This window comes from Callorhinus ursinus, unplaced genomic scaffold (genome assembly GCF_003265705.2).
Source record: "Callorhinus ursinus isolate GAN/ISIS: 27379988/994484 unplaced genomic scaffold, GSC_fseal_2.0 scaffold10, whole genome shotgun sequence".
Classification (NCBI taxonomy): domain Eukaryota; kingdom Metazoa; phylum Chordata; class Mammalia; order Carnivora; family Otariidae; genus Callorhinus; species Callorhinus ursinus.
The window spans coordinates 9,747,802-9,883,772 of NW_027397072.1; the positions used below are offsets into that span (position 1 = coordinate 9,747,802).

General features: G+C 42.3%; 2 long non-coding RNA genes across 2 annotated transcripts; one reads left to right on the top strand and one right to left on the bottom strand.

Annotated features, from left to right (window-relative positions):
• Window positions 1-62,577: 62,577 nt before the first annotated feature.
• LOC141373475 (uncharacterized) lies at window positions 62,578-82,093 on the top strand. Its single transcript, XR_012379532.1, has 3 exons — window positions 62,578-62,644; window positions 68,911-69,045; window positions 81,965-82,093. It is a non-coding gene; the product is annotated as an uncharacterized lncRNA (long non-coding RNA).
• A 12,524-nt stretch (window positions 82,094-94,617) lies between these two features.
• LOC112820579 (uncharacterized) lies at window positions 94,618-110,771 on the bottom strand. The gene is made up of 4 exons (XR_003207199.1): window positions 110,701-110,771; window positions 110,305-110,403; window positions 101,122-101,250; window positions 94,618-94,694 (listed from the first exon to the last, which is right to left on the bottom strand). It is a non-coding gene; the product is annotated as an uncharacterized lncRNA (long non-coding RNA).
• Window positions 110,772-135,971: the final 25,200 nt, after the last annotated feature.

Sequence of the window (135,971 nt, forward strand, 5' to 3'; positions counted from 1 at the left end):
GATTCATAGCACAAAAGGCAATAATGTGGGAAACTAGTGGATTGTTGAGATGATTAAATCAACTAGTTGGAGTAAATAGAAGGATGTGTATTCATTAATAGATTTAAAAACTGAAAAAGTAGTAATTATTGTTCTTATTTCATTAGAAAGTAGGATTTTTTTTAAAGTATCATTCCTCTGCATGTAGACCCTTTGGGTGCAGGTCAACGCAAGAACCTGCCCCTTGAACGCCCAGGGCAGGGAGGATGGCTTCAGTCCCTCAAGACAGCAGTGGGGGGAGACAAGTGGAGGGAAGGATGCACAGAGAAGGTGAGAGCTGAGCTAAGCTGTGGAAGAATGGGGACCTCAGCCTGTCACGGGATTGGAGGCAGAGACTTGGATCTTTTTTTGAATAGGACTTCTTTCAAAAGAATGAAATGTAAGAAGTGAAATTCAGATTCTTGTGGAATTGGTTTCCTTTATTAACGGCGCCTAATGGCCTGTAATTAAGCACAACTTGTTAGCTAAACCAACAATTACCGTTTGTTTGAAGTGCAGAGAGAAAAATGAATGCCCTTATTCAGCAGTTTGCCTCATTTTAGCAAGCCCTGGCTGAGTTTCAATGTCTCTCTCTCTGTCTTCCTTCCTTTCTCGCGACATCCCCCACTTTACCCAGACACATAGGCACACGGTCACAGAAGGTGAATTCCTTAATTTATGCAGAAATTAGCCTTCTCTTCTTTTAAGCACGTGGGGAAAACGTCCCTTCCTTTAAACTCATTTCACAGTTTTCATCACCACGCCACCTTTGCCCCAGCTCTTGGTACCAGTATTGAAATGAGTTTCAGGCTGGAAGACGGATGAAGATGGATGGATAGGATGGTAAAACAAGTCGCTATGTCTTAGTTAGATGCTAAAACATCTGAGAAACAGGACAATGTTGACAGTTTTGATTTAGCCCTGTTATGAGATGGATATCATGTTGGAAACACCTGTTGCTGCTGTAAGATAGGAAGAAATGAAACAGAGAGAGAGAGATTACAACTATGACATGGAATGTTTTTGGAGACAAACGCATTTGAGTTGGAGGCCTGAATCTGTCACTTATTTATTATCGGTGTAAGTTTTCAACCTCTTTTTCATTTTCCTTACCTTTAAAATAAAGCTCTAAACTCATACTCATTTATACATATGCAAGAAAGACTTTATGAGTGTTGAATAAAATAATATAAAAATTCATAGTATGATGCCTGTCATATAATCAGTGCCCCCATATATAATAATAGCTATTATTTATTGCTATGGACGGAATTGTACGCCCCCAAAGTCATATGTTGAAGTCTTGGCCATCAGTGTGACTATGTTTGGAGACAGGGCCTTCGGGGAGGTAATTAAGGTTAAATGTCATAAGGGTAGAGACCTAATCTTACTGGATTGGTGTGTAGGAAGAGGAAGAGATAGCAGAGCTCTCTCTAAAAGGACACTGAGAAAAGGCCATGTCAGGACGCAGTGACAAGGTAGCCATCTGTAAGTCAGAAAGAGAGCTCTCACCAAAAATCAAATTTGCAGGTGCCTTGATCATGACCTCCAGCTGTCAGAACTGGAAGATACCTCTTGTTTAAGTCATCCAGTTTGTGGTGTTCCGTTATTGCAGCACAAGCAGACTAACACATATTAATTGCATGTTATACAACCTCTCTTGCCCCACCCAACCACCTCAGAGTCACTCCCACAAGGCCAGGAATAGAACTTCTTCTTGCAGGGCAATGGGGAAGGGGCTGATCTTAAGGGATGTGGAATGGGGCACTCACTACCCAGAACATGGACCATGAAGTCCCTCTCAGTCCTGATGATCCCAGAGACCCAGGCTCTAGCTCTGTCTAGCCCTTTGTAGTTCTTTTTTTTTATTTTTTTTTAAAGATTTTATTTATTTATTTGAGAGAGAGAATGAGGTAGAGAGAGAGCATGAGAGGGGAAAGGGTCAGAGGGAGAAGCAGACTTCCTGCTGCGCAGGGAGCCCGATGTGGGACTTGATCCCGGGACTCCAGGATCATGACCTGAGCCGAAGGCACTCGCTTAACCAACTGAGCTACCCAGGCGCCCCAAAAGTATTTGGTTTTCTTTTTTTAAAGATTTTATTTATTTATTCATGAGAGACAGAGAGAGAAGCAGAGGGAGAAACAGGCTCCCCGCAGAGCAGGGAGCCCGATGCGGGACTCGATCCCAGGACTCTGGGCTCATGACCCCAGCCGAAGGCAGACGCCCAATGACTGAGCCACCCAGGCGCCCGTGTAACCCTTTGTAGTTCTTGGGTAATGTACACAAAAGAGGTTAACTTCTCTTCTCTAATTTTATGTAAAGGCCATTTTCTTCCAGACTAGGTGAGTTCCAAATTACCTGAAGAATTTCAAAGACTGTGCATGGTTTCCCCAGGTACAGTATATATATTTTTATAGAGGATTTCAGTGAGTCAGTAATAGAAAAGACTGGGGAAATGACCAACAGGATTCTTTTAAGGTTAAGCCCATTAATACTATGGGAACCAGTGGTGGCAGTGCATGAAGAAGTGAGCAAGGTCAGTAATCAAACACAGTGAAGTCATGCTACTGCAGATGATTGTTCCCCAGAGATAGAAAACCAAGCTAAAAATATGACTTCTTCCTAGCTATGTGTGATCCCGTGCATACACCTTACCAACAGTCTCTGGCTGCAGGTAGAATGCTCTCACGGCAAACTCAAAGGTGGTGGGCAGGACATGCCATGCCACTTAATATTGAGCAACCATAGCTTAAGTTTGAGGATAAACCAGAATAAAAATGAGCTATTTGGAGATTCTTTTGACTCACAGCCCATTCTTTGCCCCTCTCTCATGTGGATCATAAGGGGTGATGAAAACAACATGGGTTGTCAGCTTAACTTCTCTGGGTCCAATTCTAAAATCTGCCAATGTTGAGTTGTATCATCTGACCTATTACTTCTCAGGCTTCAGCTTCTTCTTCTGTCAAATCAGACTAATAATGCCTATTTCTCATTGTATCTGGATTACATTTAAAGTGTTACCTAGGAAGACTGTAGAAAAGTTCCTGGCACACAACAGCTGCTCAAGAATGCTCTGGTTTCTCCCTCTTATCATATTATTGCATTCCTTCAAACATTAAAAAAGAAAGCAGGATCCATGGGTCTTGGTGTCAGAAGAGCTGGGTTTGGCACTTGGGTCTGGTGTTGACTGGCTGATAAAATTGGTATGGGAAGGACACCAAGCCCTGGTGGGTTTTAGTTTCCTCATCTGTACAAGAGAAATAATGTCCCACATACTTTTGGGGGTTTGCCTTATATTATTGTTGTTCAAGTTAAATGAGAGAGAGAGAGAAGGGAAGTGTTTGCAGTGCGCTCTAAAGTGTTGGACTAATGTCTGGTAAGTAAAGGACTTATAGATGAGAGAATTCTCCTCAGAATAACTTCATGTTGATAGCATAAAACACAAATTTTCTTCCTTGAGGAGTGAGAAAAGTGTGCATATAGTAAAAAGCAGTTACTTTTACTGGAAACATCTAGCTCTTAGGTTATTCTAACATGTCCTTCCTGATAAGAACTACCCCAGGACACAAAGATGTGGTATTACTATGCTGACCAGGGAGATGTAAATGATAGTTTTATCATCAATTTCTAGTCGTCTACATATGTTATTTGGTTTAAAATTTACAACTAAGGGGTGCCCGGGTGGCTCAGTCAGTTCAGCATCTGGCTCTTGATTTCGGCTCAGGTCATGATCTCAGGGTCGTGAGATCGAACCCCGTGTCAGGATCCACAGTCGGCACAGAGTCTGCTTGAGTTTCTCTCCATCTGCCCATCCTCCCGCTGGCACACACTTGTGCACATGCATTCTCTCTCCCTCTAAAATAAATAAATAAATCCTAAAAATAAAATAAAATTTACAACTAAGTTGTAAAGTAGGAATTATTGTCATACTAAAATTAAAATTTTTTAAAGCTATGCAACTGTGTTAAGAAAAGATGAATTTCAGTCATGGGGTTTGAATTCAGATGCACGCCTGTCTCAGTCACTGTCTCCATCCCAACTCTGTGCATTTAGAGTGTCTCAAGGTCCACTAACTGGTCCTGAAGGTGGAAGGCTCAGGATGGAGACACCATTGCTCATCAGTAGATGGGTGATATTAGGTGGGCCATAGTTTTACATGTCACTTTCCTAATCTGACAGATGAATATATTGATGAGTGAATGAATACTGTAGGATGTTTCTATATAATAATACTTAACTTCCAGCAGTTGTGTAGAAGAAAATAATCTATCAGTTCAAATTTTGAGTTTTTCTCAGTCAAGAACATAGATCTATTTCTTGGCCATAACATTATAGGTAAGAGAGTGAGAATGGAATGTTAGAGGAAAATTAAGGAGATGAGGGCATACCCTGGAACTTATGACTTCCAAGTCTGAAAACTACCATAGAGACCCATCAGTAGGGTTCTGCGGGGTTTACACAGAGGGCGCATCTTAGTGTCCCCTCCCCCCACTGGTAGTAACTTTACTGGCTCTACTGTGTTGTAATGCTTCTTTTTCTCAAAGAAATGACTTTTTTTTTTTTTTGGTAATTGACTAAATGAGTGAAAGAGTTTGAAATTATTTATTTAACTCGTTAAAAAAAATTTTTAAATTATTTAACAATTTCAATATAATACTTCATTATCAATAGAAAACCTAAAAACAAAGGTAAACTCTAAGCATCATCTCATGGATAGACACACAGACTTATACCTTGGATGGTCACCAAAGATGGTCACCAACAATTCCTCCTCTCCCCAGACATACATCTTGTTCCTCCTCTCAAAAGTGGAAGTGGTTTCCCCTTATCTTGAATCTGGACTGCCTGATGACGTGTTTTAACAGATATAAATGTTGTGGAAATGTCCCTGTGGACTTCCAGGCCTTGTCCTGAAGAGGCATGGAAGGTTGCCTTTTTTGCTTTCTTGCCATCTGACTGCCATACAAAGCATGTCCAAGTTATCCTACTGGAGAGAAAGGCCACAAAGAGAGAGAGACCTTTAAGGATGAGGCACTACATGGGGAGTGGGGCAACATGGAGGAGAACTCAGATGCCTTATCTGATAGCTCCAAGGCCCAGACATATGTGAGAGGCCTTCTTGGACCTCCTAGGCAAGCTCAGCCATCAGCTGAACGCAAAACCACTGAGAGACATAGTAGATACCATGGGAAGCAGAAGAGCTACTTAACCAACCTATAGCATCATGGGGAAAGAAAATCATTGTTGCTCAAACCATGGATTTCTGGGGGGTGGTTTGTTATGATATAAAAAGGGACTAAAATCAAATCTCCAGTAAGGGTGGCCCTGTTGTGCTGTGAGGTAGGATGGGATAGAGTGTATGTGCAGCGTGTGTGTATGGTGAGAGGCAAGGATCCGTGTACTTTCCCTGGTACCACCCTGCAGGGTCTCTGGGTACCATTGATAAATACATGAACGGTTTGTTCAGCTAAACAGCTATTATTTATTTATGATGTGTCTTGAGAATGTACTGATTAGCCTTGCCTCTGATGTTTGCAAAAGTTGCAGATGAAAGTTTATTGTAGTTCACTCCACAGGGGTCCCGATTAAAGTTATACATCAGTCAGCTCCCTCAAAGTCCATCAAATTTCTGGACCCTGTTGAACTCTACGCTTATCCCCTTGATCAAAACTGTTACATAAACACTTGAAGAAATGCCCTCCTTGTCTCTTGATAAAACTGGTCTGAGGCAATTGATGCTGATGAAGGAAATGAAGAGCATGCAATGTGAGAAGATTCAATTATACATGAAACTTTGGGTTTAGAAGTAAATGAAGTTCCAAAACCAGACTGGATGTATTGCCTTCATGTGCAGAGGAGGGACCACTGAGAAAACACAAAGATTATGAACTAACTCTCCCTACCTCAGCCCTCTCAGACGCCTTGTGTGTAATAGTCTCCTGTTGCTGTGTAACAAATTACCACAAACTTAGGGGCTTAAAACATTATGAATTTAGTATCTCATAGTTTCCGTGGGGTTAGTCTGGGCAGAAGTTGGCTGGGTCCTCTGCTCATGGTCTCACAAGGCAGAAATCAAGGTATTTTCTGACCCTCATTCCTCTCTAAAACTTGGAATCTTTTTCATGTAGTTGACGGAATTCAGTTCCTTGCGGTTATAAGACTGCGGTTCTTGCTTTCTTGGTAGCTGTCAGTTGGGGTCATTCTCAGCACCTAGAGACCACCCAGAACTCCACGCCACATGGTCCTCTTACAGGTTCTCTTATAATGTGGTGGCTCACTTCCTCCAGGTCAGCAGAAGAACCTCTCACTGCAGTCTGCTACAGTGGAGTCTTAATAATTAAAACAAAATAAAATAAAATAAAATAATTAATATAATAATATAATACAAGACAATCACAGGAGTGACTATCCCACCGCCTTTGTCATAGTTCACTGACTAGACATAAGTCACAGGTTTCACCTGCATTCAAGAGCAGGAGAATATGCAAAGGCAGACTCACTGGGGATTATTTTAGAATTCTTCCCACCACATTGTGTTGGTAGATGTTGTTCCCAAAATGTCTTCAGATAAAGATTTCAATTGTAACACCAGCAGTGTGTGGAATAGCCCTCAGAGAATTGTGGATCCCTCTGTGAAAAGGTACACACAATGCCACTATAGAACTAAGGGAGGCTGACTAAATTCAGAGGTAGAGGGATGCGGGTTAAGGACAAGGGTTCTGCTATCATAATACACACTCAAAGTGCCAGGGCTTTAGAGCAAAAGCGGCTAGATGGGGAAATCCAAATGCATTGAGTGTGGCTGAGAGGAATGTGTCCTCCTCAGTATTTTCCTTAAATCCTGAGGCACTCCATCAGAAAGTTCCCAATGATTATTTTCTTCTCGGTCTTCCTAAATTAGTTTGAATAGCGATGCACGGAAGAATCTAACTTGTGGAAGTGTAACTGTGCACAGGGGTGGGGACTCTAATGAATAATATTCTAGTGAAGAACTTGCTTTTGTGGAGGTGGATTTTAACTGGGCAGCCACACTGTCCTGGGCAGTTTCATGGAAGAATTGCATTTAATCTTCCCAGAGAGATAATGCTATTGCCACTTTCAGCTGTAGAGAAGAAAGCCCAGAGAAATGAGGAATTTCCTTTATCTAGACTGTGGTTGCCTTAAAAGCAGGGAATGCACCTTGGTCGGGTCTGTATATCCAGCGCCTTCAGATCATAAGCAGTCAATCATGTCAGGCCATGGAGAGCACACAGCTGCTAAGTGGTGTTATCAGGATTCAATCCCTAGTTCCTCTGACTTCAAAGCCCATGCCATTCTATCACCACAGCATCCTTTCCATTAAAGTTAGGGATTCGTCCGTTTTTTTTTTTTTTTTTAATCTCTATCAAATGATCCTGGGTGGTCATTTGTGTTTGTGTTACTCACCATTTGAGCTATCAGTAGGAAAGGATTTAGTATTTCAGAAGGAGAGCCTTGCATTAGAAAATGATTACAAATCCCCCAAACTGACCTTTCTGGGGCGTGCAGTAGGGAGGGTGGGGTGGGAGATCGAGAACAGGACAAACGTGTGATGAGCCTAGGGCACTGGCCTTAAGCACAAACTCTAAGGAGACACCAAAAATCTCAGCAATTCTGATAAATAATATTTTAATGCATTATTAAAAAAACAAAATTAATGCCAAACATCCATGATAAATAAAATAGCAAAATGTCAAATAAAGACAAGGGTCTGGCCCTACATTTGCCTATCCCACCTCACTTACTTCACCCTCATTGCTGCCCTGAGGGAGGAGAGGTAGAGAAGGAAGCAGCGAGAATAAGGTCAAGCAGAGGAGAGTGGAGAAGAGACCTTTATTCTCCCATCTCCCTAGCCTTCCAGGGACAGGAATCAGGGAGAAGCAAGGAACCCCTGGTCCAGAGAGATCATATTCCAGAGACAGGACTATAATCTCTAGAAGAAGTGCTAAAGCCCAAAACTTACCCAGTAAACTCCCAAATCTGTTGTTTCCATGGACAGATTAAGTATCAGGAGATTGTACTCTATAGTCTAGACTCCAACACTAGTTCACTGTGTGATATGAGTTTAGACTTTCTCCTCTCTGGGCCTCAATTTATCTACTTGTAAAATGGAGTGTGGGAACAGATGCTTTCTGATGTCTCATTTAGTTCAGACATTCTAGAAGGTTATGGACTAGCATCTCCCAGGGAGGATGCTATGTCTCTTTCTCCACGTGGAAGTGCAGTATTCCAGAAAAAGATTTCCAATGGGTCAATCTCGGACATTTGCTGTCAACTGACCTTCCTGGGCTCTTTCTTCTTCTCCTTCTCTTTTTTTGATGGTCAGTGGATCACAAGAAGAAACTAACAGCTGTTCCCACTGGTTCCCAAACATCAGGCCCTGTGGAGGGTCGATTGAAGTAATTATCTTCTTCTGACTCTAGAACATGGGAGCTGATAGTATAATATTGTTCAACTATGTCGTAACTGGGTTTATGTGTAAGACAATGGCTGCTGCGTAAGAATCCATAATTATATAATATTTGAGAGGCAGTATAGCATGGGGCTGCCCCCCACACACAGTTGCCTGGTTTAGAGTTCTGTCTCCCACCCTTACCAGATGCATTGGCCAGGGTACAGCCAGAAGGCAGAGCACACAAGTCACTTTGACTGACAGAGAGAGTTTAATACAAACAATTCTTAACAAGGTATTAAGTTGTCAGCTAGGTCATTGAAAAGGTAAGAAGTGGACTCTAAGGTGTTGCAAAGGTAGCAAATTCAGGATGCATCTCCAGCCCCTAGGGTTAAGGGGATGAAGAGTTTTAGGTGACTAAGTCGTTGAACCTTAACACAGGGCCCCTTGGAGCTAAACCACAGACATCTGAGAAGAGGGCTGGCTGGTGTCCTTGGGGAATCCACAATGGAGCTTGTCCTGCAAGGGGTAGAAAATCTATGAGGTGGAAGCAGTTGCTGCAACAGGAAGGAATTGCTTTCAAGGGGAGCAAGTTTTTATGGGGAAATAACTGCACGCCCCAGAAAGGTCAGGGAGTGATGCAAGAAACAAACAGGAAGGAGCAAGTCCCTTCAGCCTCGTGGAGACTCATGGGTATCCAGGTGGCAAAATAGAGAAGTGCTTTCCAGAGCCCAGGTCCCAGCACCACAAAGCAGAGCAGGGTGGTTAGGAGCTGAGAGTCAATACTTGAGTATTGAGCGCACTGCTCTTTGATCTTAGGCAAAGCACCTAACCTTTCTCTGTACCAGTTTACTCACCTGTAAAATAGCAATAATAAAGTAATCCTCTGCATTCGGTTGCTGTAAAGATTAAATTATTTAATACATGAGAAGTGCTTAGAACTGTTCCTGGAACAAAGCATGTGCTCGATGACATTTATTGGGCATTATCATACAAAGGAAAGAGAACAAATATGCCTGCCCTTCCCAAGGCACTGGGGTGGCATTTCCCATATATTTTGTGGCCTAATTTCCAGAGTGACTTTGAGAAGCAAGTGTTGGTTTCCCTGATGTTTATGCATGAGAGGAATGAGGTCTAAAGATTTGAGGAGTTTACTGAAGGCACTCATGTGAAAGGATTTGGTCGAGCAAGATTTCTAAGCTACTTGTACTCTACTCCAGTGACCATACTGTTTACATAGCAACATGCTGCTTCCCCTGGAACAAGAGACACAAGGCAATTCTAATTCTCATTTCACCACTCACTTATGAAAATCTAAGCTAGGCTTCACTCCCACTAAAGCCCAGAGAAACCACCTGTGAAATTAGAATAAAACACTTGCTTGGAACACCTGATCAACTTTATAAAAAAAAAAATAGCAAAATTGATCTCTGTAGACAAGTCCAGCAAGATAAAAGTTACAGAGAACATGAAGTCCTATACGGTGAATTCTGCTATATCATGGCATATGTGTTCCTATATATGACAGTACTGGGCAGAGGTATGCAATTAAAAACCACAGGACTGGGGCAAAAATCATGGTAAACACTCAAAAACTTCAGTGACACACATTCACAAAGACAGGTACCTAATAAAAATGGCAGCAGAGGGGCACCTGGGTGGCTCATTCGGATAAGCATCTGACTCTTGGTTTTGGCTCAGGTCATGATCTCAGGGTTGTGGGACCGAGCCCCGCATCTTTGCACTCAATGCAGAGTCTGCTTGAGAGTCTGTCTCTCCCTCTTCCTCTGCACGCTCTCTCTCTCTCAAATAAATAAATAAATCTTTAAAAAATGGCTGCAGAGTTGCGCTCATGTTAGATAGTGAAGACATGCATACATACCACAATAAATATGGCACTTTTTCGTGGAAAAGACCTGGAGTTTGCTGGCTGGAAGGGGGCAGTTTGTGAACTTCTATGAAGTAGAGAATGGAGGATGATCTGAAATCAGAGAAAGTTCTAGCACCAGACATGGCTGGATGTGGTCGTAAGACATACTGTGATCTGCAGTAGCTGATAGATGCATGAGACGTGTGTGCTGTGCATATTCCTACGGAGCTCAGGTCAGTTGTGTGCAGTTTCCTGAACATGAAATAATGCATATACAATGTGTACATACATTATGCTCAGATTATCCCCTTATGGATCAATCATGCTGCAACAAATTCACGTCTTTCAAAATAAGTGTTTTGAAACTGCTTTTTTTAAAATTTTATTTTATTATGTTAGTCACCATACAATATATCATTGGCTTTTGATGTAGTGATCCATGATTCGTTGCTTTTAGATCAAAAACCTTAGCTGGCAAAATACAAGATGGAAGAGACATGAATTAACAGTCACGTGGGTAAGGACAGCTCCTGGGCTGGTGATCAGCACTATATGAAACCAAGATGCTCTGTTAGTGAATACCCAGGTTGCATTAAGAAGTGATATAATGTGACAACAGTGGCGATAATAATAAAGTAACTCTTCAGTGTTTAATCTGTGCTAGCTGTGAGGCAGAGTGCCTTACTTATATCATCTCCTGGTACCCCCTTGATTCCCCACAGCAGCACTAGGAGTTGAATCTTGCAAAAGAAGAAATTGTGCTGCACGGGTTGTAAATAAGGCCCCTAGGGGAGGACAGTCTGGGGTTTGGATTTAGACCCTTTTCCCTGAAGGTGTTTCAGCAGATCGGATGGTCACATTCTATAGAAGAGACACAGGTGTCCGGGAAAAGTCTGCTTATGTTTGCTCCTGTGGTTACAAATAATAAAAATCTTCACATGTAAAAATAGATTGGAAATTTTGGAACATTCTTCAGAAACGATGTGAAGCCTTACCTTAAAATGGGTTATTTTAACCCTTTATATTTCTTCTTACAATGCTTTCTTATATATGATTGCCTTACTACTTTGTGAAAATAAAGCAGACATTCTATCCCCATTTCACAGATGGAGCTCCGGATGAGCAAGATAAGGCTAATTTATTCGATACTCAGTTAGAAGGAAGTTCTTCCGTGCCAGGCAGAATCAGCACCTTCCCTGGGGGGTGGTTCTGGTTTGCTGAGATGAGTGACCACAGAGAATGCTTACTGCATCACAAGGCACATGGATACCCCATAATCCCCATTGATGCCGAGACCAGGATTTAAAGAATTGGATCTGGGTCCAAAAATATCGTCCATTTGATGCTGCTGCTCCCTGTGTCATCTAGAAAGATAACCTGTGTCTTTCCTGCTCTGGTGAGTTTACATTTACCTTTTTTTTTTTTTTTTTTTTAGAGAGAGAGAAGGGGGTTGGGCCAGAGGGCGAGGGAGAAAGACAATCTCAAGCAGACTCTGTGCTAAATGCAGAGCCCGACGTGGGGCTCGATCTTACGACCCTGGCATGACCCATCATGACCTAAGCTGAAATCAAGAGTCGGACACTTAACAGACTGAGCCGCCCAGGAGCCCCATAAGTTCATCTTACATGCCAAGTCTTCCCTAACTAACTAACCAGGCCAGACTCTCCTGAGCAGAGTGACATCACTTGGACACAGCATAGTCTGTATCTAGGTGCTTCAGACTAGTACCAAAGTATCTGTCAAAACAACGTCATTTTGTTCTACAGAAGTTCTCCATGCCCTCTCCCCCTTGCCACCACCCCAGACGTGCCCCTCCCTCTTAGAAAGGACAGCGTGTCCTCCTTATATCCCATGGTGTGTGATTGTCCTTGGACCACCCGCCCTGCTCTTTCACTAACTGAGAGCTCACAGGAAGCAGAAACCCGAGCGCGCTCATCAGGACCACAGGACCCAGTGCAGGGCCTCCACACAAAGGCACCCACACGGCACCTCTATGAGGGCAAGGACTGTATCCTCATGTTGCCCGCAGTGTTTAGGCCAGCCCCCAGCATCCAAGAGGCATGCAGTAAATGTTTGCTGACCGATTGCATGATTGCTCATGAAAGGTAGTTTTCGATAAATCGGTAAATTAAATAAACACATATCTGTGTAAATTCTATGGGCAACAACAACACCAATGACAAATCCAAGCACTTTTGATGACATGGAAAAATGTTCAGAGTGTAATGATGAGTGGAAAAAAGAATCAGGCTATAAATATATAAGTTCCACATGATCCCCATTGTGTGAAAGAAATGGCCTCTGGTTTGCAAAGTCTGTCTCTGGGTTCTGAGAAGTGGAGGGACTTTGGTCTTCATCATTATACCATTAGGTCATTTTTTTCCCCAAATTATCTAGAAGAAGTCTGTCTTACTTTGAAAACTGGGAAGAAATCACTTTAAGAACAAATAATTTCATTTGATGCTTTAGTTGGTGTGTTCATTCATTTGGGTGCTTTCAGGATAGGATGACTTCTGATAAGGAAAAATTGAACAGAATTGTTTTCTTGGCCTTAAGAAATCCAACTGTTTTCTCAGTTCAGTGATTCTGGGAATTTTTACAATTAACTGGTGGTCTCCACAGCGGGGGGCGGGGGGGGACGGGGGGGGGGAGGGTGCCTGAGGGAGACTATCTTTATTTCTGGGCTTCTATTACAGAGGCAAGAAGAAATCCAAGAACACTAGAGCCTTCCAGCCTTGTTTTATTTTGCTTTGTTTATTCTAATTGTGTGGGTTTGTTACAGTGCCTGGGGGTGGTACAAAATTAAAACATACTAGCATTGACTGAATCAACAATGATTTCCAGCATTGTTTTTTTCAGGATCTCTGAGTGTTCTAGGGAAAAACTGTTTAAAACATTAATCACACACCTTCATTTTTATTTCATCACAATATATACCACTTCAAAAAGGAGAATCACCTTTGTAAGTATAAGCCTTTTCTACAATGATACAATCACCCGGTATTCAAAAATCCTGGGGTCCACATCCTGTTCCTCATGAGCCAAATCTGGACCACAGCCTGTTTTTACATTGCCCGTGAGTTAAGAATGTTTTTCACATTTTTAAATGATTGAAAACAAATCAAAAAGAGAATAATATTTCATGATATGTGGGAATTATATGAAATTCACATTTCAATGTTCGTAAATAAAATTGTGTTGGAACACACATGCCCATTCTTCTGCACGCTGTCCCTCTTGGCTCTTGCTTTCTTTCTTTTCTTTTTCTTTAAGAATTTTTTTTATATTTATTTATTTAATTCAATTAGCCAGCAAATAGTACATCATTGGTTTTTGATGTAGTGTTCAATGATTCATTAGCGCATCTAACACCCAGTGCTCATCACATCACATGCCTCCTTAAGGCCCATCACCCAGTTACTCCATCCCCCCCTTCCCCTCCCCTTCTGCAAGCCTCAGTTTGGCTTTTTCTTAACAACAGTGGTGTTGAGTAGTTGGAATAGTAACTAAATGGCCTTCAGGGCCCTCTACAGAAAGTTTGCTGATTCTCAAAGACCTATGTGAGTACTGGAAAGCTACTTGGAATGACATCAACATCTATAAATGTGAAACGAGAAATAGCTGTAGAATTTTGAGCTGGGAAAAATTGGGAAAACATAAGGAATTCTTTGGAGACATGGTTAAGACCCTCACCGTCTTTCGTTTGACGACTCTAGGAGCCTCTGAACCTGCCCCTGCCTCTCACCTTGACACGCACACTACATATCCTCTATCTAACCCACTTCTCCCTGCCTCCCTCCACAGCTGTGCCGCATTCATCTTTCCAAAGAGAAGATGGGGTCACACCACTTCCTGCTTTGAGGAGCCCTAGACTCCCTGGAGGAATACGGAAGGTACAGAGATGGTACATGAGGGTTTGTGGAGTGGGCAGATTTATGGATCCTCCTCTCTGTGTCCTCCTTTCCACCAGAAAAGCTCTATTTTTGCCTTATTTGTATATTGTACTTTATCTGAAGAAAGGATTCTGTCAATTAAAAAATAATAGCTTGGAAACCACTAATGGGTAGAGTTCTTGCCATGGTCCTGTGTGACCTGGTGTGGTAGACAGTGAGTGCTCACCAAATACATGAGGTGATCCTCCCATGCCCAGTCTCCCTTGCAGGGAATGGGATCATGTGACACACACTTGCCAATGACCTTCGAGTGGAACTGATGGATGTCATTCTTGGGCTGAGATAGCCAAGCACCAGGGCACTCCTCCATCTCTCCTTTCCTCTACCTTGGTGACCTTACAGGCCACTTTTTTAGGGTATTGTAGCTAAAATATGGGGAGTCATGCACCAGCCTGGGTCCCTGAGCAACGACACAGAAGATCAGCCTTCACCCTGACCTATTTTAGACATATAAAATTAAATTAAAAGCAAGATTCTGCAGCAGAAATCTCTGGAATTTTGGAGTCTATTTATTACTAAAGAATAATATTCCTATCCTGACCATGAAGCTGGCCCTTGTTCATCTGTCATTAGTCAGCTGGTTGATGCGTGACTTGGGTGATTACCTGATCCATTCATTCCACAAGAACAACAACAGACAAATGTGAATAGACTAGAATATATTATGCTAGGTGTTAAGGATATAAATATGTAGGGCGCCTGGGTGGCTCAGTTGGTTGAATGACTGCCTTCGGCTCAGGTCATGATCCTGAAGTCCCGGGATCGAGTCCCGCATCGGGCTCCCCGCTCAACGGAGAGTCTGCTTCTCCCTCTGACCCTCTTCCTTCTCGTGCTCTCTGTCTCTCATTCTCTCTCTCTCAAATAAATAAATAAAATCTTAAAAAAAAAAAAGGATATAAATATGTAACAGCCAAAGCTCCCAACCTCGAGGGGTTTGCAGTTGAGTCATTTTCTTTCCATAGAGAGCACAAGAACCCTCCACTTCCCCCATGGACCCCACAGCTCAGTCATTCTAAACTACATGTATTTTCCTGAACTCACCAAAACATTAAATATCTTGGTGCCCTTTCCAACAATGCTTTTCTTGACTATGGATGGAAAAGTCTCAGAATCTGAGCAACCAATACCATAACCTGGTGAAAACATTTGAGGTTTGTGGCCAGAATCAGCAAGTTGTTAGGGGAAAAAAAGTGAGCATGGAGCCTGGTAGAGGCGACTTTGCCTAAATCAATCTGGCCAACGTGTCACATGTTCTAAGGAAGAGTGAACATTTTCGTTGTTCACTGTAATGCCTTCATTTCATGATGCCAAAGTCTCAGACATTAAGAAACATATGGCGCACCTCTGCCTGCAATGATGGGAATATTTCTATGTCTACTCTGTCGGATCCAGCAGCCACTGGCCACATGTGGCTATTAAGAAATGACCATGAGGCTGAAGTGACTGAGGAGGTGGATTTTCACCTTTAATCACTTTTAATTGAAATTCAAACAGCCACATGTGGCTCATTGGCACCTTAGTGACTATGGAGCTCTAGAGGAGATTCAGACCTGCTTGTCTAATGTTTTCTTTTTTTTTTTTGGTCACCATAGCCTAAATATAATATATTTAAAAATACAACTGTGGAATACATTTGGAAATAACGAAAGAGAGGTCGTTGCCAGCTAAATGCTAAGGCTTAATTTTCTCCACAAGTGTTTCCTTCAGGCCCCTTTTGGCTCTTCCCTCAGTGAGCTGCAGCTCTGGGCTATAACCCAGGCTGTTTGACTGCCACCCACAGTTGCCGGTGTTAAGAGGTCCCCTGAGTTGCTGACGTCTCTGCTATGAGTCTGTCTTCCAAATCAGCAAAGCAATAAATTTCGTGGTATCATTGGAAGTATTCAAATGAAGATATTTTTAAGATATTTATGCATTCTTTCAACAACAACAAAATATATTAGAAGCCCAATATACAGCAGACACTATTATTCTAGGAACTTGGGATACATCAATGAACAAACCAGAAGAAGATTCCTGACTTTCTGGAGCTTACATTTTAGTAGGGAGATGCAGACAATAAGTATGCATAAGTATAATAATGAGGTCTCAGAAATATCAGACACATACAAAGTGTATTAGTTTGCTGGGGTTGCTGTAATAAAGTGACAGCATACGTTTATTCTCTCATAGGTCTGGAGGCTAGAAGTCCAAGGTCAAGGTGTCGGTGGTGTTGGTGCCTTTCGAGCGGCTGGTGGTTTGCTTGGTGGTCCTCAGCTTATGGAGGCATCCCCAGGATCTCTGCCTTCATCTTCACACAGTGCTCTCCCCGTGTACGTGTCTTTGTCAGAATTTCCCCTTTTTATAAGGACGCAGTCATATTGGATTAGGGCCCACTCTACCCCTATGACCTCATCCTAACTTAATTAATTACATCTGCAACAACTCTATTTCCAAATAAGTTCGCATCCAGAGGCACTGAGGCTGAGCCTTCACCATGTGAACTTTGAGGTGGCACAATCACAATGTAATGCACAGTTTGACACAAATGGTAATCCTGAGAAACTCAAAGTCTGCCCCACAGTCGACCTGGTCCATATTCTTTGTACAGATACAAGCAATTCGCAGGTTTTTCCCCCCAAACACTTCCCTCTACTCCACTGGGCCCTCATGACAAGGGTGATTATCGGACAGCCTCAAATATCGTGCTGACATGAAAGACACTGATTATAATGATTTTCAATGTAAAATATATAAAAAAAATTCTTATTTGGATCTCTTTTCTTCTAGAAATGGATGTCTATTTTGAAAATATTGCACTGGCAGCTTCGGCAGAAGCAATGTATCGCCCGCAAAGGAGGACCTGAGCCAACATATGCGTGCGGATATCAATACAAGTCTGGAGCTACACATAAGCAGAGGGAGTGATGACAGGGAGCTGGGCAGCCTGCCACCGAGGAGCTCTTTTATAAAAGGCAGCGTTTCACTTCCCTTACAAAAGACTAAAGGGTTGTGCTTGATATTCATAGAAGCTGGGGCAAAAGAAATCTCTGGTCTATTCTGAGAGCAACTTGCCATTGATATGGATCCAACTGGAGAAATAACAATTCTCTAGTTTTCAGAATTGATCAATGTACTGTGTTCTTACCTAAAATAGGGAATACTGTGTTTTTACTTCTATCTTTTAGACCAATAAACAGAAGGCCTGAGCCACTCATTCAAGGTCACACAGCTTTCAAATGGCGGAGCTGGGATTAGAAATTGTTACTTCGGAAGAATTGCAAAGTTCATACTCTTTCCATTGCGTGTGCTGGTTCCAGCCTGGAAAATGGGGTTTGAAATCTAAAAATCGAAGGGGGCCAGGGTGGGGGGAGATACTTCAAGATTGATACATTTCTGATTAAGGAAGGCAAACCAAGATAGCACAAAACTCCTTGAAGTCATGAAGATTAAAAATCTCCCACTGTGTAAGAGTTTGATTATAGGATTGAGAATACCAATGGGTGCTTGACCATTTACTAAATGTTTTCACACTTAAGATCTCTTTTAATCCTCAGAAGCTTATAGGATGGTTTCTTGTGTTACAACAAGGAAACTGAGGCCCAGTTTGGTAAATGACAAATTTAACATGTTACTGCCAAGATGAGGTCGGGTAGAATTCAAGCCTGTATTTAAAACCAAGTCAAATATTAATTCATCTGATCTACTTTTATCCCTTACCATTTGTTTGCTTTCATCTTGGATCTTTAATGGCTCCAGAAGGCCAATGGAGAAAGTAGATGATGACCTATCATTGTCCTTTGCTATACTGATGGACCTTCTGGTGCCCCTCCTCCCCACCATGCTGTTCCTGTGCTGGCTGCAGGTTTTTGGTTTGGCCTCGGGGGTAGAGCTGTGGGGAGCAGGACCAGAGAGTGGGGAGTGTGGGGGGATCTTCCTCTCTGGCTTAGCTGCCTTGCTCCATTTTTCTCCAAGCCCTTAGCTTTGGTTAAGGGACAATCTCTCTGCCAGTCTTACCCTTGAGCAGCCCACATCAGTTGGCCTGGCTGCCTTAAGTGTCTCTTAATACTCAGCCTTCCTGCTTGATGGGAATAGGGCCATGGCTGGTGGCAGGGGGACCAGACTCATTCACTCCTCTCACTCCCTCTCCATTGTCAAGCTTTGCATGGACCATGCCTTCCTTCAGGGCTCAAGTCCACACTTCAAAAAGCTGATAGATATGATTCAAACAAAAGGAGTGGAAGGACCTTTGTGTGTCCTCGTCCTTCAGTGGGTGCCCTCTAGGGCTGGCCTTGATTTATGCCTCTATATGACTCCTGCACACAGGTGCTTCTGTTTTTTCCCTTGGGCTTGTGGACACTTGGAGACAGGGTCCATGCCCCTCATTCATTTTTGAAGGTACAGCATCTAACACTAGTAGATATTTGGGGATTTGTGGGGTTTTATTTTAGAGCATGAGTGAATGGATCTCTAACTGAAGAGTAGATTCCGTGATGACCCGCTGAAGGAGTGCTATAAGAAATCTTCAGAGGTGAAAAGCAGAGTGAAAAGCCGCAAGATGGTGTAGTGCACAGAGCAATATACTAGAAGTCAGGAGATCCAGGATTTCTGCTGAGGTCTGTAGGACTCATGGGGCAAATCCATCTTAGAATTTACTGGCAGGGAGAAAAAACCTCTCTTCCAAAAAACTGTTTTTGTTTTTTTTCCCCTTTCAAGATAATAAAACATTCAATCCATCCTATTTCTTTTGTAGTTTGGCCCTGTTAATAGAGTATAGTGTTACAATTAATGCAATAAGTTAGTCTATTTCAGGGCATGAGAGTGAGCAGAGAATTCAGCTTCTGAGTCCCCATAAAGGGTCCTTGATCTTATATGCATTATAAGGAATCTTTTTATAATATTATTTATTTTTAATTTTACGCTAAAATTTTTTTGGAAGGTAACTTCTAACAACCTCAGCCTACGAATGCTAATTCAAGTTCTAAATGAGAAAATCATTTTAATGCCCCATTTAAATGTCAATGACATCGGAATGTGTTCTGGATGATTTTTGGAATAATTCATAGACTATTTGGTGGCCATTTCATTGATTTGAGCTCTTTCTGGTCTTAAACTCGGAATCTTAGGGCTGGGAGGGCCATCCTCACGGACCCTAATGTCTCATGCATCTGTTTGAATCTTTCTGAAGCCAAGAAGTGCGCCGCCTCCTGGGGCCTCCAGTCTACAAGTGTGCATAGGTTATACCTTAGATTGAGCCATTCTTTATATAGGTCTCCAGGCTATTGGTTAGCATTTGATGTTCAAGCTTAGCATCATGCAGAATATTCTCCTATCTACTACATGGGTGCCCTTGTGAGTCTTATCTGGTCTACTATAGTTTACTTATTTGTTTAACATGTGCACGATTATCAACCTTATATAAGATTTTGAATTCTTCCTACAGCCTGGTGTCTCTCCCTAAATGTATTTCAGTGTGTTAATTTCAGTTCTATGGCTTTCCAAGTTAGCTAATTATAGATTCAATGTTTTCGAGCTAAGTTAGTAGTGGGAAAAACTTACTGAGAATCTGTCAATTATAGGAGAGGAAACTGAGACCCAGGGAAGAAAGGTAACACATGAGAGATCACCAGCAAGTCAGAGGTAGTGCTGAGAAAGAGTGTGAACACTCAGCCTTGTCTTTTCAATGATCTTGCAGTCACATCCCATTTTCCACCAGGGACTTAGGGGAGTTTCCTCTATCGAGCTCCAAAACCCAGTGTCTGCATCTGTTCAAATAGGTCATGTATTCTTTCCGTTTTCGTTCACCAGCCAATACTTACGGAGCACCGCTCTAGTGGGGATAGAGTCAGATATTATCTCACTTAGCTTGACAACAACACTCCTGATTCAGCTCCTTCAGTGATCAAGATCACTCCTGATCTTGTCTCCACTTTACTAACGAGGAAACTGGAGTTTGGGGCGGAAAAAAAATGACACTTCTCAAATCATGCAGTCAGGAAATGGCACGCGTGTAATTCAGATCCGGGTCTGCCTTCTGCTCTAGGCAATGCCCGTTCAAGGCCAGAGATCATGGCCTCACTTCCCACACGAAGCACAGTAGCCGCTCTTATGCCTTCGGTTTTTATTTTTCTAAATGCAGAGGCAATACCATAGAGCTAAGCCAGGAATTGACATCCGTGGTGGAAGGAGTCAGAACCCTGGTTACCCTGAGACAACTGTGATGGGGAAGGGGACAGGAGGGGCTTCTGGCTACTAGTAATCTTCGTTTCAGGTCTTGTGACAATTTGTCGAACTGACATTTAGGATTTGCATGTTTTTCCTATATTTATTTACAGTTTAATTAAAAATGTAGAGTAAACATTTTAAAGATGTATTTGTCTGGATTCAAAACCCTTGGCCCCTCTCTTACTCTTTCCACCTAAATGTACAGTGGATCCGTTCAAAGGTGTCCCTGTCCTGCGTCATCTTGGGCTGACTTACCACTCCTCACCGGTTCCATCACTCCCCCTCCCACCCTGGCGGGCAGGGGGCAAATCAGCGATGTCCCCCCTCCAGGCCCTACCTACTGTCCCTGATCTTTCCATTCCCGCCCCTCAGACCTCTCTGGCACCTCCTCTCCCCCCTCCCCCCGGCCCCTTAGCCTCAGAGATGTTTACACCCACAGGCTCATTCTGCCGCGTGGAACCCTCAGTCTCCTTGACACCACTGTCCCCCACAATCATCTGCAAGGCACAGCAAGGGACAGGCCCGGCCCCAGAGGATCAGCTCAAGCCCAGCTTCCTCCCCCACCCCTTGCAGCCTGTGGCTTCCCAGAGCTGGAGGTACCAATGCCCTTTAGGTTCTGCCCAGATGCACCCTCGTGACCGAGGCAGTCTGGGCCCAGGTGGGGAGTATCAGGGCCACAGGGGCATTCAATTCCAACGTTCCATGTGAACGTGGACAAGCCACTGGGCTTCTCTGTTCACTTTCTTTGCATAAAGTGTCCATTTCTGTACTTGCTCATGAAACCTTCAGGAATGCCGTGAGCATCAAAATTTTACCAATAGCAATGACAACAGCAGCAACAAAGCATCAGGCACAGGTGCACTGTGCTTAGTGACTAAACGATGCAGGTGCACGTCACAGCCCATATTGCCGGGACGTGGTGGAGGGGGGTGGGGTGGGGAGGGGCACAAAGCTGAATAGCCCCTGCCCTCGAGGAGCTGCCAGTTTCAGGGGGAAAAAGTTAGAACAAAAAAATCTAGACAGTTAAACAATCAGCTCTGCAAAATGCTTATGTTTTGATAATACTTTATAGCTAAAACTCATTTCATTTCATAGTGTCTATTAAATTTATTTTTATAGCAACCCCGTTGGGTACATGTTATTAATGCTCCTTTTTCAACAGAGCAGACTGAGTTCCAGCAAAAGGAAATCTTTTACTCCAGTTAGTAAGAGGCAGCGTCGGTATTTGAACCCAGGATTTTGTTGCTCTTTGTTTTTGCTTTGTTTTGTTTTGTTCATAAAGCCTTTCTTTGCTATTAGCATCAGAGGATGCCCCTGTCTTTCCATCCTGGGCACTGTTAATGAGGGGAGTGCAGCCTTTCTAAGAATACTTCACCCTTGTGTGTGACATTGCCCTCCAAGCTGTGACACCTCTCTGCAAGCTTTGATGCTGGCGGGTTATTTGATTATCTGATTATTGCTTAATTATTTCTCTAGTAAAGACTGTTTGCTTCACTAATACCAAAGTGATGCCTCCCTTCTCTATTTTTGTGCCTTTTTGTATGCTCAAATGGCTTTTGATTTTACCGCTGAATCATAACATGATCTCCTTGACGATATTTTTGAGTATTAATAACCCACCAGATGGCCTGGAGCGGAGATCGGCCGCGCAGCTCCGTCCCGCACGTGACCGCCCCAGCTCGGTCCCGAAGGTGAACGCCCCCGAAGGTGAACGCCCCAGCAACCACCGCATCACCATCACCACCACCACCCTAGGCTGACAGCAATTTTGACAAGCTTTCTGGTTTCAAATATGGGAAAGTAGGGAAAATGTCTGACTTAGAATGTCTGAAATATAGCATATTTTTTCCCTAAGAAATCTGCTTTTTCTGGATAGCCTATGAGATCCTTTCAAAAACTGGGTCTCACATACATGTATTTGGCATCTAGAAAGCTGAACGGAAATACCAGGAACCTAATATTTATTAGGTGTCGACAACATGCCAAGTAAGAGGTCTCCCTTGTACACGTGTCATTTAGTGGGATTACCACAATAGCCCAAGGGTGAGCAGCAGTTTGCCTGTTCTATAGAGAATTTTTTTTTTTTATTTAAGTTCAATTAGCCAACATATAGTACATCATTAGTTTCAATGTAGAGTTCAGTAATTCATCAGTTGCATATACCACCCAGTGCTCAGCACATCATGTGCCCTCCTTAATGCCCATCACCCAATTATCGCATCCCCTCCTACCTCCCCTCCAGGAACCCTCAGTTTGTTTCCTAGAGTTAAGAGTCTTTAATGGTTTGTCTCCCTCTCTGATGACTTCCCATACAGAGTATTTTTAAAAACCATAGTGGGTACATCTAGCACACCTCAAGATACACAAGGGACTCACAATCAATGTGTGCTTATGAAGTGAATAAATATGTAGACATCCAGTGACTTGGTCATAGTGAGGCAGCAAGTTGACATTGAACCAAAAACTGGTCTTGGCTTGTCTGACTGGAAGCTCATGTATCTGGCGCCACGTTAGCCTGTCTCTCCGTATGTCACCACATGGTCTGGCAATGAATGAGAGCCAAAAATGTTTACTAAGTGAATTTGACAGTTGAAGGCAAAAAGTGGGGAGGGAAGGATGAAAGGAAGGAAGGAATGAAAGAAGGATAGAAAGAACAAAGTAGAGAGAGAAAGGAAAAGAAAAAATGGGAAAAGGGGAAGAACGCAAGGAAGAAGCTGTCAGTGATGGCTAAACATTAAGTAACTGGGGATTGGAAAGATACTGTTTTTATAAAGGCAAAGCTGGCTTTTTTCCAGATTTCACTAGTTTTACCGTGATCCCAGAAAGTTCTCTAAACATCAGGTTTTAAAGCATGAAGCAGCTCTCCAATGCTACTTGTTCTCAGGTTCTTGACCAACGGAGGGTTAGTGAGTAATATATTTGCTCATGGCAAGCTGAGGAAATCAATATGCAAGAAAGCATCTCACTGGTCAGCTCCGTGAGAAAGTAAATCACCCAGGATTTCATATGTAGCATGCATACATTGAAACTGATAACTTATTAAGAATTTTGTGGTGAGACTCCCGGGTATAATTTATCTCAATCCACTAAATACATAGACTCGAGCGTTAACCCCACAGAACAGATAGGAAGGCTCTATTCACAGGAAGACTAGCTTTGAGCATTTTAATCAAGATCCAGTATAATGGGGTATGGGTATGCGGGAGACTGTTTTTATAGGCGAGTATTTTCTTTCTCTTTAATCTCCTTACGATTCTTCTTATCCTTTCTGTTCTTTTTTTTGTGTTATCCTTATGGATTTATTAAACAATTAACATTTAAGCATTAAACCAACATTCCTCTATTTACATACTACTTACACAACTACTGTAAAATCTTCTGGGTTTAATAAACCAAATTTATGCAAACATTAAATATTGGTTCACATTTAGACTAATTTATGCATTTATTTTTTTATTTTTTTAAATTTTTATTGTTATGTTAATCACCATACATTACATCATTAGTTTTTGATGTCGTGTTCCATGATTCATTGTTTGCGCATAACACCCAGTGCTCCACGCAGAATGTGCCCTCTTTAATACCCATCACCAGGCTAACCCATCCCCCCACCCCCCTCCCCTCTAGAACCCTCAGTTTGTTTTTTGGAGTCCATCGTCTCTCATGGTTCGTCTCCCCCTCCGACTTACTCCCCTTCATTCTTCCCCTCCTGCTATCTTCTTCTTTTTCTTTTTTCTTAACATATATTGCATTATTTGTTTCAGAGGTACAGATCTGTGATTCAACAGTCTTGCACAATTCACAGCGCTCACCATAGCACATACCCTCCCCAATGTCTATCACCCAGCCACCCCATCCCTCCCGCCCCCCACCACTCCAGCAACACTCCGTTTGTGTCCTGAGATTAAGAATTTCTTATATCAGTGAGGTCATATGATACATGTCTTTCTCTGATTGACTTATTTATCCTTTCTGTTCTGATTGAAGTTCCCATTCAGGTCAGAAAAAAATTTTTTTTTTTTAAAGATTTATTTATTTATTTATTTATTTGAGAGAGAGAATGAGATAGAGAGAGAGTATGAGAGGGGAGAGGGTCAGAGGGAGAAGCAGACTCCCTGCTGAGCAGGGAGCCCGATGTGGGACTCGATCCCGGGACTCCAGGATCATGACCTGAGCCGAAGGCAGTCGCTCAACCAACTGAGCCACCCAGGCGCCCCAGAAAATTCTTGATCTGCAAAGCAGGAGGATATTAGAACAGGAAGCAGGAGAACTGGGTTCGACTCTGAAACTCGCTCAGACAAAGACTCTCAGTGACCAGACCGTAGCCAGGCTTGCCGTAGTCCTCTGCTCCTCTCAATGTCTAGACTTCACCCTTGACCTGTAAAGACTTGAACAAACACACACGGTTTCTTTTCTTTTTTTTTTTTAAGATTTTTAAAACTTATTTGTTTGAAACCGAGAGAGAGAGCATGAGCAGAGGGAGGGGCAGAGGGAGAGGAAGAGAGAGAGGCTCGAGCAGACTCCATGCTGAGTGGGAGCCCAATGCAAGACTGGATCCTACAACCCGAAGGTCATGACCCGAGGGAAAATCAAGAGTCAGACACTCAACCGACTGAGCCACCCAGGGGACCCCCACACAGGTAGTTTCTAACCTCCAGGCTGAAGCCTGGCATGATGGTAGCTCCTCTCAAAGTGCCTCCCTGGGAAACTCAAGGCTGCTAAGCAAACTGTCTTTGTGTTCCAATCACCACCTGGAGACTGGGTCCCGGACTCCCAGCCTCTGTGGGAGGGGAGGAGCCTACCATCCAGAAGCACCAGTAAGGATCCCAGATGAGTGTCACATGACCAACCTGTCCCTTCCTGCTTTTTTGTAATTTTTACCTTTCCTGACTCTACTGAGCCCCTCTCACTCCCTCCCTAGTCCCTCACTCTGCCTTCAAAATGCCCAGACACCTCTAAGCAAGTGGAGATTGAGTTCAAGTCACACTGGACATTCACTGTCTTGCCTATTGCAATTGTATATTACTGATTGGCACCTGTCCTTATGAATTTACCCAGCGTCTGGCTTTTCTCAGGTTCTTGACCAACGGAGGACTAGTGAGTAATACATTTGCTCATGGCAAGCTGAGGAAATCAATATCTGCTTACCACATGACCTTGCACAAAAGGCTTCACTCTTCTCAGTCCCCTTAGAATCGAGGATGCAAGCATGGAAGATGCACCGCTAGACGGATAATATCATTCTACAGTCTTGGTGTCTTGAGTCTGTAATACGTCACCAAGGAGAGCCCACTATACACTTAGAAATATCCTTTTGTTTCTAAATCACAGGTTTGAATTGAACTGTACAGTACTACAGATTCCTGGTAGAAACTTTGGAAAGTATGGAAAAATGTGGAAGAGAAGGAAAGATAATCCCATCATGCAGAAATAACTGTTATTAATATTTTGATTTATTATCTTCCAGTATTTTTATATAAACATATTAGGAGCATACTACATATAGGTTTTAGCTTCTTATTTTTTTCACTTATTACCTTAAACAATCTCCCATGTCATTAAATATCTTTGAAAAACCTGATTTTGAGTAAGTGACTGTGTAGAAATCCATCAAATGGATGAACCATAATAAATGTGAACATTTTTCCATAGTTGGTCTTTTCAGTGGTTTTGAAGATTGTTGCTAGTACAAAAATGCTGCTTTGCATAACTACATACATGGATTTATGCATATATTTTTGCTTTTACAAATCAAATTTCAAGGATTTGAATGACGAGTTTCAAGGATGAGGACCAAGTGTAACTTGTGCGGCAGACGCATGGCAACAATGGACCATGCCAGGGGGTCGTAGGGATATTCATTGTGCTTCATACTCGCCAACATCAAATCACGTGTAACCACAACAAGAAAAACTCCACAACACATTCTCTCCACGTACTAGGAGCGAATTTTATTTTACTGATATGTTATTATTCATTTCTTTGGTTAGTAGCAGGGTTGGCATTTTTATTTTCATTTGTCACATGCAAATCTTCTCTTGGAAACTGCCTTTTGTAGAATTTGCACACTTTTTGCAGGGTGGGGGGGAGCACTGCGGTGCAGATGTTCATTTTTTCTTATAGATCTGAAGTCTTTAAATGATAAGGATATAAAACGTTGCTGTTTGCTGTAGGGCTTTTTTGGCCGTATTTTCTTTTTTTTATTGTTTAAAGTGTTTTGTTTATAATATCTAAGGAAATATATTTTTAGGACAGAAGTCAAGTTCCCTGAAGCCATGGAAATATATCACTTCCCACCAGAAATACATTCTTCTGGTATTAGCACAGAGCTTTTAAAACAATACACAGAGGATCCACACCAGAATTGTCCCTCTTAATTTTTTTTTCAGCAAAGCCCCATTCTCAGTTCATTATAGCAAAACCTAAAATTTCCATTATTTTAATCACTGCATAATTTGCTAAAGCAAAGTTTCCAAAGAAACCTGCAAAAATCACTTAAAATGGGGCGCCTGGGTGGCTCAGTGGTTAAGCGTCTGCCTTTGGCTCAGGTCATGGTCCCAGGGTCCTGGGATCGAGCCCCGCATCGGATTCCCTGCTCCGAGGGAAGCCTGCTTCTCCCTCTCCCACTCCCCCTGCTTGTGTTCCCTCTCTCGCTGTGTCTCTCTCTCTGTCAAATAAATAAATAAAATCTTAAAAAAAAAAATCACTTAAAATGTTTTTTTTTCCAGTCCTTCCACCTACGGTAGTCACTGTGAAGTCTGAGCTGTTTTTCATGAGGGAACATCCCTGTTCCAGAAGGTCCTAAAGGGATATAACCACAGGAATGGAGTCTCCCCAAATCGGCCAAAATGAGGGAGGAAAGTCTTTGCCTGCTTCCATGAAGCAAACGCATCTAGGACTGGGATCCCAGAACCTGAATCTTCTGGCACCATTGGTTTTCCTTATTAGCCTCGACTCATTTGAAGCCTTTAAGGACATAGGTCTATTTACATATCCTCCTTTCGTTGGCATCTTGAATAACTGCCCACCTTTCTTCCCGGCTGCCTGCTGTCACCTGCCTCTGTCACCAGCCTCTGTGTTTTTCGGCCTGTGTCCTGTTAAGCCTATGCCCTCATGTCTTTACCATTCAGTGAGTTCTGGCCTAACCATCTCTCACATGCCACACACCTGGCCCTGATCCTCCCTGCTGCTGATCTCATATCTCGCCTTCCTGTAAAGAAGAAAACAAAAGTCATGCCTAACATTCCACTGAACTATAGTGACATCTAACATTCTGGAGCCATCCCCTCCAGCATTTTGTCCACACATATGTATTAATATTATATATGCTACTGTTTCTCACTTTTTCATTTAAAGTTCTATTGTCATCATGTCCCCAAATTATAATTCTTAGTGGCTCTGTGATAATCAGTTGAACTACTCCTGGATAGATAGACATGTAGGGTGCCTTTAGGTTTTCCTGACTTTTGGCACAGTGGAATGGAACACTTATAGCTTGATTGCACTACAATTACTTTCTTAAAGCAGATTCCTGGAGGAAGGGACATTGTTTGAGCCTCTGAGCATATATATTATAAAAAATGGAGAAGAAAGCTCAACATGTTTTTTGGGGGAGCACGTGGTGGCTCAGTCGGTTAAGCATCTGCCTCTGGTCATATCAGGTTCAGGTCATGGTCCCAGGGTCCTGGGATCAAGCCCCATATCAAGCTCCATGCTTGGTGGGGAGCCTGCTTCTCCCTCTCCATCTCCCCCTGCTTGTGCTCTCTCTCTATCAAATAAATAAGTAAAATCTTTAAAAATACATATTTAAAAAATTTAAAAATAAACACGGTTTTGTGTTGTTGTCGGTACTTAGAAATTTCTACATTGAGGAGGGGAGAGTGAGTGCATATGATATTCTGGCTCGTGTTCCTTAGGATGTGTATCAGTATTCTCAATTTTTAAGACTAATAATCATTACCTAATTTCACTGAACAGGAATTTAAAAGCAAACACAAAGCAAAAGCACTAACACAGTTTCTAACCAATGTCAAGAGGCTCCAGATTGAGAATTACTCTCACCACAGTTTCTATCCCGTCATGTCCAGGCCTTTCTGCTCTTAGAAGAGGCAGGATCTGCCCCACTCTGAAAACCGAAGAAGAGAAAATTCTCTCTTTAGCAGAGGAGAGAGCAGCACCTGCAGCATGCAGGCCGACAGGAGAGCTGACAGAGGTCTGAGTGATAAGGGAGCGAGAGTCCCTGTGTGTGGGGAGAGGAGATGGCCCGAGGCTCTATCTGTTTGCCAACGGGCACCATGCGGCAAGTCTTGGGGAAGGATAATCCAGGAGAGGAGCTAAAAACTTGTCTTCACCATTGCCTGGTAAGAACTCTAATCTCCGATCTTCTTAGGTTTCCAAATAGAAGCACTGCCTGTGACCTTTACCTAAAAGGTACAAGCAATTGGCACCTTTTCTTCTGTAAAATATGCAACTATTGACAAACTGGTCCCAGCCTGCTCTTTTCAGTTTTACCTCCTGCCTCTCTTTCTCCCTGCTTTTGTCTCCCACCAAAGCACTCCAGTCTTCTCTGTTCCCTGGGTTTACCAAATGCTCAAGTTCAGGTCTCTCTGCTTTTGCTTCATGCTGTGCCTTCTGCCTAGAAAGCCTCTCTTCCATTTGTCTGTCTGGAATCCCACCTGAGCTTCTGAACTCCCAAACCACTTTCCTTCTCACTATCTCCACAGAACTCATTGCCCTCTTCAAGATCTGCTGATAGCACCTGTGGTCACTTCCGCCAAAGCCACTGCCTCAGGGTTCGCGGCGGCGTCTTTCCCACTGGTCTGTGGACTCCTTGAGGGCAGGTTCCCTGTGTGCCCTGAAATAATCCTTACAATTCCAGGGCCTAGATTAATGCCCCGAGGACATGGAAAGCACAGAAAAAATATTTATGTTGGGAAGGAAGGTGAATAAATGAAAGGAAGATGTTAGGAAGTGAATGTTTGTGTCCCCACCCCCAAAGTCATATGCCAAAGCCCTAACTCTCGTGGTGAAGGTATTTGGAGGTGGGGCCTCTGGATGGTCATTAGGTTTAGATGAGGTCATGGGGGTTAGACCCCAGTGACGGGTTTAGTGACCTTATGAGAAGAGAAGAGTGACCAGAGCATGTTTGCGTCCCCTCTCCCGCCACGTGAGGACAGAGTAAAGGCAGATGTCTGCAAGCAGGAGGAGGGCTCTCACCAGGAACCAAATCTGCCAGCACCTTGATCTTGGACTTCCTCTGCTCCAGAACTGTGAGAAATAAATGTCTGTTGTTTAAGCCACCCACTCTATGGTATCTTGTTATAGCAGCCTGAGTAGACTAACACAGAAGGGAAGAAGTAAGGCGGGGAGCGGGGGGGTGGAAATAAATCTAATAAAATGTTTACTGTGTTAAATTTAAGCTGTTACATTAAAAGTATAAGCGTGTTTGAATTTGGTGTCTAAGACCTGGAGTTATACAAATGTGTGAAAAATCTCTTAACTGAAGATCAATTTAACTCTCTGGAACATGGCCAAGAATCTGAAGGAAGTAGAAAAGACCTATGAATAGCACACATACATCTATGCAATCGGTACACAAGAGCCCACACATTAGGAGAGGTTCCCCGCCTCTCACGACCTCACTCAGTGGTGGCTCTTTCTGCATTATTTATTTATTTGTTTGTTTACTGCCCTGAGAAGTTAAGCTCCGGTGTGTTTCCCAGAGCATATACGTTTCTTTTTGTAAGCCTTAAATGTTATTTGAATCGTTTACATAAAGGGTGGGGGTTACCATTTCATTTAGGAAAGGCACTCGAATGCCCCTGGGTGGCTCAGTTGGTTGGGTGACTGCCTTCGGCTCAGGTCATGATCCTGGAGTCTCAGGATTGAATCCCGTATCGGGCTCCCCGCTCAGCGGGGAGTCTGCTTCTCCCTCTGACCCTCCCCCCTCTCATGTGCTCTCTCTCTCTCTCAAATAAATAAAATCTTAAAAAAAAAAAAAAAAGGAAAGGCACTCGAATTCACACAAGTGTTAGTGGATGAAAGTATTAAAACTCAGATTTAGCACTGCTCAGTAACACACCGTGGCGGGCAGTGGGGGTGGTGTCCATCTCTTTCTCAAAAGCCATCTGCAAATAATTTGCTCTAGAAAACTGGGATATTTATGACTCCTCCCCTGTCAAAAGAGCATGAAGTGGCCATTCATCTTCATGAGTATTCAGTGGAAAATGTCAAATGTGTAGGTGACAGAGGGACCTTCATTCAACAAAGCCACCTTGGGTTGAAACTAGATATCTGGTCAGATGTGCATGCAGACTCCTGCTGACATCTCAGCTCAGGCATTCTATGGGGGGCTTCGCTCACCCAAGGGGTCATCTCTTTACCTTTCGAGAGCACCTTTCTCTCACTCATCCATGTTGCCCAGATGACCATAAAGAAAAATCTCCATCAATAAGATAGAGTTATTAGGAAATGAGTGCAGAATTCTAAGAGTTGGAAGTTTGGCCTGCATACAGTTCTCTTTAATTTTAATTTATTCATTTATATTTTGAATGAAGAAGGAACAAAAGACTATGGAGTGAAAGACTCTTTCCCATCCTTCCTCCCCTCCCAATTTTTAGAGGCTTCTACTGTTATCTATTGCTTGTGTGTCTTTCCAGAGCTGCTTGATTCTAATACAAGGATATGCACATACATATGTGTGTATAAATGTATGTGTGTATGTGTTTGCTTGTTGGTGTGTATAATATATATGTTATATTTGCATGATATCATATATTTGCCTGCATAGTGTATTTGTTACACACACACAGCCAGGATTTTTTTTTTTATTTATTAAATTTATTGAGAGAGAGAGAGAGAGAGAGAGAGAGAGCATGCTAGCACAAGCTGGGGTCGGGGGGGAGGCTGGGCAGAGTGAGAGAATCTCAAGCAGACGCCCTGGTGTGGGTGAAGCCTGACATGGGGCTCGATCTCATGACTCTGAGATCATGACTTGGGCCAAAATCAAGAGCCAGATGTTTAACTGACTGAGCCACCCACGTGCCCCTCACAAAGGCAGCATTTCTGTCTGCTTTTTTATACAAATGGTAGATATCACACACATTTTTTGCAATTCACCTTTTCACTTAAGAACATACCTCTGAGAAATGTCCATACCAATATATAATGAAATTTTTCATCCTTTGCTGTGGATGCAGAGCATTTCAGTGTGTACAATACTTATTTTACGAGTCCATATTGAGGTACATTTAGGCTATTTCTAATCTCATTATTATAAGCAATGCTTCAGTGAATAATTCTAAGTATACTTCATTCTGTACATATGCTGGTTTAGCTTAGCTGTAAAATAAATTTCTAGAGTAGAAATTGCTGAATCAAAGGCTAGGTGCATTTTTAATTTTCTTTCCTGAGATTTTTTTATTTTACTTACTTTGTGAATAGCAATGAACATATGTATACAGAATTCAAACAAAACAAAAGAAGAAATGGTGACAATGGATCTTTCTCATACACTTTTCTCCAAGAACGAGTTCTTCCTTTAAGAAAAAGATAATTTGCCACCTGTGTATGTTTGTTTCCGGTGACATTCAATGCACATATAAATGAGTGTGTGTACATATACAGGTATACATGCATATAGGTGTGTGTTATATATGTGTGTGTATATTCCTCTGTGTGTGTGTTTTCATGTGCGAACTCAGGGAGCTCTTGGCAGGATCCTGGTCACAGCCTGGCATCAGACATCAATTTCCCCATTCACCTATGGGACCCCTGCTTCCTTATTGTCTCATTCTTTAGTCTCAGTTATATTTGATGATAGCAAGGCTGGTGATAATATAAAACATGAGCAGTCTTGTTTGTGTTTGGTGGAAAGATGATTTTATAACGAGTATCAAAATTTAAAATGCACTTAGCTTTGCATTTACCAATGCCACTATTTAGGAATGTCACCTAACATCAGTATTTGCAGATGTGCACCAAGATCTGTGTAGAAGAACATGCATCACAACATTGTTTTCAAAAGTAAACAGCAAACAAGCAGAACCTGAAATGAAAAAAGGTGTTGATCAATATGGGGCTGCTCGAGGCGCCTGGTGGCTCAGTTGGTTGAGCATCCGACTCTTGATTTCGGCTCAGGTCATGATCTCGGGGTCATGGGATCAAGCCTGGCAACCTGCTTCATGCTCAGTGGGGAGTCTGCTTGAGATCGTCTCCCTCTGCCCCTCTCTCCGCCCCCTTCTCTCCCAAATAAATAAATAAAATAAATCTTTAAAAAAATATGGGACTGCTTAAATGAGTTATGGCACATCCTGGAATACTATGGAATCTTTTTTTTTTTTTTTAATGAACTCTTAACATGATAATACCAGATCTCCAAAAACGGCAGAACAGTGTGTATTACAGGAACATATGTAACGTTCAACGGTGGTAACCTTTGAGGAGAGGAAAAGGGGGGTATGGAAAGGCTCTTACTCTTTCATTTGGAACTTTCTGTACTAGAAATATAGATTCTTATATATGCACATATATATATGATTTTTAAAATATGTCAACATGTGTCAAAGTTAATACACCTTAGAGGAGACCTAAGGAGCCATTTTTTTTTGCCTTAACTTCCCCATATTAAAATATACATCTAAAATGAAAGCAAAGGAATCACAAATGTGGGGAAGAAAAGAGTTACCAGATCTGAAAGATGTAGTCCGGTATGTGACCAAACAGTGGCTTCCTGCGTCTTTTCTTGGGGGCATGAGGACCCCACTGGGAGCTACATCAAAATACAGATTTCAGGACTTGGTTCTGGAGATTCTGATTGAGTCCGGCTAATGGCAAAATTTTGACGCCCGGCTTCATGTGAGAAGTGCTAGCCTCGTCAAAGGCGGTGGCTCCATTCACTCACCAGGTAACTTTCAGAGCTGGCGTTATGATGCCAAGTTACCGAGTGTTATCACATGGACTTGCCTCGTTTGTACTCGCTCAGTGTATTTGAGGGATTGGGCACAATAGTAGAAAGCATGCGGGTTTTGAAGGCACAATAAAATGGGTTTGAACCACGACCCTGAAAGGTGCTCACTGAAGAATGCTGAGTAATGCCCACAAATTCCCTAACCTCTCTGAGCCGTTATACTTACCTATAAGTATAGGGGCTAGTATGAGAATTGGAGCCACTACATGTAAAACACTTGACAAGGGATGTAGGAGAGCTCGCTAAGTGGTGGCTCTTGTTATTTATAGAGCCAGACACAATGCCACTTGTTCATCTTTCTATTATTATAAATACCAGCATGTGACAGGGGCAGGCGGTAACACTAGCTGTGTACATTTCATTTACATAGGAAAAACGGTAATTTAGGGGCAGAACGGGGACTCTTGGGCAGGTCTGCTCTTTTAGGATGGCTTTTAGAAAGCTACCTGTCCGGGGGCGCCCGGGTGGCTCAGTTGTTAAGCGTCTGCCTTCCGCTCAGGTCATGGTCCCAGGGTCCTGGGATGGAGCCCGGCATCGGGCTCCCTGCTCGACGGGAAGCCTGCTTCTCCCTCTCCCACTCCCCCTGCTTGTGTTCCCTCTCTCACTGTCTCTCTCTCTCTCTGTCAAATAAATAAAAACTAAAAAAATCTTTAAAAAAATTAAAAAAAAAAGAAAGCTACCTGTCTGGTCGTTTAGAGAAACTTTAATTACATTCATCTTAAACACAGTGTGATTTCATCTTGAATTCCAGGAGCAAACACAGCCTCCAGCAGGGGGGATTAGTAATCAGTCACCGCATCTCGAAATTAGAGAGGCAAAAGTCATATTGAATATGATTTAGCTCACCTCTGGCCTAGATATTGGGTTCCAGGAAGCACCCAGGCACACTTTAGAGATCCCACTTTTAAATACTCCAAGGATTCTGTCATGACACAGAATGTGCAGTGGGAGAGCAGGAAGACACCTCAGGGAGTACCTACTTATTACTCCATTCATGAATTTATGCGCCCTGAGAGCATAACTCCAGCTGCCAATGATTTAGTATCCACTGCGAGCCGGGTACCACGGCACCGCGCTAGTCACTCCATGCGGACAATCTGTGATCCATCCTTCAGTCACGCATCACAGAGGGATCCTTGCCCCTGTTTACATTTGAAGAACTGCAATTCAGGGAATCAAGTAACCTGCTGAGGTGACCTCAGGCACGAGGGGGGAGCTGTGTTGGGAGCCAGGCATGTCAGGGTGCAGAACCCATAAACTCTGTCTAGACCCCAATAAGTGCCCTACATGCTGGAGCGTTGTGCTCTGTGTTGGCATCCACCAAATGGCACTGTGATGTGGCGAGCATCCCTGCAGCTTGGGAAGGATGAGCGACAGCTCGGGAGAGGCTCTCCTCCTGGCTTGCCTCTTGAGGGCTGTGTGACTTGAATCAGTCCCTCAGTGGAGCCACCCTGTTTTCAGGGCTTCAGAGAAAATGGGAGCGGCACCGCCTGCTCTCAGGGGCTTTGGATTCTGAGCCAACACAGCCAAGCAGAGAGTTGCTGGAGGGCACTCACAGAGCAGGGTGTCCTCATCCCCTTTCCCAGGTTCACCCCGGTGGCTGCTCGAGTCTGGACATACTGAAATGACACGGTAACCCCATTACCTGCCTCTTCCTCTCCCTGCAAGCAAGCGCACAGTGCCTTGCAGCTCTTGTTAGAGACGGAGAAGGCTTTCAAGTACCGCATAGGCCATCCACTAAATGATAAAGCCAACTGCAAAGCTGGATCCAGGCTCAAGTTCTAGGTAGGAGCGAGATGTCTACAGTGAGCTTTTCTAAGCAGGGGACCGTCAACTCTCAGGAAGGGGGTTTACGTTGTATTTGGAAATCAGGGTTCTGGCTTGCACATCTCTGCTTTCTGTGTGATTTCACCCCTTCCCTTCAGCAGCCCCCACCGTCTCCCACCACCACTACCCTCCCTTCTCTTTGGGTCCTGGGCCCTCAGGGAGAAGAGAGCCGTCTGTCTCACGTAGGTCTCTGCTGGCCAAACAGCAGGCTCCTGTCTCCAGGTTTAATGAGGAAAGCCCAAGTCAGGAAGGCTGGGGCCGAAGTTTTATGGAGGCTCTGGGCCAAATGGCTTAGCCAGGAATTCAACCAGCACTGCCCCCTATCCCCTGGGAGCTGCAAAATGCAAACAGCCCTGGTAAAACAGAGAGCAATTTCCCAAGCAGGAGACGGGAGCTTTTAACGAGCTCAAGTGAGCCTGCCCTGGTCCTCTGTGGTCCTCCGGGCTGGCTAATTAGGTTGCCGGCTGCAAAGAGCCCTTTGATGGCCCAGAGACAGCAAGAGGGTGGAGGCTCAGAGGGGCAGCTGCCGGGATGAAGTTGATGGTAACGAGTAAGCCATCTGATGGGCTCTCGGGCTTTTGGGAAGGTTTCTCTTCCTCTCTCTTCTCCCTGCCTCCGGGTCATGCCTCAAATCCTGCTAATGGCACAGTTCTGGATTTTTCGGAGAAGGAAGGAATGGTCAAGTGAAGCATGCACATCTCCCTGGAGGAAGATGGGATACACTCTTAATTATAGTTTTCATTTATTCATTCACGCATTTTTTTTCCATTGACCTAGTTAGAGTCTGTGCAAGAGTTTGGGATACAGAGGTGACTTTGTTTAAAGTTTAAGAAAGAGAAGAAATTCAAACACATAAAGAATTACCAAACACTTGGGAAAGTGACCTCAAGGAAGCTGCCGGTAAAGTCAAGTCGGTGATGAGGGCACTGGGGGAGCTAAATTGGAAGAGGGGACATTTGACTGGGTTTTAGAAAATAGATAACCTTTTTTTTTTTTTTTTTTGCATTAAAACCCAAACAAAAGTAGCAAGGTATGTGAGAATTAGTTACCTAGAAAAGATAGGACATTTCAGAAAATTGGAAGAATATGGGCAAAGGATAGGTGTCGGAAAAAAGACCACATACGAGCCATCCTGAATGATGGAGACGTGAACGCTGACCTGACGGTTACCTGAAGCCAACACAAGAGCCTGTATCCCTGTCCTCAGGGCTGTCGAGGGGGCACCAGAGGAAGGGCTTCTCTTTGCCCAGCCTCTGGCAGCCACCGAAGCCTGGAGCTACTTGGTATGCTTTTTAAAGAGGGGATCTATGATAGACTGAATGATTATGCCCTCAAATCCATCTTTAAACTCAGCCTCAGCGTGGCTGTATTTGGAGACGGGGCCTCTATGGAAGTGCTTCAGGTTGAATGAGGTCATCAAGGTGGGGCCCTGATCTGATGCGATTCGTGATAAGAAGCCACACCAGAGAACTCGCTCTCACTCTCTTCCCTTGTGTGCGCACCCAGGAGAGTCCGCTCGAGGACATGGCAGGAAGACCACCGTGTGCAAGCCAGAAAGAGGTTCCTCACCAGAAGCGGGAGCAGATGGAGCCTTAATCTTGGACTTCCAGACTCAAGAACTGCGAGAAAATACATTCCTGTGTGTTTGGGTTTTTGTGTGTTTGTGTGTGTGTGTGTGTGTGTGTGTGTGTGTGTTTACATTTCTGTTGTTTAAGTTCCCCAGGCTGTGGTATTTTGTTAAGACAACCCAAGCGGATGAATGCACAGTCCCAGGAGCTGCAGACGTTGTCCTCGGTTGTGTGCTGATTTTTGCTCTCGGGGCAACCTTCAGGGGAAAAATCATCTCCTGTGTCAGACCTGTCAGACTCGGACTACTGTATTCTCTTTCCCAGAATTCCCTGCCTTTCCTTTAAGATGACGGTGCATCCCCACCCTCCGCCATGAGTAACCTGCTGAAAGAGAATTCCTTTCCTTTGTAAAGTCGGGCTTGGTCTGGCCAGTGGCTGATGACAGAAAGACCCTTGCAGGGACATTGCACGCCTCCAGCATTCCTCTTCTCCATCCGCCGTGAGGATAGCGTTTTGCACAGAGGGGCTGCTTCTTCAGCCCAGAATCTAAAATAAAGGAGATTCATGGAACCAGGTCCCACCTGCTGCGGCCAACACCATGAACGCAGCTAATATAAAATAAGAGAGAAGCCCAAACCCTTGCTATTGTTGAGGCCATTTGCTGTTAGAGCTTATGAGAGAGGACACTGACCAACGTGCACATCTCATACAATCAGCACTGATCTGATTGTCACTCTAACGGCACACACTATACAGCTTCACGTTACTTTTTTGGTCCCAATGTCTGCTCTGTCGGTCTCCTCCTACACCTCCTTCTTGTCCCCATTATCACCAGATGGTTCTTGCTTAACTTTCAAAACTCCGCTCAGGCATCTGTTCCTAGGTTATCTCTTCCCAGGGCCCTATAGGCTGGGCCCCCACTGATGTCCCTAATCTCCTGTGTGTGGTTCCCTCACTGCATTCAGCAAGGGGAACTGAAAGAATCTGCCTCTGCACCGGTCTCCCCAACTAGAATTTAGAGAACAGGGATCTTACCTAATTTATTACCCTCCACAACATTTGGCTAAAGGCTGGCACATAAGAGTGGCTTAAAAAATGAGCCATTTTCATGCTATAGACATTTCAGTCCCTAGAATCTCTTCTCTGGTAGATCCAGTCTGTTTAGACAACTTGTTGAGCTCAATGACTTAGTTCTACAGGGATAGAGAAAGGCTGGCTGCACCCGATATTTTCACAGTAAGATTAGGGAGCCTATACATAGGTATAAAGGAGGAAAATGCAATCTCAATGCTACAGCTATATTTTAAAGTCATAAACAAGTTTTGATCAACAAGAAGATGAACATGTCCTCAAGTGCCCAGACACTGCCGCATCTATGGCTCAGCGGGGCTGACCTGACCGTGCTTTCCAGGTGCTCACGCCATGGCAAAGAGGAATAAGGGAGGGGGAGCAGAACCGACTTGGCAAGCACGTATTCCTGCACTGCACAAACCTTTCCATGTCATCAGGAGCTCCAGCGTGCACACACACGGATGCACGCAGGTGCACACATGTATACTGCACATCCACACATACAGATATATGCACCCACACATATACACATGTGCACACATGGATACATCACACATGCACACGTGCATGCATACCTGTCAACAAATCAAAAGATTGGCATTGACCAAGGGAAGATGAAATCATCTAAAATCGCCATATTATTTTTTTGGTATTTTTTAAATTTATTGTCTTCATATTTTTATTATGTTCAATTAACCGACATATAGTACATCATTAGTTTCAGATGTAGTGTTCAATAATTTATCAGTTGCATATAACACCCAGTGCTCATCACAGCACGTGCCCTCCTTAATGCCCATCACCAGTTACCCCATCCCTCCACCCATCTCCCCTCCAACAACCCTCAGTTTGTTTACTAGAGTTAAGAGTCTTTCATGGTTTCTCTCCCTCTCTGATTTCTTCCCATTCAGTTTTTCCTCCCTTCCCCTATGATCCTTTGCTCTGTTTCTTATATTCCAAATATGAGTGAAATCATCTGATAATTGTTTTTCTTTGATTGACTTATTTTGCTCAGCGTAATACCCTCCAATTCTATCCACATCAATGAAATAAACAAACAAACAAACAAGCAAATAAATAAATAAAATTACCATATTAAAACCCGCCAAGGTGGAGAAAGCATTGTGCCCAGCGCACAGTATATTCTTAGTACATATTGTTTTATGTTTTGGATTTGGATCTAATTTTAATTCAGTATTATAACACCAGCAAAATGAAGTTGTGTTAAAATAAATGATAATTAGATAAATTTATATTTAAAAAATACTTGTGTGTTTTCTCTGTACTTGTGGCTGAGCTAGGTAGTGAGAAAATGGAAGTAAGAAGACATAGTTACTGTCTTCAAGTACCTCTGAGTCTGGTGAGAGAGACAATCCCTACAATAAATAATTCAAACATTTGTTAGAATTGCTGTCATTGATGTTTCTGAAGGAAACAATGGAGGTAACAAAGAGGGAGTCATCGATTTTAAGTTGATGGACCAGGGCAGTTTGGGAAGAGATAATAAGTGATATAAGCTTAAAAGATGAGTTAGTGCTCAGTGAAGAGAATCTACACACACACACACACACACACACACACACACACTGATTTGTGACATAATATGCATGGACTATATTTTTAATGAATAAAAGTATCTCTAAATAAATGAATTTCTCTGGGGATGTGGAGAAACAGTGCCAGAGAGAATATCTGATATGTAACACTGGATCTAATGTAATTGATTCATTAAACAGACAATGTTCATTGACATTTTCTGATTTCACACTCCTTATCCAATTAAACTTTCTCGTAGACACTGGTACCCGTGGATGAGAAGAGCTTCACTGTAACCCCACAGAACAATAATTTTCCATTTGTCTGCTAGCTTAATGATTCCGCTTAGGATACATTGTAGTTTAATGGAAAGAAAAATGGACTTGGTATTGGACATACTTGGGTCTCTATCCTCAAACTCTATGAAAATGTGTTTCATCTGGCAAAAACCTGAGACTTGGTTTCCCTTCTGTGAGATGAGAAGAAAACTAATATAAATATAATACTAAAAATGGTAACAAAATAAGGTGCCGATCATGCAATAGGCAGTCAATGAGATAGTGTGAGTAATTCTGACCTCCCACATTAATTAAGCTTGCTAGGAGTCAAATAACCTCTACTGTTTCTAGAAATCAAATCCACAAATTTATCTGAAAGTTATAAAGATTTGCTGTTCTTTAAGAACATTCAAAACAGTTTGTCTAGGCTCTGACAGTAAATAAATAATAAAATTTGGAGTACTATATCCCATCTGGGGTCTTAAAGCTTGGGACTTTCAAGCTGGGACATTTTGGGTGAATCTTGATTCTAGAATGTAATAGCTGTGCATTCTTGGGAAAGTCCTTTTACTTCTCTAGGGCTACTGGGCCATATACAATAACAAATATGTAATAATAGATGATCGATAAATTTATGAAAATAAATTAGAGCTTAGATACATAAAACAGTTACATCAGTATAATCACTGTATTTATATCAATTTTTACATCTTTCAGTAAAATGAGCCCAAAATGAAAAACTTCCACCTTCGTACAACCAGTACCGAACTTTGACCAAGAGGGGTCTTTGTCCAGGGCTCCACAATTTAGACAGAGTCTTTTCTCTGAGGTCTAACCACAATCTTCCCCAAGGGGCGAGAAATCATTCCCCTACCTTCTACCCATTCTCTAAGGACCTAGAATCCTGCGGTTCTCTGCCCATGTTGCCCAGAGCTCCCTTCACAAAGTAGCACAGTCCTCCTTCCTGGGTCCATATGGCCACAGGGTGATGGTGCCACTGGTGGTCATATCCTGGACGTAAGGGATGGTCAAGACTGCCCGAGCAGAGTGCCCACAGTCCAGGTAGATTAGAGGATTCACAGGTGGGGAGGAAGGGAGAGTGCGCTGGGGGACTGACAGTTCTCCATAGCCTTCCAGGATGAGATTTTGCCAAGGCAAGGAGTTGGATGTTCAAACAAATGTTGTTTTATTGAACAAACATTTAGCCTGGTTTATAGCTTTTGAATATATGGGTATAGGGTATATGGGTCCTCATTTATAGATCTTTTCAAAGCCTAACCAATATTAGAGGATGTGCTTTTTCCAGTGAAATTTAAATGTCAACCATGTGCCTTTCGAGCAGGAGGCCCTTAGCATTTATACTTTATTCCCCCCCCAACCCCCCCGATGGGGGATAGAGGAACAGAGAGTTAAAGGGAAAGCCAATGGAGGTTCAAGAAAATTCTTGGAATACCTAAACAGACAGGTGGAAACATTCCCCAGATATTTTTAATCTGCTTAAATTTCCACAGGAATTGCTAAATGTCAAAATGGGCCATGCCTCGATGTCATCTTGTCTTCATCTTTGTAACTCCTTTACTGCATATAGAAAAAGAATGGATCTAAGAACATTTGCAAATGAAATAAATCCTCTTTTGCACTATGTATCCTCAAAGAAGTATATTTTTAAAAGAGCCAAAGAATTGTGCAAAATATCCCCTAATCTGAAAGCAGATTTGACTTCCAGGACCCAAATACAACATTGCTACTCTCCTGCTTAAAATCATTTCGAGGCTTTCCATGTCAAAAAAATCAAGTCAAAATTATTCAGTCTTCATATGAGACTTCGTAACTTGGTTTCATTCAGATCCATTTGTTTGCACACAGAGCTTTCATCGGGCCAGATTCTCCTCTCCTCCAAGTCCTGCCATGTTCCCTCTTGCTTCCTTATGTTTGCACTTAGCAATTAGTCAGTGTTTCCAGAACTGCGGTCCTGATCTAGGGTTTCTGACTCGCAGTGCATCAGCATACAGAGGACTTGTGAACTTGGAAAAGAATATTTTCTTGTCTATTGTCACTCACATCAACGGATATTCACCATTTTCTTCCATTATGAACTCAGCAACACACCATAGCAATAGTATTATTAATAACTTGTGGTTTTGTCACTGGCAGAGAGCATCAATTATTTTTTATATCACATTTCATCTATGATAGATAACTTGAAACAACTGTTTATCCTAACCACTACTTTGAAAATATGATAATTATTAGGCTGCTGCTAGGGGATTGTGTTTAATAAGATCTATTAATACACTGACAAAGAGGGAATATATTACAATTTTTTGAGTATTTTAAAATTGTATTTTAATACATTTTAAAACCATATAATTGGTTTCCTTTGTAAGTCTAGGTATTTGCTTTTATGCATTTAAATATCATATAATATTTTAATGCTTAAAGGTCATTACTCTGCGAAGGAATTTATAGGTTTCACTAGACTGTTGAAGGGGTTCATGTCATAAAAGATTTAAGGAAAGCCTGAGTTAGAAGATTTTCCTTTGTTCATGCTTACCAAACTCCTACTCATCCTTTCAAGCCCATTCAAATGTTAGCCTTTCTCTGAGACTTCTCCAACTTTCCTTGGCATACAAAGTCACTCTATTGTGATCCACACCATCATGGAGTTACCTCTATTACAGACTTTTACACTGAATTGAATCGTCCATTTCCCTGTCTAGCTGGGGAGATAGGGCTTTTTCCTCTTAACACTTTTGGTGGCCAATAGAGTTCCCCATACGGTGGATGTGTTCAACTTAATATTTGGTGACTTCTTGGAATGAATGAATGGGCAATGTTTGACCATTGGGCAGCTGGGGAAGGTCCAGGTCAGTTAACTCCCCGGGATCAGAGACGAGGACCAGGTGATTTCAACTACAACAGCACATGCCATTTAAAATAAATCTGAAAGTGAGATGCAAATGCCATAGCACGCCTTCTCTAAGTGGGCCCCCTTTATCTCCTCTCTCTTCCAGAAACTGGCCTTTGCTTCCAGGAAGAGCCACAGCAGCTCTGGGCTGGAGCACTTGTCTTTGTTATCCCCCCACTCTGGAGTGCTGTTCTTTCATCTCTGCACGACCCGGCTCCTTCCCCACTTCGAGATCTCAGGACAAATACCGCTACAGTCAGCGAGACCACCCCAGGTCACGTTAGCACACCCACTCTCCTCCACTATTTTCCTTGTGCAGAGCTGCCCCTGAGCTGTGGTTTGGGCATTGCCGTGGCTCCAAGCCGAGAGGGTGGGGGTGCTGAAATCTGACCCACGGATTCCTCCAGCATGCTAGAAGAACTGAAAGGTGCTATTGAATAGACAAGCTTTTCATCACAGAGGGAATGGTACTTCTTTTTTCTACTTTGTCCACCCAGAGAGGGCAGTTCTTTCTAATTCATACAATGATATCTTGAGAGCATGTTCATATTATCAGATATTTCTAATTTGATTTGCTTATTTATTTGTCTGCTCATTTTTTACTTATTGATCATCTACTTCCACCCACTAGCATGTAGATTTCATGAGGATGATGACCTGACTGGGTCTGTGTGGTTCATTTCTGAGATCCCAGATTGTAGAATATTACATAGCACATGTTAGTTGTTCAGCAGATATTTATTGGATTACTTAATAGGAAACCATCTCTATTCATAATTTAAAACAACATTAAGTGATATATTACACACTGTGAATTGCTAAAAAATGTCCATCACTTCTTATGCCCCAATGTATATCCTTAAATGGACCTAATTTCTGTTCCCTCAAATGTCTGGCATGTCTTGAACAACAATCCTTTATTGTTTATGTTTGCTCTGACTGTAATGTTCTTTCTGCCCCCTAGCTATGCTTGAAAAAAATCCTATCTTCCTAAATAAACTTCGAATTTTCCAAATAAGCTTCCTAGCTTTTGCCCTTAGAAATATCACACCCTCTCCTGAACTCACCAGGAAGGTAGTTCAGCGCTTGGAAAATTCTTGGTGAAGAACATAGCCTGTAGTAGGTTCTTGACCAGGGCCAATTATGCTCTCTGACATCGGAGAATCTTTGAGCTGGCACTCTGTTTTGTTGTTGTTGTTGTTGTTTTAAATCAAAGTTATTTGTTTTACCTTTCTTGTTTCCATCAGAGTATTTATTTTATTAGAGTACTTTGATCACACATCCTCCTTCCCAGCCCAACTGTACAGTCAGTTTATAGAGGAAAAGTATTGTGGGTTTTACATCTTTGTATTATCCACAAGGCATGTGTTAGAAAAATACCGGCTAAATATTTTTTAAAAGATTTTATTTATTTATTTATTTAGAGAGAGAGCACTTGAGCGGGTGGAAGGGCAGAGGGAGAGGGAGAGAGAATCTCAAGCAGACTCCCTGCTGAGCACTGAGCCCGACACAGAGGTCCATCACAGAGGTCCATCCCACAGCTCTGAGATGAGGACCTGAGCCACAATAAGAGTCAGACCCTTAACTGACTGAGCCACCCAGGTGCCCCCTGGCTAAATAGGTCAGCAAAAAATGCATCTATCTTAGATGCTCCAACAGTCCGCCTCCCAAGGTGGAAGGGAGTTGGATCACCTTCAGGTCCATCGTTAGGATGGTAAATGGAGAGAGAGGCAAAGTTAGGCAGCCGCTGGAAATAATGGACATGTCGCATGATGGATTCATATTAACGACATAGTGCATGGGGACAAAGTTAGAAACAGAATGGGATATAAAAACCATGCCCCTTGGAGAAACGAAAATGCATGCATACCAGCCAACAATGAACACAGAATATGAAGATATGCAAAGGTAAAAACTAACCAGAATAGAATTGTTGCTGATAGCGGGGGCAGGAGAAGTGGGAGTGAGGAAGGGTGAGGAAGGGAAATAAATGAGTAAATTGACAAACGTATAAGTAAATCAAAATAGGAAAAGGTCCTTATATCGGCACATGTGGATCATCAGCCAGGGACAGAACAGTATGGTTAATCCACGCCTCCGCCTTTGCAGTCCCTAAGCAAAAAGGGACAGCCAAACCAAAAGAAACAAAGATAGCTTCTCCAGGAGGCAGCCTCTGGCACTCTCCTCTCTCCCGCTCGGTGGCCTGGGCTCAAAGCATCTAGTCCCCTGTTGGCTTCTGACTCGGAGCTTATCTCAAGACACTGCAATCTTCTCTGCACCTGTTTGTGCAAACTTGGGCAGAGTGATGGCTGTCCTAACCTCCTTTATTTTTCCAGCAACTTGCCCAGCACTAGATATGTAGCAAGTGTTTGATAAATATTTGTTGACTACATTAATTACTGTTGGAGAAAAAGCAAGGTGTATTGAATGTAAGGTGATAGAAGTTATCAAACTTTGTCAAGCTGGCTAAGTATTTTTTTTTTAGCCATATATACCCCTCCATATATATGATAGGGATAGAGATATATTTTATGTGTTTTTAAAATGTTCAACGTTGTCTTCAAAATAGCCATCAGAAAACTCTCTTCACTGTGACCGCTTCAAATCAACAAATCCTATTTCTGTCTCCTCAAGTTTAATTTCACAAAATCAGACCAATCAAACTATATCAAGCTCCTTTCAAAATTAAATTTCAAAATCGGGTTCTCAAGGCAGACTGAACCTGATCATTAGGCCAAATCCCAAATAATAAAGGAAGGATAGGAAGGCTGAGCGGTGGGCATGTCACATCCGTAAGCACACCCCGAACACACACATGAACTTTGAGTCCTTTATTTTGTCCCCGCTAACTTTAGTATGTACCAAGCAGGACGGCTTGAGAATATTTTTATCCCAAGGCTATTTCTGCAGATGTCAAAGAAGCCTTGCAAGTTTAGCTCAGGCCCCTGGTTGCCGAAGATAAGTTATCAAACAGTTCAAAGGCAGTTAGGTCCCCTAATATGTGCTTTTGTCTGCGGTAAATGTATTTGCCTTCACTGCTGAATCCGAAACCACTTATCAGTGCTATAGCAGCCGTAGAGCTGTGGGACAATGGCTGGTTAACGATGGTTTTACAAAAGGACGTGTTACAGTTTGTGTTCTGTCCTAACTACACCCTTAACTACTACAAACACCTTCTCCTGTCCCAAAGACCTCTTTGTTGGGTCACCCTAAAGCTGCATGACTTTAGATGAGCAAAATAGCTCCGCATTCCACTGTGCTCACCAAACCTGAGGATATTATTTAAAAAAAAAAAAAAATCAACTAGAAACGGTGCTGCATCTGAGCATGGTGTTTATTTCAAATGTGCAATTCCATGGACTGTCCTGCTATATTTAAGGAAGGATGTCTAGCAATTATAATAACTTGACTCAAGAATCAAATATTCAGGGCAGCAAAACCATGTCTATTTCGGGCTGTACAGCTGACGTGCATTCTTAGGATATACAGGATGAACACAGTATTTCATTTCAAGTTCCTAAAAAGGGAAATGACCATGAGCATAATGAAAAGGCTTTGTTTCTACACATTGCACACATTTGCAGCTAGCTGGGGTTTGGGCAGCTGAACCACGCCATTAATAAAAGTCTGACACAGCCTGTGACGGAGGACATTGAAAAGGTGGACATAGTTGAGTCTTTCACAGAGGTATAAAGATGTGTACATCCACAGAGTTATTAATACATTAGTCGAGCCTATAATTATTACCCTAATGGCTCTTATCAAAAACAGCAAGAGGTAGGCAAGAAAGGGATAATTACAGGATGAGCATCAGGAGATGGCTTTTCTTCTTTTCAAAAAGCTTTCCATCAGCATAATGACTGAAGTACAAGGGACCCATTCTGAAGTGCATTAACCAGATGATGTGATTACTCGGTCACTTATTTAATTAGCTCTGTTCACCAAAGGTTAGTGCAATCCAGACTCCCACCCCTCTGCCCTACCTACCCTAGGTGGGACCACCTTTCTTCCCCACCAACCAACAGCTACTCGTTCTCTTACTACCCAGCTTGGCTGTGTCGTTGCTTCGGTGATACTTTCCATACCTCCCTCAAAGGAAAATCTACCTCCCCATTTGTCTGTCCAACTATCCATCCATCCATCCATCCATCCATCCATCCATCCATCCATCCACCTGTGCATCATCTTAATTTCCTATGTCTTTCCCCAATGGGTTTGAATTGGCTGACAACAAAACATTAAATACAGTAATTTCTTTTTAATCTAGGGAAGGAAAGATGAAAGAAGAGAGAGAGAAAGCCCTGAAGTATGGCCGGTATACAAAATGGATGCCTCATGGTCCCGAAGGGCTTTGGTTTTTTTCTGCCATCATTGCCAAAACAAAGAAAAAATACATATATAATCCCTCATAGAAATAAGTGTGTCCTTAAGGCAAAAGCCAGACACTTGCTAAGGGAATGTACACCTATTTTGTTTTCTGAGATCAAGATGCTTCTCACCCTTGGCCTTCATAGAGGGGGCACATGGGAGGCTGTAGATGTCATCCTGCATAACATCTGCCACTCCCTTAACACACCGGCACATTTCCTATGACTGTTTCTTTTATTTATTTATTTTTTCATTTTTTTTTTTTTTAAATCAGAGAGAGAGAGAGAGCACAAGCAGGGGGAGTGGCAGGCAGAGGGAGAAGCAGGTTCCCTGCTGAGCAAGGAGGCTGATGTGGGACTTGATCCCAGGACATTAGGATCATGACCTGAGCCGAAGGCAGCCGCTTAACTGGTTGAGCCACCCAGGCGTCCTGAGACTGTTTCTTTTAATAACCATTGTGCAGCCAGGGGCATAACAGCAATATGAAAGCAAGTAAAGGGAAATTAATGAAAGGCCAAAATAATGGGGTCTCTTAGCACCTTTGATTATTGCAGCTTTAGCAATTATTGCAATGTTTTACAACTTCTTGTTTTGTTATCTCCATAATAGTCAATTCCTTGGGACAAAGAAGAGTCATCTGTTCACTTGTGAAGCTGCAGAGATTAACACAATGCCTAGAACAAATGGTATTTCTAAATGAATTAATTCATATGTTGTAAACGTAAGTTGTTTCCATTTTTACTTTTGTTTTTCAGAAAACGCCCTCTCTGAGAGTAAAAAGTTGATACCTTGCTTTAAAATGATCAGAAGAGAAGCACTGAAGAGGCATCCTTGTCTTTGCTGTATGTATGTATATATATATGTATGTGTATACACATACATATACATCATTAATATTTTAATGTATATAATTTAAATATTAACAGATATATCACCATTTACTCTAGAACATTAAGTTTTGCAGCAGGTACAAATCTTAGGCTACAAAAAAATTTAAGTCTACAAGAAATGTAGCTTTATTTTCTAGAAACAGACTTGAATGTCTATTTCAAGCCTCCATTTTGCTAGGTGGTAAGACCTAGCACCATAAGACCTAGCACCGTAAGACCATACATCATACACATATATATATGTATATATATACACATACATACACACACACATGCTTATTCTAAGAATGTTGTGGTGGTTAATTTCATGTCACCTTGTCTGAGCCACAGTGCCCAGCTATGCAGTCAAATGTCATTCTGGATATTTCTGTGAGGGTGTTTTAGAGTAAGATGTGCATGTAAATCAGTGGACTTTAAGGCAGATTGCCCTCTCTAATGTGGGTGGGCCATATGAAATCAGTGGAAGGTCTAATATGACAAAAGGATGACCTCTCTGCAGCTAGAGAGAATACTTCAGCAGATTGCTTTCAGACTTCATGAGCACCATCCATGTTCCCTGGTTCTACGGCAGACTGCCTTCAGACTTGAACTGTAACTCTTTCTTGTTTCTAGCCTGCTGGACTCTCCCATCAGATATTGAACTCTCTAAACCTCCACAATCTCATAAGCCAAATCCTTCAACTCTCTAGATAGATAGCTAGATATATAGACAGACAGATAAAGATAGAGATATGATGTCTCCTATTGGTTCTGTTCCTCTGAAGAACCTTGACCGAATACAAATACACTCACTGGCCATGAAGTGTAGATGGCTACACTTCAAGTGTCCTCTCTTGCCCTGACTCATCCCAAGATTCATCCCAGACATCACAGTGTTTGCTGCAGACTTCAGAGCCTGTGGCTGCCTGTGATCCTCCTTCGGAAATACAGCAGATCCGGGGCGCCTGGGTGGCTCAGTTGGTGGAATGTCTGACTCTTGGTTTCAGCTCAGGTTATGATCTCAGGGTCTTGAGATGGGGCCCCACGCTGGGCTCTGCACTCAGCACAGAGTCTGCTTGAGCTTCTCTCTCTCTCTCTCCCTCTGCTCCCCCCTCCAACTCTCTCTGTCTCTCTAAATAAATAAATAGGTATAATCTGAAAGAAAGAAAGAAAGAAAGAAAGAAAGAAAGAAAGAAAGAAAGAAAGACAGACAGACAGCAGATCCACTGTAAATAGGAGCCCAGATGGGGAGGAAGGAAGGCCACAGAGAGCCAGAGCCATGAAGATAGTAATAATTCATCTAATCAGGGATCAGCTGTATCAAGCCAGACCAGAGAGGCTCTGCAGCTAGGGAAAGAAGGACATGGGAGTGACCTTTAAGGACAGAAACTAGGAACTGGATGGCAATCAGATGTCATGGGGGATGTTGAAGTGGATAGAGAGTAATATCCAACGGACACATGGCTTTTTCCCCAACATGCCAGGCACTTGTTAAGAACCCAGAACACAAACAGCACTCTGGAGTTTGCTGGGTTCAGAGGTGTGAGTCCATCATTAATGAGATTAAGGTCTTACCACCTAGCAAAATGGAGGCTTGAAATAGACATTCAAGTCTGTTTCTAGAAAATAAAGCTACATTTCTTGTAGACTTAAATTATTTTGTAGCCTAAGATTTGTACCTGCTGCAAAACTTAATGTTCTAGAGTAAATGGTGATATATCTGTTAATATTTAAAATATTAATTTAGACACATACAGCAAAATAGCATGCTTAAATATATTGGTAAATGAGAAAAATTTCAAGTTGATGGACAATGATAACCATTAGTTTCGTAGTCGTACAGAACCGGGCTTGTATCCCAGATTCATGGCTTGCCCAGGGAACTTCAGTCAGGTGCTGAAATTTCCTTAATTTATATGCTTATCTGTAAGATGGGAGAAACTCTCCCGATGGACTTTAGAGGACTTTTGTGAGAAAGAAATGCAATTATAAATATAAACCATCGAGTCCAGCTTCTCACTCAGTAGGTGCTATGCTTCCTTAATTCTCTCCCACAGAATAAAAAATGAATGAGTGATAAGAAAGTCTGGAAGGGAACATGTGAAATGAAAACACTTTTGTTGGGGTCATAAAACGATGTGTGATTAATTTTTTTGAAGATTTCTGTAATGTCGCATCATTTTATCATCAGAAAACAATAGAATTAGAAAGTTTTCCATCTCTGCTGCAGGCCCTGCAGTCTGCAATGTGTAAACACTGAGATGTGTCAGATGCGTTTGGCTTCTAAGTCCTGCTGCCTTAACACCGGGAGGGGAGGGGCCCCGGGAAGCCGGAGCACTTCCTCCTTGGTTAATCTCAGCCTGGCTGACTGACTGATTGCAACACTCCCAAGCCTCGTGCTTTTCCGAACCTTTGAGTATCTTGCTGAACTGCTGTCCAAGGGCAATTTTTTTTTTCTGTCAAACAGACCTGCAAGGTTGCTAGGCACATACAAGGATGAAGAGAGCTTTGGGTTACCCAATACTTGTTTTGCAAAGTCTGTTTTAAAAAATTGCATCATATCCCATTTGATGATTGTGCAATGCAGGGTGGATACCTACACTGAAAGCTAAGTAAGTGAGCTCTAGGCACCTTTGCAATTTAGACATCCATTTATACTCAAGTGGAAAATATTCAGCTGTTCTCAATTTGAAAAAAAAGAAGGGTAGACAGCCAATGACAATAGAAGCCAATGTTCCTTGAACGTATGAAATACACGTAGAATTTCCCATTCTATTTCTTTCTCAGGTGCTTGGAGTATTATATTCATGTGATGAATATAAATAAGATTAGTCCTTGATCCTTGAGAAACTAAATTCCTTATAACACTTCTAATTCACTCAGGGCTGTCTTTTAGTACAAAGAACAATAATGATTGAATTACCCAGTCTGGGTTCAAATCCTGGTGCTGCCACTTAATAGCTAGATGACCTTGGGCAAGTGACTTAACCTCTCTGTGTGATTTCCTTCATCTTTAAGATAGGAGTGATGGAGCCATAGGAGATTGGGAGGTATTGAGAGAGAGGGGAAAAGGAGATTCTTCCAAACAGAGCTCCCAGAAATCCTCTGCAGGAGCCAGGTTTACATTGAATAATGTCCTATGAGCAGGGCACGTACTAGAGAATTTGAGTTGTTCCCCTAAAAACAAAACAAGCAGCTCACTGTCTATTTGCACAGGTGCTCCTCTACTTGGTATTTCTTTAACCTCAGGGTGTCAGTTACCCTCTGTCAGCTTCCATGTCCTCAATCTCAAAAATATGGCCAACATTCCACACTTCCTGATTCGGAGGGAAGGGTTGGGGTAGAAAGGAATGGGGCAGGGTACAAGAAGTCAAGGCTTAATGGCAAAACCGACATGCAGGTTTGTCATGTGAACGTGAGAGACTTTTATGGTGCATAACTAATTACACACTTGATGCAAGAGAAGTGGCTTTTCAATTAGACAAAGGACTCAAGGTTTTGTGCAGATTCAATCCTGGCACTTTGGATAAGATGGATGCCCTTTTATTGACATCGAGGAGAGAAACAGACTATCTCAGCCTGGAAGTTTGCACAGGAGACGGAAGCCCATCGCTAGCCTCAGGCTCATTCCCTCACCCAGCACATTCTCTATCACACCCTGCTGCCTTTGGCTCAAGAAGCACACACACATGTTTTCAAAGGGCACATGCCAATGCAAATGACACATTTTCTCCAAACATGTGGGATTTATTGTGGCTGGGATAGGCCTGAAGGCTTAGGGAATAATCAAACTGGAACATTTCTGCAGAGTGTATTTTTTATTCCTGAAGTGAGTTCAGAGATAGGTAGATTTTCTTCTATTATTATTATTGATGTTATAAAATAAGCAAACTTGAGATGAAGCCTCCATTAAAAGAAGCCTGACACCATCTGGAAACTGAGACTCTTTGGCAGCAATGACAGCATGGGAGGACTTTAAATTCAAAGTTAATTTGGTATTTGTGTTTCCAGAAAAAATAGAAGAGGGGTGTCATTGTATTTTGATCCTGAGTATTTCGGGTACAGCTGTTAGAGCTCCGACAATTTTGACAAAGGTAGAATAATTACTCTTTCAGGTCATTACTCACATATTCACTCAAAAATATTGATGATATAGCCTATTCACCCATAAATGCTAAAGAGAAATTTGTCTATTCCTCTCATCATTGATTTACTTATTCAACAATTTACCTTACTGTGGACTTCTTGACATTTATTTTATCCTTTGGTTTGAATCCCATACTACTTTATTCATTTTCAAAATTGTTCTAGCTTTGGCCATTGGCAGCTCTTTCATGTGACTCCTCAGTCCCTACGACTTACACCATCACTGTGTGTGTGTGTTTGTGTGTGCGTGCACACTTCCTTACTTTCTGCCACTTACAATCATCTATTTCTCCAAGAAACCCTGGTTATTTTTATTGAAGAATGGTATTAGAATCCAAAATCTGAGCCCTGGATGTGCTTGTTCAGCTGGAGTGTATTGCTTCTGGGCTCTCTAACCTCACAAATTAAAAAAAAATATGTGTATATACTAACCTGCTTCTATAAACGTATCTATAAATATTTCTACCTTTAACTGTAACTGTATTCAGCTAAACATGAATTCACACTGATGTCTCGGACTCTAATCTACTGCCACATGGATCATATCCTTTCTTATCTGCAGCCTCCCACTTCGACAGTGAGAAACCTGGCTCCCACCATCCCTCATCCATTTACTTGTTCAATTCTGGGACACATGGACAGCAGTATCAGAAATGTCAACCCAGACTCCAGTGGGAAACAACTTTATCAGCGGTAACACAATTCTTACATACAGTTCCTTTTGCCTTTATTCCTACTGCCTCCCTCCACTCATTTCCGAAGTTAATTAGGGTAGCATCGCCCCACCCCCCAACACACACACCCTTCAGTGAGGTCATTTCATGCATTTGAAATTCAATTAGATTATTTTGTGACAATCTGCATTTTATGCTGGAACTAAGGTTGCTAAGCCAACCTCCTATATGTTTTTTTTAATTTACATAAATTAAAGTTCATTCTTGGTGCTGTAAATTTCTATGGGTTTTGACAATGCATAGTGTCATCTATCCACCATTAGAGTGTCATATAGAATAGTTTTGCTGACCTAAAATAACCCCTTGCTTCATTTATTCAAATCTTCTTCTCTACCCAAACCCCTGAAAGCACTGACCTTTTTTTTTTTAATTAATTTATTTTTGAGAGACAGAGGGAGAGAGGAGGGGCAGAGGGAGAGGGAGAGAGAAGCCTCAAGCAGACTCTGCTGAACATGGAGCCTGACATGGGGCTCCATCCCAGAACCCTGAGATCATGACCTGCACCAAAACCAAGAGTCAGACGCTTAACTGACTGAGCCACCCTGGTGCCCCTGGAAGCACTGACCTTTTATAATCTCAGCAGTTTTGCCTTTTCCAGAGTCATATGAATTGAATTATACATAGATAGCTTTTTTAGATGGGTCTCTTTACATACTAAGGAGAATAAACTGTTTTAAGAGTCTTAATAATTACTAATAAATTATATTAATTCATTATTACAGATCTTAGCACTAATTTTACTTCAGAAATACTTGAAGCCTTGTCTCTATGAAGGTATGTACTTTGAAGCAACTAAATGTTCTCTTAAACATTTCCAAGCCAATCAAAATTTGTAACATAATGTAGACAAAGAATTGTCAAGAGTTTACTTATAGACACCTATTTAAATCAATAAAAAATCCCCTAAGGATCAAAGATCAAAACACTCAGCCTTGAATTTTATATGAAGAAATGCAATCTAGGGGCACCTGGGTGGCTCAGTCAGTTAGGCGTCCGACTCTTGATCTCAGCTCAGGTCATGATCCTCAAGGTGTTAGAGATTGAGCCCGGTCTCGGGCTCCTTGCGCAGCGCAGAGTCTGCTTGAGATTCTCTCCCTCTTTCTCTGCCCCCCTCTGCCTGCTCCAGCTCACTCCCTTTCTGTCTCAAAGTAAATAACTAAAATCTTTTTTTTAAAAAAGAAATACAATCTAAAAAATCTCTAACCTATTTTTGCCTATGCTGTTAATAAAGAATTATGTTTTAATTATAAAAGTTATACTCGGGGCACCTGGGTGGCTCAGTCGGTTATGCGTCTGCCTTCGGCTCAGGTCATGGTCCCGGGGTCCTGGGATGGAGCCCCGCATCGGGCTCCCTGCTCGGCGGGAAGCCTGCTTCTCCCTCTCCCACTCCCCCTGCTCCAGCTCCACCCCTGATCTCTCTCAAATAAATAAATAAAAATTCTTAAAAAAAAGTTATGCTCATAAATAAAATGCTGGTCAGAATGTTATTTGGTAAAACATTTTTTGAAAGACTTTTGATAATATGTATCAAGAAGTTTAAATATATTCAAAACCTCTGACCCAGTAATCATAACCTGAGGCTTTATTTTGACAAAGTTTCCAAAGCCATGGGAGAGTTAGAAGCATGTTACTCATTGCAGCCACATGGCAGCAGGTGAAAAAGTAGATGGGAAGATTATCTGTGACAAGTATGCTGTTATGTAGTGAGACATTCTTAAAACATTTTTATTTTGAACTAATTTTAATCTTACAGAAAATTTGCTGTGTTGACAGAGAGAGTTCCCACAGAATGTCAACCAGTGTCCTCTAATTGTTGCCACCTTAAATGATAGTGCAATTAACAATGCTCAAGTCCAGGAAGTTAATGTTGCTAAACTAGAGTTGAATTGAATTTTGCTTGATTTTCCATGAATGAAACTTTTCTGTTCCAGGATCCTATCCAGAATTTCAATTTGCATTAAGCTGTCATTTTTCCTTAGTCTGTTCTAATTAGTAAAATTTCCTCCATCTTTCCTCGTGTTTTGTGATAAGGAAAAATATTAATAATCTCTGCTGGATGAGGAAAGCAGCGCGCACACACGCACACACACACACACACACACACACACAGTGATCTCAAGTATGCAGAGAAAAATGACTAGAAAAATATTAGGAGGAAATTATCCAAAATATTAACTGTCTTTAGCTTATCTCGGAGTGAGGGATTATAGTCAATTATTTTCCTTCTACTTTCATTTCCTCTATTTTTAAAAAATACATTTTCAAAAATGGTCACCCAATATTTAAAAACAGAGGAGGAAAAAAACTACAGAATATAAATTCTCCACCTTGGAGAATTTAGCTACATTAAAAGGTTTGTTCTTCTGTTTACTCTGAGTAATATTTCATTGTGTTGTAGGTATGAACACAGTTCTTCTAGTTCTGATATAGCTCATATTTTGCGAGCTTGTTCTTTCTTCTTTTCTCCCCCAACATCTAAATTACCAAGTGTGAAGGAAGTACCCATATATGAGTGGTTCAGATACATGAGGGTCTCCTCATCTGGAGGATCAGAAATACAGATGCTCCCTGGAGAGAATGGACATAGCAGAAATCCACCTGAATGGGATCTTCCTAATGGAAGGAGCCATTATGGAGGAATGGACCTCAGCTTTCCAGTCTCAAGATCCCCTGGGAAATATTGATGAGCAGTCCTCCGTGGGCCTTGTAGAATAAAGACTGAAGAAAGATATCCACTACGGTCATATTCCATTCAAAGGTACTAGGAGCAGGAGGTCAATGTTCCTGATAACACATCACGAGGGTTTTGTATGACACTACACTCTTGGCTGACTCATTCATATTGACTATTTTTGTCACTTCTAGTTTGTCACCAAAGTGAATGACAGCAAAGTCCTGAAAAAGAAGAGCCCCCCCCTTTGTTCATAGGCAGAAAAGAATAGCAGTGAAAGGGGTCCCCTTGCTTCTTAGCTGGGGGTATAGAGGGTATTGGCTGTCCCCACTAAGGGCTAGAAGAGCAGTCTCTTGTGTGAGTGGCCCTGGGAAAAAGGCCAGCAGAGGAGGCCTGACTGGCCAGGTCCCAGACGAGCCTGTGTGGTGAATGGAAAGTACCCACCCTTGCCCTTTTGAGCCTATAGAATTTGGATTTGGATGTTGGCTTACCCACATGTAATAACATTTCTCATTACTGAGTACCTATTATGCTTTTTACCTCAATGCTAAATCTTTAACATATCCTTTAACAATGCTAAATCTTTAACAACCCTACCAAATAGGTAAAACTAACCCATTTTACCCAGAGGGACAAGACTCTTACAGAGTATGTAACCTTGAACTATGTAATTCCATTTCCTCCTCTGTATGATGAAAATAAAAATCCCTTCCCTCTAAAACTATGAAGATTAAATGAACCTCACAGAAAAAGCACTGAATACATTTCCCAAAACCCAGTAGGTTCTTTGACGCCCAGACCCCACAATGATGCTCTTTCTGGGACACTTTCCCTAAAGTGTGATCTGGTTTAGATTTTTTGATTTAAGCCCAGAAACCTAAGGACCTGCCAGAGACAGAAACTCTTCTTGGAATCTTCCTGAAATGCAAACAGTTTAAAGGTCACTGAAAACTTCATCCAGCCTATATTTATATTTGTCTCGTAAACTCTTGAGGAGAATTTTCCAGGAGACGGTGGAGTCTCAGGAGACTTCTTGCTGAGGCTCCCGTAACTCATTTTCTGTTTTTTTTGGCCTCTGCCTCTTGAAAGGAAAAGGGAACTCAGTGAAAAATGTTAAACAAGGCCAAAGACATAAATATATTTAAAAATTAAAAGTGTTTGAAACCATTGCTGCAGGGGGATTTCTCAGTCAGTGATGCCAAGCAGAAGACTAGCTTTGGTACCCACGAATATTCCTCCTCCAGGATTCCTGGAGCTCCAGGCATCCTGAATGAGGGGGTTTCTGGTTACTTACTGACAGTAGTTGGGGTGTTAGTTCAGGGTAAATCATGGGAGTTCTTTACAAAATGCTCTAGCAGGTAAGTGTTGAGTGTCTCCAGACTTCTATACTACATCATCCTTTTGTAGAGAAAAATAAAAATCTATCCAGGTTGAAACTCAGAGAAGGATGGAGAGTTATCTCTTACCAGCTGTGTGCTTGTGTGTATGTATATGTGTGTGTGTGTGTGTGTGTGTATGTGTGTTTGTGTGTTTTACTGACAAATAAAAATTGTATACATTCAGGTTGTAACGGGTGACATTTTAAAGGTATATAAGTGTGATGATCTGATATACATATACATTAGAAATTGTTACCATAGTATTTATTTATTCTTAATAAAAATGTATATGTGTAATGTGTACTACATGATATTTTGATATACATGTACATGGTGAAACTTAATTACCATCTCTGGGTCCTCACATAGTTACCCTTTTTTGTGTATATCTGGTGAGAGCACCTGAAATCTGCTCTCTTAACAAATTTCCAGGAGAAAATACAGTCATCATGCTGTATACTAACTACTGTCCTTATGCTGTATTTTGCCTTTAAATATTTGGTGGAAATCAGAGATTAGGGATTAAGTAATTAGTCATTGATAATAGCAATTGTATAATTAATGTTATTTCTCACAGCACATCAAAGGGCACTTCACATACCAAGACTCCTGATGATGATTGATGGAATGAATGAGCAAATGAACAAATAAGTTCAAAACTGTTCCTGCAATTGCCTGATGCCACTTCCTCATGATCTGTTGACAGGCTGCTAGACTTTCTTGTAGTAGGATAGGTTTGAATCTCTGCAATATGCCTCATGGTTTATGGACCATTTACATTTAATGTAATCATCATTCCTGCTGGGTTTTAGTCTGCCAACTTGCCATTTGCTTTCCATTTGTCCCTCTGCTTTTGCTTCCTCTGTGCTTCCCCTCCCAGCTTCTTTTTGGATTAATCTAATATTCTTTAGTATTACATTTTATTTTCCTTATTGGCTTTTAGGTATGTCTTTTTTTTTATTATTTAGTCATCTGTTTTACAAAGATTGTTCAGAGTCCAGCAATGTGTATCCTTCAATTTACTCTACATGTAGTCCATATTGTATTTCTCTGTGCTCTACACTTCATACCTCACACTTTCTACTTCCAACTTCTTGATGCACACTTCGAACTTTCCAAATCTATAACATTAAAACAGTATAGTACCATGTACTGTGCTCCTTTGTTTGATCATTGTCATACTGTTCATTTTGCAGAAGTTAACTACAATGTGCATAAATTTAGTTCTTTGTTTACTTTCATCCTCCTTGGGGTTTATTAAAATTATTGAATTTCTGAAGCAGTGTTGTCTGTTGGTTTTATTTTCTGTTTTCATCAAATTTAGGAAGTTTTCAGTCATGATTTCTTTAAATATGTTTTCTTCCCCAGTCTCCCACTTTGTACTTTTGGGAGTCCAATTACATATATGTTAGATGCTTATATTATCCCACAGATCCTTGAAGATCTTCTGATTTCATTAATTTCTCACTCCCCCCATTATTCAAATTAGATAATTTATTTTGATCAATCTTCAAATTAGCTGGTCTTTACTTCTGCTCACCAATGTATTGTTAGACATTTAACTAATAGTTTTTGTTTCAATTATTGTATTTTTTATTTTTAGTACTTCAGTTTTGTTCATTAGTATAGTTTCCATATTTCTTCTGAAGTTTTTTATCTACTCTTTCATTAAGACCCTTTCTTTCATTCTCTGAACATGTTTTTATTTAAGTCATTAAACATATATTTATAATCACTGCTTGCACATATTAGGTTCAATATTTGAGCCATCTTGGATTTAGTTTCTATAGACTGCTTTTTTTCCCCTTCAATTGTGAATCATATTTTTGTTATTGTTGTTTGTCTAGTGATTTTTGATTGCTAATGGATATTATGAGTAACAGGTTGTAAAAACTGTAGATTCTATTATTCTTTCCTGAAATGTTGATTCTTGTTTCAGAAGAAAGTTCAATGACTGGATAATCATCTTGAACATGTGTACACTTGATTTTACACTTTGTTAGTAAATATTTGTGCAAGAACAAGGTATATCCAAACCCATTTAGCTGGACAGGACTCAACTTCCTAATTCTGTCTTACCCAAACATCCTTTTGGGACTTTGTTTTAGGCTTTTTAGGAGTGCATCTACGGTAGGTTTAATTCTATGTCATTATCCTTATTCTTAAGATCTTCTGCAGTTGATGTGGTCTCTCCACTTAGTCAAGGTGGGAACTCCATAAATGCTCTTCCTCCAGCACTGCCTGACCTCTGGTATCTCTGCTCTGCTTTCCATCCTGTAGCAGCTAATCTCTATTAAGTTCAGATTGTCTTGGGGTGCCTCAGTGGCTCTTGATTTTGGCTCAGGTCATGATCTCAGGGTCCTGGGATCAAGCCCTGTGTTGGGCTCTGTATTCAGTGGAGAGTCTGCTTGAGGGTTCTTTGTCTCCCTCTCTCTCTGCCCCTCCCCTCCTTGTGCTATAAATAAATAAATAAATAAATAACTCTTAAAAAAAGTTCAAATGGTCTTGCCCTGTGTACGTACGATCCAGCCTTCATATGGATTTATGGAGGATCTCCATACTGAATTCCAGGGCCCATCACTAAATAGCTTCCTTCCTCTCATGCTTCATCTTACACATACCAGCATATTAAGTACTCTTAAATCTATCTCTGCCTCCCAAATTCAGTGAGATCACTGCCTCTGCTCAGACTCCAGTTCTCAGTGCTATGCTGCAAAAACTGCCCCTAGTCAAAAAGATGGATGATTATGGCATTCATCTTGTGCAGTCTTATAGTTTTGTATGGCAGGAGGTCTTGTTTGTGTCATTTACTCCATCTTAACTAGGATAGGAAGTCCCAGTATAATACCTTGCACCTAATGTATGTTCAGTAGGTAATTGTTCTTTGTCATATTGTTTTTCTATTGCTTCTATAACAAATGACCACACACAATGGTTTTAAACAACACAAATTTATAATCTTAAAGTTCTGCAAGTCAGAAGCTCAAGGTGGGTCCCACTGGGGAGCTATATCTGAAAGCTTAGGTCCTTCTTTCACATTTTTACATTCTATCAATTATTTCATGATATAAGTTAAAGTTTCCAAATATTCCTTAAACCTGCATGTCTATTCTGTCCCTAGTACCACTTCCTTTTGCATGTTTTACCATCTCTGATTTGAACATTTTCCATAGACTCTTAAGGGTTTTCTTTTATATGGTCTGATGCAGCTCAGTCTATACTCAACACCACAGCCAATGTGAACTTAGTAAAACATAAGTGTGTCCATGGCCCTGCATAGATTAAAAATCAAAAAGCTGCTAACCCCAATAAGACCATCTAGAATTTTGGATCTGTCTCCCTCCCCAGTTTCCTATCCCATCATGCTAACCTCATCACCATACTAGGATTCCTAGGATTTCTGGGACATGTTTCTCACCTTATAAGCATCTTCTGTACATCTATAGAAGGCTGACTCCTCTACTTGGCCTAGATAACCTCTATCTTCCTAGTAAATCTGAAGTTATCTGAAGACTTTAGATCAAATGTTACCTCCAGTATGAGTGCTGGTTTGGTCCATCCAAATACATTTCCTCCTGGATATACTCATAGTGCTTTGGACATCCCTCTATCATGGCAATTATCTTAATGCATTGTCATGGAACTTTTGTGACTCTCTTTCTACCCAAGAATGAGATTCTCCAGAACAGGCTCTTTGTCTTGATCCTATCTATGGTCTCCCTGCCTTTGTCATCATGTAGAAAGTGTTTAGCAAATTGTTTATTGGGTGATTCTATTGATGTATTCAGTTGATTTCTCATTTTATGTGTTCCTCACTTTAATAAGCAAAGGGTTCTTCCTCAGGCAAAGGCGTTTATTTTCTTTCCAAATGATGTGCTCCCTCTCCTCTTCTTCTGTTCTGCCATTTTAAACTCAGTTGCCAGTTAGGGAGCAAGGGCACATATGGAGAATATTCATTGGTTTCTGAAATTTTTCTTTGTAAGGCAATATGTAGGAAATTTTTCTAAAAAATTTCAATTGTTTATGTTTAGTTGGAATTTGGAGAACCATTTTTAGAATTCAAATTTTGGCCTTTTTAAAATAAGATCTATTAAACATATAAAAGAATATATCTTGCATATATGCTCAATTAAAAATGATAAAATGAGCACTCATATTCTCCCAAACAGAGGTTAAGAATACTGCCATAATCCTGAAGTCCTCTGTTTTTCCTTTCCCAGTTACACCTCTTTTCCTTCCCCTAAGAATTAAACAATAAGCTGATTATTATGTTCCTATTCCATTGGTTTATTTTTCTAAAGAGTTGTACTATATACTATTTTGTTTCTAAATAATGTATTAGTTTGGTTTGCCTATATTTGACCTTCATATAAATGAAAGTTATTATATACTTTGTGCTCTTTGTCTCTGAAATTTTAACTTTATGAGATTCATACATTTTTTTAAAGATTTTATTTATTTGAGAGAGAGAGAGAGAGAGAGCACTAGCAGTGCAGAGGGGCAGAGGGAAAGGAACAAGTAGACTCCCTGCTGGGTGCGGAGTCCAACGTGGGGCTCGATTCCAAGATCCCAAGATCCCAAGATCATGACTTGAGCCAAAGTCAGATGCTTAACCAACTGAGCTGCCCAGGTGCCCTGAGATTCATACGTTTTAATGTATTTAGTTATACATTTACCTATTTTCACTGATGTAGAGTATTTGAGCACATAAATATACTAGTCTTTATATACTCTATGCTTGATAAAAGTCTACCTCTTTAATGTTTTTTACTATTATGCAGAATGCATTTTCTAAATTGATAATATTGTATTTCTACTTTAATATAAAAATATTGTTGATTATCTTAATAGATTTTTTTGAATGCCAAAATACTTCTACATTCCTGGGGAATAACCAAGTGGTTTGTTATGACTTACTTATTTTTTATGCTCTTCTGAATCCAATGCCAGTATATTTTAGAACTGCCTCTTGGTTCATGAGTACAATTGCCTTGTGATGTTTCTTTTTTTTTTTTTTTAAAGATTTTATTTATTTATTTGACAGAGAGAGAGAGACAGAGAGAGAGGGAACACAAGCAGGGGAAACGGGAGCAGGAGAAGCAGGCTTCCCGCAGAGCAGGGAGCCCAATGCGGGGCTCGATCCCAGGACCCTGAGATCATGACCTGAGCCGAAGGCAGATGCTTAACGACTGAGCCACCCAGGCGCCCCCTGATGTTTCTTTCTTGAACTATTCTCTGGTTTTGATATTGTGGTAGACAAAATTCTAAAAATGGCCCTAAGATCCCATGTCTTAATCCCTGGAACCCATGAGTATGAAATATTACTGCTCTGATCATGTTATGTTTTATGTCATAGCTGATCTTAATAGGCAAGTGGTCCTAATCTAACTGCATGAACACTTCTAAAAGCAGAGAGTTTTCTCTGGCTGAAGGCAGAAGAGTAAGTCAGTGAGATTGGGAGTACTAGGGAGATTTGGTTCATCATTGCTTGCCTGAAGATGGCAGAGAATATGTGGAAAGGATTGCAGGTGGCCTCTAGGATCTGAGACTCCCAGACCACAACCAGCAAGGAAGTTGGAACCTCATTCTACGGCCTACAGAAACTGAATTCTATCAACAACCCAAATGATCTTAGAAGTGAATTATTCCCAGAGACTCCTGATGAGGACTCAGACCAGACAACACCTTAATTTCAGGCTTGTGATACCCTGAGTATAGAACACTGTAGAGCCTGCATAGACTAGAACTTACAGAATTGTGAGCTCATAAATGGATGCTTTTTTAAGCCATTGAGATTGTGGTAATTTGTTACATAGTAATAGGAAATGAATACAAGAATCAAGGATACAGTAGTCTCATTGAGTGTGCTGGTGAGTTGGAGAAGCATTTGGAATTTGTTGTTTCCTGAATGTTTGCTAGAATTTACCAGTGTCTGTGCTTTTTAACCAGAGACTATAGCTCACTTGTATTTATCAAATTATATGTTGGTTTTTTTCTACCATGTTAATTTGTGATTTCTATTTGTCTTGATTTAACCCACTATCTGTATATTTCTTTCTCTTTTCTTAACCTTCTTTTGAACTGATTGAGGTTTTAAGATTTTCTCTTTATCTTATCTCTTTCCCACTACTAATTTTGAAGTTATATACTCTTTCCCTCCTTTTTGTGGTTATCCTAGAAATTTTAACTTTTATATTTTAAGAATGTCCAAAATTAATCAACATCCACTATTCCTGAAATACAAAGATTTTAGATCATGAGACAGAAATAGTATTCACTGAATATTCCAATTCTCACCCCAATTATTTCCAAGCCTCCCTTGAAGGTATATTGGGGCCAAGTGACTACTTCAGGCCAACAGACAATGAACAGAAGAGATGTATGCTACCTCAGGGGTTAAACAGTTAAAGGTGAATATTTCTCATTCATTTCTTTCTTCTTCTGACATGGGACCTTGGCTTGGAAGCCACTTGAAGGTTTTTCAGGTCATTGTGGAACACACAGCTAGTGTGAATTTTGTGCAGACTGAGCAGTCCCAAGCCATTATGAGTCTTAGCAGGTAGTTTAAGAAGTATGCAGAGATATTATTTTCCACCCAGAGCTGAGGAGGGGCCAGGTGATTATCCTTAAGCTTCTCTTTATGGGAGGTTTTTTTCTTAATAGTTCACCTGTTGAGGGTGTTAGCTTTTGGGGGTCCTGTTTGGGCTCAGGCTCAGCCATTGTTCTCTTGTCTTCATGCACTTGTAGTGTGTGGTCATTGACACCCAGACACCAGCCCACCAGGGGTTAGGAAACGCTGCTAGGGTTAATACCAACTCTAAAGATTGCCAAGCTTTCTGGTTTTGAGTTTCTCCTAATCTTTGGACTTTGAACATTTCTTTTTTTCTTGCCAGCCCAGCCACCTATTTGAGAAACTGATTTTTAATAGTATTTTATACTGAGTTTTATGGATTTTATACTGAAAGTAGTTTTCTAGAGATATAGACTATCCTATGGGTCAATATGAAGCAGACATCATAATTTATTATCAAGAACCTCTATTCTTTTTTGCCTGACTAATTATAAGCAACAGCACATGATTAATGTCTTTTAAAATGTATTTTTAAAAGCAAGAAAAGTAGCATGAATGATCACTTATTGAACTAGGAGCGGTGAAGTTTTGATGTTGGGTGTTTGAACACATGCATCTGCAATATGTATATATGTGTGTGTGTATATATATTTATTTATACAATGATGTACATTTATCAAAAACATTAACTTTTAACCCAAAAGCCATTGAAGGCCATTTGCTATGTTCATGACATTGGTTTGAAAAGTAACAAATTACTTGCAATTTTCCACTGCTTTTTAGCCCTGTGTGCCTGCACATCTATTCCCTCTGTTTATCATCTTTCTTTTTGTTATTATCTGCTTAATTGTGCAATGAATATCTAGTGTGTACCATTCAGTGGCTGACAGCTTGCACCATCAGGGATAACTGCTGAATAAGCAGGAAGTCATTGGGTCATCACAATAAAACTAATCATATGTAGCATGTACTAGGCATGATAGCTGTGATTTTCAAACGTTTTCTCTAATTATTCTCAAAACAAAATCCATGAGGGAGGGATAGTTACCATTGTTTTCAATATGAAGATGCTGTGACTTGGAGGGGTTAATCAACATGCCCGATGCCACAAGGTTAGTGAGTATCATTGATGGGACTTGAGGTTACATGTCTTGAAACCAATGCCTGTGACTCTCAATGATAGGGCTGCTCCTTGCAGCTGCACCCCAGAGACTGGAGGGCATGCATTCTAATGTGACCCATGCAAATATCCCCATGAGACTCTGGGGCTTTCAGGATAACGACAGAGAATAAAACCATGATAACACACCATTGGGAACTATTTTTTATAGAAAATATATTTCTCTTTTCTTGAAACTCTTGGCTCCCCAAACTTCACTGTCCATAAACATTCCGTGGCTCCTAGTGGCCCCTGGGTGGCTCAATGAGTTAGGCATCTGACTTCGGTCAGGTCATGATGTTAGGGTCCTGGGATCGAGCCCCATGTGGGGCTCTGCGCTCAGTGGGGTCTGCTTGGCCCTCTCCCTCTGCCCCTCACCTGCCTTGTGCTCTCTCTCTCTCACATAAATAAATAAAATATTAAAACAAACATTCCTTGGCTCTTAAATGGGAATAGAAGCAGGCAAGCATGATATGATTGAGGCTCACTTTGTAGGCTACATCCTTCATGACTGAATCTAACATGTGTATTGGGGCTAGGCATGACGACAGATGCTACACCTAGGCAAATCACCCAAACTAAAAATCTAGCCCCTGTCTGTGGTATCCTGGGCAAGTCATATTGCCTTTCTATATCCTCTCTGTGAAACAAAGTGCCATTCTTTACAAATGGAACAGTGACAGCATTAAAGGAAAACTATGTACAATGCTTATGAGAGTGCCTGGCACACAGTAGGACCATTAACTGGTTGTTATTTTCATTATTAATTTATGGTTCTTGTTTTCAACAAGCCCTTAGTGGAGAAATGGGGTAGTATTCATGTTTAAAATCAATAAAAGGTAAAAGGGATTATTCATTCAGCATTCATGTTATTCAATGTTCATCAAGAATCTACTACATAAAAATATGAAATTACTTGAGCTGTAACCCTGGCTTTTAAGTAAAGAAAACATGAGGTAAAGGAGCCTGACTTTGGATATTTACTCTGAAAATGAGGGGAAAGATCCAAATGCAATGTCACTGTACTCTGAAGGGAAAGCTGAGTGGCCTTGTAGGCTGATTAGATATGAAGTTTCAAGGAGCAGGGAGTCAGGCTGACTTGGCATTTCTGAGCCAGGCCAACCTGGAAAACAGGGAGCCATTAGCCTTGCAAGTGAGGAGATATAAGAGAAACGGTGATTTTTTTTTTTTCCTTTCTCTTGGAAGAAGCTGATGAATTCAGCTTTAGACATGTAGACAGTGAAAAATCTAGGCATGTCTCAACATAAATTGCCACTGCAAAAATTAATTGGAATTGAAAAAATAAAAGTACCTTATATCTCCCTAGGAAGAGGCAAAAATAGATTTATTAATCATCCAATCTCAATGTTCAACAGTGAAAGAATGACTAATAAAATTATGGCATTTTTTTATACACTAGAATTATGATACACAAAATAAGGTTAACAAAGTTGTTGTAATAACATATGAAATCATGAGGTAGTAGAATGAGAGAAAAAGCATAGTGCAAGATGGTATATAGAATATAATTTTATTTTTTGTGAAAGTACAATATGGAGGGAAAAAAAAAGCTAGGAAAACCTAAGGCCACAGTTGTTGCTTATGGGCTGTTGGACCATGGATGATTTTTTTCCTACTCCTTCATAATTTTTGTTTCTTTTCCAGTTTTCTATAATAAAAGCTCATTAATTTTCTCTTTTAAGATTCTTTTATTTTTTTATTTTTTAAATATTTTATTTATTTCTTTATCAGAGAGAGAGCACAAGCAGGGGGAGTGGCAGGCAGAGGGAGAAGGAGGCTCCCTGCTGAGCAGAGAGCCGGATGCAGGGCTCGATCCCAGGACCCTGGGATCATGACCTGAGCTGAAGGCAGATGCTTAACGGCTGAGCCACCCAGGTATCCCAAGGTTTATTTATTTTAGAGAAAGAGAAAGAACAAGCAGGGGGAGGGGCAGAAGGAGAGGGAGAGAGAATCTCAAGCAAACTCCCCGCTAAGCACGTTGCTGGATGTGGGACTCGATTCCATGACCCCAAGATCATGACCTGAGCAGAACCCAAGAGTCAGACACTTAACCAATTGAGCCACCCAGGAGCCCCCATTAATTTTCTAATAAGTCAAAAGGGGTGAGAATAACCATAATGCTATAGGGGAAGAGTTTAAATCATCCAGGTAATAATATCAGCAAGAACACATGTGTGGTATCCATGGACACAAATGACTGTTTGCTTCTGGAAAATTGATTAATATGTGGGGTTCTGAGCACTTTGTATTTAACCAAAGTGTACTAAAGGGTTTAACTAAATTTTCATAATGAAATTAATAAAAGGTTAGTTTATTCTATGTTGACACATCATTCGGCACGTGACTCACCGTTTGGCAGAAGAGGAACAGGCTATTTCCTTGTATGGGAGGCAGTGAACACAGCAATAAAAGAAAAAGAACTACAAATTTATACTTCCATACTTACTGTGTGAGCTTAGTAAATTACTCATCTTTGCTGGCCCATTTTCCTTAATGCTAAAAGGTGGACAATAATACTGATAGATACGTTTTTAGGATTGAATTAAAACACAAGTCGATAACATCTGGTGCAATGCTTGGTGCTGGTCTCCATAAATGATAGCCATTCTTGTGTTTCTACATATATAATTGACAATCTGCCTAGCTACCTATTCTGCATGTCTTATTCCTATACACAGTACAGAGTATGTCAATTCAGTGTGGGCGGTGATTACATCAGCTTTGTTTGACACTGTATTCCCCCCACCACACGGGAAAACACCTGACAGAGAAGGCTCTCAAAAAATACTTACTAAATAAATGGGTGATAACAAAGAGCACAGGGTAGAATTGGGAATGGGGTAGTGATTAGTTCAGGGCCAGGTGTGGACCCATCCTAGTGGGGACACTGGGGAGGGAGGTCCTTTGCCTCTGCGGATGTGCACAAATTAGCACGTGCCCTTGGTCGCCACCACCCACAACCTTCCCAAAAGCATGAAGGGGTCACTGTAAAAAGATGAAGCTCACATGAGCTAAAGCAATATGAAGAGAGGCAGAAACAAGGTCCTTGGTGATCCCGTGGAGCCACTGGGTCAGGCTTCTCCAGCAGCCCTCCATAACCTCTACATTTTTAGATCTCACTCTCACTTATGACAGCTAGAGCTGGGTTTTCTGTTATTTCCAGCCAAATGCATTCTAGAAGATATCCCTGTTGATTGCAATTTTCTCACCTTTAAAATGGGAAGAATGATAATCATTATACTATAGATGATTTGTATCACTGTATCCATCCACTTTATGTGGATTGTTGTTTTAAAAGCCACCCTCGAATCTCAGTCGTGTGTCAGTAAACTTCTGTTCTTGTGCTTATAAGTCTGGTGGTCATTATCAGATCTAAGATGGGTTTGGTGGGGGGCGGGCAGGGCAGCCCTGGAGTGCATGGAGAGCATGCAAGTATTTTGTGCAGGCCCTAACTAGAGAGACAATTTAAGTCACCTTACATCAGAGTGTCAGCACTACTCGGGCAGTCCAAACACCCACAGTCCCACAAAAGAAATACAACATTGCCTGGGAGACCTCTCCTTCCTCGGGGGCTCTACTTGGCTGGACAGCTCTGCTTCAGAGTGTGGTTGTCTGGTTTTGTAGCTAAGGTGCAGGATGGAAGCCTGCTAGAGTTGGTTCATTCTGGCCCAGGCTAAAGAAGCAGTGGCTACCTGAGGTCTGTTCTCATGGATCATTATCGTCATCATTATAATCAAAGCATTCCACACAAGCCAGACCACACAGGCATATTTATGACCTCTGAAATCCAATGGGTCAACCCAAATCCCATTGAAAATTATACTCAGTGCAAAGTAAGAGAGGTCTGGGACTGATTAGATGCTGGAAAATGATCTAAACTATCAAATCAGTCAGTCATTAATCCATATAACAGGCATATATTGAGTGCTAATTATGTCCTAGGCACTATTGTAGAGGCTGGGTGTACAATGATGGCCAAGGTGCAGTCCTGGTCAGCAAGATCAGTCTAGGAAGGGAGACAGTCATGTGAACACACAATTACAACACAGTGAATCAGATGCTAATAATAATTTAGTGAGCACATAGCATAGGTCAGAATTTATTCTAAACACTGTGCATGCCTTAATTCATTTAATCTACTCAACAGTTTTATGGGGCATGGCGGGATTAATTAATTTATCCAAGCCCACATAGCTAGTTAGTGGCACAAGACTCAGTGCCAGACCATTTACCTCTAGAAACTTCAACAATTACTGTAGTGTGTTTATGATAGCACCAGTAGAAATTCAGATGGGAAAGTGAATTGTCAACTATGAAAAAAAAACAAAACACCACCTAGAAACCAATTGTTATTTTTATTATCTTTCAAATATTCCTCCAAATAGATTCATAGAATGCCAGAGTTGGAAAGTGTCTTAGAGAAAGTCTGGTCCACTCAACAAACACCGTGTGGATAAGGACACTGATGCCCAGAGGGAGGAGAGACTGGCCCCTCCCCCCAGTCATGCAGCTGGTCAATGGTGAGTCTGAGAAGACTCTTCTCATCTCCAAGCCCAGTGCTCTAGCAGCTGTACCAAATTATCTTTCCAGAAGATGTTGTGATACCTGCCCTGACAGGTAAGATTGAGGCTATTGAAAAGAGATGTGGTCTGACTCCCTAATGGGGGGGGGGGGTCACGGGCCTGGGATGAATGGACAAATGTGCGCATATTTAGAACCATATTGTAGATATATGACCACCGGCTCCTCAGGTGTCAGACCCTGGGTTAGCAGCACAAGAGTGGGGCTGAAATGTATTCGATTATGGGAACTGGGCCAACTCACCCATTCATTGCCCCCTAATAATGGTTTTTGGAGATATTTTTGCAAGCTCAAGGGTTGTCATAGTGCAGTGGTTTTCAAACTTTTTGATCTCAAAATGCTTTTACACTCTTGAGAATTATTAATAGCCCTAAAGAGCTCCTGTTTATATGAGTTACATCTATTAATATTTATCACATTAGAAATTAAAGCTAAGAAGGTTAAAATATATATCAATTCATGCATATATCACAATAAGCTTGTTACTATTCACCTAAATAACATTTTAATAAAATAACTATATTTAAAATAAAAATATTTAGGGATACTGGGTGGCTCAGTTGGTTAAACATCCGACTCCTGATTTTGGCTCAGGTCATGATCTCAGGGTCCTGAGACCAAGACCCACTCTGTGCTGGACGTGGAGCCTGCTTCAGATTCTCTCTCTCCCTCAGTCCCTCCCCACCTTGCTCATATGCATGCTCTCTCTCTCTCTCAAAAAAAAAAAAACTAAATAAATAAGTAAATAGATAATATTTAGTGAGAAGAGGGATATTGTTTTATATATTTTTAAATCTCTTTAACATCTGGTTTAATATAAGATGATTGGATTCTCATGTCTGCTTCCGCCTTCAATCTGATGTGGTGTGTTTGGATTGATGTATATGAAGTAACATAAGAGTATGAAAAAACCACTTATGTGGCTTCAGATTCTACATGAAAACAACCATTTAAGAAACTACCACGTGTTAAGTTTTAGTGTAGTATCAAAGGAGAATAATTATTATCTCCTCAATTATCACCTGAATTCTCCAATTAACTAAAAAGGCTATCGACATACTCCCTTTTACAACAACATATCCGTGTGAAGCTGGGTTTCTTCATATACTTTAGGCAAAAGTCAAGCTCATGATGGCAGATACCAGTTTTCTAACCTCTAGTTTCTGCTTAAAAGCTTGCATTTTTTTATTAACAACAAATAATGTCAGTTGTATTCTTTAAAGTGACAGTCTCGCTTAGTTCGTTTTTGAGAAAATATCTTTGAAATATCCAAATCTGGACAAAACAAAACAAAACATTGTGTACCAGTTATCCTTTCAAGTAAAAATGGCACCCACAGATAAAGAGCTGCTTGAGGTAGGCAGTGTGAGTGTCCCTCAATTCATCACACAGAATATTAAAATGCTCAGAGATTGGGGTCTGATGATGAATTTTCATGGCTTCATGAAGGACATTCATAGATGAAGCTGGTCATTTTTATTTGTTTTCCCTTTTTTAATTATTTAAACTCAATTAATTAACATATAGTGTATTATTAGTTTCAGAGGGAGAGTTTAATGATTCATCAGCTGCATGTAACACCCACGGCTCATTCCATCACGTGCCCTCCTTAATGTCCATCACCCAGTGACCCCATCCCCCCATCACTCTCCCCTCCAGGAACCCTCAGTTTGTTTCCTATGCTTAAGAGTCTCTTATGTTTGTTTTGTTTGACTGCAAATGTGTGATGATGAAGAATTCAATGACTATAATTCCAGTTTGGTGTTACTTCCTAGTTTCGTGCTGAAGACCCAGCAGTTTTGCCCCCAGGGCCTTAACCTCATCCATGCAAATATTAACACAGTGGAAATGGTAACTAATCATGAAAATGCTCTTGACCTTGTGGGCCCCCTGGGAAGATGTCAGGGCTTGCCAGGAACATATGGTCCACACTGTTGCTACAGTGCACCCTGCTTGAATATTTTGAGACAGCAACAGCTCCGGCAACTTGGAGATATGGCATCACCCACAGGTTGTTCTGATTACCCCTCCTACAATCTTGTCCAGCCCAGAGTCTTCAAGCTTGGGAAAATATTTGAAAGATACTTTTGAATATCAAAGGCAGATGACCCCCGAATTCTGATTTGAACACCCACACATATCTATCTCCCCGGCAAACCCCCTGTCTTCGACAGACTTTCCGACTTGAGAGTACCTCCAAGGGCATGTCTGATTTAAAGGGAATCTTTCCTGGCGACCATCCTGATGATCAACTCCAAGGAACTCAAAAAGAAAGCACCAAAACTGTCTCAAGACTCCAGCTCAAAACAAAAACAAAAACAAAACCCTCCCTAAAATCACATTAATTGGGGCTAAGATGGCAAGAGTCTGATATCCATCAACATTCTTTAAGGGAGTTTCTAGGTCTGTCATACTTTGCCTCAAAGAACTTCCCCAGCTGCCTTCCTTCATTCCGCTGTTTAATAAACATTTACTCAGCACTTAATGGGACGTGCTTGGGACACGCTCGGAGCTCGGGCATGCTTGATGGCCAGTGGGCAGTGCGGTGTGCCCGGCTCGGGCTGCAGTGGGCACAGGGAGAGGAGGAGCCACCACTAATCACATGGAGGTGGGGGACAGAGTGGCCAGGGAGGGCATCCAAAAGGAGAGGATGCCAAACTTGTCTGGAAGGACTGGGCATTTGCTGGGAGAGGAGCAGATGCTCCAGGCAGAAGGAAAGACAAGGGCGAGGACCAAGATGTGTTGGGGAAACTTGAGAAGTCACAAGTTCATTGTCATTCTGTGTCTGCCATCAGCGAGGTTAAAAGAGCCTGTGTGAGTTATAGGGTTTCCTCCGACCTCTGGACACTTGGACAAGACACAGGCGATGGAAGAGGTAGGACACCCCCACTATCAATGAGACTTGAAGCTCCAGTGACCCCAAAGTCTTATCAGGGACAGTTGGTTCATTCGGTCCCTTTTCTGAATCTCTCCCGTCCCACGTAGAGCAGGGGGCACACAGAGCAGATGGGAGGAGGGAATGGATGGTGAGGGAGGGGCAGGCCTACTGTGGATGATGACCTGAGGTTGGAAACCATAATCCTAAATCAGTTCACAAAAAAAGTGTACCATCAGGATGTCTTAACATGAAGTTCACAGATGGCTTTAAAAAAAAGTCTGTAAATACCCTTCAATTTTATGTAAAATTTTCCATGTGCACAGGTATAATTTGTACGGGGATGTCAGGCTTTACCTTTAACATTTTTAAAATGTCCTCACAACCCCAAACACTTGAGGCACATTGGACTGGATGTAGAAGATTCAGAAATAAATACAACCTTAGTCTGCAGAATCAGTTTCCTCGCGTGGCAAAACAAAGTAAGAATCTGAAAAGTGGATAGACTTCAGTTCAGTCCTACACCAAAGTTAGCCCTGTTACTTATTAACTGTGCGACTTCAACCAATCACTCAACCTCTTCCATTTTTTTTTTTTTTTCCTGTACTAACACCTACTTAGATTTTGGTGGGGGGAGGGAGGAGGGTCAGCATCAAAATAAAGTGATATAAACAAATGTCTAGTACATAGTAGGCAATCCAATATCATAGCTAATTACTTTTACTATTATTTTTACTGATATGCTGGGGGCTGCCCAGGGGACGGAGGGATTTTCGGAATGAGTTTTTTTGGTGACAATATTTAGAGAAAAAACAATGTCTGGCTGGAGGCCTCTGTCTCCATGTGTTCTGGCAGAGTGTTGTTCTTGGCTGTTCCTGGCTGTTGTCTGTCTTTACCTTGAACTGCCCTAAGATTAGAATTTCTTGTAAACAGTGACTTTATTCATCTGCATCCCTTCACAATGCTGGACTGCTTCCCCCGTGAACAGGGAGCCACCCCTCCCGTGGCTGCTCAGAGGACTGGAATTAACCTCTGTGATGTGATTGCTCTTCTTAAAGGCATTCCCTCCAGCCCGCGAAGGGTGAGTGCAGGAAAGTTCCCAGATCCGGGATGCACTGCCAGGCACACCCACCTGCTCCACGTAGCCTTGGGGCCAGACCCGCATGGGCTCCCCTGGGGCTGGGTCCAGGTCAGAAGGAGATGTGTCTGAGAAAGATGCAGAGGAGCTCACTGGGAAAAGTGTTAGCCAGCAAACCAATGAACTAGCTCCGTATTAAAGGCAGTTTCATCTGACTCATCCCAGGATGAAAGTAGATTCTTCTGCTCTGACCTGCCGTCTGCTCCCAGAGCAGACAGCATCTCCTTCCCAAAGCCTTACCCGAACCCCAGACTGAGGGAGATCCCCTTCCCCTGTAGACTGACATGAGAGCACACCTGTAGCAGGCACCTTCCCTCCTCGCTTATTCAGATGTCTCTCTTCCCTTGGGCAGTGATTTCTGGGAGCCCAGCCCTGTGCCCTCCTGCATCACTCGGACTCAGAAAAAGGGACCCCCAAATGGTGATAGGACAGACAGAGGCAGAGAAGAAGGAAAGAAGGGAGGGAAGGAGAGAGGGGGAGGGGGAATAGGTCTCAGTCCCGGAGGGAGACAGTTACCATTCTCTTTCCATGTCCACAGGTGACTTCTCGTAAGCCTCCAACACACCTGACTTTCTGCGTGGTCTAGCTTCCCTATCTGTGAAAGGGGAGGATGCTACTTGTCTTGCTGGATTGTTTTGGGGATCAGATAGAATCAACACATGGAAATGAAAACAGATGGGATTGAAGTAATTATGAAAACAGCTTTCACTTAAGAAATAATGTGCCTGGCCCTCCAAAATTCTATTGTTTGCTAGGCTTTGGCCCCAAAGGGTGGATTGTGGCAGAATGTCTCCAGGCAGGTCTCCACTGATTTGAGCTGAGCATCTGTAGGCTGATTCCCCAGCCGACCTGCCCCCAGGATGTCCCCTCATTGGGCTGCATTGTCACTGCCCTTGCTCAGCCCCCCCCCCCCCCCACCGGGACTGCTGTGGGCTCCCACCTGGGCTCTGGAACTCCAGCCCCTGTCCCCACCTGGCCATGCCCCATGGAGCTTCCTCAGTGCTCTTCCTAGAACCCAGATATTCACCCTGGTGCTCAAAAACACCCTCGAGCTCCCCAGTGTCATCGGAATTACATGCTAGCCCCCTGGCACAACCTTCATGGCCCCTCTGGACCTGGTCTCTGTGGGGGGTGATTCTCCCAGCATTCTCTCCTGTCACCCCCACGCCAGTCCTGGGCCCCCTGGAATCACCACTCTGCTTCCTATCTCCCTGCCTTGTTTGGCTTGCGCTGTGGCTTTTGTGGGGACCCCTTCTCTGTGCCCCCTTTGCTCATTGGTCCGCAGGAAATCTCTCACCCTCATTCCAAAATGTTCTTTCTCTTGGAAAGCTGGTTTCCTCCTAGACAGAATTCACGGCCCGGTGCCTGAGATCCCTTCACACTTCTGTATTTTATTGTGTATCCAGCTACCTTCGCTCGGCCTCCTTGCTTTGCTGTTATTTCCTGATGTATCTGCCCCCCAGGGGCCCGTGCAGTCCTCAAGGATAAGGCCTGGGGCTTTCTCTTGGGTGAATTCCCTGTTACATGCTAAGTGAGTAGACGAGGTAATGAATGTACCTCGAATGCAGCCATCCTTTCTAAAGACAACGGGGTATCTGTTCTCTTGAGAGGGTCCTTGGCCAACATGCGAATGGGGGCCTGGGAACCTGTTTATTGCACTGGCCTGGCTCCTCACCTTCCCATCGGTGCAGTCTTGCTCTTCCAGCCCCAAGTAGAAGCTCTCTGTCAGCACTTCCTTTCCTGTGGAATCAGCCTCACCGCTGGACTGCAAGCTGTTTGAGAGCGGGGCCATGTCCTCCTCTCTCATGCACCCCACCCTGGTGTCCAGCCCCACACTTAGAGCCCACGCCGTCATCCTCCCTGAGATCTTCTTCAGCGTCTGCAGGGAAAAATGAGCAGGCTCATCAGAGCCCAGAGTAGGAAGAGGTGCACCTGGCCTGCCGGGATAGTGTTTGCTTGCCTCTTCTCACTGCATGCCATAAAGCGACTCCATAAATATTCAGACACCTCGGGCTTCTCTCCCCACCTCCCTGCTCCCAGCAGGTGACCTGTCAGCGACACTCTCCATGTTTCTGCCTTTCTATTCTTTTTCATTTTCTTCTTCCTCTTCTAAATGCGGCCACTGCAATAAATTAAACTTTCATGGTCCCATTTCCTTCTTTCCTATTGCAGAACCTTGACATATTTCCTCAAGGAAATACTTTCAAAATCGTAATTGAAACACAGTAATTTATAATAGAAGCAGGAGGAAGAGAGTAATAGATTTAGCTCTCATTTCTGGTGGCAGACATGTTAATTACATTTTCTATTTCCTCTCATTAGCCTGGAGCATGTCTCCAACAGGCCAGGCCAGCCTGCTGCTTTCCCTCCCCTGGCTGAACCCCACCCTCTCTCACACAGCGAGCCCAAGGCAAACTTGACAATGCAAAATTGACCAAGTGGCTCTCGGGGCCAGTTTCTGCGGGGGCGATCCCCAGGTCTAACTGCTTCACTCTCCTACCCTAGGGGCTGGACACCCCGAGTCAGTGCAGTGCCCTGCATGCACTTGGCCTTCTCTTGCTCCCAGCTTTCCATAGGCAGCTGCCTTTTCCAAGGACACCTTTCCCCTTGAGCATGTCAGGAAGGCCGCTACCCGGCTACCTTCTCTTCCTCCCTGTGCACCCGCTCTGCTGACAAGGTCAGCACTCTGTCTCCTTCTGACATCCCTGGCTTCTCTTGCTTACCCTCGGCCTCCAAAGGCAGCGATGGTGGCTTTCTCCTCTCTGCTCCTGTAGTCACTGGGCTTTGCCCTGCCGTTACACTTCCGATACCACGCTGCAATTGTGTTTTCACTTTCTGTGCCCTAGCTTCTGACTGCCCCACCCACCAGTACACAGACCAGCACAGTAAATGACCAGCGACTTGGGGGTAGGGGCTTAACTTGCTTCTGAATTATCAGCACGTAGCCCAGTGCCTGGCTCAGAGTAAATGTCCATTGGAATTTAAAAAAAAAAAAATGTACATAGAATAAAAAAAAATTCTTTTTTATAAACAAAGATAAACAAAAGATGGGATAAAGTAGCTATTATGAAGACATTACTGATATATGAAGACTAACTGATATATTTCAAACTTAAAAGGAGAAGGCATTGATATTTCCAGAAGTTTCTGAACTGTTTAGGGTGGGAATTAGGACTTGGGCCCCAAGAAAGAGAGATTTGTGTACGGCCGGACTTCTGGTATGGAGCCCCTCTTGGGGAGCAGCAGGTGGAGAAGGGTCCTTTCGGGCTCGCCTACATCTTCCCCATGCCCCATCCCCGAGCAGGTGCTACTTCTTCCCTGAAGGGAGCCTTGCAGAGCCAGGCTGGAGCCTGAGACTGAAGGGAAGATGGGAAAATGTGCACCTCCATGCATACTCACCAAAATACCTGCCTATATTTTGATCCAAGTGGAAAACTCTAATAAAAGTTGACTACATACACACACACACACACACCATGACTACATAGAAAGCCCTGCATCGCGCCCTCTGTTTTCACTTCATGGTTACCCTTCAGGAGCTCACCCAGCAGCGGCCAAGAGGGTGGTGCCGCTTTGGGGCCTGGGGCTTTCTTGTTGCATAACAGAGGCCCATAAGGGGTGCCTGGGTGCCTCAGTCAGTTAAGCATCTGTCTTCAGCTCATGTCATGATCTCGGGGTTCTGGGATCGAGTCCGATGTTGGGCTCCTGGCTCAGCGGGGAGCCTGCTTCTCCCGGCTTCTCTCCACCCTCTCTACCCCTGCTTGTGTTTTCTCTCTCTCTCTCACTTTTTCAAATAAGTAAATGAAATCTTAAAATAAAAAAAAAAAAGACAGGGCCAAAAAACACATAAACAGCAACAGCCTGCCTTTTTTTAATTTTAATATTTTGATCATTAAGGATTTTTAATTTAATTTTGATTTTTTAAAATATTGCCTTCAGGGACACCTGGGGGGTTCAGTCTGTTAAGCATCTGACTCTTGATTTCGGCTCAGGTCATGATCTCAGGGTCGTGAGATCAAGCCCCGCATCAGCCTCCATGCTCAGCAGGGAGTCTTCTTCAGAGTCTCTCTCCCTCTCCCTCTGCCCCTGTCCCTGCTTGTTCGCTCTTTCTCTCTCTCAAATAAGTAAGTAAATGGAACCTTTCAAAGAAATTGAAAGAAATAAATACTGCCTTCAAATATTTATCTTGACTTCTGAGATTTCGATGCATCCTTAAATTTTCTACCCAAGAGGAGAGCGTTCCTGGCCTCACCTAACCCCCTCTTGCTCTTCGGCAGCCCCTAGTGACCTCAGCCCAGTTTCCCCTCCTCCTCCAAGTTACTCTTCCTCAAGGAGCGTCCGATCCAGTGGGGGAAGGTAAGCTTGTTGACTGTTAATTATTTTTTTTGGCAAGATAGAATACACAGGTGCAACAGAAAACATATGAAGTACATATGTGAGCGGAAGAGGGCAAAACTCAGCACGACTCTGTGTTTCAGAGAAGATGGGAAGCAAAATGGGGCATTGGAGTTGGACCTTGAAAGAGAAATCTCTAATAAGTCAAGGAGAAGGATGAATATTCCAGATGGGAGGAAGAGTGTGAGCAAAGCTCAGAAATAAGGCAGTCAGGGGCTGCCTACCAGACCTCAGGGAGGAGGAGAAGGTTCTCCTGCTCAGAATGATGCTCACAGGAAGATGGAACCTTGGGAGGGCTGGTTAAGGCACGGAGTAATGGTTAATGAGTGGTAAGGGGAAAAGAGCTTCCAGCCCCAGCGAGGCAGGATTCCAGCCCCATGGGGGAGCTGGCTCAGCTATTTGAGCCCCCTGGGCTCCCACCATCCCGCGTCATCCCCCCTTCCACAGGTCTAATGAATAACAGGACCATGGTGACTGGGTAAAGTGGAGGGGGGTCTCTGCTCTCCTCCCTGATGCCTGGGGAGCATTCTTCCCTGAAGAGTTTGGCTGACAAGCTACTGCATTCCACTCTGGCTTCCTTTCTCTGTCACACCCCAGGTGGCTCTCAGAAAACACATTCCACATCTCTCTCCTCCTGTGTAAGTGGGGCTGCCTCATCTTTGGTTCTCACCAGTGGCTCTAAGTTTGGCCTGCTCGCCTCCCCCCACGGGGACCGCGCACCTCAGGCTGCACAGGGCAGGTGGGGGCAAACTTTCCCGAGCTCGGTCTGGGTTGGGCACAAAATGGTCTTCTTTCTCAAGTGTATCCTATTTAAATCACATTGACACTGAGCAGTAGAGAGTTTTAATCCTTTTTTTTTTTTTTTTCCAAATAAGGAAGCAGAGGTTTACAAAGGAAGTAATTTGCCTAACAGCCTCTAGTTAGAAGCAGGTTCTCTGGCTCCTGAACCAACACCTTTTCTTTTTTAAGGCACTATTTTATTCGTGAGGTGCGAGGCCTTTCCTGGAGAGAAACTGAGACAGAGAAGAAAAAGAGAAAGCCATCTGAAGAGAAGATAAACCATTCTAAGAATAATTTTGTCAGTTCAATCTATTATTTCCCTTAAATCATGCTTAAGGAGTGTCTCTCATAGTATGGACTAGGCCGCGGCCCCAAACTCCAGCTTGCCATGGGACAGCCTCAACTGTGCAGTGTTCTTGAGGGAGAGCTGTCTGGGGAGCCTTCCCTGACACTGCCCCCAACCAAGGCAAAGTAAATAGCTTCCTCCTCTTGGCTCCCCAAACAGGTTGTACACACTTCATACTACAGCTCTTAATGTCAATTCAACTATGTGTTGTCAACTAAAAATGAGAGAGAGAGAGAATTTTATATATCAACTTGACTGGGACATGGGGCATCCAGATATTGGGTAAAATTTTATTCTGGATATGTCTGTGAAAATACTTCTGGATGAGGTTAACCTTTAAATCAATGGACTGAGTAAAGTAGATGTTTCTCCCTAAAGTGGGTGGGCCTCATCCAATCAGTTGAAGGGATGAATAGAACAGAAAGCGGGGGATAAGAAACGATGCTCTCTCTCTTCCTGACTGTCTTCGAACTGGGACACCGGTCCTTCTTCTGCCTTCAGACTTGGACTCAGACTGGAACCACCCCATCAGCTCTCCTGTGTCTCCAGCCTGTTGACCTTAAATCTTGGGATTTGTCAACCTTCCTAATTGCATGAGCCAATTCCTTAAAGTAAAGCTCTCTTTATATTGTAAGGAATTGGCTCATATAATTTTATATGTATCTTATTGGTTCAGTTTCTTGGACAACTCTGAATACAGAGAAAGGGAGAGAGGGAGAGAGAGAGATTCTCTCACCTTCCAATAAAAGTAGAAGTGATCTGGGGCTAGAATCTGAGATATAGAATATCTCTGTAGTTACACAGGGCAAAGTTGGTCAAAGCACAACCAAACCCATATTAATTCTTCAGTGTCAGGGGAGGTCTAAGGTAGGTTCTTCTAGAACATAAAATGATAAATTGAGGTGAATAAGAAATAGCTTCTGCTCTATGGGGTAAGCCCGGTGAGGGCAGGTGATGGTACACCGAGCAGCATTCCAAAGTAAGTCCAGTGTCTAGGCATGTAACTTATTAGACCTTCGAACATCTTCACATTCTTATTCTCCTTTAATCCCTAACTGATCCTCCAAGAGAAGTGAGAGGAAGATAGGCCGGAGGTTGTCTTCTGCATTAACTTCACAAATGTTGGCTGAGTACTGATACAGGCTAACCTCTCTGCCTAGAACCAAGGAGACAGCAGTAAATGAAACTGTCATGATCACTTCCCTCATGGAGTTTATATTCCAACAGGGAAGAGACTCTGAGCAGGGACTTATGACTGTGCTATCTTTTATAGAAGCAAAGAAGGTGGTATAGAAGAATAGCAGAAGGAGATCTAATAGTAAAGGTCATGGATGGAGTCACTGAGCAAAACACATTGCAGCTAAAGCTCAAAGCATATGCAGAGGCTCTCAGGATCTTAGGACTCTGCTCGCAGCCCCCTCTGATGGAGATTGAGCAAACAGAGCAATAGCCAACTGGAAAAGTAAAGTTGCAGCCAGGCAAGCATTTGATAATTCAGAACAAGGCCTTGGGAAAACCTGGATCAGAAATTGTGACTTAGGCTTGAGGTTCAATTTGGACTTTGGTCTCTGAATCTCAAGTTTTAGCTCTGTATACTCAGGTGTACCTGAGGTCTGGAAAGAAGGAAGAGGAAAGAGAAGGAGCCCTGATTCCAATGAATGAGATTGGAGTATGGAAGATAAGAGGCGACATGCCTTCAGAGGTGCCAGAACGCCACATGAGAAGTACTTTGCACAAAGAGACAGGGCCGCCTAGTAAAACATGGCCTCATAAATTCGAATTCCCACCATTGGATTAATAAAGCCTCTCCCTTTGGGGAAATGGGGGCTGGCAGCATATCTTAAATCATACCCTCCAATGGGAAGAAGGGAGAATTCTTTTCCGGAGTTCACATTACTAATGAGGACAAGTAGAGTGTTAATGAGTTCCCCCCGTATCCCATATCTCCCTGACCTCCCTCCCCAACACGAGTGAATAGGAAGAGTGTATGGACATGCAGGCGTGGTTCAGCTACGATGGACCTTGGGAGCTGGGTCAAGAAATTTGGACACAAACCACTGGAGGTTACTCAAGAGTAGAGTTACAGGATCAGATCAGTATTTTGAAGCGTGCTTCAAAATTACTCTGATTACAGTAAAAGCTATTTGTCAGAGGCGCAAGCAGCAAATTAGGATTCTGTCATAAAAATTAGGGAAGGGATGACAGTAGCTCAGTCTGGGATAGTGGCAGTGGGATGGCGAAAGGGGACATGTCCGAGAGAGGTCTTCAAGGGGTGATTGGATGGGCTGGGCTGAGCCGGGCAGAGGGGTCCTGTGACTCTCCCGAGTTTCTCACTTGCTCAACCTGGTAGGTTGTACTGGAACAATGGCTGAGGAGCTGCTCTGGACAGCAAGAAACCATGAGATCAGTTGGCGATACACCAGATTTGAATTAACTCTGAGTCACCCTAGTGAATTTGCCTTAACATTGTTGGATATATGGGCATGCATTTCAGGAGGGAAGACTGGGCTGGAACCCGCAATCTGGGAGATGTCCACAGATACTGAGACAATGTATCCAGGAACAAACAGTTTCCCAGGAGGCAGGACTTTCGGTGCTAAAATCAGGGACATATCTGGCGAACCCACGTAAGTTTTGTGCCTTTTTCACAAGCAGATGTGCTGGAGAATGGGCTGCCAAAGAGGCCAAGGATAATGGGTTTTCCAGCTCTTCTCAAAAACGAGTTAGCAGACAAAAACGGGCGCTTTGCTTAGCGTCAAGAGAGGAATAGCCCCACTGGAGCAGGATTTGAGAGGTTCCTGGCAGCACACTGCCCACGCGCCCACTCAGACGTCTGATTATTGTAATTACTCTTTCATTTGTTCACGTGGGTGTGTCATTACTTCCCTCAAAACAATTAGATTTAGGGTCTTCATTGCCTAGAGCCACAGTGTTCGAACATCTCAGGTAAACACCTCGGTCTCTCGACGATGGTAATCTGGCCTTTCCTTCTTCGCTTCCCCCCGCATAACCCGGACCCTGCAGCTGCACGGACTCACTTTCTGTCCTTGGGAGGACCTATTTCTTGTGCACAGTTTTCCCTTAGAACATACAGCCCTTTCCTGACCCCGACTGTCCGGCTCAGAGACGCTCCTCCCCGCACAGGCTCATCACCTTCTCAGCAAACATGCGGGAAGCTCCCACATTTCAGGCTCTGCCCAAGGGCTGCAGATACAGATGGGACTATGGGAACAGGCATTGTCCTTGAGAGGAACCTGCTGGGTTTAGGCTCCGCCTCGGGGCTCCCCGAGCACTTCTGTGCCATCTACCACTCCTGTGTTTTAGGTACTTTGCTGCGCATCTGAAGGAAGGAGGACAGACTGGACAGAACACAGGACTCAGGAGCTCAAGACCCTCTGCTACCTGCCCTCCTCTGGTCCCCTCACTGCTTTGAGTGTCCATTCACTCATTTATAAAATAACCTTATGGAGTTGCAATAGTGATCTAACAAAATAATTGATATAAAAATGCCTTCTTCCGTATAAAAAAATTTTTTTGTTTTTACTTGCTGCTCAAGGTCAAAGAGCATGGGTTAGCTTTGCCCCCATACCACAAACTCACAGTAGCTGTCTCTGGTACAGACTGGGATGCTCTGTTCATGATACATCACATCTGAGGGGGTTGGGGGAGGATCTCACTACATGAGATCCGATCAGGCTAAATGACCAACTTGACCACTTAATTTATGAATATGCAGAAACTTGAGACTTTTCCTCAGATGTCTAAAAGGAGGTGAAGGAGAAGGGATGGGAGAAGTCCCCGTGCGTCTGACACCTCATGCCAAAGGGGGCTCGTTCTCCGCAGGAAGCATGGGGGCTCTTGCCTCTTCTGTTCCTGCCGGCCGTTAGAATTGTAGGAATGTGTATTCCCACAGCGCCAGGGACACTCTAGAGACTCCAGTTCCCTTCTGATATGCAGGCGAGGAAACGGAATCATCTCGGCCAGAGAGAATGAAAGGAACGGAAGGTTGGGCTCCCAGGTCCTAGGTGCGGGCCCCTTCATTCACATCCACGCTGCCCCGTGGCTCTGCCCCAAGCCGTGTCTTCTTCCCTGGAACACCAGCCAGCCCTGCCGAGGAGTCATCAATTGGCAGCTCTCTTGTTTTTTGGTCTGGAGCCACTTTAAATGTGATAAACAAGGTTATTTTAAAAAAAAATAATAGTGCCATGTCCAGATAAAAGTGTCTCATGTTCCGTCAAGACCAATTGGAGTACCTTTTTGTCTCAACATGGAGAAAAGGTACTTCATGTCAGAGATAATATGTTAAATTAGTGAAAATGGGTAATTTCAACAATCATTGTCTAAAGCTGAGGAGGAGTATTTAYTGATGCAGYAATACTTTTTGTATTACTAATGTCCCTTTGCAAGTATCTGGGCACTCTGAGTTCGTGACAAGAAAAAAAGAAAAAAAGAACAGGAGATGGACAATTTAAGAGGAAAAGGCGGTTTTGGTCAGGTATAAGGCAAAAAGGAATATAAAGTGCATGAAACCCTTCCTCCTTTGTTCTCTGGTTGGGTTGCTGGTACAGGTTTGAGGTCTCTGCTGTTTTGCAGGAAAGGGTGGGAGCTCCCTCCACCCTTCCCCTTCCTGCCCCTCCACGGGTTGAATAAGCAAGAGAAGGTCAGGACGACTCATACCGAAAGCCCAGGGAGCCCAGGCCCTGGCAGATCAAGGTCACCTGGCAGGGCTCTTGCTTCTAGAAGCTTAGGTAGAATTCGGAGCCATGTCAGTTTGGCAGGAGTGCACATCTCAGTCATCACAAATACACATGAACTAGAGGAATTGTATGGTTTGCGAATTATATCTCAATAAAGCTGTTACAGAAAAAGATCACACCCTCCCCCCTGCGCGCACATAGACAACTGTTAGACCATATGCAGGATTCAGCATCAATGAATCTCAAAATACCTTGCATTTGTACAGCTCCTTACAGTTTCTACCGAGTGTTCATAAACCCGAGTCGATGCTTCCCCACCGAGGCATTAAGCAGGAAAATAGGGATAAAGAAATGGAAGTCCTGTCCCCACAAAAGAATTGATTTTTCCCAAGACTGCACAGCCAGTGAACGTCAGATGCAAGAGCTTGGGGTTTTGAACCCGGTGTTCATCACACCACTGCACCACTATGGTCCAAATGGAGGTGAGGGTATGGGCTTTACCAACATTTGGACTTTCTTCAGGGTTACTGTGAGCTCTGATGTTAAAGAGGTAGTGCTACAAAAAAAAAAAAAAAAAAAAAAAGAGAAAAGTTATCTCCTGGAGGGAAATTCTAAATAGTTTCTATTATGGTCTAGAAATATGCAGCACAATTGAAAAAATTCTGGAGTGTCTATTATGTATCAAGTGTATGCATAATAACTGTATCAGCCCTCAGTTAGTTCCTGTGCAAAATTAGGGGCTTTCAGGGAGCCCTGCACAAGACTCACATTTGCTGAATTCTGATGTCTTAGAGAGGTAAAATTCAGAATGGTGACTTAAAACAGGACTGTAAGCCAGTCAAGGTTTCTCCCTGAGAGAAGTGGTATCTGAGCCTTGTTGACTGGGTGGACTCAGGAACTGGGAGGAAACACTGTTGATTGGAGACTAATGTATACAGACCAGTGAACTCAGAAATTCAAGGCACGTGTTAGCAGATGTAAGTAGATGTAAGAATATTCTGGAAGGGGGCAAATGGGGCATGAAGTTGAAATCAGAAAACTTGGAACCGAAAGAGGATCCAAGACTTGGCAAAGGGTAGAAAGCTTTAAAATGAAAGAAGCAGAGCCCAAGGCTGAGGAAGTCACTGGCTGGCTTGGGGCCAAGCAGCGAGATCACACCAAAGCCGCCTGGCACAAAAAGTCAGGTTTCCTGGTCCCTGGTTCAGCTCTCCACCTGCCACTGCCCCTGGGGGCTTCACGTCTGAATGTGAGAGCACAGCCCAGAATTCAGCCTGTCTGCCTCCGCACCTAACTGCTACCCATGCCTCCCTGAGCCGCTACTTGCCGTGTGAAACATCTGGCTTGAGGTTCACCAATGACAGCTCACAAACCACAGGTCTAAGTTAGTGGGACCCGAGTTGTCAAAAAAATCACCCAAAAATCCAAGGAAAAGGAAACGGATGACTTGGGTTTGAAGGTTTTCGCCCATGCCCTCCAGATGGTGGTTTCGTATAAGGATGCAACACAATCAGTATGGCAGTCTTTGCTCCCTTTTCCATTAGACAACCAGCCCCCCACATTCTCAGAGACCTCAGTAGGAGCCTGCTATTAAATCTTGAGGGCTGCTCTGGAAAGACAATGGTTGCTTTTTCTGTTACCAGTGATGTGTTTTTCCATCCCGTGAATTAATTATTTTACAAGAATTGAAGGGATTTGATGTTGAATTCTCTGCCTTCAGCCCTCTGACTGGGGAAACTCAGCGAAGCACCGGAGGACATCCCCAGCTGGTCGTCCATCAGCACTGTCTTGTCATCCACAGCTGAACTGAACACTTCTCCCCCTAGCCCGCTCCACCCGTAGAATCCCCACCCCAAGGAGAGGAATCCTCACCCATTCCGCTACACGATTCAGAAAGACAGGAGTTGGAATTTACATATAGGTCAATGAACAGACTTTGTGACCAAAGATCCCGGGTTGGAATCCTGGTTCTAACAGTTCATAACCTGGTAAGATATAACAATTTTTCTCATCTTGAAAATTAGAGCAGTAATACCTTTCCATGACTTTGTCTTGAAGAATAAATGAGGAAAGCACTTAGCACAGTTCCTGGTATGTATTAAGTACTCGATAAATGCTAGGTGTGATATTCTAACTCTGATTCATACGTCCTTAAATCCCATCACATGGCCCAGGATGTGACACACAGTAAATACACAATAACTATTTGATCCCTAAGGGAATGAATGAATTTGACGTGTCCTCCTGACATCCCATGAACTTGATTTTATATAATTTATTTAAACAAACCCTGATGATAGATATTATTTCTATTATGTGGAAGAGTAAACTGAGGCCATGTTGGGAAACCAGAAATATATTTTTCTGAATAATACATTTGGTGGCTTTGAACCATGAAGATAAATATATGGATGGATGCTAGTAATGCTAACATAAGTTAATTTATTATGTTAGAAATAAAGTGGTGTTCTCCTTGCATTCAGAATCTGTGGAGATTCAGGGAAGTTGCCAGAATATTCCTTACCAGCATGTGCCAGAGAGAGAGTGTGTTGTGCATTGCCAGATACCTTGATAGTGCTTGACTGTGCAACCCCTGTGAACACTCAACACAACTTGGAAGTGGGAGCCGCTGTTCCCATTTTACAGAGAGGGGAACTGAGGCTCAGAGTCAGAGTAATGTTTCCATATTACACAGATTGTGAGTTTTAGGGTCAGATTCTAAACCTGGGTCTGGGTGACTCTGATGCCTTTATTCCTTCCCACAACAACACACTGCCTCCCACGGGTTTCCTGAAATAGAATGAGAAAACTGTGTGACTCATAATCTTCCTCGTCCCAAAGTCGTCTCGAAAATCTGAGGCTTGAAAAAGACTTTGAAGGACAACAGATCAGGAGATCCTCCTGATGTTGGAATCTCCTCTATATTTGTCTCCCAAATATTCTGTACTCTCCTCAAACATGTCCAGGGACAGAGAGCGGCTCCTTGTAGGGGATGGTCAACAAGACAGTAGAGGCATGGAGGGCCCCTGATTCAACCCTTCATTATGTTGATAATGACCCTGAGGTCCAAAGAAAGGATATGTTACCCAGGATCACACACCGAGAAGCACATATCCAGATGATTGAGGATAGTCTCTAGAACAGCTTCACCAGACCCCAAGGCTGCACTGAATAGATCTGAGAGATGATACTACCAAAGCAAAGACTCTTCAGCCCAAAAGCTTCGTTAAAATAGAAGGAAGTGTTTCTAACACAGCAGGGGTAGGATCTACCCTTTCCAGACTGGTCTCTCAAGGTGGAATATAATTGCTCTGAAATAATTTCCAGTCCTCTGACAACTTCTATGACATAAAGGCAATAATAAGATTAGTCAGCATTTATGAAGAATGTTACACCTGACAAAACCTTATCTTAATCTTCACACTAATCCTATGAAGAGAGCAATGCAGAAATTACGGTCTCCATTTGTCTTACAAGGGACTGGAGACTAAGTATTGTTTTTTGCCAGTATTGCATTCACATTGCTACCAGAAGAAAACCTTTTTTTAAAGATTTTTAAAATTTATTTGTCAGAATGAGAGAGAGAAAAAGAGAGAGAGAGTATAATCAGGGGGAGCAGCAAGCAGAGGGAGAAGCAGGCTCCCTGCTGAGCAAGGAGCCCGATACAGGACTCGATCCCAGGATCCTGGGATCGTGATCTGAGCCTAAGACAGACGCTTAACCCACTGAGCCACCCGGGTATCCCCAGAAGAAAACTTTCATATGTAAAGCTGCTGAGATGTGGGGTCTTTGTCATTCATTTCACGGTCCTTTGTGGGTCTGAAGTGGGAAGGTGGGGAGGATTCTTCATGCATTCAGAGATCCAGGCTCCACAGAAGATCTAGAAATACATAAAACAGAATTTGTGCTAGGAAAAAAAAAAAAATCCCCTACTGCCTAGTAGAGAAACTAGAAAGATCGGTAATTAAAAATGAGTTTGGCGAGCACTGTAATAAATGTGGGCACAGAGAGTAATGGTAATACAGGCAGAAGGAAAATAATGGTGCCTGGGGAGGGTTTCAAGGTGGAAGCAATTTTTAAGGCATTTGTTGAAGGTATTTTTGATTCCCAATGAGCACATGTAGACAGAAGTACCCGTCACAAGGACCAGATACTAATGAGAACTTTATCTCAGACGATGCTTTAGATATGATAGTGGAAAAATGATAGGAGATAAGTTTGAATTCCTGATTTGTACCCAGACAGCAAAAATTTGAATGGCACATAAATAATTTCAAATTCTTGCCTTATGGCACTATGGGAGGAGGGGCTGAGCTAAAATTCAAACGCTGGTTTTCCAAACTTGCTTATGGATCATTGACCCATCTGTTCCTGCTTCCCTCTTGACTTAAAAAAAATAAGTGAAAATTTGTATCTTGGGAAATTAACTGAGAACATTAACTGATCCACCCATAGTTTGTTTTCTCTCTTGCACTCCCTCTTCCTCTCTCATTTTCCCTAAGCCATTTCAAAGTAGTCATTTAATGTCAAGTCCTGAGCTTACATATTTAGAGATTTGTATGAAGTCAGTGCCTTCAAGGAGTTTTCATAATCTACTAAAGGAGGCCAACAATAGACAATGAACGACAGCGCAGCACATGCACTAGAATACTCCTCAAAAATGCTGGGGGGACATCTGGAAGTGGTGCCTCCATCGGAGCCCACCAGGCTGAAGGACATGAGGATATGATGCCTGTGCAATTTAAGTCCAAAGGAGCCTTGTTTTATTGAATTCCCAGCAGGGACTTCTTATTTTGAAGAGGTTCAAATTACACTGCCCTACAAGAGAACATGTTTGTGGGTTACATGAATCCAAGACTTTTCAATAACCCGAGTTAATGGAGTGGCAAATTTGTGGCATTCCAGTACGGCAGAAAAAGGTGACTTCTTTTGGCAGAGGTCTTCATGGTGTCTTTTAAATCATTGATAATTACATATTGTACCAATTTCAAGAAAGTCTGCTTCTAAAAAGAAAAAAAAAGTCTGCTTCTGACTATTGGCCAAGTAGATGTAGAAGAATGATCTGGTGGGAAGACTCAGTGCTTTCTGCAGGAAGAACACTCTTCAGAAGCCACAAAAGCATCCTCCCACATTGACTGTGACTTCTGGTCCACAGCCACATCTCAAGAGCAATGACACTAAGCTTTTCTGTCTCCAGGATGCACCAACCATGTCCTTGTGGTTAGCAGATGCATTGGTTTTGCAACGAAAGGCTAAACAAGCCTGAAAGGAAACCATGAGTCTGATCTTGGAAGACTTTATGTTCTCAAGCTCACTGAGTCATCAGTGAATTTATGAGCCAGGTGAGGAATTTCCAGAGGCCAGATGTCATGTACTATTTCCCCAAAACGTGACTTTAGAGGAAAGGGAGAAGAAAGGGGGTGAGTACCACCAGTCTTCAGATCTGGGAACATTCTCTCAAACTCCCACCTTGCCTAAGATTTATTGGTGAGAAAGTTTGGGGCCGAAGTCCAGGCCCAATGTCCTTCACGGTGCTGTTTTACAGGTGAGATAAAATAGATTGGCTTAAAAGGGGGAAATGTCTCTTACAGAAATGATATCATTCCTTTTAAAAATTCCTCTCTTCATGATTTTTTTATGACTTCATGTTTTAGCCTAGATCAGCGCTCTCCAAAAGAACTCTCCGCAGTGATGAAAATGTTCTAAATTTGCACTATCCAATGTGGCAACTACCAGTCACATGTGTGGATGGAGCCCTTGAATTGTGGCCTCTGTGACTCAGGAACTGAATGTCTAATTGTATTTAACCTTAAATTAAGTAAACGTACAGCTGGTGGCTCCCACACTGGGCAGCGCATGTCAAAAGTGTAAGTGAATGTCACTTTCTTAATATCAACCATAAGATCTGGTATCAAAATTCAGCAGAGAAATAGGACTTTTTTTTATGTTTGGGGGAAAAGAAAAAATCTCTATATGGGCACTCTGGCTCTTCTCTGCACACAGCTTGGTTTCCAACCACTTTAGAATATAGTTCATCAGCTTAAGGGTCAGGAAATTTTAGCTCTCTAAGTTCAAGGACCCAGTTTCCCTCAACCTTAGTTTAACCTTCATAAGGAGGCTGGTGTACTAGACACTCATTACAAGAGCCAGGAGGAAGTATGCATACAACCAATCCCTGGACCCTACAGGAAAGGGCTGAACAAAGAGGAAACTTAGAGTCCACCTTAGAATTAAAGAGATACGCACAAAATAAACTATCTGTAGGTGTGAGTTACAGTCCAATGCCTGGGAACTTATAATGCACTTTTTGTCTGCTGTTTTCATATGTCTTAGCAGAGAAGCATGTTACATTGCTATCTTTGTGTTTGAGAGAACTATGACGTTAGTCAATGAGAAGCTGATTTTTCCATACATACTACAAATAATTCTCTGACTAGAGGCTGTAATAATTCCCAACGTTTATAAATTTCTACCTTCATTACCCCTGCTCTACAGGTGGGAACCCTGTAATTCAGAGAGTTTAAACTACTTGTCCAAATCACACGTGTCATTTGTTCTTCATATTTGATGCTGATTTCAATAGGTCATTCTTGCTATCCTTCCCTGCCACACACACACACACACACACACACACACACACACACACACATCCCACCCCCGCCCGTCATTGCCGTGTTTGGTCCAGACTCCGGTTTTCCAAATTGAATATGATGTGTTAGAATGTGCAGGTGCATGGATCCGGGCATATAGAAGTGCATTGTGGTGGATACCCTTGGTGGGGAAAGAAGCACTGGGGGCTGGTGCAACCCCCACCACCTTCACACGAGACACCTTTAAGTCCCAGCTCCATGATTACCTGTTTTGGAGAGTCTTGGTTCAACGACCTTCTACTCACCCTTAGTCTTTCTTGGATACTGAAAATAGTATTTAAATCCAAACAATAGCAGCTAGCATGAGTGCATTAAGCAATGTGGTTTGCTTACTAATTTTCATCCAATATCTGGAACTGTCCTGTATCATCCCCTTTTTAAGGATGAAGTTGGTGAGGCTGCACAGAGTATAACAACCAGATCCAGCTTCAGATTAGTGCAGCCCTTCACACTAGCTATGAGGAAAGAGGTTGCTTTGGTTTTAATTACCCAGAGAGATCATCGCTATTGACCAAATGCATCAGAACCGAGTCCCCCTGGGGCCTTGTCTACACAGCTGCCTCAGGACCACACCTGCCTCTGGGTCGTCTTCACAGACCCCTTCCTGGGGAGAACCACAGCTGCCTGACACTTGAGTATTCCAGCTTGATTCCAGCAAGAGACGTGTGCCTTTGTTGCTTTTGAGATCCCTGCATTAGCCAAGGCTTCTTTTTCCATTTCTTCTTGGTTGGTTGGTTTTGTTTATGGAATTGTTTTTTGCAGATACTGAGAATTCTTTTTTTTTTTAAGTTTATTTGAGTAATCTCTACACCCAACGTGGGGTTCAAACTCACGACCTTGAGATCAAGAGTCACATGCTTTTCGGACTGAGTCAGCCAGGCACCCCAATACTGAGAATTCTTAAATGGAGAATAAGGAGAGTTTATATCAGGACCTCTAGTGCTGCTTCTGAACCTTGGGGAAGAAATACGGTAGGCTTCGGTTTCAACTGGCCTGGCTTCACGTACCAGTTCTGATAGGAAGTAACTGTGGGACCAGAGGCAGGTCACAGCATCTCTGTGACTCTGTTTCCTTGGCTGTTTACTGGAAACGATGTGTGCTGTATGGATTACAGAAAACTATCAGAGCACTTAAAAGATGGCCTTGCCCAGACTAAGTTCTTATTACAACTTTATCAACTTTGGAAATGTAAATAATGCATTCCAGATTTTTAAAGAATAGTCCAAATAATAAATATTTGCCTCATTATGAAATACTGTGTCCCTAATTTTGGTTCAGAATGTGTGGTTACTTCCCAAATTAAAAAAATAATAAATAAATATTAGCCACTTCATTCTTGAGGGTTTAATTCCGACCACCTTGCCCCAGCCAGTGTTTCTCTCTAAGCTCAGAAATCACAACTGCTAATGATTAATTTCTCAACAGGCTCTATTCTTTGGCTATCACTGAGTTGGCATTCTAGAGTATCCCCGTGAATGCATTCACAAATGCCTCCAAGAGAAGTACACAAATACAGCCGTCAGAGTCAGGCCTGTGACAATAAACAGCATCTTCCTGTCATCTGCTAATTATAAAACAAAAACACAGACTATCAGATTGGTAGAGGTTCCCTGATGTTATTTGGTCCAAACTTTCAGTTTACAGAGGGGAAAATGAAGCTAGGAAGGGCATATTCTCAACCAAGAAGGTAAAATAGTGGGTTAGCAAGAACTAGACCTGGCATCCAGTTCTTCAAGTCCTGAATATCTAGATGCCAACCCCGTCCCCCAAAGGCATGTCAAGATCCTCATATGTTCTCATTTGTGCCTATGTCTAGCTCTGATAAGGGTATTTCTGTACCAAGGCTATCATCATCCTGGATCCACAGTTCTGAGGATAACTCTTTTATTTTTTTAATTTAAAATCGATTAGCCAACATACAGTACATCATTAGTTTTTGATATAATGTTCAATCATTCACTAGTTGCATATAACACCCAGTGCTCATCACACCATGTGCCCTCCTTATTGCCTATAACTCTAAAGTTAACTTCAGTGCCCGTGGGCCAAATCCCAGGGACAAACACATCTGCACAGATGGTCCCATGAAGAGAGTTACCCATGCTCCTACAGAGAAGTCCTGATTCTGCCACTACTGCGGCCAACGGCTCCAGCAGCTGGAACCTTCCCTGGTGTCACCAGGAGGAATACCATATATTCTGAGACAACACGGCATTTACCACACCGCTTGGTTTGAGGCTGTCCCTAAACCACATGGTGAGGCCATAAGACTGCTTTGCATTTCTGTTTCATTCATGGCGACAACTATCTGAGGTTGGCTCCTCATGCCTACAGGTTTTCTTTAACCTCAGCCCCTACATATAGTGACTCGCAAAACCCTTTGTCTCTCCCTCCTAACTATTGCTCTTATCTACTTCCTTTCTCGTGCCCTGGAAACCACCAACCTGCTCAGGCCACCACTGTCTGCAGCCTGGGCTACCTTAGAATATCTCCCCAACTTGCTACAAAGTCCTCATCCTTGAGTGCCTCACCTACCACAGCACTCATCATACTTGCTTCGTCGGTGGCCCCTGTACTCACTATGCTGTAAGCTTCGGGAGTGTAGGGCTGCTATAGGACCCCCAGCACCAGGCACAGGACTTGAAATATAATCTCCTCCAGGGCAAGGATTGCACATCATCACCATTGTGCCTATCATCCTGCCCCACCTCAGAGACTAGCACAGAGTCTGATTCCCAGTACATACTCTTCATGGTTTGCTGATTGAAATGAATGGAAACATTAGACCTTGTTGTTTTAACCACTGGAATATGGCATCCTATTCACAGACGCCGGAGGGTGTGCACGTGGTCCAGATCCACAACAAGCAAATCTCTATCCAAAGCATCTGCATTTGGCACCACTTGTTTTCAACAAGTAGAGCCTCAGTGGAGGATGCACAGCTAATCCTCAGAGTCAGCTGGGGTGCTGACAAGAAGCACTGGGGAGGGAAGGGGACACCGGACAGCACCAATACTGAAAAGAAGAAAACCAGAAACAAGATTTAAAATCTGATCTCAATCAGATTCATGCAGGTGGACAGGCCTGGAATGCTGTTTCTCCAGAGCCCTTCAGCATGAAGACGTGGTCCCAAAATCTGGCTTGAGGTTTAACTGAATCCATCACTTTTACTAGAAAGTGTTCAAGCACCATGGCATAGGACATTCATTAGGAGCGCTTAAATGGGCTTTAATTGATTGTAAGACAGAACATTCAATTTGTTCTCTGGAAGATGTACTCTTAACAGATGAGGATGCAGTGTGTTTGTGTTTGTGTGTGTGTGTGTGTGTGTGTGTGTGTTTCTTTTTCTTCCTTCTTCATGCTCCTACCAGTCAAATTCCACAAATTGTCAGCAAGGAACCTCTCTAAATCAAGAGATACAACCAAGCCTCACACTACATACGGCTGGGTGGGTGGTGTCTCTTCTGTCTGGACTTGGTTTAAATGAACTGCTACGTTCTGAAGGATAATTTTTCAAAAAAACCTGACGGTTGAAGATGAAGGTCAGCTCGCAGGAACTATCTCTGCTGAGTGAGATAACATCGGAACATGCCAGAAGTGCTGAGGGAAAGTGTGAGAACCAGCTTACAACAGAGGTCAAAAGTGAAATGTCCCTACAGTGGCAGGGATATCTGTCTGGCCAAACAGAGACCGGGGTTGAGTACCTACCATGTGCAGACACCATAAACTGATTGAATTCTGTTAGCAATCTTAACGTGATTCTTTGACAGAAAAATGATCGGAGGGTCAGAGAAAGCAAATGACTGGCCTCAGGTCAAACATATACTACTTGTGTTGAGGCCAGATTCATCCATCGAGGAACCGCTCTGTTTCACTTCACCAAAACACTAGGTGCTCACTGACCTTGCTGACCTCACTCTCCTATGACAGGTTGACTTCAAGGTATTTGTTGAAAAGTCTCTGATGAACAGAGTGCCCTGTGCATGTCAGGGCACCTGGGCCAAGCTTAAGCCTCTGCTGTGAGGAAAATTTCCTTCCCAAAAAATAACTGTAAGTAAGAGTGACAGACTTGCAATATAACTATAAACAAACTAGGGCTCAGACATGCTCATTAAATCACTTGCCTAGAGTCACACGATCAGGACTGAACTCAAATGTAGCTGAGAAAAAGATTGTACGCTCTTTCTAACACTCTTCATTGCTTCACCTTAAAAAACATAGAAAAAGTGTTTTGCGTTTTCATATTTTTCACATCCATAAGCCTGTGTGCGTGTATGTATGTGCGTATGTGTCTATGCATGAGTGTGTATGCGTGTGCATGTGTGTGTGAGTGTGTGTGTTTTCCATCCTGCTAGTTTTCTTTCTCAAGCTTAAGATTCATAACTCAGCTAGTTTGAGATCTAGTATTGTGGGGACTATATATTCAGTTTCTTCTCTCCACTGATGACCACCATAGTCAAGGGTGCTGTTAACAATCTCCTCACTCCACAAACCCTGATAGTTCCCTGATTTCACCTGCCATTCATTGCAGTGGTCTGAGCCCACAATATAATTAGAGAAATTAGTTCATATCTCAAAGGTGGTAACTCTTTTGAATGAAGAATGCAAATTATAACAGTGAGTATGGACTCACCATGAGGACGTTCCTTCAGTCATGTAGGATGTGATGACACCACTGATTGGCGCTTGCAGGTACTGTCAGGGGACTATCTGTAAACCATTTCAAAACAAAGATCTCTCAGGGAAAGTTTTAACTTGACTTTCTCTTCCATCTCTTCTATTCTTCCATTGTGTTCCTTAGCTCCTCCCTCCCTGCCCCTGATCCCAACACAAATGTACCCTACAAGCGATACCAGGATCCGCTTCTTTGAGGATATGTGATCAGACGTACTTACTGTGTAAATACGTTCCATGGTTTCTAATTGATCCTACAATGAATTCCAAGTGCCGTGGATTTGAGACCATCTATGAGCTAGCGCCTTGCTCTGTGCCTGCCTCATGGCCCTCTACTTCCTCTGCAGACCATAAGTTATAGCCTAGACTCTTTGTCATTTACCAAGCACACCTCTAAAGGTGATCTCTTTTCCCCTGTGATAGGTCTGCCACCATCCATGTCTGTGAAAATCCTACGTGTAAGTTGCACTGAGCTTACATGACAATCTTTAAGGCTTATCTTCAGTTTAGGCTGGACATCATCCTTCTTATCTTTGAACTCTTCACAGTACATAGTTAGATGACCCTTTGCAAAGCCCTTATCATTTTAATGCTATTAAAAGTATTTATTTACAGTCTCACTTCTTTGTAAGTTGCTTTTTATTTGGTTTACACAACCTGTCTGTACTTTCCCCAGGCCTAGTGTAGGGACTTATATAGGATAAAGGCTACAGAAATTTTGTGTTAAAATATTTTTTCAACTTTTCAAATCTTAATGCCAAAGAATTGGTATTTCAAAGAATTGGTATTTCAAATTAGTGATTTCAAAGAATCCAGGGAACACTTACTTATTTTTTGGTGATTCAATGATGGCATATAGCTTTTTATCACAGAAAATTTATATTTTATATTTATTGAAAATGTTCTTTAGACATGTGAGATATTATTTTTAATCTTATACCACTTATGCAAACATAAAAAGGAAAATATAAGTAAAGTTAATTGGTTAAGGGCTACTAAAATTACTTCCTACTCATAATCACGTGTCTGAAACAATTTTCAACTACTTACTGATGTCCTTTTTTTTTTTTCTCACACAATATTGTCCTCTGTGCCAACAAGAACTTTCCACTATTGTTTCAAAACTTATATCCAAGCCACTTACATCCATTCTGTAACTTCTAATCCTGGCAGATATTTGATATTACCAAAAGGTGTCAATAAAATCTTTTCAGACAACAACCAGGATTCATGTTCATTCCTTAAACGGTCTTTAAATGGTTGTTGGCTGAAACATCAAAAGAGTTCCATTTTCTTGTCATGCTACCAGAATATTAACCAACTTTTGCCAGAGTGAATATAACAATATGGGTCTGGGCAACTGCAGTTGTAAGATGCTTCTAAATTTTATTGGTGTCAAGATGGATGGATGGATATATATTCAAAAGCACATCCCAGAATTAATAGGAAACAGACATTGCAAAACATCGTTCAAACTCTAGTCATTAGGCTCCTTCCAGTAAAACAAAACAATAATCTAAATTCACATTTTCCTTTTAAACAATTGATGAGGAGGAATACTGGAGCATAGCTATCCAAAAGTTATGACACAAGTGATAAGAGTCAGAAGACACTAATGGAGAATTGCTTTGTCTTTAGGTGCTATTTCTAGGGTCAGAGCTAAAACCAGAAGACAAGCTGTAATAAAGGGATCTGAAGGGCCAGGAAAGCCTCCATGACCACTGGAGAGTGTCAGACAGTGTCCCTGGGAGAGACCCAGGTTGAGAAAAACACATGAATATGGGTGGCTGGAAGGTTTTGATCAGATCTTGGCCAGGGGAAGTATTCACTGGAATGAGGGCATTGAGTTCATTAGGACACCGAAAATTCAAGTTGTGACCAAAATACAGCTTTCGGTTTTTGTAGTAATGCAGTCCCTCTGAGCAGGCCGTCTTTCCTCTGAAATGGAATATTTCTAGAAGAACCATTTGACTGCACTTTTCCCGATCACCAATAACACACTTCTACATGTCTTGACAAGAATCTCCCCCTCTGTGTTTCTACTGTGTATTCACACACTATGAAATTGTCAGAGAGAAGATGTTAACTGAATCCAGTGTATCACCATCTAATCTAGCTTATTTAGGAAAACAAGAACAACAACAAAGCAAAAACATGGATTCATTCATGAAACGCTTACTGATTATTTTCTTTCTGGGAGGCAGGCACCGTACTGGGTTTGGGAATACATAGATTAAAAAAAAAAAAAAATGGACTGAACTTCCAATGCCCACAGTCCTGCCTTTACCTCTTACTGTCAGAGTGATTTGTGTATTTCTGCGTGGGTCATAGAACCAGCTTGTCAATTTCTAGAAAAACCCTGACTTGATTTTTATCAGGACCATGCAGAAGATACAGCTTAACTTGATCGAATATGCTTCGTAACTTTGAGTCTTCCAGTAGTTGAACGTGGTATATTGCTCCATTCATTTAAATCTTCCTTACTTTCTCTCAGCAATGCTTTGTCATTTTCAGCATACAAGGATTGCACATCTTTTACCAGCTTTATCTCTAAGATTTTATATTTTTGATGGTATTATGAAACCTTCAAACATTTTGAGGAATTCAAAAATAAAACTTTGCTTTATTACAAATGATTTACTGAGGAATAAAGTCCTAAATGCGTAGATAACACAAACAAAATTATTGCATATAAAGATACACCTTTCTCTATCATGTCCCCTAGGAGGTGTTCTTATTTTAGTTTTGCTTTTCAAGTAATTTTCTTGCAGTTACACCAACTGCACATTTATAAATTCTCTATAGGACCTACTAAACAAGTGACACAGAATAGGTACTCCATGGGCTTGGTGAATTAACATAATTGAAACAAAAAACCTTTCTTCTTCTCCATTCCAAAATATTTGCCATGTTAAAATACTATAGGTAGACAAGCTCCAATTTCCCTCAGTTTCTCACTTGTAGAAAGGGGATGGTAACAACTGGGTATGGTTTTTGTAAAGTTTAAGCGGGAAACGTATTGTGAGTTGTACATAGCACTTAATTTTTTATAAAGATTTTATTTATTTATTTAGAGAGAGAGTGATGGGGAGAGGCAGAGGGAGAGGGTGAGAGAGAATCTCATGCAGACTCTGAAGGGCTCCAACTCATGACCCTGTGATCATGACCTGAGCCAAAATCAAGAGTCAGGCACTCAACCGACTGAGCCACCCCGGCGCCCCTGTATGTAGCACTTTAGATGATGAGATATGGAGAATTATATTTTTCTGCTCAGATGCTACTAAATCTTCTTTTAAGGACATCGCTGTGGGGGGCGGGGTAAACCTCCAATGCCTGGGATAGGTTAGCTGTGTACGTAGAGGAACTTGGACAACATCAAGCCAATATCAAGAACTAACAGGAATAGGGAGCTCTTATTCTTGCTTTCATCATGTGAAGTCTAACATGACAGCAAACCTATTGATAGGCCTTTCTTGGCATAAAGTATATTTCTGCCTCTAAAGCTTGGCCTTTTTCCATCAATTCGGTAGAGTTGTCTTAAGCAAACAGAAACAAAAAACCACAGAAGTTTGGAGCAGAAAAGGAACATAGAAACATGTGATGGCACACATCCGCTGCGAACTTCACCCACAGTTTCCTTGTCAGGATTACCGAGGATCTCTTGTTGATCCCGTGATAAGGAATGTATAGGACAGATCATTTCATCTTGGATTACTGAGTCATAATCCCAGTGAGCTGAAATCTCCCTGTTCAAATTGCCTGCCTAATGAAGCTCACCCAGAGTGAGTCAACAGTTTTTCTTTCTTTATAGCCACTCTACACTTGAGAACAGAATTAGGGTCTCCACTGAGTTTTCTGTCTTCAGCTAAGTATTTCTTTTTCTCTCCATGTTGTTCTCTCATTAGAGGTGGTTTTCTGGCCTCACAAGGCTTAATATACTAGTCATTTTTCTCTGGACAAACTCTTATTTGTCAGTCTTATGTTTACAATTTAGTGCTCAGGGCTGAGGAGGATATATTTGGTGTACATCATGGAGCAAATGAATGCAGGAAGTAGCCAAGTTCACCTCCGGTGACTGTGTCCCAAGGTCTAGGTATAACGTAATCATTCCTAGAGTCAGGTCAAGAAGGACAAGATCAGCTCTAGTGGAGTAAAGTACAACAGTGTTATTGCAGCTGACACCCCTGTCAGAAGCAGACCTCTCTCCTTCCCTCTCTCCTTCCCTCTGTCTCCCCTCCTTCCCCCTGCACCTCTCTGCTTCTCCCCCTCCCTCCCTCCCTCCCTTTCCTGCTCCTCTTCTTCTTCCTCTTCTTCATCTCTGTCTTCATCTTCTCTCTTTCTCTTTCAAACCTCTTTGTCTTAAGTTATATTTTGTATATAATTGACTTTGCTGGAAGCTGGCCCTCTGAATAATAGAATTCATTAAATATGAATTCCAAATAATATATTATACATATACTTGGAAAGAGCTTTCCTAAAAGTAGCCTTACCATTGAAATTCCTTGGTTCTAACCATGATCATTGATGATATGTTTTAACCCCTGAATCATATTGTGTCTAGTATAGGTTAGGCTGTTAATATAAGGCCATATCTAATCATGACAAAAAAGTATTTTACAACTGAGTCAAGCTGTGTACCTCCCGTCCACAGATAAACTTTTGCAAAGAAATCCTACTCAAATGTTCATCAACTGTATGTCTGGGATGTGTCTGTCACTCTGTATTTTCAGGTCCAAGGAGAAGTTGGCTTTATTCTCAGTTCCTAATGAAAATAAGAAATTTTAAAAACTAAAATAAGAGGTTTTAATTTATAGAGGGTGTATTCTCTTCCTCAAGGCGAATATGTACAATACTTTCCCTCCAGGGAAATGCTCAGCTTATTTGGAGAAGATGAAGAGAGTTTACTATTTCCTGTGCTTCTTAAACGCACGGGTATTTCCAACCTGATATGTCATGAGGCCATGTGGGGACTGTGGCGTCACCTTTGATGGCATAGTAGGAGGAGTCTGAGGAGGACAAACATCCCTGCCAGGAATTGAATGGTGGCACAAGGAAACATCTTTGCTTTTGCAAAGCCATCTTCCTTCATTACACAAGACCTCTTTTAGGAAAGACTTTCAAAAGCTTCAAATACGTAAACAACACCTAGACAAAGGCCCACCGATCCCTGAGCTTGCTTCACCCTCAAGATGACCGTTCACAGCAAAGTCCTTGGCTTTGACAGCGAGGAGGGTCAGAACGATACGGACAGACCAAATTGGTCTCTGACTGCACTTTCTAACAGGGAAAAAATCTGCCTTGGAACTCACTCTGAAGATTTCTTAGTCTCCCTGAAATGAGGAAAGAATCCACCCCACAGGCTCGAGGAACATGCTTGGCTCAGCTTCCCACAAAACCAATGGCTGCTTGCCTTAGAAACTTTCCTTTCATTGGAATAGCTTAAGGGCATGTCATTGTTGACTCATATCTCATAAACATAAGACTTGGTGTCAGCTGGGTTTTATTAAACTGTAAATTTTTTAAAAATCTGCATCCAGAATATCCAACAGCTTAACACCCACAAATTCACTGGCTCTCCTCTTCCTGCATCTTTTGGAGGCTGATAACCCTAAAAAAAGGTGCACCTCATCGACCCCCATCAACTGGGGAGGAAAACCTTCAAAGGTGAGGGGAAAACCTTCACATTCACAGAATTCCCCAGCACAGATACTCTGTGAGCGTGTGTGTGCATGCACACCACTGGCACAAGCAAAATATGAGGATTTATATAGTGATTCCAAAGAAAATCAACTACTCCATTCATACACAGCAAATGAGAAAGTCATGCTGTGTCGAGCTAGAAATACACATTTTTAAGAGCCAGACTTATTACTTAAAAAACGAAAAGCGCTTCGGTTGAACTTGTCAGGGAGAAGCAGTGAAACACAAAAGAAAATAGGATGCCTGGTCAGTACAATAAATTAATTAAAGGGCATTGTTCTGACTCCGACAAGCATTCATCTGCCTGCAAATATTATATACAAAGTCTGTTCTCATTGGTTCCTTGAGTTCATGGAAATCTTCATGTCATTTTATTAGATTGTTTTATATTTTAAATGATTATTATATAGAGCTCCTGGGAAGATGGAGAGGCATTGAAAACTCTAGAGACCTTTTCTCTTTACTTTATATAATAATGCTTATGAAATCATTCATTAGAAAAAATAATGGTGCAGGATCCTCAGCAGAACCCGAAATAAGTGACCAAAATTATGCACTTCAGATTCTGAAAGGCATTTACTTGGCCCTCACACCAACAGGCTGGATTTGAACAACAATGATAATAAATGACTTAGAATTCATGAAGAGACTCAGTTCAGTTACTGGGTTGGTGGTGTATTTTGTTAGAGTAGCTCCATATGTCACAAACAAGTGAAAAAAAAGTATGAGCAGCAACGTGATGGAAATCTATTTTTTTGCTCACATAAATCCCCAAATTTATGTTCCTCATTAGCAGCGCAGACTTTCTGGGACCTGGTGTGTTCCCATGGTGTGGCTCTGCTATCTTCAATACGTGCTTTCCAAAACAATGACCAGATCCATCTGTGTGAAGCTGGAAAACAAAAGGAAGAGTACAAGAAAGCATATGTAGGTAGTAGCCTTCCATGGACCAGGATGGAAGCAGCCCTTACCACCTCTGCACACAGCCCACTGGCCAGAATTCAGTCACATGGCCTAACTTCAAAGAAAGTTGGAAATGTCTCCTTGTTGTGTGTTCAGGGAAAAAAAAAAAAAGAAATGGGTTTGGTACATAGCTAGCCAGGCTCTGCTGCCCCAAAAGAAAGAAGATGCCCTCAATTCTCCATCTCTCCTCTTCCAATAAGAAGGCATGGCAAGCACCTCAGTTCATATTCAGTGCACATTCAGCGTGCAGTTGGCATTTAGGATAGATTTTCAGCAGTGGTCCGAGGAACCGGACTATCCAACCCTCACCAGGGCAGTCCCTTTTCCAGGGAGTATCAAAAGTGGGACTTCCAACCAGTCTGCCATGGACGAGGGTTTGGGTATAATTAATAATGACTGGCCTTTGGCTGAAATGGCTTTGGAAGTCAACTTTATCTGAGTCACCGCATCAGGGAATGTCTTTCCATTATTTTTTTTTTTAACTTTCAAATCTTTGTGTATTCACTCAAGCAGAAATTGACTCATTTATCTTTCTTTTTTTTAAGATTCAGCCTGCAAAATACACAACATCCAGTAAGAAAATAACAAAACCAGGAACCTGAAAAGGTAACATTATTGATAGTAAAATTAAAGGAAGTTAGAAGTGAGGGTACTGTATTTCATATATACATGTGTGTCTCTAAAAGAGAGGGTGAAATGGAGGGGTCTACGTGGCTCATTTAATAGTGGCCAAAGTAAGGAAGGGAGCCTCCAATGTTGGGCACTTGCTTACCTTCCATGCTGGTCTGATGACCTGATTCCTGACAGGGGCTCCCAGGTGTCCTCAAACCCATTGATAATGAGAATTGAATAGTAGGGAACACTCCTGAAGAGAATACTCAAGTGAGGGATGAAGTCAAGTACTGAATTTAAAGAGAAATGGATGAGCTAGGAAATTATTATGGCAAGGAGAAAAAAAGGCATAGTGAGGGAGAGAGAAGGAACGCCGTGGCAACCTAGCTTGTTTCCTTTTTGGATGAAAAACAAAACACAAGAAGCAAGTTGTGTGTGTGTGTGTGTGTGTGTGTGTGTGTGTGTGTGTGTGTTTTAAGGAGGGCTGTCAGACCCCCCCCCAGACTAAACCAGTGCAGAATGAGAAAGGAGAAGGTGAAGGAGGACAGCCAACGTGCACAAAACTCCATAAAAGGGGAGACGGGTGCTGGTGTGTTTGACTAGATGGATATAAATAGAAGATCACAGCATCCGGAATGTTTGTGGAATGTCTTAAGATAACCATGAGCATCCTATTAAAAATGGGGTTCTTACCTTCCAAATTCTATCCAACTCTAAGAGAAAATAACAAGAGCCAAAGTATCAAAAGGCATAGTAAAAGTGAAATGAGTTATTTTGTGTATTGACATTAGTGTTTTATCACAGAATGGGGACTTAACTAAGAAAACAACCGAAATGGTTCAATAATTTATGGCACATTCCCTGAATAAAATATTATGTAGCTATTAAAACGAACATTGTGGAAACACCATAGCAACAAGTAAAATTGTTTATTGTGCAGGAATAATGAAAAAAAAAAAAGCAAGGGTCAAAAGATATATCACCATAGTATATATATCACGATTACCACTGTGTGAAAAACAATTGTGGGAAAGGGGTGGAGGGAAATAGGGCAAAAAGTGTTATATATTCAGGGTGATGGGAAAAACAGAGGGTTTTTAATTTAAATAGCTTAACTGTTATCATTTCAGTAAGCGCTGCAGGTGGCCTATGGCATGCATACGCACAGAGCTGGCCTGGGCCAGCCCTGCTTGCACTCCAGCTGGTGCCCTCACCCATCCTTCTTCAACTGTACAAAGGCTGACGTGGAGTCCTCAGAGCAGAGCCAGGAGCATCAGATGCCCTGTGCTGGGCCCCGGCTCCGGTGGCCATTCCTCGGGCTTCTGCCTCAGCTTCTTCTCATGCTCGTATGGGTGAGAGAAGAAACTGTGTCCTCTGGGCCTCCGTTTCCTCCTGGGTCAACCTCGCAGACTGGGTGTGAGGACTGAGGGGAGCATAGATAAGTACAAATAGGGGTTGCTACTGATAATTGGGCAAACACTGTTAAGATGCCATAGAGATGCTTCTTCCTTGTTATAGTCTCCTTTCCCTTCTGCCCCCTTCCTCTTTCTTATCTCTCTTTGTCTGACATTCTCTGTCTCTCTCAGTATCTGCTTCAGTCTCTCTCCATCTCTGTTTCTTTTTTGGGGGGAAGGAGGGGCAGAGGGAGAGGGAGAAAGAGAATCTCAAGCAGACTCCACGCCCAACACAGAGCCCGACGTGGAGCTCGATCTCACAACCATGAGATCATGACCTGAGCTGGAATCAAGAGTCCAATGCTGAACCAGCTGAGCCACCCAGGTGCCCCTCACTCCATCTCTGTTTTTCTCTTTCTCTCTCTGTCCCTACTTTCCTCCCTCTCTCCATCCCTTCTCTCCCACACTACCCTGTCTCCCTCTGTCATCTTTCAGTCATGTGCTCACACACACACACACACACACACACACACAGGTATTTAAACACACTCATGCACACTCTCTGCTCCAGATACACTCAGCTCTGCACTGGTGAACACACCCTGCTCTCTTGCCTCCAAGAGGTACCTGCTGTTCCTCTGCTTGTCTACTTCATCTCTCTAAGTCTCTTTGGGTTCCACTGAACACCCTCTTCATTTTTCCATCTAATAGAAACCTGCAATGAGTGTTTCTTGTCATCTTCGATAGGACACAGTAATATTGCACTTTGATTGGACTCCGTGTCCTGTGTCTCAGATGTCCCAGTATAGCTGGTGAGGCTGATTAACTAGGGGAATCCTGGCACCAAGGTGCTGACATAAGTGTTAACTACGTGAAACACTCTCAGGGTTTCAAGGCACTTTACCAGTATTTATTTTATTATTTAGAATAAAAAAACTTCGTTATTTTTTATTAACAATATCACAACTCAAGTAGTTAAACAGAGCACATCGTATCACTGACACCATTTTACGAATGAGCAAAGTGAGGCTCAGGAATGTTACTAAGGTAAGAATCTAATCAATGGAAGAACTGGGAATGGAATAGAGAGGGCTGCCCGCACCCCAATCCTAAACTTCCCAAAGGACACTTGTATGTCCCTTGCACGAGCAACTCTGGTCCCACAGATAGGAAGGCAGTATTTGCATGTTGCTATGCAATCACCACATGGCTGGGCCCCGCCCCAGGATTTCTGATGAGTTTCTGACTCAGCAGATTGGCAGCGGTAGAGCCCAGAAATTTGCATTTCTAACAGATTTCCCAGGCAATGCTGATGCCACTGACCTGGAGACCGCACTCGGAGAACCACTCATCTATCCAAGTGCTCTGAGCTGCGCAGTGTAAACCACTGACCGAACATCTGTCAGATCACCAGTTCCTTCTGCATACATGACATTTTAGAAATTACCATCATGCAGAATTGTAGTGGTGCTGTGCTTTTCCCGGGCAGGTTTCTAAGTTATGAAATGCCTTCGGAAATTGTGTTTAATGGAGTGCATGGTGGGGAAGGAGTTGCCAAATGCACAGGTCTTTGGCCCTCATTAATATTTAGAGCTTCCTGAACCTTGAGGAAAGCAGGGCTCAGCAGCCTGGCAGCCGGACATGCCCAAACAAACAGACCTATTCAGGCAGCCAGGAACCAGCTAACATGCATGTTAAATGTTAACTCCCTTTAAAAATAAAAATAGCGCAAAAAGCAATCTTCGCTGAGGAAATAGATCACTCTAGATTAGGCAAAAGTTGTTGTTTCAGGTGGCTAAACTTATTGCTCCCAACCTGAGCTGGGAGTTAAAAAACAAAACCACAAACCAGAGGGCCAGTCCACAGCGTGGTAGTCTGAAGGCAGCACTATTAATGGTGAGTTAACACCATGGATTCGGGACCTTCTCTCTGTGGCCCCTTTTGCTGCTCAGGAGGGCTTAAATTTGAAGACAGCTGCCCAGTGAGCGCGAGCAGTTGACTTGTCTTCCATCAGGTGCCTGGTGGGAGGTACCGACTTCACACGTTGTATCCTGGAGAAGTATTTCCCAGGTCAGGGGTACAACCCTGTGGAGGTGCCCATGGGTCGGGGGAAAGCGGAAAGTCCCCAGCACAGAAGTTTGGACCACCATCTTTGGAAACTGTTGTGCATAATTCAATGGTCTTGGAATTCGGCTTCACTAATATAACCTCAATCACGTAAAACATTAACCCAGGGTGGACGGTGGTCATTACTGGGAGAGCATTTCCAGCTATGCTGCTGTCGGGCTGGCCACGTGCACCGTGGCAGAGCGGATGCGTTGCTGTGCTGAGAAAGTCATGGCCGCCATACCAAGTGAGGCCAGGGACCTCAGCTCTGAGAAGCCCAACAAAGTCCTCAGTGACATGAACAGGGAATAGTCCCCAGGAAAGAAGGTAGAGGTGTACCCCAATGATGTAGTTTAGCAGTTTGAATGAGAAGCAAACCCACAACAAAACCTGCTCATAACCGCTGCTCTCCCAGTCTTCAACATTCAGCCAAGCATCCACACTGGGAGTCTCCAGGGGATTTTAACCCCAGAGACCTTCAGTAAAATGCCAAACCACACTGCTGCCATCACGTTCTTTGTGTTCCATGAAGAAGCCACGCATCTGCTCATTGATACGTGACATTTATGGAGTTAGTTCTGTGTACCAAGCATTAAACTGGTGAAAATTCACAGTATCATTTCATCTATATTAAGACCTTCTTGGTAGACATTATTAGAATCAGCTCACAAATAAGAAAAGTAGATGATGGGTCTAGTAATTTACCCAAGGTGAAATAGGGAGTAAGAAGTGAGATTCCAACCAAAACACCTTGGTTGATATTTTAGGTGGTGTTCTCTCTGCCTATAATATTTTGTTTCCCAATTTTTTTCCTACCCAGGGAACCTCCTCTCTTTTTCTGGGGTCCTGATCCAACGCATCTCTTCTGTGTGGCTTTCCTGAAACCTGTCCTCTGACCAAGCAGAGCCATTTACACTTCCCTCCTCTGTGTCCTTACAGCCCTTGGTGTATGTGTGTGTGTGTGTGTGTGTGTGTGTGTGTGTGTGTATAGTATTTGTCACACACTGTTACACAATTATTTACATTTATCTTCCTGACTACATATACACTGTACTCTTGAAAGCAGAAACCCTGCTTTATTTCTCTTTATACACATGATATCTGGTGCTCAGTGAATATTCGTTGAATCCAACTGAATTATACTTGTAATTTAATACCATTTAGGTGGTTGGCTTCTAACAATATCTAATAACGTAGTCCTTCAGTAAGGCTTAAGTCTAATTGTGAACTATGGAATAAGGCACACCTGGGGAGGTATCACATGGAAAGCCCTTCAAGGGCACTGAATTTCACGGTATATGGCCCAAATGGAAAGCAGGAATCTAGGCCTTAGGGACAAGCTGCGTGATGACCTCGTATGGACACCCTGGTTGGGAGTTGCCATCATGTTGGCAATCCCCAGCATAGGTAATACACATGATGTTTCCAAGTGTCCTCATAGTGACCTGTGTGATCCTCACCACAGCATCAGGATGCTGATTGTAACACTGCTCTTTCACAGATGAGAAATTGAAGTTCAGTGATGGTAAATAAACCACCCAGTGTCATACAGCAAATATATCAAAAGAGCGTGACTTTAACCCAGGTTTTTATAAACCATAACCCTTTCAAACAAACATTTCTGTCTTGAATAAAGTATGAGGCAAAGACAACAGGATCCATTGCTTTAGAGAAACGAAACAACAACAAAAAATAAAACATAGCATGATCGAATCAAGGGCACTGCAAAGTCCAGACATCTGGCTTCTCATCTGGTCTTTCTTGGGTATTAGCAATGTAGCACCTCCCAAAACAGCGGAAGACTGGAAACCTCCATTTTCTTTTGCAAACTCCATTAAACAGCATAATCGTAAGTGCCCTTCTTTCTTTAGAGGAATATATGCAGCTGATGCATATGAAACCTCCCAGTAAACTGTCTAACACTCTACAGGTCCGAGAAGCCGTTAGAGGTGTTTTTACCTTTGGGGGAATGATGAGATTGGTTGGGGCAGGTTTGGTTCAATCATGTAATCATAAATAAAAAATTCTTTCATGCAAACCTCTTCAAGGAAGATGCATTGACTTCTTTGCAGAGTTTATTCTGTACCGAGTATACAAAATGAATAACCAGTCCTTACAGGTCTTTGCTAAATTTGAATGAGGAGAAAGTTCTGGATATTTTGGGTGAAATTAAGACTACATATTCTAGAAGAAAGAGGAACGATATGATGGCAACATGTATGCTCTGATAGAACATGAGGGGGGTGGCCCAAGGGATCCTGGGCACTGCTTTTCCTCAAGTCTGTGGTCCCGACCAGCCATTAGTCCTTCTCCCCCTGAACGACAGCTATTCTGCCTCTCTGTTTTCTGGGATGGCTAAACCCAAATAAACAGTCTATGATCTCTGTCTGAGGTCAGAAAGCCACACCTTAATTCACCGGGGTTCCCTCATGATGGCTCCTGAGTTGTCACCTTGATCTCTTTAGATCATAGGCCACAGAGATCCATCAAAATTTGTGGTCTGTTTATTGCTTAACCTGAGGAGTTATTGGCTAGAAAGTTCTTTAAAAACATCATCCTAAAAATTGTGTGCAGGATTTCACGAACAAAAGAAGCCATGAGGAAAAAAGGATTTTGTGACGCATTGCATTTTTGAAAAGAGAGGGAGAAATTCATGATACTCCGAATGTGTAGTGTGGGAGAGTCAGTGACCCAACCAGGATATGGAGAAGGAAGATTAGGTTATGGGAGGTCCTGAGAGAATCTAAGGAATGTGGTTTTAGTTACATTGAGTTTGAGGACCCGTGGTGTCTACAGATATAAATGTCCATCAGACAGTTAGATACTTGCAGGTGTAGGGTTCAGGCAAAAGGCTACATGGGTGGTTAAGAAACACACACACACACACACACACACACACACTCACACACTCACACACAGACCTGGGAGCAATCCACACACCACGGAAGCAAGGAAATAAAGCACGAAATACAGTGGATATCACAGAGTTGACAAGAGCATTACATTAGCTGTCTAGGTCTCGATAATAGTCTTAAATGATTGTTTATGGTTTTGCTAATGTTAATCATGTTCACTAAATAAAATATAAACTTTTCATAAATTGTGATTATAATTAAGACAGAGCCAAATGTTTGAATTTCATATCCAAGTTGATGAAGACCACAGTCCATTATTTCCTAAGCTAGATAGGAGGTTCATGAGTATTTATATTATTATTATCTTTTAATAACAACTATCATCCCTTAAATCATACAAAAACATTACATATACTATTTTTATATATGCTAAATTTCAAAATAATAAAAATCCTATAAATATAGTATCAGAACCGAGGAGAAGTTTATTCAAAACTTAATTTTATTAGGCAGGTAAAGAGGTGATGATTTGACCCACTATTTCCAACATGGTCCATTGTTCTGACCCCAGATTTCATGAGGATTTGGCAAACTCTAGATGTCATGTCTATTATGATTGTGATACTGAGAAATTTGAGTAAGTTGGATAAAGCTGTTACGGATTTGGATCATACAGCAGAAATACACATGCAGGTAATAACTTCAATTATGATCATTCATCCATCCACCAATTTATTCAACTAATACTTCCTGGGTGACTACTCTTTTCCAGGTACTGTGCTGGCTCTTGGGGGCACAGAAATTAATAATACAGAGCGATTCCCTTGAGCTGGAGTCTACAAGTGCACTATCAGCTATAATTCTTACCTGATAGAGGTTGACACAAGACACCAGAGAGCACAGGGGAAAGATATGTGCCATGGAATGAATGTTTCTATGAGGTGACATTCGAGCTAATGATCACAGATAAGAAACTAACAGGGTAGATATGGAGAGGAACAGCATTTTAGGAAGAGGGAACTGAGTATGCAAAAAAATAAAACTTTTAAAGCATCTATGACAGCATTGGCATTCAGCCCTAAATAAAAAGAAAATATTCGCTCTATTATGAAAATCTGCTTTCTTAGACCAGAAACACAATAGCCATTCTCCCTCTGAGTGGGGACCATCCCCAAGGAGGTCCCGCCCCCATTGTTCTGCTTTGCTCTGGTCCTCTACCTCTTCTCAAACTCTTCCAACAACCTATGTGATTCTCATTAAATGTAATGTAGAAGAAACTCACAGCAATAACTTATTATCCAGGTGACTGAAATAAGTGTTTTGGGAGTTTACATAGACAGGAAAAAAGAAAGCAGGAATGCCTCCCTTCCCTGGGGGCCTTCTCAAAGACCTGATGAAGTGCTGCTCTTTCTGGTTTGCAAATCCGGAACCTCTGACAATCCATAGACTGATTCCATGAGAAAGCCACAGCGGATGGTTTGCTGAAACTGTGTTTAGTATGTGGCAACACATGGCTCGGAATTTTAAAATATTTCAGTGCTGCAGTGATTGAGCAACCTAAAGTGTTTCCACATGGCTGGTAAAAGTCTCATCCGGCAGAGAGATCTGGACTATTTCTCCTACTCTAGATTCTTATAATCTGCAGTCTGTTTTTTGTATTATGGAATACAACCAGCAGCTTCAAGGTGTATCCTCAAAGGGAAGGAACGCAGTATCTGATTTCCCTCCAAACCAGTCTAGTGATGTGCCTTTTAAGCCAAGAGAGGGACAGCTACCCCAAACCTTAACTCTGCCTCCTGTTTTTCTGAAAAAGACATCAAGAATTTTATCTGCCTTTGGCAGGTCAGGGTTCTGAAGAGATCTGGAAATTATATTCAGATTCCATTTTAATTTAAGAAAAGGCATAGAGACAATTGTGAAAGGTGCTTGCTCAGACTATATTTTAGTCTGTTCAGACTGCTATAATAATGTATCATAGACTGCTTGGCTTGTTAACAACAGAAATTTATTTCTCACCGTTGTGGAGGCTGGAGATCTGAGATCAGACTGATCAGAGTTCTAGTGAGGCAGTTTCTCTCTCTTGTTGCAGGCTGCTTGCTGACTTCTCTTCGTGTCCTGCCAGGGCACAATGAGGGCAAAAGAGCTCTCTGAGGTTCCTTTTATAAGGGCAATTACCTCCTTCATAAAAGCTCTGCCCTCATCTCCTAATTACCCCCCAAAGGCCCCAACTCCTAATGCCCTAACATCGAGGGTTAGAATTTCAACATACACATTTTGAGGGGACACAAACATTTAGCCCTTCCCATGTTATTATTTTAAATTTGCACTTACAGAACATTTTCTATTACATAGGCCCAACATATTTTTTACAAGGACATAATAAATAAATGAATGGAAAAGAAACTCACAAACCTGGTCGTAGTCACGGACTGTGGAAGATCACTCTGCTGCTTGCAAGGGCTTCTTTCCCATCAGAATCTGCTGCTTCTCACAGGAGTAGGAAGCACCGTGATGTAACACAGGTCCTTGGTGATGAAGCGAAAGTAAAGAGGCGACGGTAGATTACCCAGAGACTGAATCTGAGATTACCCACCGAACGAAAAAAAGCTGGAGGAGAGCCCAGAGTCCAGTTGCCTCTCTACAGGTCCTGCCTAGTAGTGCCATGGAAAGAACATAGTGTTGAAAGGCAGTCTCTAGAAGTGATCCCCAGCGGAGACTTTCTTCCAACACATTTGGGATAGGTATCCTGGTTCACCAAGAAACACAAGTGGAGAAATGGGCTGGAGTCAGGGATAATTAAAAGGTCTTCGATGGGTGTCGAAATGATACGGGGTTTCCACTCAAGCAGCACTGGATGGAACACTCGGCTCTGCCACTAATGAACTATTTAACTCTGGCAAGTTTTTTCCTTAAGTCCTTGATGTACCTTCTCCCTGTTTGTGAGTTGTAAGAACTTTTATAAACATTCAGTGAGCAAATGCACTGAATTAGTACCATGATGGGCTCATGATTGACACTTCAGAGTTGGAGAAGTCCACAGCTATCTCTTCAACAAAGTTCTGAATTGACAGAGAGACAGTCACAGGACCCAGGAAGATGAAAATCCAAATATAGTGGGAAAGGCCACACTGGAGAATATGACTTAGGTTTTGGCAGCAGTGGGCTTCTATCCTGACTCTTAGAATTGGACATACTTACTTACCCGATCACTGCCAGTGGATGGCCTCTTCGTGCAAGGACATAGCCAACCCCTAGGAATCTATCCTGTCTGCAGGCAGGCGGATCTGAAGAGAAAGGAGAGCAGAGGAGTGCATTCTCAGCTCCTGCTAAAATGGCCCGCAGAGTGCCTGCTTGTGCTGGGGGCTGTATGGTGAGTGTGGGGCGAGCAGAGGAAGAAAGCGCGGGACTTCATCCCTACTTGAACAGTTTACAGCCTGAAAGGATAAGGCTGCTGTGAGGCTTGAGTGATTATCTTGAAAGATGCTGATGCATTTTATTTTATTTTATTTCATTTTTTAGATGTATTTATTTATTAGAGAGAGGGAGAGAGTGAGTAGGGGGAGGGGATGAGAGTAGAGGGAGATGGAGAGAAAGAATCTCATGCAGACTCCCTCTTGAGCACAGAACCCAACATGAGGCTAGATCCCAGGACACCGAGATCATGACTGAGCAGAAATCAAGAGTCAGCTGTTTAACCGACTCAGCCATGCAGGTGCCCCTAAAGATGCTGATACATTTTAATGCATTTTCAAATGCTTCATGAGATATAGAGGACAGTGATCAAACTTTAGGAAATTTAGTATGGAAGAAAACTCCCCAGCTTAGCATCTGATAAGTGCATGTTGGAGAGAAGAAAAAAGGCTGCTATGAAGAAGGTCAAGTACACATTTACAGATGCCTGCTAGTTCTGCAGAACATATTTCAGACTTTTGCATTTCAAAGGTGTGAATTAGAGATGAAAGTGGCATCAGGTCTGAAAGGAGGAATGTTGAATTTTGGCGTTGGACTCAATGTGCCCTAATTCACTTTGACAATGACCTTTTCTTCTTCCACCATCTGCATGCAAAAGGACTCCCCAACTTCCCTCTCAAAGTTCAAAGGTTTATAGCTACATTTTCACATCTCCTAGGGTGCAAGCATTTTAATACACTGCAACAAATGTAATATAAAGTAAAGTACTTGAAGAGGCAATGGACAATGATTCCACTGGGGGAATGGAAGTAGCACTAGGTGGTAATGGGCTGCAAAGTTGGTAGTTTTGTGGCAGGATCCTAATACACATAACCAAAAAAATCGCCTTGCTTTCCCTGTCTCTTAAGTCTTGGTCAGTCCAATAAGGGAAAACAAAAAACAAAAAAACAAGAACAAATAAAAACAGAAGGAAACCCTTGCTCCTGTTTTAGGCATTGCCCTCAAACTGTGCGGTTGTGGCAGCAAAGCAAAAAACACAGATCAGAGATAGAGTCGGTCAAAGATACAGTCAATTTTAGCTGAGTCTGTGGACATTGAAGACAGCGGAATGATGCAATTTATTTTCTCTTCCAGAATGTTAGGTCAACATGTCCGATTGGTAGGACAACCATATGGACTGACATGTTGCCATCGCTTGATACCATGTCTTTAAGATGTTCATAAAGTAGACCCAGTTTGAAGCTGCCGCTCAGACAGACTCTGTCGCAAGGATGAGAATTCTTAAGTGATTGTTCATAGCTCCATCCTCTCATTTCTGGAGGCTCACTGTTATGCTGTAATTGAGCATGTGAGAGTATTTTGGTTAGGAGCTCAGTGAGGAAAGAAATAACTTTAAACAAAACTAAAATAGCATGATAGTTTAGACACTCATATTTTAAAAGGACCTTGGGGCTCATCAACTTCACTGTGGTCATAAGCATGAGATGAGCACTACACGTGCCCCTCGTGATGTGAGACCATCATAGGACAGTGACATGGTCTCAGAACTTAACACCAGCGCGCCTGGGCTTGATTCCTTCTCCAGCAATGACAGGTGCAACTTGGGCAAGTTACTTAACTTCTGTGATCCTCACTCTTCATCTGTAAAACGGGCTCAATATGACCAAAAGGAAAACACGAACCACCCACACAGGGCTGAACTAATGAATGGATAGTGCTGGAAATAGCATTTATCAACAACAGAACATTCAACAAATCTCCATCCTTTAGTTATGCAGGTTGAAAAAATGCACACTTCTGTGTGTGCATATGCATGTGTGTGTGTGTGTGCGTATATGTCTCTTAGTGAAGAATACATGGAAACTGTTCTAATTGAAAGACCAAATAGCAGCTGAATGGCATTGTCCCAAATCTCTGCTTTGTCATCTAGCTTTGAACATTGTTTTTTTTAAGAAATAAAGGCAAATCTGGAATATGATTAAGACTCAGCAGAAAAACATGGAAGAAGAAGTAGAATAAGGAGGAGGAGAAGAAGAGGAAGAAGAAGAAGGAGGAGGAGGAGGAGGAGGAGGAGGAGCAGGGGGAGGAAGAGGAAGAAGGGGAGAGCGCTTTATCTAAGTCACTAAGTTTATTTCATTCTAAAAAGAAAAAGCAGTGAAAAGCCTATAAAATATATGGTGTAACCGATTGGAAAGAGAGATACTTCACTCTTTAGCTTCTTAGAAGCCTGTATCTAAAGTAATGAAAACAAGCACTTTTTTAGGACCAAAAAAAAAAAAAAGCCTCTCTGAGTATCGTAGGTGTATGTCTAATTCCTTAAAACCTGCCAGTACTTTGTCACTGATGAAATTAAAACTGCCAGCACTGGCAATGGGAATTGTGCTGATATAAAAGTGAGTTGCTTGGCAACAGATTAACTTATTTAAAACTTTTACCGCTGCTTTGACAAAGAGGCTGAAAAAGGAAATATGAAGGCAACAGTACAATCTTCAGGATCAGAACCTCCAGGAGATCCTCCAAAGTAGAAGTCTCTCTGACCTACATCCTAAAGCTGCCAGTTTGCAAACCGAATTTGCCTAGCACCCTGGCCAGTGGGTTTCCTGTTAGATTCGGCTAGTGAGAGGTGCTGGCTGCAGACCACTGGGCAGGGGAGGAGGTTTGTGCCTCTGACAGTGCCAAAGCTGCTGGTTAGAGCTGGCCGTGACCATCAGGGGATTGCAGACTCCAGTGGCTGGGGTAGAAGTAGCCCCTTTTTTGTAGCCCCAGCCATGGCCCAGGGGGTGCCCTGGGGTAGACTCAGGATTGGCTGCCAGAGTGTCTCTAAAGCTCAGTATCAGGTGTTAGACCTGCAGACTTCACCTCCAGGGTGTCAGTATATTCTGCTCACAGGGTCATACCATTCTTCCTTTCCCCCTCTCCACACCCTGTATTTTCTCTTCTGTTCTTCCTGCCCTCATAACACCCCCCATCCTGTTTTAAACTCTGTCACTAACAGAATCTTAAAGGAGTTTAAAGCCTCTCCCAGTAGACTCAAATTGCAGAGTGGTATGATATGGGCAAAAGTAGAAACAAGCATTATAAACCAAACTAGGAAGGGTACTGTGATGGGTAACTTAAACCTCTTGATAGATAGAAATCTTTATAGACATAGACACAGATTACAGAAATGATGCAGGTGGAGATATTCTATTGGTTCTGTTTCCCTGGAAAACTGACTCCTGCAGGTGCCATGACCAGCGTGGGAGGTGATGCTGTTGGCGGCAGAGGCCAGACAACGAAGAGCTCTGATAGCAACTGAAGGTTTTGGGGTTCTATTCTAACATTCATCAGAACCCCTCCTTTTCGGGGCACCTGGGTGGCTCAGTCGTTAAGTGTCTTCCTTTGGCTCAGGTCATGATCCCAGGGTCCTGGGATCGAGCCCTGCATGGGGCTCCCTGCTCAGCGGGAAGCCTGCTTCTCCCTCTCCCACTCCCCCTGCTTGTGTTCCCTCTCTCACTGTGTCTCTCTCTGTCAAATAAATAAATAAAATCTTCAAAAAAAAAGAACCCCTACTTTTAAGGGAGAGGAGTGAAACGGTCATATTTTACTTTCTTGAAAACCACCCTGGTTGTAAGAGTGTGGAGGATGGATCTCCAAGGAAACTAGTTTTAGGAGAGCATGATCCTCAAGGGAAAACTCCTTGGAGCATTCAGCTAAACCTCCACACATCCAGGAGTCATGTGTTTCACCTCCCAGCTATCCAGACCCTCGTCTTCGGCAGAGTCCAACTCACTCCTCCCCGCTCTAAGATCATCTAATGATGATCTTGGGCCACAGTGGGGGCCATGGTTTCTCCAAGTCTCTGCTTTTGATCAGACCACTGTGTTCAGGAACCATAGACGAGGGCAGATGGATTGGTGGTGTGAAGCTATTCTTCTTGACCCAGAATCATTTAAATGACTACTGCTATAAGTAGACAACGTGGGTGCCAAAAAGCACATGAACTCAGAGATGACTTCTATGTCCAGACCCTGACAGACTTTGTGGTCACAAGAGATCTTCATAGAAAGGTCTAGATCTCTAGTCATGATCTGGTGCTTCGCATGTGGTCTTGTTATCCCATTCAGGGCTTTCCAGAGGGAAGTAAATCAGGCTGCCATTCCACAAAGTCTCCAAACATGGAACCCAAGGGTATGTCTTCTGTGCATTTAGCGAACTTAAGCCTTAGAGCCCTGGTGTATGTGCATGGGCCCCTCCCAGGATCTGCAGAGGGACAGCCCTGACAGTGTGTTTAGAGTCATACGGTTTTATAAAATTTGCAAAAGTAAGGTACTTTAACTACAATCACCTAAGACTGCTGTCTCTTTCCCTTCCATCTTCTCTGCCAAACTTCCCCTTGTGTTGGGTGGTATTAAAGTGGCCATCGGCATTTTGAGGATCTCACTGGGAAGAACTCAAGTTGGGGTTAGTCTGGGTTTATTGAAATGAATTTATGTGTCTCAGTCACTTCCAGAGCAGTTGAGTTATTGTAACCATTCGGGTGTAGGAACGAGTTCTAGAAGTATTCCTATCACCCACGGTGTCGCCTCACCCGTGCCACGACCTGAAAGTGAGGGGCCAGAGGCTGGTTCACAGTGTAACCTTACTCCGCAGTCACAGAAACATGCAGGGAGCAGCGGAGAAACAGGTCTCAAGATGTGCAGAGCCAGAAGTTCATCTGTGGAAATCCTTCCAATCATCAAACATATAGAATTGTAAGCAGATAATTTGAAACAGAAGTTCTATCCTTCCCACGAATATCCTTGATAGCACAGCATATACAATCAAAATACCCCATATTTTTTTCTTTTTAGAAGGGAATCAAATGAAATAGAATTCTTAAAATAACTTTAAATTCTTGTCGCTGGGACTAAAATACCAACATCAACAAAAATAACAAACTTATAATACACCATTGTGACAAAGACAAAGACAATGTGACAAACTGCTTAATGAGTCGTCTCGTCCAAGTTTTTTTAAAAAGAAACTTGAAAAACTTGAAAAGACCTGAAATCTTAGAGCTTTTAGATAAAAGAAATGTGATGGTGGTTTTTCCACATTTGACAACAATAGTAAATATTTCCATGGCATTACTGATAAAAAGTCATGATGCTGAAAGTTTGTCTGAACTATTAATAACTAAAAGAAATCAACCAGCTTTTTGAGAAGAGAGTCTGAATTATCCTTCTCTTCTCTTTAGAGAAAAGATGACAAAGTTATCAAAGATTATACCCTTTGCCATACTATTTTGTTAACAAAGGCTAATTGATTCATAGATAAGGAATGTGAACTCTTTCCTTAAAGGTATAAACTCTGATCCAAAAGCCTAGAGGATACTGATGCTCAGGGAATATATGAATTTAATACATTGAAAATACATTTTATTTTAATATATTAAAATTAATATAATTTTGTATATTGTATATATTTTCTGTATATTAATTTAATATGTACAATAAGTGAATTTATTATATAGAAACATATACAATGAGGAAAATACTGTTATTTATTCATATGAATACTAGCCAACATTTACCGAGTGATAACTGTATGTAAGGTATTGGTCTAAGTACTTTATGCATATAATTTTTCAAAACACATACATGCATTTAACCCATAAGGTAATTCAATTAACTCACTCAGGGAGTACAGAGTCACTAATTCCAAATTAGAACTGTTTTGTCATAGGTAATTTAGGTAATTGTTGGACATTTTCCTAAGGTCAGAAAAATAAGTTATCACAATATGTTGAATTGCTTTTATTTTGCTATAAAAATTCAGCATTTAAGGGAGGGAGCAGGGTTGAGGAAAACAGCTTTGGACCCACAAAGATCTGAGCCTAACTGCATGTTTTATTATTTACCAGAAGATTTTACAAAGCTACATACCTCTCCTCATCATGTCTCGATCGGATAGTGAACGTGTCAGTGAGGACACATGAGTGAAAGCCAAAGTTTAATTTATTTTAGGGAGCCATTTCCCCAAACCTTAAGCTTAGGAGAGGGAGGGGAGGGAGCTTTGTTTTACCCAGGACTCCCTTGGCCGCTGCAGGTTAGTTGCTGGTCAAAAACATTCTGCCTCCCGCAAGACTGTTGAATCACAGATCTGTACCTCTGAAACAAATAATGCAATATATGTTAAGAAAAAAAAGAAGAAGAAGAAGAAGATAGCAGGAGAGGAAGAATGAAGGGGAGTAAGTCGGAGGGGGAGACGAACCATGAGAGACGATGGACTCTGAGGAACAAACTGAGGGTTCTAGAGGGGAGGGGGGTGGGGGGATGGGTTAGCCTGGTAATGGGTATTAAAGAGGGCACGTTCCGCGTGGAGCACTGGGTGTTATGCACAAACAATGAATCATGGAACACTACATCAAAAACTAATGATGTAATGTATGGTGGTTAACATAACAATAAAAAAATTAAAAAAAAAAAAAGAACATTCTGCCTCCCATCCAAGTACTAACCAGGCCTGGCCCTGCTTATCTTCCTAAATCAGACTTGAGGTCAGGCACATTTAGGGTGGTATGGCCCGGAGACTCTTAACTCTAGGAAACAAACTGAGGGTTGCTGAATGGGAGGTGGGTGGGGGGATGGGCTGACAGGGTGATGGGCGTTAAGGAGGGCACTTTATGTAATGAGCACTGGGTGTTATATGCAGCTGATGAATCACTAAACTCTGCTTCTGTAACTAATAATACGCTATATGTTAATTAATTGAATTAAAAAAAATTCTGCCTCTCATTTACCATGCATTTAAGACTGTCTTAGAAGAAACGTGGGCTCAGAGAGCCCAGGAACTGCCCCTACGCTTCTGGGTGCATCTGGCTGCCTGTGCCAGGAAATCTGCAGTGATCACATCCTACCTGATGCCACCAGTCACGGCCCTTCCTCTCATCACCTGCAAGCAGGGACTGTGAACACACAAAGCCACCTGCCCTTCCTCAAACACGCCTCGCTTCCCACATCTCCCTGGGCCTCACACACCAGTCCTCTCACGGGATCCCCTTTCCTCTTCCATCTGTGAACTCTTAGCTACCCTTCAAGGTCCAGCTCTCATTGCCTTTGCTCAAAGTACTCACATTCCTGATGTCTCTTCTTATAAGGACACCAGTCCTATCGGATCAGCTCTATCCTTATGACTCCACTTCACCTCCTTCACTTCCTTAAAGGCGCCTTCTTGAAATACAGTCACATTGCGGTTAAGTCTTCAATATATGAATTTGTAGGGTGACACAATTCAGCCCGTAACGGGAGGGGAAGGGCTAAATTGGAAGCGGGATGTGAGACATCCAGCGACTGCACCATGGCAACTCTGCAAGAGACGCCTGTCCTGGGGCTTCTGAGGAGCTCCCAGGTGGTGGCACTGACAAGACATGCTGCCTGAGAGAGGCTGACACAGATGAGCGACCCAGGGGATGAAAGGCCATGTCCACAGTGCGCCGAAGCTCCTGCTCCGGCCACTGTGCAGGCTAAAAGAAGAGGCTAAGGCGGGGCTGGGGAGCCAAGAAATAGCAGGAGAGGGGGGTGCTGAGTAAGGAGTTTGTCCTCCTAAGACCAAGATGGCTCAGAGACATGGATGTCACATTTGTATCTTTGATTCCTAGGGGCGATCAGGGCACAGAGTCAGTGTTCAGTCATTAGTCAGTGCATTTCAGATGGTTGTAAACATGAGTGCATAGTGAGCTCCCCAAAACTGAAGGCTTCCCTGCAGAGCCTGCATCTGTCCCAGAAGCTGTGGAAGGTGGTTATGCTTTGGATAAGACTTTGAAATTCCTGTCCTGGCCTCATAGTCTGACTCCTCATTTACAACATCATAAAATGAACCAGAAAAAAAACTTCCCATCTCTTTCCACGCCTGAGTACATTTTTCGTTTACGCTATGATCTTATGAACCATACTATTATTTTACTTATGAGTTGGCTTCATTTTTCAGAGGCATTTTAAGAGGAAGACAACTCACAAGTCTCCTTCATTAGAAACATTGTACATCAAAAAAGGTTCATGGCTCTTTGCCATTTTGTTGTTCATATATAGGGAGCATTCGTAATATCTCATTAAAGCCTCTCTCTTCTTTCAACAGAGGCCATAGGTTGAACTTGTCTTATGAGCCAAGCTCCACTGCTGCTTTGCTGTTGTCCTGCCTGCTGAGGTGCAGGGCTGAGCCCTGACCACTGGCTCTAGCTCTTTCTGAGAGGGGTGCTGATGTCCACTGTTTACCCCAAGAACTGGACTAGACAAAGTAAGCCCAAACATAATAAGATAGCCCATTAGAAACATTTTCTGTGCTTACATCTTACTGACTTCTATCATAAATTAGAGATTTTGAAGAGAGTGAGTCATAGAAAAAGGAAAAATAATAACGTGGTTCGGCGATCAGCATATGATATCTCCCCGATGACTCATAACATCAGACTCAAGTCAGGACAAACAGAGTTCCTGTCAGAAAGAAGTGCAGTTAAAAATAGAGGCAAAATAGGAAGGGGGGGAGCATTATAACTGTACCTAGAACTTTCCCCACCCTAGATTCCCCCTAATGAAGGGTTGGAGGGACAAATGAGCTGAAAAGTTTGCATCATACGTCCCAAGAAGAAGCAGCCCCAAGGATCCAAGACAAATGGATTTCTGAAAAAAAAAATCCTCCAGGAAAAGAGGCTGTGCACCCCCAAAGCATGCATTATCCTTCAAACGGGTCGGGGGAGGCTAATGGGAGAAGGGATCTTCCAACAAAATTATGGTAGGACAGAAGGAGCTTAGGTTTTAGAGTTAAACAGACTTGCATCATAATTTAAGCTCCACCAGAATTTGCCGTGCAGCTGTAGGAAAGGCCGGGGGTTACTTATCTTCCCTGGTCCTCAGTTTTCACAGCTGTACACAAGGACAACAAGAGGCAACCCAGAGCCATGATGAGGATGAATGTTAAGTATGTGAAGCACTTAACTTGGTGTATCAATTTATCGATGGGGCATCAGATAATTCTTTGCCTTCAAACAACGGATGAAAATAGATCTTGACAGAGGTTTCTAAATCTCTAGTTAATAAACTCGAAGGAGTGTCTGTCAAGCATGAAGCACCGTCCCAGCCCCGTGAGGATGGTGTAAAGCTCTGTTCACTATTACTCTGATCCCTTCCACATTTATTAGAGTGGAAGAGTTCCAGGGCCTCGACTGGCCCAATCGTCCCTGCACAAGGGGCCTTCTTCCTCAGTCTCTCCCCAAGTAGGGTAGCCTGTCTTTCAATGCACATTTGGAGACCTGAAAATAATTTTAGATCAGATAATTTTGGCATAACCACTTGCTTACTTAGGTGACGTTGGCAAGATGATTAACCTTTTGAGACTTAGCTTCCCTGCCTGTGAAATGGGTAGGTAACTACAATCTTAAATAGATGCTGTGAAATGTTATTGTTTATTTTATTTTATTTTATTTTATTTTTAGGAGATGCTGTGAAATGTTAAATAAGGAACTCCAAGGACCTAGCATAGGTTAGGGGCACAATAGTCATTGGTGAATTATTTTTATTCCTCTTTAGTGACTAATCTCTGCGTCTTTCTGAGTATAAATCAGCTAACTGACAGCAGAAAGTACCCCCCTCCCTTTTCTGTTGACAAAAACATAGTTGGAAAGGAGTTAGCTAGATGTCTGTTTACATGAAGGAAGGCGTGACTGTCCCTCCCCTCAGGACAGCCTCTCTGGGTCTTTGTTGGTCTCTGCTGTCTTGTTCCCAGGGAGGGAGGAAGAGCGAGAAGTGTGGTCTTCACCGCGGCCTGCGTCTGACACTGCCGTGAAAAGGTCATGGCCTTCAGAGACAGACCTGTGTGGTTTCATGTCCTGGTTTTCAGTTTCATAGCTGTGGGAAGTTAGGACCTGGGAGGCTCCATTTCCTGCAGTACCACTCAGAGAGCTGGCTCCCAGGGTTGCCAGGATGGTTTGACAGAGCAAAGGAAGAGCCTGACCCAGGGTCCCCATAAACACTGTTGCTTGGCTGTCCTGGCCACACACATAGGACCCAGGACTTCACTCTTCACACTTCCTTTGAAAGCAGACACCCTCCACGATCTCCTTTGAGATTCATCTCGATAAACAGTTGCAGCCTGGAATCTATCTACAACTCACACTCCCCCCCCTTGATCCTAAAGTCAAGTGCCAGGGTTCTCTGTGATGGCAACGCACAGGGTGAGTGGCAAGGTTTTAGTAACCTACGAAATCTTTACATTTGTGGTCCCTGCCCTGGGGTTCCTAGCTCCCTTCTGAGAGGATCTTGAGCTTATCTTTGTTTTTTGGGGTAAGCCTCACCATTGCTGCCACGTTGTCGCTTTCGATCCGCTTACGGCGCAGTGTTCTTGTTCTAGAAAAGTTGAATGCCTGAAATAATAAGTAGGACTCGATGTGGCAGATTATACTCTCCAAAAAACGGCCACAACAATTCTGTCCCGACATGTACTTCTAGAACCTTATCAAGAGGCAGAGCATATTTATGCTCACCTCAAGTTTGAGCAGGCCTTAATGGCTGGCCCAGCAAGGATGGGTGTCAAGAGGGGTGAGTGTGACTTTTGAAGCTGGATGATGAAAGGTGATTTAGACTCTGCCTCTCTCTGTCTCTGGGCCTGTCTCTGTGCCTCCCAGCAAACTCACTTTGGAGCCCTGATCCATCACACAAGAAATGCACTGTTCCAAATCCTCCATGTCTCTTCCCGACACCATAGATAGGAAACTCTCCAAAGAAGGAAAAACTGTTAGTCCTCAGGAATTGACCCCTAACCTTAAGAGAAGGCAAGAGTAGAAACAGATCATAACTAATCGTTTCCACTAAACAGCAACAACAAAATAGGATGAAAACTTGACGAGATTGGGGCACCTCCTGAGACAGGGAACAGTCTAGAAGGAAGTAGAAAAAGAAGTTCTATGGTCTCTTTTCCTGTAATGCTTGCTCAAACAATGAATTCCACTCATTGCCCCTCCTCTAGCTGGGGAGGGAGAGGGACAACAGCGGAAGAGAGCCCAGGGGAATGGTGGCATAAAGCTGTTGTATCTGGGGCACCTGGGTGGTGGCTAAGCATCTGCCTTCAGCTCAGGTCATGATATCAGTGTCCTGGGATCAGTCCCCTCATTGGGCTCCATGCTCAGCAGTGAGTCTGTTTCACCCTCGCCTGCTGTGATCTCTTTGGCTCTCTCTCAAATAAATAAATAAAATCTTAAAAAAAAACTTCCAGAATTAGGATGAACAGGGTGATGCAAATAAAAATTAAAATCTAAAACATAAGATACCACTATCTGAAAGACTGAATTTGAAAAAAGAAAAAAAACACACCCACACAAACAAAAAACCTGTCAAGACCAAGTGATGGTGAGGAAGTAGAACAACTGTTGTTGGTGGGAGGGTGAATGTGCACAATCAATTTAGAAAACTTTTTGGTAATATCACCTAAAACTGAGCATCTGCATAGCCCAGGATTGAACCATTTCACTGTTAGAGATATAGCCCAAGGAAATTACACACACACACACACACACACACACACACACGCACACGCACACGCACATCAAAAGATAGGCGCAGAAACGTTCTTAGAAACATGTTTCATAAAAGTTCCAAGATGGGAAAAACACAAATATCAATGGATTAATTGTTACAAATGCACACAATCCATGCTATGCTGTCATGGTCAAGTTTTAACTGTTGCTACATGAGACATCAGGGGTGTTAGGACAGACAGAATATTGAATGAAAGAATCGGAATGCAAATCAGTACACAGAGAATGATTTCATTGACATCAAGCTCCACAAACAAGCAAAACCTACTAATAATTAAAATAAGAATAGAGGTTAGTCTGAGGGAGAAGGCATACTAACCGGAATAGAACAAGAAGGTGACCACTGAGGTCCTGGTAATGTCTCATGTCCTAATTTCTGCGATCCATATGGATTCTTTTCCTTAGTAAAATTCACCAAGCAACATCCTTGTGATTTTTACACCTTCCTGTATTTGTTACTCTTCAACGAATATTTACAATGTTTACAAATCACCTTTTTGCCTGTTGTGTGATTACCGTAGTCATAGGTAACCCAGAGATTTTAAGTAACTTGTCCAAAGCTTGAGGCCTGATACGGATCTTCTGACTCAGAACTTTGTGTTCCTCTCGTTGCTTAGAACATCATAGTTGTGCAGATGACTGATAGTTCTGACAGGAGGCTGTCATAAATCTGCAACCATGGGACTCGAGATCATAGATGCACATACTCGCGATCCTCAGATGCCACTGGCATTCCCTCAAGCCGCAGGCTGGCAAGAAAGTTTCCGTGCTCGAAGAGTTAAAATTTAAGCCCGCTTTGGATGTGGTAGTTCAAAGCCCTTGCCAATAACTCTTTATTATGTGCAGCGTTTTCAAAGCAAAATTACAACATGTTAGAAAGTGAATGAGGCAAATTACTGATGATGTCATCAAAGTAATAACTGTTAATGAGCATTTTACTCCTGGGGATTGCTTGATGCCACACTGACAGGAACAACTGATTTGCTTTCTGCGAATCTATTTGGATTATTTACAAGGCATCCTGAAAGTTGTAAAAGCATAATGTAAGAAAAATGATAGATCAAAGTTTGAATACAATACAGAGATGACAGAAGGGAAAATGTACTCTTTCTTGTGTAATGGGTATTTTGACAAGGGTTTGAAGGACTTTCCTAAGAGGTGACAACAAGCACATATTTAAGTGATTAGATTTCCACCAAAAAAGAAGCATAAACAAAATTTAAAACAGGTTTTTATTTCCCCAAAGCGGTTTGGAAGAAAATGGTCATTAACCGAGAACTTCATTTTGATATGACATCTTCTGTTCTGGACACATGCACGCTATGGACACTGGTCCTTCAGCAGTTTATTATTTGACAACTGGTGATAATCCAAGACTCAGGCTTCTGCTTGTCCTCTCCCACACTGCCCATCTCTCTGCATTCCAGTGTCCATTAGCATCATCCCCAGGGGGCAAGAAGCCCAAAAAGAAAGAAATTGAGATTCTCATTAGTCATGTGGATATTTGCAAGAACTGGCATAGTAAAAAGGAGAGAGAAAAGAGTTGCATTAGTGGCTGGGAAAGAAGAGAAAAAATAAGTGAAAAGATGTCTAAATGTTGATGGGCTCTTGCGCATGCATTAATGGTGAGCTATAAAGTCTTGGTTCTATTTGTGAGTCCACTGCCCATGAATATCCCGGTCAGGTGGAGGTCCTGAGAGACTGTCTAAAACCCTTGAACGATGACCCAAAGAAGCTGGCTAAAATGTAATCAGCATGTTGCTGTGAACACGGTCAAAGAAGAGCTAGAAAAGCATAATATCTGTAGCTTCAGGTCAGAGACACACACAGGAGAGAAAGCAAGGTATGGTGGGCCTTGACAGTCCAGATCAGACCCCCAGGGCCCATGCTTGAAAGGACCCATGCTTTGTTGAATACTTTGCTCTTGCCATTTTGAAATTCTGTGTAATTTCATTTTTGAACCTATGCCTCCTAAGTGAAGTCAGATGCAATGACGGAGCGTGTTTGAGAGCAGATATGCACAATGTGTGTTCACCTTCCCCTGTGGCTTTATGTGCATGCGGTGTTTGGGATGCCCCATAGGCACAGAGTTCTGATGGACCTGCCCTGCACTGGAGCTTTGGGAGGCCCAAAGAGCCTACAAGTGATCCTGTTATGTCTACTGCTGAGTGAGCAGGGGTGCAAGGCCACACATTCCTTTGAAAGCAGGACTTGCTTCAAATGCAAAAAAAAAAAAAAAAAAAAGGCAGTGACGTTCTAAGAAATTTTGTCTTCTCATGGTCACATTACTCCCTGTTATTAGCAAATCCCATATGAGGATAATGACAACATGGAAGGAAAGGGAAAGATAAGGCAATCCCCGGCCCTGCCCTTCCAGTCTGCCCTTCCCATCAGTGACTCAAAGGAGGAAGGGCCTCCCTGGCCTGCTCAGTCAGTGGACCGGGTAACTCTTGATCTCTGGGTTGTGAGTTCAAGCCCCAAGTTGGGTGGAGATTACTTAAAAATTTAATTTTTTTTTTTAAAGGTGGAGTGCGGTAGAATGTGCATGTATCAAGAAGTGAGATTAAAAACAAAAACAGTTGAGTTTATTTCATGCCATCTTTCCACTTTCTGATAAAAATGAAATGCAGGTGCCTGTGGGAGCCAGTGATTGTATATAAGGGCTACATGTGCCTCATATATTATCTAATGTTCTACTGCACAGCACAAGTGCAAGTTTTCCTTACTTAGAATGGTATCAAATGACACCACCATAACAAGTACAGAAACCACAGAAGAAAGAAGAAAAAAAAGAAAACACTTTTATTTGTATTTTTAATGGTACTTTTATTCCTGCTTTTTAAAACAAAGGTCCCATAATTTTTCTTTTGCAGTGGGCCCAGCAAATTGTGCAACAAGCTCTGGCCAGGAACAAAGTCACGGTGGTTACGATGAGTGCTTCCAAAGGCAGTCAGTGGCCTATGAGGAGCTTTGTCTGTGTCCACAGAAGAATTGGCCCATCATTATGATTTACATCATAATGATTTCTACAAAATGGAACACATAGTGGGTTCCAATGAACTAGTTTTATACTTACTTCATTTTTATGGAAATATTAATTAAAATTTTAACAAACATTCAATAAAATTTCAAAAAGGGAAAGCTGCGTATTCTATTTTAACATGACAATCTCTTTTATTTCATGGCAGACTTGGCTTCAATCTCTCTTTAACCTCTGTCTCCTGATTCCTTCCCTGCTACACCTCAGGATGGGACTCTCAGCATGACCCCACCCTCAAACCCCCCCACCCCACTGCACCTCCCCAGGCATGACAGGGCTGCTCCCTTGCTTGCTCAATAGCTCAGTAACAGTTGTGTGCTTCCTGGGACTGGGCAAGCAGTATTAAAGCAGCCCCTCTTCCTCTCCCCAGGGAAGAGCATGGATAGCTTTGTGAGAGTCTCAGCTTCCTGAGGGTTGCAGCCTTGTGAGGATTCCAGCTTTGTGAGAGTCACAGGACATTCATTTCCCTTTTTATGCTCACAGCACCTGGAAAGTACCCGGCCCAAGGTACTTTTTTCCATTAGAAAAAAATGTCAATTTTCTCAAAGTATTTTTGATGGAGAGCATTCTACACGTGACGTTTTTGTCAAAGTAGAAAGGAATTGGTGGAATGAATGGAAAATAGATTTGTAAATCACTTAATATACGTTGATTTTTATGTAATAAATCATGTTCAATTTGGCTTCTCAACAGAGGAGAGTAGAAGGGTCCAGAGTTGATGATATCAAAAATCACAGGCTATGGAGGGAGGCCTCAAATATGATGGCAGAAAGCAACAGGGAATTTCTCATCTCTCCAGAGTGCAGGGTTCTGAAAAGTGGCAATCCAGAATTAATCAACATTTTAAAACTCCCTGATGAGACTCGCCCCATCTGAAATTCTTGAAAGAAGAGGAAATCTTTGCTCCTCATCCCACCAAGCTTTGAGTTGGGGAGGGTATACGTATGGATTACAGGGCTTTGACTGACTTTCTGGGCCTCAATTTTCCTCATCTGCTAAATAAACCTATAAACACAGATTCTAATTTCTTTGCCAGGACTTGGAACTTTGAAAGACAGATGTCTGTGACAGCATCTGGAAAATTCTAAAATCCATATATAGTGAAGAAAAGGGAGACCCCGATTGTCGGATTGTCGACCCCTCCTACACACCAGGCTTTATGGTTGACACCTTAGAAATATGATTTCTCTTAATTTTCATCACGACTATGAGAAGTTCTGATTGTTATTTCTCGTTGGGGATGAGAAGCAGGTTCAGAAGGAAAGTGAATCAGGTAATGTTACACATCGAACACCACCAGGTCCCTTAGACATGGAGGCAAACTGGAAGAGGACCCAGACTTGGCAGAAACTGCCCCCTGCCCATTCATGCTCAACCCATCTGCTCTCCTCCTGTGAGAATTTCCCAGCTTTCTCTCCCAGCCTTCTTCTCCCCTCCAATATGTAGAGCGACTGGGATTGAGAAATGCTGCACCCCAGCACAGGTGGCACATTTGGGGAGAACCAAGCTCCACCCCCCACATAGGAGAGATCAGAAGAAGCATATAAAGGAATTTGGGGAGCTAGAAAGCAGAAGTGCTGGGATTCAAAGGCCAGTCCATCTTCCTGCAAAAACAAGGATTTCACCTTATTTCTGGAAGCAGCTCTTTTCCTCCCACAATCGGATCTGCTGGTGGTTGGTTGCCAATAGCAGTTGAGGAACACTACTTTTAGGTGAATTGAAAGAACTGAGGCATGGGGGCACTGGTGGATTTTCAGCAAAAGGCATATGCTGAGCCAATCTTTGGTAATTCCTTAAAATAAGAGTGATAATAATAAAATTCTTCTAGGCTTAAACCACGGGATGATTTTATACTGAGCAACAGCTCAGGGGTCTCCGCTGAGAATTTTTGCAAATTTCTGTCCAAGTTATCAGCCGATTAGAGAGAAGGCTTTCACAGCTGTGGACATGAGGCCCCATGACAAATGCATGGGGGACACAGGCAACCCTACTTTCCTCCTTCTAAAAACTCTTTCTGTCGCCCAGAGACAGGCAAGGAGCCGATAACTGAAACCAGATCTGGTTTCAGGTGACAGCAGTATTTGAAAAAGATGTTCCCAGGGGGGGTGGGAAGAGAGCTACAGAACCAGTGGCCTTGCTTACCAGTGGGAGCTAATTTGGGCTCAGAGATCAACAAATTAATAAATGATTTTATTTTGACACAGCGCTGAAATGCACCATCATGCCCTGCTTTGTTTCATATGCATGTGCTTGTTGTTACCTCCCGTGGAGTCCTCGGAACACCGTGCTGTCAGTGGCTCTGGGACTTCTCAGACCTAATAGTCGGTCATGACAAATTGCTGCATAGTCCAGTGAGTGTCTTCACTTCCTAAATATCTTATAATATTACCAAAAAAGGGTGGAGACAAAAAATATAGTTACTGCTGCCTAGTTATTATGAAAACAATAAATTCAGCTAGTTGAAGTGATGTCACCTTACTCACATGCATGATGCAGCAGTGAAACAAGCCGGGTTTGGGAGATAGCCAGGACCAAGTTCAAATCCTACCACTTCTTGTCATTGAAGTTCCCCATGATCAGTGTTCTCATCTAAGTGGTGGGAAACCGTTATACTGACTCACTTGGTTGTTGGGAGGGACATAACTTTCTTCCCTTAACCATTCCATTCTTCTCACTTCTATAGGGGGACCAACTACAAATCACTAATATGTGACTCACCTACCCGCTCAAATAACTTCAAGAAGCCCATGTCCTCTGTTACTTTCCATAGACTGTTGTCAATACTCTTTACAAAAGAATGCAAGGCAGTATGACAGCACCTTATCTTTCTAGCCTCATCTAATAAATACTCATACTGGACTTCCTATGGGTTTCTACCAGGGAAAAAACGTTTGAAGACCTTGAAGTTCTCCCATCTACCCTAACTTCTGTATAACCCACATAATTTATTCACCAAGCATCCAGTGAATAGTTGCTATGTGCAGGATGTCTCAGTTCAGAGGTCCTTTCCTTTGTGATGCTTTCTTTGGGTGCTCTCTTTTGCGAGCTCTCCCTGTAATTGAGATATTATTTAATTATAGTACATATTGAACAATATTAATGTCAAGTGTATTTTTGTCTGTCTCCCCTACTGGATTTGATGTATGTATCGTGGAATCACTGCCCCTGGCATCATATTTAACACTTAAGAGACAATCAGTTTCTGCTGACTGTTTCATTTTGAAACTATCCTTCCATGTTCTAAAGAGTTATGGGAGAAGATATTTGCAAATGACACTATAGACAAAGGGCTGATATCCAAAATCTGTAAAGAACTATTCAAACTCAATACCCCAAAAACAAATAATCAAGTCAAAAAATGGGCAGAAGACATGAACAGACACTTCTCAAAAGAAGACATACAAATGGCTAACAGACATATGAAAAGATGTTCATCATCATTAGCCATCAGGGAAATTCAAGATTTTATTTTTTATTTTATTTATTTCAGAGAGAGAATGAGATAGAGAGAGCATGAGAGGGGGGAGGGTCAGAGGGAGAAGCAGACTCCCTGCCGAGCAGGGAGCCCGATGCGGGACTCGATCCCGGGACTCCAGGATCATGACCTGAGCCGAAGGCAGTCGCTTAACCAACTGAGCCACTCAGGTGCCCCCATCAGGGAAATTCAAATCCAAAGCATATTGAGATCCCACCTTACACCAGTTAGAATGGCAAAAATTGACAGAATTGGAGAGGTCGTGGAGAGAGGGGAAACTTCTTACACTGTTGGTGGGAATGCAAGTTGGTACAGCCACTTTGGAAAACAGTGTGGAGGTTCCTCAAAAAATTAAAAATAGAGCTACCCTATGACCCAGCCATTGCACTACTGGGTATTTACCCCAAAGACACAGAAGTAGTGAAAAGAAGGGCCATATGCACCCCAATGTTCATAGCAACAATGTCCGCAATAGCCAAACTGTGGAAAGAGCCGAAATGCCTGTCAACAGATGAATGGAAAAAGAAGCTGTGGTCCATATATACAATGGAATATTACTCAGCCAACAGAAAGGATGAATACCCAACTTTTATATCAACATGAATGGGACTGGAGGAGATGAAGCTAAGTGAAATAAGTCGAGCAGAGAAAGTCAATTATCATATGGTTTCACTTATTTGTGGAACATAAGGAACAGCATGGAGGACATTAGGAGAAGGAAGGGAAAAATGAGGGGGTGGAATTCAGAGAGGGAGACGAACCATGAGAGACTATGGACTCCGAGAAACAAACTGAGGGTTTTAGAGGAGAGGGGGGTGGGGAGTATAGGTTAGCCCAGTGATAGGTATTAAGGAGGGCACATATTTCATGGAGCACTGGGTGTTATACACAAGCAATGAATCATGGAACCCTACATCAAAAACTAATGATGTACTGTATGGTGACTAACATAACATAATAAAATTAAATTAAATTTAAAAAAAGAATTAATAGTTTAGTTTCCATATTCCCTACTTATACCTAAGGATAAGTATTTTTGATAATTATTTTTGGATTTATTAGAACCTGGGGGAATATAAACTTGGAATAAAATGATAATTCTGTGTTTCAATAGCAGGGATAAAATTGGTCCTGCAGAAGATGGAAGGAATCCTAATTTCTTGCCCACATCTTCCTTAGGCAGAGTCAAGGCATGGTAGCCATAGAGATGTAGCACCCATATCCCTATAGAGGAAGGACTTGGCTCTTCAGCTGTTGGTAGAGCTTTTAGAAGATTAGCTTCAGCTGTTATCTCTTTCAAGGACTGCCTCAGCGACAGAAAGCCACCTTGCCCAAGGTGATACACTTCCAAAAGTGGCTCACATTCGATGACTGATCAAGGCAGGGGCATAAAGACTCAACCATTTCAGCCCAAATCAGGGCAACTTTGATGGACCATTTTAGTTCCAGAGCTCTCCATGGGATTGGCTGAGACTGTACCTGCATGCTAGCTCAACTTTCCCTCTTCTCCAACCCTACTTTTTATGCTTCCCTTCCATGGAGATTGATTACAAGCATACTCTAATAAACCTGCTGAATATTAAACTTTATTTTGGTGCCTGTACCCTAGTGAATCCAAATAGTTGATCAATGCAAGCAGGACGAAGTTGGGATTTGGTAGCTGTGTTACTCACCACCCAACTGGTAATTAGGAGGCAGTCACTTGCAGTTGGTTGTGCACATATAGTCCTGGTACCAGATAGTATCCACTTGTTAAAACTTTCCCTGGAGGTGAATTGGGATGCTATACCAACAATACAGTACTAGTGCCACTGTATTGCCTGTAAGGTGACTGTTACTATATATTGTCTCTATTCCTTTCTGGTCTATGTTACTTTTAGGCTCTCTCTTTGCTTAGAGGACCCTTTTCAATATTTCTTATAGGGCTGGTTTCATGTTTGCAAATTCTTTTAGATTTGTTTGTCCTGGAAGCTTTTTATCTCTCCTTTTATTTTCAATGACAGCCTAGCTGGATATAATATTCTTGGCTGCATATTTTTCTCATTTAGTGCTCTGAATATATCATGCCAGTCCTTTCTGGCCTGCCAGGTCTCTGTGGATAGGTCTGCTGCCAATCTAATGTTTCTACCATTGTAGGTTACAGACCTCTTGTCCCGAGTTGCTTTCAGGATTTTCTCTTTGTCTCTGAGACTTGTAAGTTTTACTATTAGATGTTGGGGTGTTGACCTATTTTTATTGATTTTGAGGGGGTTCTCTGTGCCTCCTGGATTTTGATGCCCACTTCCTTCTCCAAATTAGGGAAGTTCTCTGCTATAATTTGCTCCAATATACCTTCTGCCCCCCTCTCTCTTTCTTCTTCTTCTGGGATCCCAATTGTTCTAATATTGTTTCGTCTTATGGTATCACTTATCTCTCAAATTCTTCCCTCGTGATCCAGTAGTTGTTTATCTCTCTTTTTCTCAGCTTCTTTATTCTCCATCATTTGGTCTTCTATATCACTAATTCTCTCTTCTGCCTCATTTATCCTAGCAGTTAGAGCCTCCATTTTTGATTGCACCTCATTAATAGCCTTTTTGATTTCGACTTGGTTAGATTTTAGTTTTTTTATTTCTCCAGAAAGGGTTTCTCTAGTCTCTTCCATGCTTTTTTCAAGCCCAGTTAGTATCTTTATAATAGTCATTCTGAACTCTAGTTCTGACATCTTGCTAATGTCCATATTGATCAGGTCCCTGGCAGTCTTTACTGCCTCTTGTTCTTTTTTTGAGGTGAGTTTTTCCATCTTGTCATTTTGTTTAGAGGAGAACAGATGACTGAGAGAACAAAATGCTAACAGGATAATAACTGTTATTATTAAAAATATACTCTAAACAAATCAGAAGAGACCTGAAACCAGGGGAAAAGAAAGGGAAGGAAAGAAAAAAGAAAAAGAAAAAAAAGGAATATGATCAAATATGATCAGGTTGGTGAATAGATCAGTGCCACACACTAGATTTGGGGCGTGTTTTGGTCTGTTAGAAGAAAGTGCCTTCCAAAATTTTAAAGAAAGAAAAACTTATATATGTATAAAAATAAGGGTAAATACAATGAAGGGATAGAATATGACTGTAAAGATGAATATTATAAAAGATTTTATAAAAGGAATTGATAAGATAAGAAGTTGGTTGAAAAAAGAAAGAAGAGAAATTTAAAAAAAAAGGGGGGAGAGAATGTGATCAGGCAGGAGTCTAGAACAAAGCCATACACTAGAGATTTAGGGTTTATTTTGGTCTGTTAGAAGAAACTGTATCCCCAAATTTTAAAGAGAGAACAACTTATATATATGTCCAAAATAAGGTTAACTACAATGAAGGGATAGAATATGACTCTAAAAATGAAAAATAAAAAAGACTTTTAAAAAAGGGATTGTTAAAATGTTGGTTGAAAAAGGGAAAAAGAAAAACTAAAAAAAAATAGAAAAAGAAAAAAAGAAAATTTAAAAAATTAACTTTGAAAGACTAAAGAATCAGCGGGGAGAAAGCCCATGAATTCTATGTGCTGTATTCCCCTAGAGCTGGAGTTCTGCCATTCTCATTGATTGGTAAACTTGGTCTTGGCTGGCTGTTCTTGCTGATCTTCTGGGGGAGGGGCCTGTTGCAGTGGTTCTCAAATGTCTTTGCCCAAGGTGGAATTGTCCCGCCCTTGCCAGGGGCTGGGGAACAAATAATCCAATCAAGAAACAGGCAGATTATGTGAACAGACATTTTTCCAAAGAAGACATCCAAATGGCCAATAGACACATGAAAAAGTGCTCAACATTGCTCGGCATCAGGGAAATCCAAATCAAAACCTCAATAAGATACCACCTCACACCCGTCAGAATGGCTAAAATTAACAGGTCAGGAAACGACAGATGTTGGCAAGGATGCAGAGAAAGGGGAACCCTCCTGCACTGTTGGTGGGAATGCAAGCTGGTGCAGCCACTCTGGAAAACAGTATGGAGGTTCCTCAAAAAGTTGAAAATAGAGCTACCATATGACCCAGCAATTGCACAACTGGGTATTTACCCCAAAGATACAAATGTAGTGATCCAAAGGGGCACGTGCACCCCAATGTTTATAGCAGCAACGTCCACAATAGCCAAACTATGGAAAGAGCCAATATGTCCTTCAATAGATGAATGGATGAAGAAGAGTGGTATCTATATACAATGGAATATTATGCAGCCATCAAAAAATGAAATCTTGCCATTTGCAATGATGTGGCTGGAACTAGAGGGTATTATGCTAAGCGAAATAAGTCCATTGGAGAAAGACATGTATTATATTCTCTTACTGATATGAGGAATTCTTAATCTCAGGAAACAAACTGAGTTGTGTGTGTGTGGTAGTGGGTGGGAGGGTTGGGGTGGCTGGGTGATAGACATTGGGGAGAGTATGTGCTATGGTGAGCGCTGTGAATTGTGCAAGACTGTTGAATCACAGACCTGTACCTCTGAAACAAATAATACATTATATGTTAAAAAAATAAAAAATAAAAGAAGATAGTAGGAAAGGAAAAATGAAAGGGGGGAAATCGGAGGGGGAGACGAACCATGAGAGACTATGGACTCTGAGAAACAAACTGAGGGTTCTAGAGGGGAGGGGTGGGGGGATGTGTTAGCCTGGTGATGGGTATTAAAGAGGGCACGTATTTCATGGAGCACTGGGTATTATAAGCAAACAGTGAATCATGGAACACTACATCAATAACTAATGATGTAAGGTATGGTGATTAACATAACATAATAAGATAAAATTTAAAAAAAAGAAATGAGAAAAAAAAAAAAAGAAGGGAATGTACTAGCTGGTGCAGTTCAGCAGGTACCTGAAAGGGATGGAGAAGATAAAGAATATAAGGGCAGTGAGGTTATATTACTATCATTAGATTCTGTTTAAGATCTAGAAAAACATAACAATAAGGTTAAGATTTATTAAGAAGTCAAGTGTGAAAGCCACAGTGTCTGTGGTGGTGAATAAAAAGGCTCTAATCTCCTGCAGCAGAGAAAGCTGGGGAACCACTCATTACTGAATCATCATGGTATCTGAGCTACAAAGAATGGTAAACATAAAACCAAGGACTGTTTACGCCTAGGTGAAGGGTCTGATTGGAAAGAATGGGACCTAGATACGTGGAATAAGAAACATGTGATTGATGCCCCTGAAAATTTTAAATTCTCAGATTCCCCAAGTCTCTGAGTCTGCAGAAATGCCCTTCCCCTCTCTTTTAACCCACCCAAAAGTCTCTCTCCCGCAAGACAGCAGGTGCCCCCTCAGGATCTGGCCCCATCTTCCTTCCTGGCCATTAGGTCAATAACTAAGGTAAGTGGCAGTATAACCCAGCCAAGAATATGCTGAACCTGGTAAAGGAAGAAAGAGGCTATATTCCAAAGAAGTTGTAAGACCTGTTAACATGAACCAGCTGGGGCCAGGTGACTGGTGGGGGATTGCATTGTGAAGGTGCTTAATCAAGGAGGCTGGAGCATAAGAGTGGATAAAGATGGCTTTAGTGATTTGGGACCACTCTTCCACCTTGTAGGATGTAACACTTAGCAAAACCCTAGATGACAGTGAAAACTGGTATTTAAAATCATGCAAACTGGTTCCTAGAAGGATGGAAAAAATCATACCCAGGATAAGTGAGGTCTAAATACCAGAATTTCTGTGTCTGATGGGATTAAAAGGCTCAAGCAGTGGGCATGCTGAAGGAGATATACAATGTATGAGACTCACAGTATGGTTATATTTCATTAGAAATTCCAGAAGAAACAAGGAATGTGCTGATGATGGGTCACCAACATCAGCAAGAAGTTCATGGGTGGCTCTCCTTTGTAGGTAGGGTTGACAGTGGGAGAGGACATTCAGAAAGAGACTCACTCATGGCAATGAGGATGATAGGATGCCCAATGAGGCCAGGTGATAGCACTTAATTGTTAAAATACAGGTAAACACAACTATTGTTGTGTGGCAAGATTATGGTAGCAAGGAAGAGGGCCCTACCCACAGAGAATTAGAGAGATAATTAATAGAACACCGTGTCTTTAGAATCAAAACAGATGGAAAGCCAGTAAGTTTAATATTCAACTTGTCTTATCAGAAGAAATCAGGAATGAATGACCTAGAGCCTGAAAACATTTGGTCCCACTCAATATATATATATATATATATATATATAGTGTGTGTGTGTGTGTGTGT